Source organism: Phascolarctos cinereus, unplaced genomic scaffold, assembly GCF_003287225.1.
Source record: "Phascolarctos cinereus isolate Bilbo 61053 unplaced genomic scaffold, phaCin_HiC Scaffold_1;HRSCAF=81, whole genome shotgun sequence".
NCBI lineage: Eukaryota > Metazoa > Chordata > Mammalia > Diprotodontia > Phascolarctidae > Phascolarctos > Phascolarctos cinereus.
The window spans coordinates 62,726,825-62,869,457 of NW_027555514.1; the positions used below are offsets into that span (position 1 = coordinate 62,726,825).

The 142,633-nt window shown below is 38.2% G+C and overlaps 1 protein-coding gene across 1 annotated transcript; it reads right to left on the reverse strand.

The window, feature by feature from the left end:
* Positions 1-4,227: 4,227 nt before the first annotated feature.
* On the reverse strand, positions 4,228-102,481 carry PRTFDC1 (phosphoribosyl transferase domain containing 1). The gene is made up of 10 exons (XM_020978217.2): positions 102,418-102,481; positions 91,911-92,017; positions 88,662-88,845; positions 26,707-26,772; positions 14,261-14,278; positions 11,377-11,459; positions 10,759-10,805; positions 7,898-7,974; positions 5,658-5,709; positions 4,228-4,414 (listed from the first exon to the last, which is right to left on the reverse strand). The coding sequence occupies exons 1-9, from the start codon at positions 102,463-102,465 to the stop codon at positions 5,662-5,664; spliced, it is 678 nt and encodes a 225-aa protein (XP_020833876.1). The 5' UTR covers positions 102,466-102,481; the 3' UTR covers positions 4,228-4,414; positions 5,658-5,661.
* Between the last annotated feature and the right edge of the window lie 40,152 nt (positions 102,482-142,633).

The following is a 142,633-nucleotide window of genomic DNA, read 5'->3' on the forward strand; positions in this document are numbered from 1 at the left end:
ACCTGGTTGATCTCTGGCAGAGTCCAACCTCTAAAGAACATGTTTTTAGTGTCTTAGAAACAGTATCCAACAAAACTAATTCTTGCCTTATAGGCTGACCATATTGCATCAGTCAGGCTTTGATGATATGTAATTCTGTGTCAAGGGACAACATGTGGTCTGGTCCTGTGATATGATTTAAATGAGTAGTTGATAGCTTAGATAAAACCCCTAAAAGAACACTTCGTAGGTAATAGATCCAATCCTCTCAGTTTATGGATGAGAGAACTGAGGGTGAGAGATATGAAGTTACTCATCCAAGGTCACATAAGCAGATCCAGAATTCTATTTCAAGTCATGTGACTCCAAATCTAGTGTGTTTTTCCTACCACACTACATTCCAGTGGAAGAATATTAGTTGTTTGGTCATTTCAATCGTGTCCAACTTTTCATGACCTCATTTGGAGATTTTCTTGGCGAAGATACTAGACTGGTTTGCCATTTTCTTCTCCAACTCATTTTACAGATGAGGAAACTGAGGCAAACAGGCTTAAGTGACTTGCCCAGGGTCACATAGCTAATAAGCGTCTGAGGCCACATTAGAACTCAGGTCCTTCTAACTCCAGGGCTGGTGCGCTATCCACCACACTACCTAGCTACCTCCTGTGCCACCAAGCTGCCCAGTGGAAGAATATGTCATATCATAATACAGTTCATTAGATTTTGATAATCCCCAAATGGAATACAAATATTAGACATTTCCATTGACATCATCATAATTGTTATCAATATTAATTTTGCCAAGGGAATTGAAAAATTATACTATGAATCAAGCAGCCTTTTCTGGGTTTTTTGGTGGCAGAAAGACCTGAGGCTATGTTCTGTTTCTGATCCCCACTGGCTTGTGTGACCCCAGGAATATCACTGAAACTCCCAATGCCCTAGACAAGTGGTGTTAAACTGAGATAGAAATCTTGGGCACTACACTACATATGATAATTCCTAGGGGCAACATATTGACTTAGAAAACCATGTATTAATATTACCTATGTTGTATTGTGGGCAGGTAAGTGGCTCAGTGAATAGAGTACTGAGCTTGGAGTTAGGAAGACTCATCTTCATGAGTTCAACTCCGGTTTCAGACAGTTATAAGCTGTATGATCCTGGGCAAGTCGCTTAACCCTGTTTGCCTCAGTTTCCTCATCTGTAAAATTGGGACATACTGGTGAAGGAAATGGCAAATCATTTCAGTATCTTTGCCAAGAAAACCCCAAATGGGGTCACAAAAAGTCGGCTATGCCTGAACAACAACAGATGTTTAATTGTATTATTATTTATTTTGTTAAATATTTCCCAATTACATTTTAATCTGGTTTGGGTCAGAAGTGTTGCAAGGCCCTGTGTTTGACACCTCTGCCCTCAATAACTTTCTAAGACTATAAATTGCACAGAAGGTGATGACCTGCATTGATAATTAACATAACCTTAATCCTAGTTCTGTTTCCTCAATGAATTTTTTTCTATCAGTGAAATCATAGGTCCAGTCCCCATCCCCAATTTTTTGGTGAATGAATTCAACACCAGCAATATTAATACCTATTAATTGATAAGATTTAGCATGTTTGGTTTGTAAAGCACTGTATTCTAACAAATCTTAGTTTTTTGTTTTGGAGGGAGGTCTAGACCTGTTAACAAAAGAAATAAAAAGCATTTATTAAGTATTTACTATGTGCTAGGACAGCTAGGTAGCTCAGTGGATAGAGCGCTAGGCCTGGAGTTCAGGAAGACCTGAGTTCAAATGTGCCCTCAAACATTCACTAGCTATGTGGGCCTAGGCAAGTCACTTAACCTCTGTTTGCCTTAATCCACTAGAGAAGGAAATGGTAAACCACTTCTGTATCTTTGCTAAAAAAAAAAACCAAACCCATTTGTGGTCATAAAGAGTCAGACACAGCATGTGCTAAGTCCTGGGGATAAATATATAATCGAGCGAGACAGTCTCTGCCCTAAAGAGCTTGAAAAGAGTTAGAAAGGGGTGAAGCTGTTATCTCTGTGGAAGCTTGATTTGGACATTGCCAGGAAGTGACATGGAGGCCTGGATCGAGTATGGTAAGGTAAAAATTCACCTATCAGAGCCTAGGTTCCAGTGGGAGGGACTACCTGTGTTTACTTAGGTAGAAGGAATTTACTGTGGAATGTAAGCTATGAGATGGTAAAGGTGGTAGTCCAGTGCAGACACATAATTAAGGCTTGTTGAAGGGACCTGTTGAAGAGTCTGTAGACTCTTTAGCAGCTGTATGTCCTTTCTGTTTTTAGGGAGTTGCTGAGAGATTATGTGATTTATTTAGTTTTGTTATTGTTGAATCATTTCAGTTGTTTCTGACTCTTTGTGATCTCTTTTAGAGTTTTCTTGGCAAAGATACTGGAGAGGCTTGCCATTTCATTCTCCAGCTCATTTAACAGATGAGGAAACTGAGGCAAACAGGGTTAGGAGACTTGCCCAGGGTCACACATCTAGTAAGTATCTGAGGCCAGATTTGCATTCAGGAAGATAAATCTTCCTGTGCCACCTAACTGCCTTAATTTACACAGTACTTGTCAGAAACAGCCCTGGAACTTAGATCTTCCTCCTTTTAGGGCTAGTCCACTATCTACTAGGGAAGGGAAATAAGCAATTATATAGTACCTACGAAGTGCCGGGATTAATCTTTATAACAATTCTTCCCCATTTTACGGATGAAGAAACTGAGTCAAAACAGGTTAAATGACTTGCCCAGGGTCACACACAGCTAGTAAGTGTCTGGGTCTGTATTAAAATTCAGGTCTTCCTGACTCCAGGTCCAGTGTTCTATCTTCTGTGCCACCTAGCTTCTTCTTAGGATTTTGTCTGACTATTGATGGAGATAGAAAAAAGCGCCAGAAATGCCTGAATTTGTGTGATTATATATCCATACAGGTATGTATATGTAAATGTATACATTTGCAGCCATGCACACATATGCATATGATTATATATTCATATATGTATACAAATATGTGCATATGTAGATATATATACCCACACATATGTAACACGTATATTTTATATATATATAAATAAAATCTACATCCTTTACTTTCTTCCCATGTTCACAATTACAAACCAAAATACTAATTTTATGAAACTGATTAAAACTTTTAAATTTTAATTAAACTGCAGACCCCTTGATCTTTATTAATATTGATTAATATAAAAGTACTTTATAAAATAAGGTCTTGGTAATGCATACTTTATGGATGTGTCCATGAATAAATGCAGGAGTGGAAAGGAAATGTGCTTCTATGTCCTCTCGTGGCAGCTGATGAAGAGGCATCATTATGGATAATTACACTTATTCTATTTATTTTGACACAGCTGTCCCATTTTATATCTCCTACTGATATTCCATGAAATTGACCAAATGAGCTGGTCACCATCAATCCATAACGGAGACACAAATATTTCTAGAGCACAGGACTGGGAGGAATTCCCATTGCTGGTTTCTCCCCTGGGATGGTTGGGTGTGGTTTGTTTTCTTCTGCGACTGGAACAGGGATACACAGGAAAAAAATCTTCTTTTACAACCTAAATTCTATATTTATATAAACAAAGTGAAGCAGCAGGGAGGGCCAGGAAGGAGGAGAATGTATTCTGTAGTCATCCTTTGCTTAGGCTATTGCATACATTGGAGCTTATCCAGGTTGGAAAAAAAAATGAAAATAAAGCCATAGAGTGGGTATATGCCGAAATATAGGCCACTGACCCAAACATACATTTTAAAAAAAAGGTTGGAAATGTGTGTGTACATATATACCTATGTATATAATATATTTACATGTTATATAAGATATATATTATAATATATTTATATAAAAATATAAAACACATGATTTAAATATAAAATGTAGACTATAATACATTCATGTATATAAGAGACATATTATAATATATTTATATAAAATATAAAACACATGATATAAACATAATATGTAGAATATACCGTATGTTATAGAAGATGAATACATTATAATATATTTATATAAAATATAAAACACATGATACAAATATAAAATATAGAGGAGAAATGTAATATGAAGTATATAATAAATATGTATTATATAAAATAGCTTTATATATAATATAAAATATATGTATATATATATTGGTCTGTATATATCATATATGAAAGCAACAACACAGAATGGGAAAAATCATAAACAGCTAAGAAATGTAACAAGTTTTCTTATTCTTTATTAGTTTAAAAGAAGTCAGAGCTTAACAATACTATGCCCCATAGGGTTCTGAACAAAGCAAAGGCTAATCAGTTATTTCTGCTGAGACAGCTTCTTTCAGGAAGTGAAGGAGAGCAGTGTAAGATCTATTGGCACTCCAAAGCTTTTTTTCCATTAAACTTCCCTGTAAATTAGGAAAATCTTGTAAAAATGGCAGAAGTTGTGAAGTCAGCTCACCTTTTGTGATCCCTTGCTTGCTGTTACTATTTTCGTAAAAGAATTTCTTTTATTTAAACGGACCTCTTGCATTCCCATTTATGACGTGTGTGTGTGTGTGTGTGTGTGTGTGTGTGTGTGTGTGAAAGAGAGAGAAAGAGAGAGAGAGAGAGAGAGAGAGAGAGAGAGAGAGAGAGAGAGAGAGAGAGAGAGAGAGAGAGAGAGACTGTGAAGGGAGGGGCGGGGAAGCTCACCCTCGGATATAAAAGAGAGGAAAATTGAAACTAGCATTGGAATAATTTCAACATAAGCAAAGACTTCTACTTGATTAGCTCCAAGTATGGAAATATGCATGTGAAAGGAGCTGTCCTCTCTACCCCAGATCTGATCATTTGCTCATGGACCACTCAAATCAGGGGATACGGCTTAGAAATGAAAGCCTCACTGGCATTGTGTTTTTTTCTAATTAAAATTCAATGTATTAAACACAGTTGAGCAAGTCCGTGCATACTCAACACGCCACTGTCACATCCTAGAAGTTCAAATCGAGAGTGCTCTGTAAAGGCTCATTTCATAGTGTCATTAAGATTCAGCATACCCTGAGGTTCTGAAAGGTTTTGACAAAGCGGATGATAATGGCCTGTCAGAAATGTGCAAACACATAAATATATATTAAACTGCCTTTTTATTTTCTCCTTCCTTTTGGGCATAGGAACGTGTGTGCCTCCCAGTTGTATGGGCTCAGATCTCAAGAAAAACGTTTCACCTCTCAGTTTGTGACCAGAAGCGGGGCGGGGGGGGGGGGGGAAGCTAGGACATTGTTAAAGGAAAAATAAAATAAAATAAATTGAGCAACTAGAAGGTGGGGGTGGGGCATTTCAGGGAAAAGCAGTGAGTCCAAAGGACTAGCATGGGAGCATAAAGGTAGACAGAAGTTGTGAGTCACAGGTGGAGTGTTTGACTTGGAACAAACCAAGCAGATGGCATGCCATGTATTTCACGATAAAGACATACCTCTTGATGTGTTATGATCCCTGAAAAGAATGCTTTCAGGTGAAAGTACTTTTTAATATCCTAATACGTGAAAATGCCTGCAAAGCTGACTTTCACACACACACACACACACACACAGGCTTCTTGATTGTAGTCAAAGGCATAGGACAATTAGAGAGTTGAGGAAATTCACAGATTTTCAGGTGGTGAGAACGTACTTCTTTAGACTCGATATTTCTCTTTGCCTTGTTCACTGATCACACATATATGCTGAAATAAAAGGATTTTAACACAAATTAGGCACACATAAATTAGGCATAAATAACAGAGGTGGCAAACATAAGCAATCAATATTCATCATTTTAAAAAATATGTGCAAAAACTGCATATGCGAATCACTCAATTGCCAAATGATTAATGTTCTCTACTCTGGCAGCTTTGATTTCTAGTCGGTCCTGGACTCTGACAACAGAATCTTGAAGAGCCCTGGTGGAGATGGAACGTATCACTCTGTGAATATACTACATCTACTCTTCCTGACCCCCACCTGATAGGAAATAATGATGTTGAGTACAGCATAGACTCCAACCCTTCTTAGGTGGATGGCATGTGCCTTAAGGACAGGAGGGAAATGTCATGTTATTCCCACCATTGACATGAGCTCAAGAAACTTGGTTATTATGATAAACCTGAGGGCAGAGCATATGACTAGAAGGATTGGGCGATAACACACCAATCCCTAGTTTACCTCAGGGTACCTATCTGCCCAGCTGTCAAAAGAAGATAATAATGACTTCTGCATACCTGTATTTCTGGTATTTTTTCTAGGCCTATGATTTTTATTAACATAATAAATATAACATGATGTGATGTGATATAATTAATATGATATAATATAATATGATATGATATCGTATGATATCATATGATATAATATAATTAATATATAGTATAATATAATATAATATAATATAATTAATATAATGTAATGTAATATAATACAATACAATACAATACAACACAACACAACACAACATAACATAATAAACATAATATAATATAATATAATATAATATAATATAATATAATATAATATAATATAATTAATATAATGTAATGTAATATAATACAATACAATACAACACAACACAACACAACATAACACAACATAATAAACATAATATAATATAATATAATATAATATAATATAATATAATATAATAATATAATATAATATAATATAATATAATATAATATAATATAAAACATAACATCATATATTTAGGGAATGCCAAGTGAGAGAAATCCTACCAGTGTAGATCAACATCCTCTCTGAAACATATAGGTTTAGAGTTATCTGGGGCACCAAGAGGCTGTGACTTGCTCAGTCGCATAGCCAATATGTAGGTCTTCCTGACTCAGATCAGTTTTCTATCCCAGATTGTCTTTTCATTAACTAAACAAAATATCTGGCAAATTTTTAGAGCTTCTTAGGGGAAAAAAGGAGTCAATCAATCAATATATATATTTTTTTGGTTAGGCAATGGGGTTAAGTGACTTGCCCAGGGTCACACAGCTAGTAACTGTTATGTGTCTGAGGCTGGATTTGAACTCAGATCCTCTTGAATCCGGGGCCGGTGCTCTATCCACTGCGCCACCTAGCTGCCCCCCAATTAATATTTATTAAATGCCTATTTTATGTCAGGTACACTGCTAAGTAAGGGGCATATGATGACAAAATATATTTATTTCATTTAAAATCATTTTAAAAAATCTGGACCTGTGATTTCATTGGCATGGGGGAATTTCCAGTGTGGGAATTACATTTACTGATACATTTAAGCAATTCCTCTGCAACTTAGAATGTTGGAGGCAGTATGGGGACATGGACAATGTGGTGAATTCAGAGTTGAAAAAAGTTGGATTCAAAATCCTGCATCTAATACTTACTACTGGAATGTCCATGGGCAAGTCACTTAACTTTTAAGCCTCAGTTTCCTCAACTATAAAATAGTGAAAATAATAGCATCTCCTACATAAAATTGTTGTAATGACCAAATGAAATTATGTGTGCAAAGTACTTTGAAAACCTTAAGGCACTATATAACCAGGTGTCATCATCATCATTATTAGTGTTATTATTGTTATAGTTTCATTTTTTTTGGTGTGTCCAATGCTTAGTACAGTACTTGACACATAGCAGATGCTTAATAAATACTTGCCGAATTATTCTTCTTCTTGTTGTTGTTTCCCGGGGGCTTATCCAAATGACTTAAGCATAGTTATAGAGTTAATATGTGGCAAAATAACACTTGAACCCAAATCTCCCTGACTCTAACACCAACCTCTTTACCCATCATGCCATGGTATCTCTCATTTTTGTGATGCTTTTCAAAACATCTCTGATAAATGGAACTGAATCTAGACATTCTCAGTAGGTTAGCATCAAAAGACTTACGTTGAGATCTCTGAAGTATTCATTGTAGTCTAAGGCGTAGCCCACCACAAATAAATCTGGAATCTCAAATCCAGTGTCTTAGTAGGAAAAAAAAAGACAAGATAAGTACAAATCTCTGAGCTAACAGGGCTTTGTGAATTCATTCTGTATCCATTTATTCATTTGGCCAGAAGCAAGCTAGTGAAATGATACGGAATACACAGGCCTGGATGCAGTTCAATAAGGGCTTAGGTGACACGGTATACTTTGCAAGCAAAATCGTATTGAAGAATTTCTCTGAACAAATAGAGTCAAGAAAGAGCCAAGCGCCTTGGTGAATAACAAGCCAGACATGAGTTTTCTCATGTAATGCTGTGAAAAAAGCAAACACCATCAAATTAAGTAATGTCAGTGAACGCATCCTTACAGCTCTGATGGCTCTACAAATGGCAGCCATGATTCTTGGAATACTGCATGCATCGAGAAGAGGCTGGAATGCAGCAACTGGGAGGTAATCCTGCCATTGTACTTGGTCGGATTCAGGGGAGAGCCACCCAGGTGGAGGAAAACCAACTCTGCTGGAGCAAGGTCAAAGGAAATGGGAAGATTCAGCCTGAAGAAGGGAATTCTGAGCATGGGGTTCATAAGGGTCTGCAAGTAGGCAAGAGGTTAATAAGCAGAGTAGCAGTTAGTGCATTATCTCTCCAAAGGTCAAGACGAGAGGAAACCAGCTTCAACTGCAGCATGAGAGATTTAGGTTGAGAATAGGAAGAATTTCCTGACAGGGAAGGTGATTAGACACCAGGTTGGGTCACTCAGATCTGGGTTGTGGAATCTCCTTCTGTGAAGGTGACATATCCATGGTCTTGCCTGAAAGTAGGAATGAATCCCCAAGGTCTCCTCCATTGCTACTGACCCTAAGTAAGCATGCAGCTCTGCATTGCAACCTGGGAGGAGGAGTACATAAGGATAAACATTAACAATCTTACTAATGCACAGATCTGAGCATGTCAGACCACTGCTTGAAACCTTCCAGTGGCTCTAAATTGACTGCATGAGTTGTTGAGGTAGTACAGTGGATAGGGTACTGGACTTGGAATCAAAAAGACCTGAGTTCAAATCCTGGCTCAGACACATAATAGCTGTGTGACCCTGGGCAAGTAACTTTATTTGTTTTAGTCTTAGTTTCCTCATGTGTAAAATGGTCATAATAATAGCACCTCAAGTGCATTATAAATGCCAGCTATCAAATGACCTACAAAAAAAAAAAAAGCCAGATTCCTAGCCCAGGATTGAAAGCCATCCACCTTAAGGTAGTAATCTGTCAATCAACCTGCCAATCACAACTTTTCACCGTGCTATTTTTCATCTTGCATCCCATACTTCAGCCAAACAAGGCTTTTCATCATTCCATAAGCATTCTGAGCTCTCTCACCTTCTTGTCTTTGGTCACACTATTCCAGCCACATGGAATGCCTTCATCCCCTGTCTCAACCTGCTGAAACCCATCCTTCAAGGCCTAGCTCAAATGTCATCTTTCTCAGGAAACCTTCACTGATCTGCTACCTCCCTAATACCCATCTGGACATAGTCAGATCTTTCATATTCACTTGTTTGCACTTTTCTTATGCACCCCTCGTAGTCTATTTTGTACTAAAATCATAAGTGTATACGTTGCCTATTATTCTCTAAAAATCCTGATAGTAAGGTGCAAGTCTTATTGATTTTTGTATGAATCAATCAACCAACAAGCATTTATTAAGTACCACCTGTACGCCAGACACCATGCTAGATATTTGGCATAAGGCTCAGCATGCTCTTAATCAGTGCTTACTGAATTAGAATGCTATATGATCATTTTTTTTTCCAGAAACTCTAGTTATTTTTGCTAGCATGTAAATAAGAAAATGTTTTAGTCTTGGAAAAAAAAATTGTTTTTGGTATAAAGGGAGTCACTTGATGTCATTGGCATGTTCCCCATCCATACCGTACTTCCCTTGCTCTAATGTTTATTCAGCTTGCTGACCAAAACCTCAGCCAAATTATTTCAGGACTTCATGGCAAACGTAACTTAGGAAAATCAATTCATGGCCATTTTGTATTATATGACATTCCAGATACCATGCAACTGAGGGAAAAAAGGGTCACTTCTACAGATAATATAATAAATCACTGGACTGTAGGTTTATTTTTTCAGGCTTCTGACCTGCCTGTAACTTGTGGAAGAATTGGAGAGTTGCATTCTGTGAAGAGAAAGTTCACCTCCTGGATAGCGTGTTCTGAGAGCCAAGGCCTGTGAGGGTGCTTTTGAGAGTTTTTTTTTCCCTATTCCTGATTTCATGCAATTTTTAATAATTGGCCAAATCTAGGAGGAGTTATCAAAATATAGTCAAATGATACTTTACCAATATTAATTTTGTTTTGAAATAGTTCCTGAATGGCCATTTGAGCAAACCTTCCCATATTTATACTTTTTTTTCTCATGGATGATCAGTGGAGACAATAATTGAAGAGGGTGGCTCTAGTCTGTCCTGTTCAGACAGGCAGCATTCCACCCCAAGGAAGATCTTAGAAGGAGTGGGCCATTGCAATCATTTGAGTTATTATCACATGGCTTCTTTGGAACAAAGTCATGATGTAAAGCCAAGAACAGTGATAAATAACCAAGTTCAACAACCCCCACAAAGACAGAGACGTGCAAACTGGGAATCTGCCACTGAAAGGATCCCCCATCATCAGATTGTGGGCCCATTCTCCCTGCTAGGCAGCTGGAGCCATCAGAGGGACATAGTGGTTCTGCCAGTCCTACACGGTTTCTGCTGGAACATGAACATAGAATATCACTGACTGATAGTCAAAAGATTCTCAGGAAGAGTACTTACAGTCAGGCTGAAAGCCATCACTTCTGGGAGTTCTCTTCACCAACAAACTACAATTAGAAAGAGGTACTATGTTATAAGTAGCTGAAATAACATCTCTTTGGATGGACTTATTGTAATATTATATATTATTATAATAATAGAATTATTATTTCATTATATTATATATTATTATTATTATATTATATTATTCAGAATCTTTAAGATGCATTTCCTGCCACCCCACACCTGAGGACCTACTGAATTACCATGGTCATCTTGGAGTCATAAGAATGTTGCTTTCATTCTTGGAATTATTGCAATTTCTTGTACCATGACAACTATCTCTCCGATTAAAGAAGTAAGTAGGGTACTATCTCTGGGGCTCATCTAAGCTACTCCTAGAAAGGGCCAAAGAGTGAGTGGTGGGTAGAAGAGGGCTCCAGAAGGTACAGAATAATGTTTTCCCTTCCCTTGCCTCATTATTAGCCTAGGAGCCAAGGGGACCACTTTTTTTTTATTTGTGGCCAATCACAGGTCTCCCTGAAACAAAGGATCATGTAAGACATCCATACTCTGTGAATGCGCCTTGGTTTACTTTTTAAAATGAGAAAGAAGAGACTTTGTGAATTTCAGACTTACCTTGCCACTTTAATCATGTTGGGCTTGTATTTTTTTATTTTGCCAAGCAGAGATTTCATGGTCCTCCCAGTTCCAACAACATCCTTTGTGAAAAGGACATAGATACATTCAACATCAATCTTCCCGATAACAATGTGCCTTGATTAGGAATATTATCAAGAGAGCGGGAGGGTGGGGAGCTGGCTGGACCACTTATTTCAAGGCTTTTACTTCTCCCAGGGAGCTGAGTATTGACGAAGCTACTCTTTGAAGCCTTTGGCTGTTAGCTTGCAGGGCTAAATTCAATCTTTGGATATGCATGTGTGGTTTCCCTCTGATTAGAATTGGAGCTGTGAGTATATTTTCAAGGGCTAAATTTGGCCTGGAGGTTATGGGACACAATACAATGCACATGAATTTTCATGGACATACTTTTTACATTTGAATAACCTTAAAATATAAACACCTCCCCCACCTCCTCAGCCCCATTTAGGGAGGGATTCAGTGACTAAAGAAGCTAAAGGTCTGGAAAGCAGCTGGTTACAGGCAGTGAACTGAGAGGTGGGGGTGGGTGGGCACAACTGCACTTGGCTGGGGATCATCACAGAGGATGACTTGAGGCACAATTAAAGCAAAGGAGGCCACAGAAACTTAAAAAATGAACAAACAAACAAAATGAACAAAAAGAAAAAACCAGCTGCTGAGCGGTGAAACAAAAGATTTATATCCCAGCAGCCGGGGTTGAGTAACTTTTTTGAATGGAGGACACTTCACAAGTTTTGTTGAAAAATAACAGGCCTATATACATGTGACCTATATAAGCAATCATAGGGCAATCCCTGAGAATCCTTTCTCAACAAAGTTCATTTGGGAACTATATGTGGTTCATTGAAAATATCTGCCTATGCTTATCCTAGACCAAGGATTCTTAATTTAATTTAATTTAATTTAATTTTTTTCGTGTCATGGACCCCTTTTGACAGTCAATCTGGTAAAGCCTATGGGTCTTTTTTTCCCCCAAATAATGTTTTAAAATGCATAAAATAAAATCCACAGGATAAAATATTTTTACAAAAACAAAAACAAAAACAAAGAGACCAAAAAAAAAGTTTGCAAATCTCGGGTTAATAACCCGCGCTCTAGACAGGACTACTTTCTTCCTTTTTGGACAGATGTGCCGCAAGTTCCATCTCAGCTGTCCAATGGATGAATGGCCTCTCTGGAACTCTGGAAGCTGTCTTAGATGGGAGAGGATGTGGGAGAGAGAGCACAAGCTTAGACACAGGGAAACTTGGGCTCCCTCGGCCCTGTCTCTAGATTATTTGTCTTTCATTCTCAAAGAGGACCAATGACATCAGAAAGGTGATGTATTGACTTGCAAGTGAATTGGATTTAAGTGAGGCAGAACTACACAAAGTCACCAGCCTCACTGTCTCCTCCGGAGCCATCTGGGTCAAGTGCCAAGATATAGATCAGGACAACTAAAGATGGTCTCCTCCCTGTCACTAACTGGCTGAGACTACACAGGCATTTCTTCAGCTGTAAAATAGAAATGATCTTGCCTACATCATACTGGGGCAGCCAGATGGCGCAGTAGATAGATGGCAAAACCTGGAGTCAGGAAGACTCATCTTCCCAAGTTCAAATTTGGCTTCAGACACTTACTAGCTGTGTGACTCTAGGCAAGTCACTTAACCCTGTTTGCCTCAGTTTCCTCATCTGTAAAAGGAGCTGGAGAAGGAAATGGCAAACCACTCTAGTATCCTTGCTGAGAAAACCCAAATGGGATCACAAAGAGTCTGAAAATGGCTGAGCAACTCACACAGTTGTTGTAAAGATCAAATGAGTCAAGAGAAGTCAAAGCCCTTAGAAAACGGATAAAGTGGCCTATTTGCTACCTATGTGACCTTAATCATGTCACTTAACTCCTTTAGCTCTCAGTTTTCTCATCTATAAACGAAGGACTTAGAAGAGATGATCTGTAAAGTACTCTCCAGCCCTAAATCCCATGGTCCAAAAGCAAAGTAATTTTTTGAAAAAAAAATTGTGTCTTGCACATTGTCGATGATTTTTATCTTTTATATTACATTTTATTTTCAGATCTACATTTTTTCCCTCTTATTCTTCCCCTCAGCTGAGAAGGCAAGAAAAACCATACCTCTGTTACAAACATGTACAGTCAAACAAAACAAATTCCTAATTGAAAATGTCGGGGCAGCTAGGTGGCACAGCAGGTAGAGCACTGGCCCTGGAGTCAGAAGGACCTGAGTTCAAATCCGACATCAGACACATAATATTTACTAGCTGTGTGACCCTGGGCAAGTCACTTAACCCCACTGCCTAGCAAAAAAAAAAAATCCAAAAAACAAAAAGAAAATGTCCCCAAAGTCTCAATCTGTATCTGAGTCCATTACCTCTCAAGGGTTGGTAGCAGCACATAATAGCCATTTAATCAATTTCCAGATAATGGAAACTTGCATTTGCATGACATTTGATCATTTGCAATGCATTTTCACATTCATTACCTCATTTGGTGCTAACAGAAATTCTGTTAGGCAGGTAAGGTGGATATTATTACCACTGTTAAAACAGAAAAACTGAGAAAACTGAGGATAATTAGTGTTAAGTAAAGGCTACCTGGGAAGCTGTGGAACTCAGACTGTCTATCAATAAATCAATTGACTCTAGCATCCAAGTCTTCTTGTTCCGAGCAATTGTGAGAGATGCTAAGCTATTTAAGGACAGCAATTAGATGTGTACTATCCTGTTCTATGGAATCCAAGTAACAGCTAGTACATGATGGGAATCCAATAGCGACGTGGAGATGGGGAGCCAGTGCTAATTTAAAAACTCACCATAACAATCTGCCAACTATCAAAAATTGGATGGGGACAAGTCAGCTTACCTCCACAATGAGTACATTCTGAAAGAGACAAGTGAAACACAGTTATTCAGAACACAATTTGAAGAGCTAGCTAGCATTTTGGTTCCATTTTAAACCCCACAATTTGCTCCAGCTCTGTTCTCTACAGCAGAAAAGCCTGCTAAGTGTATGGGTCTATGACCCAATTACTCCAGTCATAAGCAAGGGCCATTCTGGGTGTTCTGTGGATTTGTGCCAACCCAAATCAATTCAGTTGGAATAGGAGTAGGATTCTCCCAGGTCTTCAGCAGAAACTGTTTTTTTTTTCTTTTCTTATCCCCAGTGCTTAGAACCATATCTGGTACATAGGTGCTTAATAAATGTTTGTTGACTTAATTGGACTTGGTTTGTCATCATATACTCTAGATATTTAACAGATAGCTATAATCTCAGAGTTAGAAAGGTCCTCAGAGATGACCTAGTCATCTCATCCAATTTGCACCTGAACAGGATGACCAGTTGCCCTCTATCCTCTAGTGAGAAGGAATCCACCACCCCAGATGGAGCTCATTCTACTTTTGGATATCTTGAATTGCCAGGAGGTTTTTCTTTCATTGAACTTAGTCTCCTTAATGTAACGTCCATCAGTGGTTGCTAATTCTGCCTTGTGGGACCAAATGTAGTCTAATCTCTCTCTACTCAACAGCCTTAGAAAAACTTAAAATTAGCTATCTTGCTCTTCTTCTGAACTTTCTGTCCCCAGGTAAAACATTTCTAGTTCCTTCAACTAATCTGCGTAGGTCATGGCATCCATTCTTCCCCACCATCCTAGATGACTTCTGATGGACACAACTCAGCTTGTATGAATTTCTTAAAATTTGGCATACTTCAGAACCAAGCACCATGCTCCAGATATCATCAAACTAAGTAGAATATAGGGAAACTATCACCTCATTGATTCTCTTAATATATGAGTGAGTTTACTTTTTGTCTGCCAGGACACACTGTTGGCTCATACTGAGTTTACAATCTACTAAAATTCCTAGATTTTTTTCATAATTTTTAAAAATCCCTGCCTGTTGCATCAAATACTTGTAGAGCCTTTATTTATTTATTTTTTTTAAAGCCCAAATAAAAGGCTTTGTATTCATCCCTGTTAGATTCAACTTACCATTCTAGCCTAACAAGAGCTTTTTGGGATCTTGACTGTAGCCAAGTTCGCCATCTCACCAAGCTTTCATAAACATGTGAGCCATATGTTTATCCAAGTCATTGATGAAACTAGCATAGGGTCAAGGACATATATATCCCTAGGGATGCTCCACTAGAGCCCTACTTCCAAGATGACACTGGCCCATTGACTACTCTCTGGGTTTGGTCAAAGAATTCCAAATTTCTATAACTAGTGGATAAAGCATTGGACCTGGAGTCAGGAAAGACCTGAATTAAAATCCAACCTCAGATATTTACTGTGTAGGAAATCACTTAAACTTTCTGCCTCAGTTTCCTTAACTGTAAAATGGCAATAACAATAGCACTTACTTCCAGGGTTGTGAGGATCAAAAGGTGCCTGGCACATCCAGGAATCATATAAATGCCAGCTATTAGTAATAATAATAATAATAATAACTGTTATCATTTAGCCCACATCTTTCCAATTAACTCACAACTTCAACAAGAAGGCTGTCAAATGTCTTGCTAAATTCAGTTACATTTGCCTATGGAATCCCCCTTCTCTACCAACCTAATAACCCTGTCAAAAAAGGGAATGAGGTTAGGCTGGCATGGCAGTTCAACAAACATATATTTAGTTAAGCATCTATTTGATGAAGCCATGCTAGGCTGCCACTTCCCTTTTTGAAGCCTCACAAACCATTTCTTTAATAATGTGCTTCAAAGCAGGGGTTCTTAACTTTTTTTGTGTGTGTCATGGAACCCTTTGGAAGCCTGGTGAAACCTATGAACCTCTTTTCATAATTGTACTGTTAAATGAATAAAAGAAAATTCAGAAGATTACAAAGGAAACTGATTATATTGAAATATAATTATTCAAATTAAAAAAAAAAACAAGTTCATAGACCCCAGCTGGGATCCCTTGTTCTAGAGTTGGTACCAGTAATCAAAGTTAAGTTCACAGACTATGGTGTGAAGATTCCACATTTTTTCCTTTCTTATAAAACAATCTGGATAATATTTGACTATCTCCAATTTCATGGCACTTCTCCTAGTATGACTTCTTTTTAAAAAAATGGATTTTTTTTTTGTTTTTATATCTCCTACATTTTCCATAAGAGACAGTTATCTTATGAAATTTTAAAATAATTAAAAAAGGGAGGAAAAACTAAACAACACATTGAAAATGTCTGATGTATGCAGTGTTCCATAGCCATAGTCCTCCACCTCTGCAAAGAAGCAGGGGAAGTGACTTCCTCTAACTCTTCTATGGGGCCAAATTTGGCCAATATAATTTTGCAGCATTCAGTTTCAACTATTTACTGTTGTTCTTTCCTTTGACATGATTGTAATTATATGTATACTGTATACCAAAAGTCATAGCGCAGCATTAAGCTTTAATAGCTCCATAAATATAAATAACATGAATTTACAAAAATATTTTGAAGTTTGATTATTTAGATTTTTTTATTCTTGTGAATTTGGAATAATAAAATTAAAATTTTTGTTTTAGTGTCTTGAAGATGGCAAACATGGAAGAAAAAAGTCAATTGCATTCTCTGGTTAGCTGAACTCAAGTCCACAACAGCAGTAAGAACAAAATTTGCCTCCCATGACAAGAAGGAGGATTCCTACAGAAATTTAATTAGTAACTGGTGAAAAAAATTCAAGAAAACGGTTCATTTCATACAAGACTAGATATGGGAGATGCTAAACAAGTGAAGATTCTGTGGCTGAAATTGAGAATATATTTGAACAGAATCCCCCCAAAATCAAGGTGTTCTGTGTTGACTGAATTGAACAATGCAAAAGCCACAGTGCATAGAATTCTAATAGTGAAACTTCAAAAGCATATTTACAAGTTTACATTTTTTTGGATGCTACAAAGAGAGGATTACTATGCAAAAATTAGACTTCTGTTAGCTGATGAAGTAAAAAAAAAATAGAAAATTCCAATGATGCTCCTGACAAGTTGACCTTTCACCTAAGTGGCAAAGTTAACCATCACAAATGGCACATTAGGGCTGCAGGAAAACCTTAGCAGGTCTGGCAACATGAGACTCCCCCAAAGTTAATGTTTGGTGAGCCATTAGGAAGTCTTACAATGTTGCTCCTTTGTTTTTTGAAGAATATGCAGTTAGTGGTGAATTTTACTTAGCAATACTTGAAAATTATTAAATAACATCATTTTTTTCAACAAGATGAGGCACCCTCTTATTATGTATGGCTGGTGACACTTTCTGGATGACACTTTCTCAGACCAATGGATCAGTAGAGGAGTTCCTCTTGCTTGACCACCTTGGTCACCTGATCTATCTCCATTAGACTTTTTCTTGTGAGGTCATATTGAAATGGTAATGCATACATCAAAACTTCATTCTTTGGATGATCTCCAGGCTGGGATTACAAATGGAATCTTTTCAATCACTGAGCAGCAGTTAATGAAAATTTTCACAAAGTTTGAAAATAAACCAGAGCAATATATGGCACAAGATCATGGTTATGTTGAATTTTAATAAAACATATCAATATTTTAAAATTAAAATAACTAAATGTTTTTTTTTAAATTCTGACATACTAATAACTAATTTTTTTGGTGAATTTGTGGCATTTATACTTATGAAATTAAACTTAAAACTGCGCTAAGACTTTTATGACACCCCATATTGTTTTCCTGGTCTTATTTCAATTTGCATTAGTTTATGTGTCTTCCCAAAGTTCTCTGTAATCAGCATGCTTATTGTTTCTTACAGTATGGTAATATTCTATTGCCTTCATGTATTATAATTTGTTTAGCCATTCTGAGATCAGGAGGTACCAGAATGGTTGGACAAGTTCACTGCTCTACCAACAGTACATTAATGTGCCTGTCTTTCCAAAATCTCTCCAACACTGACTATACTCATCTTTTGTCATCTTTGCCAATTTGTTGATCTTGAGGTCTTGATTTGCATTTTTAATATTACTGATTTGGAGCATCCTTTCATAAGGTTGTTAAATGTTTTCAATCCTTTTGAGAAAGTTCTTTTTTCCATATCCTTTGACCACTTGGAGAACGGTTTTTTGTTTTGCCTATTTCTGTTAAGTGCCTGTGTATTTTTCATTCTTTCTGAATGTTCAAAGATCATAGACCAGCAACAGGTGCCCTCATCATGAATTCATTTGGAGTGTAAAAGAGCACTGAGACCCTCTTCTAGATAAGAAGCCAAGATAAATCTCAGTAATATAGACAGTGTCTCTGGGTTTATCAGGGATTCAGGTATAAAATTCCCAGCTCTCAAGATATATTAAGATTGTAGAGGATTCAATTTTAGCACCTTTGATCCAACATCTTAGAGAAGAATGTTGTGCAGTTATTTAGGGAACTGTGGGATTTAATTGGGAAAGTATGGATAGTTAGGAGGTAAATGATTAGCCTTGATGGTAGTAGGGGGGGAAAGCTATTCTCTTTTATCTTTCCTCCAAGTCTTTAATTTCTTAGTAGCTACTGCATGTTAAATATGTTTACTGCATCAAATTAAAATTGAATTATAATAGACCACTGCAGTTAATTACCAGGATCTAACAGCTCCCGATATGGTGGTTTCCAGCCTCCCTACCCCTGTCTGCCTCCAGTTTTCTGGCTAAATCAAAAGGAAAGCCAGCTATGAATTAAGTGCATTAGATCAGAAACCAGAACAAGTGGGTTCTTCTTTTGGATCTACCACTTACTTGGTATATGAATTTGGACAAGTGGCTTTACCCTTCTGAGACTCATCTACGAAATGGGGACAGTAACACCTGCCAACCTATGCCATAGAGTTGTGCAAATCAGATGACAAAATGCATGTGAATTGTTAAATGCTATATAAATGAAAGCTATTATTAGCCTCACATACCAAGGGGCCTCATAGTGAGATTAAATGAGGATTAAATGTCCTCATTTCTATTCATTTCCCCCAGTGAATGCTAGTAATTCCTTCATATTTTTGCTTGTCCTTAACATTTTTCCCTTCCCCAGGCTGAACTATAATCTATTTTCAGTTATTTTTTGAGGTTCACTTCCAAGGCTCCTAAGTGCTTTCATTTTTGAGTGGGCTACCTTTTGAAATTCTATTCAAACCTACTGCCCCTTCTCCAACACTACCAATCTGATATTATGTTTACTGTATCTCAGATGTTTGCCAATAACTGTCTGAATCATCTCATTATACCTAGCTCATTTCCTCACAGAAAACCTAGTAAAATCTCCAGCCCACTGGCTGATGGCAAAGTTTTCTGGGGAACCAAAAATATTCTCTCTCTGAATCTTTTTCTGCCCTTGCTATTTCAAGATCTAGGTTCAAACTTTTACTACAAAGTAAGTATATGCAAATCACAACTATTTCCTAAAAATAAGTTATTCAAAAATGTTTGAAAATGCTGAAGAATTTCTTATATTTGGTTTTCTTAATTGAATGTACCACTGTGGCACCTCACTCAATGGGTCTAGAACCAAAATGTTTACAACCAGGCTCTCCAGGAGAAATGAAAGAGCACAAACACATTTTTTTTTTTCAGGGGAAGACAATTGGGGTTAAGTAATTTGCCCAGAATCACAGAGCTAGTAAATGTCTATGGCCAGATTTGAACTCAGGTCCTCCTGATTTCAGGGCCAGTGCTCTATGGTCCCTCCCCCTTTTAAGCCCTTTATAACCTGCCCCAAATTCAAACCTGCTTTCCCAGTCTTTTTTTTTTAAAGTAATGGGGTTAAGTTACTTGTCCAGGGTCACACAACTAGTAAATGTCTGAGACCAGACAACAAACACACTTTTTAAGTTTAATCTGCAATATTGACATTTTTTCTATCACATTCTAAAGTCTAGACCAGCAACAAAACAATAAATCAAGCTCTGGTTTGCAGCATTTGTCAATTCCCAAGCTGTAAATGCTCACACTGAAAATTTAACAACCAGCTCTCCAGAGCCAGTTTGAGCTTGCTCCAGCATGCCCCTGTCTTTAATAATCTATTTTAAATATGGTGAGAGAACTCTATTAGTCATGCACAAATAGAAAGAGCAACTATGATCAAATTACCTACAAATATGAAGGATGACTTTAAATATGTATGTATATATCATATATATATGTATATATATGTATATATATGTATATATATGTATATATATAGTGTATATTTGTGCATAATGGAAAATGCAGATCACTGTTATTTCTCTGATCATTCTCAGAGTTGTAAGATTCATATCAGTAAGCATTTAGTAAGCACCTGCTGTGTGCCAGGCAATGTGCTAAGTGCTGGGGCTACAAAGAGAGGCAAAAGACAATCCCGGCTCTTGAAGAACTAGAAGTCTAATGGAGTGGGAGGCCTTTGAGTGTATGGGGTGTTCCTAGTGTTGAGCAAGTTTTCAACCTAGCCAGAGAAACAATGAGGAGGAATGATTGAAATAGTTATTAATACAACTAGGGCCAAAAAAAAAATTGGCAGGTTCAGAGGCTTCATTCTGGCACTGGATTATAAACTTGCTTGGATTAATTAAAACACCCAAACCCAACCCCAACATTTTGCTCTTAACCCACACATCTGTGCTCTCAGGCAGCCAGATCTGGGCATTATTTTCATGCATGGACTTTTATCCTTGATTTTGAGAGATTTTTTCCCCCTTAAACATGGACATAATTTTCTTGCTCTAAAGGATGCACTGGTTTTGCAGTGTGCCAGAATTAAACAAACTCCTAAATATATAAAAATGATTCGCAGGAGTACATTGTGCAGACAGCATGAACAAATACAGAAAAATGCTTTTACCATGGTGAGCTAAAGAGGACATTTATCTGGATCGGTAAAGGCTCCATTTCTTCAACAGCACTGACCTATTTAAACCCATGACTCAGACAGACTTCCACGTGAGCATCTTTTCCATACTGTAAGAAAAAAACCCTGCACTGTACAGGGCTTTCTTCTTCTTCTTAAATACCCACTTTGTTAGAAGCCTCAGGAAGGAGTTTTATTAGTGCCTTCATATAGCGAGTGTGAGATTTATGATCGTAGCATTTCAGAGTTGGGAGGGACCCCAAGGATCCATGACCTGGAAGACAGATTTGTCTTCTGTACCTGGAGAAGGAAGATTCTTTTCTATCGTAATTTCCCACATTTTCTCTTCTTGAATTTCAGACTTCAGGTAACTTTAAGTTATTCCCTTCATCTTTTTTTTTTTTTTAGTGAGGGTGGGGGAAAATGTCTTTTCCTACTCTTAGTTCTCTCGGTTGGTTTGAAGTAGTTTTCCTAGCCACTTATGTTGGCTTACACAGGCCAACTATTCTTATTTGTGAAGTTGGTTTCTCCATTCTTTGAACCTAAGTTCACCTCTGGGCCCCTTCCTTTCTTTAGGCCATATGGCCTAAGCTGCCACGAGCCTGAACAAGTGTTTCCAAGCTACCTCCATCATGGGTGTCTCATCAGAGGGTGTCCTCTTTCCACAGGATGGAAAAGTGATTCTTGTGAGCTATTTTCTTGGGTATTTTTTATTCCAATCAAATAATTGGAATTTATCAGAAACATTTGATTATCTTCTGCCTAGCCTCCCCCAAATACAATGAACAACCAAATCCTATGGATTTTTCCTTTGAAAAACTTTCAATATCCCTTTCTTCATCATTTGGGAAACTGCATAGCTCCTTCAACGACCTCAAACTGCTACCTCATCAAAGTCTATCTAACAATAACATTTTCCTGGTGATGCTACAGAGCTGTGAATCATGGAAGACGATCTCATAAAAATCAAAACTGCAGGAGATCCAAAGACTATCAGAGGGACTGATGGTGGTTGTATTAATAGGATTTGGCATATTATCAAAGACGACTTGAACATATGGAGTTGATGCAAAAAATAGCACCAAACAAATGGATCTTTGGAAAAGGTGTTAGAATGAAGTCAAGATTTAGGTAGTTCAATCAATCAGTCAATCAATCAATCAATCAATCAATCAACATTTATCAAGTGCTGTCTATGTGCCAGGCATTGTGCTAAGTGATAAGGATACAAAAGGAGTCAAAAGACAGTGTCTGCCCTCAAGGAGCTTATAGTCTAAATGAGAGACAACATGCAACAAATATATACAAAGCAAGCTATATACAGGATAAATAGAAAATCATTACCACTGGAATTAAGAGGGTTCAGAGAAGGCTTCCTGAAGAAGATGAGGTTTTAGTTGGCACTTAAAGGAAGCCAAGGAGGTCAGTAGTCAGAGTGGAGGAGGGACATAGAGGACAGCTAGAGAGAATGCCTGGATATAAGAGATGGAGTGTTTTGTTGGTGGAACAGCCAGGAGGCCAGCATCACTGGAGTTCTGTGAATCATCTCCAAGACATCAAATGCTCTGATGACATCTAGGCCACTGTGTACCTGTGGCTTTTCATTGCTTGTCCCTCATGTCTGACTCTCTAGTCTCGACCTTGGGGTCCTTCAAGTTTCAGCTGAAATCCTACCTTCTGAAAGATGCCTTTCCCAGGTTCCCTCAGTGCTTTTCCTCTGAGATTACCTCCAATTGCCCTGTGTATATGTTGTTCGCACATAGTTGTTTGAATATTGTCTCCTCCATTACAATTCAAGCTCCTTGAGGGCAAGACTGTGTTTTTGCATTTCTTTGTGTCTTCAGGGCATGTGGTGGTACCTGGAACACTGTAAATACTCAACAAAAGCTTGTTGACTTCTTGACTTGATACCCTGGGACTGAGGGCGATTGATTGTATGGCTGATATATAGCACACACTCTTGCCTCATCTCATGTGCCTAAACAATAGCTTGATTTGATGTCTTAGTAGTGGGGTGATCTCTCCATTGGTTTATCTTTGACTTATGGGGGTGCTGTGTAGACAGATATATCTGTGCTTCTAGGCAGTAGTATAAACTTTTCCCCTCTGGTCCTTTTCACTCTAGTTCTAGATTGGCCTAGATATACCAATGACTGGGGCATGTGCCAACATATGCCAATGGCCTGGGCAACTGTGACTGTAGAAGCAGGGGATAAGTAATGGGGACTTTAGTTAACTTTGAATGACTGTAGCAGTAACCAGGTCCTCTTGTGTTTTTTAAAAGGAATTTGTTTTGTTTTGTTTTGTTTTGATGAGGAAAACTCTTTTAGGAAAATGTGACATCATCCTGGTAGAAATAAGAGGGAAACAATTGCTTTATGGGATAATAGCATTTTCAATCTGGAAAGGGATCATCTACTCCAATCCTCTAATTTTTCAGATGAGGAAAACAGAGTCCACGGAGGGGAAGTGACTTGACCTTCAAGGTATTCAGGTCAATTCAATAAGTATTTTCTTAATTGCTTACTTTGTGCAAGGTATTGTGCTAGGTGCTAGAGTTACAAAGACAGATGAACCCTGCCCTCGATGAACTCATAGTGTGTTGGGAGCTATGGCGTCTACAGAAAAAAATATAATAAACTAACTAGCATTTAAGTTTGGCAAAGAGTATTAACCATATTGTCTCACTGGATCCTCACAACAACCCTGGGAGGTATTATCATCCCCACTTTACGATGAGGAAACTGAGACAGAAAGAGGTTAAAGACTTGTCCAGGATCATGAAGCTAGTTTTTAGCCTAATGATGAGGCAGCTAGGTGGGACAGTGGAAGACCTGAGTTTAAATGTGACCTCAGACACTTCCTGTTGTGTGACCCTGTAAGAATCGCCTAACCTTCCTCTGCCTCAGTTTCCTCATCTCTAAAATGGGGATAATAATAGCACCTACATCCCAGGGTTGCTGTGAGGATAAAGTGAGATAATCTTATAAAACACTTTGTGAACTTTAAAGTACTATATTCATGTTAGCTATTATCAATATGGTATCAGAACACTGATGTAATAATTTTTTTAAAATTCAATTTTATTTTATATTTAGGTCCACATTCTTTCCTTCCTGTTTCCCACCACTCACCTTGTTGGTGAGAAAAACAAAACCCATTACAAACATGTACAGACAAACAGAACAAATTCCCTCAATGGCCAAGTCAAAAAAAAGGTCTCAATCTAATACTGCAAATTAATTCAGGCTATTGACTGGAAAGGCAAACACTAAAGCTGAAGCTTAAATACTTGGTCCACATAATGAGAAGATGAGACTCATTGGAAAAGACCCTGAAATTGGGAAAGATTGAAAGTGAAAAGGAAGGAAGATGGCGGGATGAGATGGATAGTGTCATGGGAGCAATGAACATGAATGAGTTTGGACAAACTTTGGGAGATAGCGGAGGACAGAAGAGCCTGATAGGCATGGGGTCATGAAGAATCAGATATGACTGAATGACTGAACAACTATTGCAAAAACTTATTGACCTCAGTTCCATCATCTGCAAAACAAAGGTGGTTGTCTGGATAATCTTTCAGGTTCTTTCTTGATATAAAACCTATGAAACTAAGAATAATGATTTAGTAATCTAGTTACACTAATGAGGAAAGTTCTTCGAGGCCAAGGACTATTTCACTTATGTTTTTTGCTCCCCAGTTCCTAGTGTGCTGACCAGCACACGGTAGAGGTTTAATAAGTGCTGTTGGTTGATTGATTAATGCAATTTCTAATGAAGCCTAATTTATGACAGGGAAATAATTTTGGCATTTGGTCTTCATTCTATTTTGGATCCTAGCTCCAGAGATGGGAGGGACTTTGGAGATGCTCTTTTCCAAGGCTCTCATTGTTCAGCAGAGAAAAATGAGGCTCAGTACAAGTGATTTGCTCAAGTTCATTGAGCTAGTAAGTAGCTTGACCTTGAACCTATGTTCTCTGACTCCAAATTCTGTACTCTGTCCCACATACTATGTTGCTTAGTTCATTCATTTGGGGGATCAAGGAAGAAAGACTAAGCTGTTTTCAATCAAAACCCTTGATTCTCTGCTGTTACTCTAATATTATCATACATTTTCAAAATATTAAATGTGGCTGCTACTTTTTTTCTCCATCAAAGCACTGGTTATGTAAGAAGGAAAAAAACCACAAAAATGGAAGATTAAGGCTTGGGTATTAGCCTGATCCATTTTGCTTAGAAAGCTGAAGTTGTTCAGGGATAATGACTGCAAGGTATAAGTCAGCCCAGTCTAAAACAAACAAAGACTACATTGCTTTCATTCACAGCAAGCTAGCATTACGGGTCACATTCCTCAGAGACCATCTGCTTTACTGAACAATTCTTCCTTCCTGTTTGTGTATTTGTGCTGGAATCAAAACAGCTTTTTCACTTATTGCTAAGCATATGAAATCAAAGCTACCAGGTCTGGGACTCCATTTCCAGACTGGGGGTGGTTCTCCCATGACCTCATGATTGGCATAGCCCACCCCACCTCACACACATCTGTTGGTTGGTTGTTTTTTTTTTTTAAGGGAAGAGGAGAAAGAGGAGTGGTTAGATGATACTACCCTCCCCCAACTGACAAGGCAGAGAACGGAGAGCTAGGATCTTGTATACCATCACAACCCTATATAGAATTGAATTTTGTACTAAGGAACAAAGGTATTAAATGCTCCAAATGCTTTTCTTTCCACGAATCTGAGAAGTTGGGCAGGTAGGTGGTGCAGTAGTTAGAGCACTGGGCTTGGAATCAGGAAGACTCATCTTCCTCAGTTTAAATCCAGCCTCAGACACTTACTAGCTGTGTGACCCTGGGCAAGTCACTTAATCCTGTTTGCCTCATCTCCTCATCTGTAAAATGAACTGGAGAAGGAAATGGCAAACCATTACAGTATCTTTGCCAAGAAAACCCCAAAGAGGGTCATGACTGAAACGACTCGACAACAATAACAATCTGAAACATTCCCATGGTAAACGTCATCAAAATACCTAGATGCTGACACACAGAGAGTGATGAGAATAAAGGGAAATATCTCCCTTTCACTTGCTTAACTAGGGATGTGATGGAGTACTGGAATCAAAGAGCACCTAGGAGGGAACTAGGTTCAAATCCGGGTTCTGTAAAAGTGTGACCTTGGGCAAATCTTTTATTTCTTTAGGCATCAGTTTCTTCACCCACCAATTAGAGGTATTGGACTAGAAGATCTCCAAGGTCCCTGAAGCTCTAAATCTATAATTCCTATTATCAAGCTGTTTGAATGAGGATAGGAAAAAAGCTCAGATAGTCAAAAGGTCTGCATCTTGTCCTCGAAGTTTTCTAAAATAAGTGCATTATGAAAGAGATACCCTTACAAGCATTCTCATCTCCATTTATATGAAATGGATTTTTAAAAAAACTGGGAAAAGTGTGTAAAATTTAGTGCAATAAATGTTATTGACTTTTTTGCAACATCAGCATTCAGAGAGACAAGTTGAATGGACATACCTTGCCAGCTAGTTCAGAAAAGTCATCCCCTCCGACTATCTGCATATCACCCAAGGCTTGGTCATTCTTTAAAAAAAAAAAAGAAGAAAGAAATATTTAAATGAATAAAAAACCCCTTCAAAACACCATTTTTTTGGTTATTTGGTTTGAGTCCTCAAAAAGTAGGAATAGTTGATCCATGATGTTCCATAGTTCTAAAGAGGTAGAAGATATTTTTATTTTCCACCAGTGGGTTCTGCTTGACTCCAGTAAAATTATACATCCCCCAAGAAAAGCTCACACCCTGAAATCTCCTCACTATGTAGATTATGTCAGTTTCGGACATTCAACATCTTCCAGTTCCCTAGTAGCCTCTCCCCTCTGATTGGAAGGTTAGAGTTCGGAGTGATAAACTCCTCTCAAAGCCTTCCTATAGAGGGTTTGGAACTTTCTACCATTGGTTCTGCTTGGTTGGACTCCACAAACATTGTTGTGCCCCTGCTCATGTACCCTTTGGTGATCCTGTCTTTTCAGCTTTCTTTTGTATATTAGCTTCCTCCACTAGATTGTAAGCTCTTGAGGGCAGGGACTGTCTTTTTCTTTTTAATCAATTAATTAATTAATTAATTTTTAGTTTTCAACATTCATTTCCATAAGCTTTTGAGTTTTAAATTTTTTCCTCCTCCCTCCTCCTCAAGATGGCATGCAATCTGATATAGACTCTACTTATACATTCTTGTTAAGCATATTGTCACATAAAGAAGAATTAGAACCAATAGGAGGAACCACAAGAAAGAAGGAACAAAACAAAACAGAAGAAAAAAAAGGACAAATAGTACGCTTCGATCTGCTTTCAAACTCCATAGTTCTTTCTCTGGATGTGTAAGCATTTTCCATCATGAGACCTTTGGAGATGTCTTAGATCCTTGCATTGCTGAGAAGGGCTAAGTCTATCAAAGTTAGTCATTGCACAACATGGCTGTTACTGTGTACTATTTTCTCTGGTTCTGCTCACTTCACTCAGCATCGGACTGTCTTTTTCTTATTTGTATCTCTAGCATTTATACCACAGTGCATGGAACATAGCAGGCTTTTAATAAATGTTTGTTGAATTGAAATGATAGCAACTTTTATAGGGATAAGATTCTTTCTTTTCATGAAATGAATGTGACTAGTATTCTGTACAGCTTAGATTGTTAACCTGAAATCCTCAAGCTCCCTAAGGACTCCAATGATAAGTATATTTCAATATAATTGGTTTCCTTTGTAATTCTACATATTTGACACATTTGAAAACAGGATTTTGAGAAGGGGTCTATAAGCTTCACCAGACTGCCAAAGGGGTTCATGCCACAATAAAGGGTAAGAAGCCTTACTCTTGAGCTTGTGAAAAGAGGCAGTGTGTAGGAACAGACATAGACTAAGTTTGGAGAGAAAGAGCTGTGGAGGTAACTCAAGTCTACTTTAGAGCCTTCTTGTTCTCAAGAAGCATTTGTTAAGCAGTTATCATATGCCAGGCACTGTCTTCAGTTCTGGGGATCCAAAATAAACACCTAAAAAGAGTCTCTGCCCTCAAGGAGCTTACATTCTTAGTGGGGTAGATAACATGTAAATAAACAGGCATATGCAAAATACACAGAATAAAGAAAGGAAACCTCAGAGAGGGAGTGATTGTTTTTTATCTTGGTCAGAAGGGAATATGGAAGAATTAGCTCACCCTTCGGCAATTAGGTGGTTCAGTGGATAGAGCACCATGCCTAGAGTCAGGAAGACCTGAGTTCAACTCAGTCCTCAGACACTGGCTGTGTGACCTTGGGCAAGTCACTTACCCCTATTTGTCTTCTTCCTCATCTATCAAATTGGGACACACTTCAGAAAGGAATGGAAAACCACTCCAGTATCTTTGCCAAGAAAACCCCATGGATATAAGGTACATGGGATCAGGAAGAGCTGGCTACAACTGAACAACAACAGCAAAGCTCATCCTTAAAACTTGTTATTGTGTGCTCTAATGGGTGATGGGAGTTGAGGCTTGAGCCGGGGAAGAAGATTGTAGTTCAGAGGAAAGATCCTTGTCCTTGGAGTTATATGACCTGAAATTCCAGCTTTTCTGCTTACTGCCTGTGTGACCTTGGACAAGTCACCTAACTTGTATGTGCATCACTTCATCTTCAAAGTGAGATGGTTAAACTAGATAATCTCTAAGGTCCTAGGTCTAACTCTGTGCTCTAGTTGGGGTTGGGGGGGGGGAGTCCCAGTGAAAGAGTCTTATGGAAAGAGAACATATAGACATAAAAAACCCAGAGTAAGTTACATAGATGTAGTGACTTCAAGGAATTTAGTCATATGTCCAAAGGCATCCTTAGAAGACAGTTTGGAAATCACTGATCGAGAAAGGTAATCTAGGTACTGAACCAAGTCTACACAAATCATACAGTAATGTGCCACCAGGAGTGGTCATTTTTCATGTACCAGACCGTACACTTAAATAAAGGTTGTGGAAAAACAGAGCCAAGACAAAGTAGATATCCTGTCCCTTTAAGGGTCTAGAAAGGAAAAAGCAAAGCAAAAGAAACAAAAGCAGCGCTCTCTAAATCCTAACTCACTTCCAGAGTGAGAGGGGCTTGCTTCAAATCCAGACACACCAGCAGGTTCTCAAGGTCTCAGTTGCCAATGACAGGTGAACGTGCTGTTTCTGCCCCACTCGGTTTTAGACTTTCCTCATAGTAATTCTCTCACCATGTTTATACTGTCAAATATTTTTTACTTATTTTTTAAAAGGGAGCTAATCACTTTGTTCTGTGGTACTTTAACGGGACAAACTAATCAGCTCCTAATCAAAATGGTACCAGCTAATTGAGCCTTCCCTCCTCCCCCCTTTATCTTTAGCATTTGTTAATATTCTCTTAGCATTTGTGAAATGGTGCTACCAGCCTTGGTTTTATTTTCATTCATGCAAACATTATCTGCCACTGCTTGGTATTCAGGTCTCATAGAGTCCCTTCTTCTCCTCCTCTCTCCCCCCACCCCACCACCAACAAAAAAGAAACCCAAAGAAAGTTAAGCCAGCCTCAAGGGGGAAAAAGAAGAATATTTCAGAAACTCTAGCATAGGGTCAAAGCCTGAAGTAGTACACAGTACCATAGCTTAGTGCCAGAAGAGACCTGAGAGGTCATCTATTCCAACACCTTAATTTTTCAGATGAGCAATCTGAAGCCCAGAGGGGTGAAATAACTTGATCTTGGCAGTGAATGGAAGAGCTGGAGTTCAAATATATATATTTTCTGACTACACATTCAAAACTTGTTTGAAGACACCACAATGCCTTCTAGAAAAGTCCTTAAGTGTTGACAAGGCTAACATCTAATATGAGTTAAACTTTGTTATAATGCTAAGGAAACTCAAAGGACCTTAAAAAGCAATATGGTTTGGGGCAAAAAAAGAAGAAAAAAGAAAAGGATAGAATTGCTGTGTGGGGGGGGGGAGTAAGTGATAATGGATGACAGAGAGAAGACAATGATTCAGTGCTTATTTTTCTTCTGTTTTTATCACCAAGGAGATTGATCTTTAGACTCAGGAGGATAAACCAAAAATGACTAAGAGTGAACTGTAACCCAGTATAAATAAGGTGAAATGGCAAAGGAATTTCTCAATTAATTCAAGTCAGTGGGCCCAGAAGAATTCCATCCCATGGTACTAAAAGAACTTGTTGAAGTGATTGCCAGATCACTGTCAGTAACCTGAGAAATTGTAGAGGACACAAGCGCCATAGAACTGGAAATGAGGGAGTGTGTTTGGAGTTTTCAAAAGGGGAAAAAAGGTAGATTATCCAACTACAGACGGATGAGTTTTACATTGATTCCTGGGGAAACAAGACTAGGGTGGGTTATTAAAGGAGAGACTTTAGGATATTTAAGAAAGGGGAGACATAACAGCTACTAACAAGGCCTACAGGTGTCTATGAGCTCAGTTCCCCAATAATCCAAACTCGGAGAAGGTAGAGGGAAAAAGAAGCAAGGATATTATGGAAAATCCAAGAAGGAGCGTAAAATCAAATACCAGCAAGGAGACATGAAGAGAAACAACGAGAGTGGAGTCATGAAATCCAGTCTAGTATGTGAGAAAACAGAGCTCCAAGTTCACTATGGGACCTTGGCACGGCTGTTGGGCCTTATCAACATCTGCCTGTGTCTTTGCCATGTGGAAGCTGTGCCAGGGCTGGTCCCGGACATCCATGCTGCTCCTAACAATATGCTGCCCCGTACTCAGAAGAGCAAGGCGGCCTATCTGTATCACACCTGAGAACTGGGTACAGTGGTTCACTAGATTTGGAGTCAAGAAGATCTGAATTCAAATCCTGCCTAAGGCACTTATAAGCCATGTGACTCTGGGTAAGTCACTTAACCTCTCACCTTCAGTTTCCTCATCTGTAAAATGGATATAATAATAGTACTCACCTCATAGGGTCATTGTAAGGAACATATGAGATGTATGTATACACGTATATATGTATATATACATATATACATACACATGTATATATACACATATTTTACAAATACATTTATTTACAAATATTTTATAAGATATACATATTCACATGTTTTTCATATATACATGTTTTTATATACATAGATACAAATACATATATATGGGCAGCTAGGTGGCAGAGTAGATAGAGTTTCCAGCCTGAAGTCAGGAAGATGAATCTTCCTGAGTTTGAATGTGGCCTTTGAAACTAGCTGTGTGACTCTGAGCAAGTCACTTAACCTTATTTGCCTCAGTTTCCTCATTGGTAAAATGAGCTAGAGAAGGAAATGGCAAACTACTTCAGTTATGTTTGCCAAGAAAACTCCAAATGGGGTTGAGTTGGACATGACTGAAAATAACTGAACAACAACAAGAAATTCAATAAAGGTCCCAGAGATCAGATAATAGAACTTACCTGCCTCCTCATGATGTAAAGGTTTGGGGCCTACCAGGACAGAATATTTTGTACATCATCAGATTTAGTCACTTTATCCCTGTATCAGATGTTTTTTGCCTAATTGTTTTTCTTTATCATGCATCAAGACAAAAGGCATCAATAAAGCATATTTAAAAAAATATTAAATTAATCCCATTTTCTTTTTTGAAAGATACTAGACTAATGGATGAGGGAAAGATCTTAGATATAGTATATCTAAGAAAGCATTTGAACATGTCTCTCCCAATACCCTTAAGGACTGAAAGACGGGACTACTAGGTAAACATCAAAACTGGGTAGACTGATGAGATTCAAAAGACAGGTAGGTAGTGACCCAAAGGGAGGTTTTTAATGGAATGTCACAGGGCTTTTTCCTTGCCCTGTACAGTTCAACTTTTTAACAGTGGACTGCATGGAGACAGAGATAGTCTGCTTAGCAGATTTTCAATGACATGAAGCTGGGAGGTAGAGTTAATTCCTTAAATGACACAGTCAGAATTCACAAACATCTAGCCTTATTGAAACAATATGCCAAGTCTATCAATGTAATATAGAATTAAGGATGAAATCCTACATTTTAGTTTAAAAAAAAAGCTGTATAGGCACAGTAAAGAATAACTATAGTTCATGGAAAAAGTAGTTTGTGTATAGATGTGGGGAAAACTTGAAAGTCAGTAGATTTTTAGCTCAATATGAGTCAACAGTGTGATGTGATTGCCCAAAAAGCCAATGCCGGAATATGATGCATAATAAAGGACTAATGCCATGAAGTGGTAACGTGAACATCTCTCTCCTCAATATCCCATTCTACGATTTGGTCACAGAATGTGTAGAGTATTGTGTGTAGCTCTAAATGTTACTTTGTAAATTAAAATGTGTCCAGAGGGGGGTTACCAGGATGGTGAAGGATACTATACCATTTCATATGAAGATCAGATAAAGGAAATGAGAATTTTTAGAACAGTAAAAGGAAAACGTGGTTTTGGAGAAGAGATGGGAATTGGTCCATGTCTTCAGATATTTCAAGGACTGACATTTAGATGAGGGATCAGACTGGTTTTATAGCTAGATCCAGAAGGAAGAACTAGGATCATTGAGCAGAAGAATGTCAGATTACTGTTCAGTGCAGGGTTCAGATTGCACAAGACTTTTGAGACACTATGTATAAGGAAAACTTCCTAAATAGTTAAAGAGTTGTCACCAAAGAAATAAGCCACCTTGGAAGGTGCTGAGCTCTTTATCATTGAAGGCTTTCAGGTAGGAAGGTGTTCGATGATCAAATGTGAAGGGTTGTAATTTACTTCCTTAGGTAGGGGTTGGGCCAAATTGTCTCTGAGATCCTTCTAAGGTTTTGTGGTTCTGTCATATTACAACCTCTGAAATATCCCCATTTCAGCAAAGATCAAAAAGAAAAAAAACATTCCTAAGTATAATTAAATATCCTGTCACTAACTTAACTGCTTTAATCTCTATTTTTCTAAAAATATAATTGCTTGCATGTTTTTCTCTGACCTCAGGACATTTTTAGGGCTTCTGATAAATCTGTTCTAGCCTGTAATCAGCTGCTATTAGAATATAGGTATTGGTTTCTTCTTTAATAATCCTTCTGCTACTTACTTTAAGTACTGAGTATCCCCCAAACAACGCTTACTTTCTTAGAACCTAAACCATCTTTTCTGCAGCCTGCAATTTTCAAGGAACTGATGTTCTGATGTAGAAACTCAAGACAAAGAGATCATAAAAATAAACACAGATGACAAAGGGAGACATAGACAGGACTAATTTAACATGCATAGAGATAAATAGAGAGCTGAGTAATAACTGGGCAGATGGGAAGGATGAATCCAATACAGCTAAATAAACATTTATAAATTACCTCCTAGACATTAGCTATGGGCAAGTCACTTAGCCCTGTTTGCCTCAGTTTCCTCATCTATAAAATTAAGTGGAAAAGGAAATAGCAAACCCCTGCAGTATCTTTGCCAAGAAAACCCCAAATAGGGTGACAAAGAGTTGGACAAGACTGAAAATGATTGAACGACAAATGCATACAGGGCACTGTGCTTAGGAGGTAGACGCAGGATTTAGATAAGACAAGGCTTCTGACCTTATATAAGGAGTTTGTAGTGTAGTAGGACAATATGACAGATATATAAAAGGCTCTTATACATAATAACTATACAAGAGGTCTGAAGTGGAGAAGAAAGAACCATTACTGACCAGGTGATCAAGGAAGACTTAATGGTCTTCCAACTGCTGTTGGTATTTGAACTCAAATTTGAAGGATAGGTAGGATTTTATTAGTCAGTAAATAAACATTTATTAAGGACCTACTATGTGTTAAGTGTTGTGTGTTAAGTGCTGGAGATATAAAGAAAGTCAAAAAGCCAGTCCCTACTCAATAGAGAGAAAAGTTCAGAAAGTGGATGACTATAGGAATAGGAAAGATTGTGAGCAAAGGAGGAGTGTGGTCCAGTTTGGCTGGAGTATAGATTACATGAGTGAGAGCAGTATGAGCTAAGACTGGAAAGGTAGAATGGTTCCAGATTATAAATGATCTTGAATGTCTTTTTTTTTTGGGGGGGGAGGTTAGGCAATGGAGTTAAGTGACTTGCCCAGGGTCACACAGCTAGTGAGTGTTATATGTTTGAGGTCACATTTGAACTCAGGTCCTCCTGAATCCTGGGCCGGTGCTCTGTCTACCTAGCTGCCCCACTCTTGAATGTCTTTCTCAGGAGTTTGAAAGTAAAGGACAAAGCAGTAATACAAACAGATCACTGCATAATGGAGGGCCTCCTTTCTGTACAATTAAGGAATCTCCGCTGATTTGATAGTGTCACAGATCACAGAATTTGAGAGTTGAAAGAGTGCTCAGAGGTCTTTAGTATAGTCAACCCATACCCAAACAAGGATCCCCTTTATAATATACTAGACAAATGACAATGCAGGGAATGTCGCGGGGAGAAGGGGAAGAGAACCCACTGTCTCCAGAATCAGCTCATTCTACTTTCGGGTAGTTCTCACTGTTAGTATGTTTTTCTCACATCAAGCTAGAATGCAACAAAGTCCCTGGCTTTATGGAGTCCACAATTACTACACGGGGTGGACACAAGACCACAATTGAGACGCAGCACAGTATATTGTATTGATCTTGGTGTCAGGAAGACCTAAGTTCAAATCCTGCCTGGGACACTTACTAGCCGTGTCACGCCAGGCAAGCATTCAACCTCTCTCAGACTCAGTGTCCTCACCTGTGAAATGGGGATAATCATATTACCCTCATCCCAAGGTTGTTTGGAGGATCAAATGAACTAAGATATATAAAGTACTCTATAAAACTCAAAGTGTTATATAAAGCTAGCTATTATATTGGATAAGGGCCCTGTCTTGGAGTCAGAAAGAGGTGGTTTCAAGTCCTGACTATGACTCATATTAAGTTGTTGAACGTGGGCAGATCTCTTAACCACACACTGCCCCAGATAATTCTGAGTTACAGATGAGTTGCTTATCAATGTCTGTGAAGGGAGTCTCTATTTAGGGAGTTCCCTACCCAGATGAAATCATACACACAAAAAGATACAAACATGGATGACTATAATCTACAATAATACATGTGCACACAGGGACACACACACATATATGTGTATAGACATAGTATATATGCAACACATACATGAAATTTTGCTTTGTACCTCTGTAATGTATATATATGTGTGTGTGTGTGTGTGTGTATGTGTGTGTGTGTGTATGTGTGTGTGTCTGTGTCTGTGTATATGTGTATGTATGTACACAGTGCATATACTTTGTACCTCTGTAGTGTGTGTGTGTATATGTGTGTATACACACACACACACAGGCACACATTGTATATATTATACACACACACACATTACAGAGGTACCAAGTACATTTTCATATGGGGTCCAAAAGGGAAAGCTATTTATCATAGTTTTTTTAATTTAAAATTTCTTTAAATTAAAAAAGGAACCATTTTCTCTTGATGTTTAAAATTTACATGCAAAAATGCGTGCCTGCTACCTACAATTTAAATGTAAGAATACAAATATGAAGTGTCAAGGTCAAGACTTTCACAGATTTTATATATTATGTTTGTTACAGTTACACAAAAGAAAATAATGTTTCATAACCAAACTAATATTTTAACTGGAAAGTAAATGTTAACATAGTATATAGGAAGGGTGAGTTTGTTTGTAGGTCACATGCATCAGGTATTTCCTGCCTTTGGTGTATCTAGCTGTTTAACTTTTGACTCAGTTTTTCTGTAAGATAAAATGGTTCTTTCTTTATGACAGTGATATATTAAGACATTGTGATCAGGGTTCTATCCTATCCCACCTCTGGGTAACTAAGAGTGATCCCTACCTAATATAAAGGTCTCTTTTCCCCATAGAGAAATGCAGGAGAATAAGGTCAAGCAAAGAGACCAGTGATGCCAGTGGACTGGGTACAGCTGTAGGCCGATAGCAAAAATGAAAGGACATCGAGAAATGAAAAGACATACCATGCAGAAGGTCTGTTGGTGCAATTACAGACACAGTGAAAAAGGAAATTCAGCTGAAAAACAAATAAAGAGACTTTGCTTTTTACTTGAACTTTGTTTGGAATCTTGTAGCAGGATATCCTTCTGCTCAGACCTTGGGATGGGGTTGTTATTTTGGTTTAGGTTGTGTTTGAAAAGTGCAAATAAGTTGGACCCTTTCAGTGTATATGTGTGATTGACCTGAAAAGGTCCCAGTAAAATATGGTCTTCTATATCTTGGTGCAAATGAGGCTCCATATGATTTCCTGGAGCATTTTTTCCCTCATTGTTAATTAAAAAAAAAATTATACTTTAACAATAATTTTTAAAAATTTTGACTTTCAAGTTCTCTTCTTTCCTCTAGTCCTTCCCCCACCCATCAAGAAGGTGAGCAAATATGATATCAATTATAAATGTGAAGTCATGCAAAACATATTTCCACATTAGCCGTGGTGTAAAAAAAGAAGCAAGAAAAATAAAGTGAAAAAAGTATGCTTCAATCTGTTCTCAGAGTTCATCAGTTCTCTCTCTGGATATAGAGAACATTTTTCTTTGTGAGTCCTTTCAAATTGTCTTCGATCATTGTATTGATTAGCTAAGTCTTTCACATTTGATCATCATCACAATACTGCTGTTACTGTGTACAATGTTCTCCTGGTTCTGCTCACTTCATTTTGTATCAGTTCATATATGTCTTCCCAGGTTTTTCTGAAAACGTCCCCTTCATAATTTCTTATAGCACAATAGTATTCAGTCACAATCATATACCACAACCTATTCAGCCATTCCTAAATGGATGGGCATTCTGTCTCATTTTCAATTCTTTGTTACCACCAGAAGAACTGCTATCAATAATTTTCTATATATACATCCTTTCCCTTTTTTGTTGATTTCTTTTGTTGACCCAGTGGTACCACTGGGTCAAAGAGTATGCCCAGTTTTATAACCTTTTAGACATAGTCCCAAAATGTTCTCCAGAATGGTAGGATCAGTTTACAACTCCACCAACAGTACAGCAGTGCCCCTGTTTTTTCCAAATTCCCTCCAGCATCTATTATTTTACTTTTCTGTCATGTTAGATAACCTAATAGGGTGAGGTAGTACCTAGAGTTGTTTTAATTTGCATTTCTCTAATCAATAGTGGCTTAAAGCATTTTTTCACGTGACTACAGATGGCTTTGATTTATTCTTCTGAAAATTGCCCATTCATATCCTTTTACCTTTTGTCATATGAAGAATGGCTGTAATTATAATGAATTTTGAATCAGTTCCTTATATATTTGAAAAATGAGGCCTTTATCAGAGAGGCTCACTGCAAAATTCTACCTCATCCTCCAGTTTCCTGCTTTCCTTCTAATTTTGGTTGCATTGGTTTCATTTGTGCAGAATGGCTTTTAGTTTCATGTAATCAAGTTATCCATTTTACTTGCTGTGATCATCTCTATCTCATTGTTAACTTAAAAAAAAGTTAAACTATATGCCTTCTTCCCATGAAGGACCATAACTGTAACTAAGATTAGCACCATGCTACAGAGGAAAGAGCACTGAAATTGGAATCATAGAACCTGAGTTTGAATGCTATTTTGTTATTTACTACTTATGTGGTTTGGGGACAATCACTTAACCCCTCAGGGCTTTAGCTGGAATTAGGATTAAAATAAGGGCATTGGACTAGATGATCTTTAAGGTCTTTGCAGCTCTAGAGTAAGGAGCATATGATAGATAGTGCTAAAATCTCAAATAGTCAACTTTTTTATTATCTGTAGTTATGGAGGAGAGCAATAAAGTATTGAGAGCTAGCCATAAGATAATGGAAAAAACTTTGATTTAGGAGACACCTAGGTTCATATCCTAGTCTGCTACTCTTATCAGTTGTATGCAAATTAACTTGGACAAAATAAAATAATTTAATTTATTTACATACAATAAACTTGACAGCTTAAAAACCTTTTCACATGCAACATGTCCTTTGGCTACATTAACTTGTTTTAAGTAATTTGAAATTGAATTCATAAGATTAATAAATTTCCTTTCCTTTTTCATGAAACTAATCATCACATTGGCTAGTTTTAAAAAATTATTTATTTTTACTTTTCAACATTGACTTTTATAAGATTTTGAGTTCTAAATTCCTGCCCCCCTCCCCAAGACGGCATGCAATTTGATATACATCTACAATCAGAATTAAACATATTTCCACATTAGTCATGTTGTGAAAGAAGAATCAGAACAAAAGGGAAAAACCACAAGAAAGAAAAAACAAAAAAACAACAAAAAAGGAGAAAAAATTATGCTTTGATCTGCATTCAGACTGCATAGTTCTTTCTCTCAATGTGGATAGCATTTTCCATCATGAGTCTTTTGGAATTGTCTTAGATCATTGCATTGCTGAGAAGGAGCTAAGTCTAACAAAAGTTGGTCATCGCACAACATTGCTGTTATGGTGTACAATGTTCTCATGATTCTGCTCACTTCACTCAACATTAGTTCATGCAAGTCTTTCCAGGTTTTCCTGAAATCTGCCTACTCAACATTTCTTATGGAACAATAGTATTCCATTACATTCATATACCACAACTTGTTCAGCCATTTCCCGATTGATGGGCATCCCCTCAATTTCTAATTCTTTGCCACCACAAAAAGAGCTGCTATAGATATTTTTATACATGTGGTTCCCCTTTTCCTATTTTTTATGATATCTTTCAGATACAGATTTAGTAGCGGTATTGCTGGATCAAAGGGTTTTGGTGAGGCTGCCAGGCCTCTCTGAGAGTCTTTGCTGGTTTCCTGAGGACTACTTAGCCTTTCACAGCAATAGTTTGTCAGCTTTAAATTTTCAACCACACTTTCTTTTGGCTTTGGAATGATTGATAGTTTCATTGTGGGCTTGAATATCCTTGAAATATGTGAATTCCCTACACTAATAGCCTCTGCAATAGCTCTACCAGTATTCTCTTTAAAAAGCCCCAATATTTACACATTTCCTTGGAATAAAATCCATTTTTAACAAAAAAAAAAAGTAATGAAAAATGTGTATGTAACATAAAATCACAATTTTATAGCCCTTTGGGCATAGTTCCAAAATGCTCTCCAGAATGGCTAGATCAGTTCACAATTCTACCAACAATGCATCAGTGTTCCAATTTTCCCATATCTTCTCCAACATTTATCATTTTCCTGTTTTGTCATGTTAGCCAATCTGATAGGTATGATGTGGTACCTCAGAGTTGTTTTAATTTGCATTTCTCTAATCAATAACGATTTAGAGCATTTTTTCATATGACTATAGATAGCTTTAATTTCACCTGAAAACTGCCTGTTCATATCCTTTGACCATTTATCAACTAGGGAATGACTTGTATTCTTACAAATTTGACTCAGTTCTCTATATATTTTAGAAATCAGATCTTCATCAGAGATACTGGCTGTAAAAATTATTTCCCAGCTCTCTGCTTCCCTTCTAATCTTGGTTGCATTGGCTTTGTTTTCATCACAGTGGCTATGAAGCATACTTTTGACAAACAGTCTGTTTTTCCAAATCTAATCTTAATTATAGCCCATAAGTTTTCAATAGGGTTTAAATCGGGTGAGGTTCCAGGCCACTCGTAAACATGTTTATCTTCATACCTTGAACATATTTCTTATCTATTATGATTTGTGGTAAGAAATAAGGTCATATTGCAATAGTCCATCTTCATTTGGGAATTTATATAATTCTGGAACAATTCTGTTTCTCAATATATCAATACATTTGTCATATGTCATCATTCATATAGGCAAGACTCCCAGGCCCATCTGAAATTTAAAAAAAAAACAACCCCATTTTTTTTGGAGTAGTTGTTTTATAGATAAATGAAGATTATCAGATCTTGCAGGTTCACCTGGACTACTTCTGATAATAATTTTGATATAGTGTTGAGTGAAAAATAAGTTTCATTAGTAAAGAATAACCCCCCCCCCAGTCTTTAGTCTATACTTTAGTCTTTAGTCTTTCTATGGTCTTGCCTATGACAAGAAGTTTTGCTTTCTTCATAGCAACGGTTACCTCCTTCCTTCCTTTTCTCTCTCTGTCTCTGTCTCTCTGTCTCTGTGTTTCTCTCTCTCTCTGTCTCTGTCTCTGTCTCTCTCTGTCTCTCTCTCTCTCTCTCTCTCTCTCTCTCTCTCTCTCTCTCTCTCTCTCTCTGTGTTTCTCTGTCTCTCTCTCTGTCTCTCTTTCTTCCAAATTCATGATGCCTATGCCACATGGTAGAGGAGTCAATAACAACTCTTCGGGCTGCCAGGCCTCTCTGAGAGTCTTTGCTGGTTTCTTGAGGATTAATTAGCCTTTCACAGCAATAGTTTGTCAGTTTTAAATTTTCAACCACACTTTCTTTTGTCTTTGGGGTGATAGATTGTTTCATTATGGGCTTGAATATCCTTGAAATATGTGAATTCCCTACACCAATAGGCTCTGCAATAGCTCTACCAGTAGTCTCTTTTAAAAGCCTCAATTTTTACACATTTCCTGGAATAAAATCCATTCTTAGCAAAAAAAATGATGAAAAACGTATATGTAACATAAAATTAAACACTCAACTGAAAGAGAACTAGCAGCGTTGAAACCACCTCAATCTGGTCTCATCTGGCCACGATCATTCAGGCAATCAACAAACACTTATTCTGAGCTAGCCAAATGTTAGTGAAAGTATATAGTCATGAATAATGCTGTCCCAAAATGAAACCTATCGACAATCTATCCCCAGTAATTCAAACACAATTTTTTGTGTGACCTTGAGTAAGCTGCTTAACCAATCTCTTTGAACCTCATTTTGTCCACCTGTAAAATGGAGAAAAAAATACTTACACTATTTAGCTCGAAGGGTCATTGTGTGGAAGGCATTTGAAAAGCTTTCAAGCACTACAGAAATGAGGGCGGTTAATCTAGAATCATTTCACTTTGTCTTGAAAACACGTCTTTGTAATTATAGCTGTGCTTGGCATTCTGGAAATTCATAAAACTTTAAAGTATACTAATAAAAACCATTACAAACCTGGGTAAAAAGGAATTGGAAAAGTTATTCAGCTTTCTGTTTGCTCAGAATGCTTGCTTATTTCCCATTCCATGTTGAAAGTGGATAGCATCATATCTCAGAGCAATGCAAAATACCGCTCTACTTTTCCTGAGTTATAGGGTCAGGAGAAGGGTAGAAATAATTAACTGTTTTAAATTTAAAAGACTGCCTCTTGGGTAATTTGGAGTAAAAATAAAAGATAATGAACTATGTCAATGTACAACTTGAGGTTTTTCTTTAATTAGTTATGTAATAAGAATTTAAAAGTAAGACTTCCATGAATAACCAAAATTTATATAAAAGGCGCCTTTAACTTCTGTTATGTATAACAGAAGTATCTATGCATTTGGGTATAGTGGAAAAACTTGGAGTCAGGGGACTTAGTTTCAAAACTGAGCTCTGTGGGATCCCTGTAGTTGTGTGACTTGGGCAAGTTACTTCATTTCACTGAGACTCTGTTTCCTCACCTGTAAGAATACTTGGAAAATATTTGTACTATTTAACTCACAGTGTTGTGAGAAAAGTGCTTTGTAAACCTTAAGATGATATGGACAAGGGAGTTATTATTGTTTTAAAAACTAATTAATATTTGCCAAGACCCTATGAAATAGATGGGGTACAGATATTACCATCTCTGCCAAATATTTTGTTACTGGAATAAAATCCACAATTTTGCTTTACCCAACTGAACCACAATGAATCAATGAAACATTCTGGTGACTCTTGCTTTTAGTTGGGTTGTTCTGTGCAACTGTATGACCTGGTCAAATCACATCCTCTCTGGACCTCAGCCACTTCCTACTTGTGTGAGTCTAAATAGGCTCTTTCACCTTTCAGGGTCTTGGTTCCCTCATCTGAAACATGAAGGGGTTGGTGCAGAGCACTGCTGAATTTCCAGCCAACACAAGCATTCTTTGAACCTGAGTCTGTTGCAATAACCTACCTTTTTATATATATATATATATATATATATATATATATATATATATATATATATATATTATATAATATATATATATATATATAAAAATCCAGCATAATCAGCACTCTCTTATATATATATATATATATATATAAAATCCAGCATAATCAGCACTCTCTCTTACTAAGAGAATCAGAATCATAAAATCTAAAGTTGGAAGAGTAGACGAGAGAGATGAATTAATTCATCCAGGCTCACAAAGGTGGCAAGTGACAAAGCCAGGCTTTGAACCTAGGACCTCTAGATATCAGAGCTCTCCCTAAATATCACAGCACTGTATGACCATCCTGGAAATCACCTTAGAATTATGCTAAGAAAGTCAATAGAATGTCTACATCTTTTGACCCAGAGATTTCCCTTTGGTACATATATTCCAAAGAGGTAAATGAGCAAAACACGAATTCCATACACATAAAATGATTAATTGTAGTAGAAAAGAACTGGAAACAAAGTAACTATTCATTAATCATATCAGTGGTTTCAAACTCAAATAGAAACTGGGCACTAAGTCACACATAAGGATCCCTGCATAATGCATATAGACTTAGAAAACCACAAATTATCATCATCTATGTTATATTGCATTTTTATTTATTTTGTTAAATATTTCACAATTACATTTTAATCTGGTTGGATGGCAGTCAGGAGTGTCGGATAGCAATGCTGTTCCTGGCCACATGTTTGGCATCTCTGAACTATAAACTCTATAACTCTGAACTCTAAACTACCATACATACAGTTTATATATATATATATATGTATGTATATATATATATATATATATATATATGTATGTATACACATACACACACATATATATATATATACACATATATATGTTAAATAAATTCTGGCAAATGACATAATAAATATTATTGAGCTATCAAAAATTAAGAATATGAGGAATTTAGATAAATATGGGAAAAATTATGTGAACATGTGATGTAGCATGCAGTAAGCAGAATCAGGCAAACAACATACATGACAACTATAACAGTGTAAATGCTAAGAGCAAAAACATGAAATTGAATACTGTGTAATTATAATGAACATCCTTGGCCCAAAAGAAGAGATGATATAATGTACCTCTCTCTTTTCTTTTCAGAGGTGGGTAACTAGAAGTGTGGAACACCATATACACTATCCAGCTCCATCAAGTTGCCTAGTTTTATTTGACTGCTTTTCCACTCCAACCTTCTTTTTTAGTATTCTTTTTTCTAAAGGATGGCTCACTGGTAGGGAAGGGGAAGGATATATTTGGAAATAAAGACGAAAGATACAACACAATTAAAAAAATAATAAAAATAGATAAAAGATACATAAATAAATAATAAATTAAACAATAAATAACACATAATATGTAATATAATATAATAATAAACAACAATAAATAAATAACAAATAAAAACAATTAAAATAATAATAAAATAGATAAAATATAAATAAAAATAACAAAAAAGAAAGTGATGAATGAATTAATGACTGAAGTGACAGGAGCAACAAAAAAGTAAACAAGTAAAATAACTTTGCCTCAGTTTCCTCATGTGTAAAATGGGGTGGGGAAAGGTTGGACTGTATAATCTCTGAGGTCTCTTCTAGCTCTAGTTCAATTACTTTAATTCTTGGCATTATTCAACAGGTTTTTTCTGCATAACACATAGCTGAGGAGAAAAGGGATCATTCATGTGAAAAGCCAGGAAGAAGAAAGGGAAAAAAAATGTGGAGAAGTAAAAATTCTCTACCAAGTATTTCACCTGTTGTTATTGACTTTAAGTTTATATTTTTTACCTAAAAGCCCTTGACAGAACCACTAGATTATGAGTAATATTCAAAGAGGACAGAAATTAGAATGATTCTAAAATCACTTTCATTTATTTATGTTTCTTTTAAAAAATCACTATTTATTTTAAATAGTTTTTTCTTTTAAGATTTTAAGTTTCAAACTCTCTCTCTCTCTCCCCCCTTGCCCTACCCTCTGAAAAGGCAAGAAAATAATATCATAGATGTTAAATCATATAAAACATATTTCTATATTAGCCATAATCTCCTCCTTCTGTTCACTTCACTTTGTATCAGCTCTATGAGCTTGATAGGCCTTGCCATGTTTTTTTCTGAAACCACTCCCTTCATCATTTCTTATAGCACAAAAGTACTCCATCACAATCATATGCCATAGCTTGTTCAGCCATTCCCAACTGATGAGCATTTCTCAGTTTTCAATCCTTTGCTACCATGAAAAGAGCTGCTATAAATATTTTTGTGCATACAGATCTTTTCCATTTTTCTTAGTCTCTTTGGGGTACAGATCTAGTAGTGGTATTGCTGGATCAAAAGGTTTGCACAATTTATAGCCCTTTGGGCATAGTTCCAAATTGTTTTCTAGAATGTTTGGCCCAGTTCACAATTCTACCAACAGCATTTGTCTTTTCTGATAGGTATGAGGTGGTATCTCAGAGTTGTTTTAATTTGCCTCTAATCAGTAGTGATTCAGAGCATTTTTTTCATATGATTATACACAGGCTTTGATCTTTTTCTTCTGAAAACTGCTAGTTATTTCCTTCGGCCATTTATCAATTGGAGAATGGCTCTTAGTTTTATAAATTTGACTCAGTTCCTTATGTATTTAAGAAATGAAGCCTTTATCTAAGAAATTTGCTGTGAAATTTTTTTAATATTGCTTCATTGTCTATGGTACCTTTTAGCAAAATGTAGTTTTTCCTGATTATCTCTTCTAATCAGGTCTATTTTTGCTTTAGCTTTGTCTGAGATCATGATTGCTATTCCTGCCTCTTTTTTTTTTTACTTCATCTGAAGCAAAATAGATTCTGCTTCAGCCCTTTATTTTAACTCTGTGTATGTTTATGTTTCAAGTGTGTTTCTTGTAAGGAACATTGTTGGATTCTGCTTTGTAATCCATTGTAATCCAAATAATCCATTCTGCTTCTGTTTTATGGGTGAGTTCATCCTATTCACATTCACAATCATAACTACTGTGTATTTCCCTCCATACTATTTTTTTCTGTTTATCCTTTTCTCTCTCTTTTATCCTGTCATTCCTCAAAAGTCTGTTTTGCTTCTAGCTACAGCCTCCCTTAATCTGCTCTCCATTTTATTATCTTCCTCTCCCATGGCTTTTATTCCCTTTCTATCCTATTTCTCTCCTGGGTAAGATATATATCTATATTCAACTGAATATGTCTGTATAATCTTCCCTTTTTGGACCAATTCCTATGAGACTGAGGTACAAGCATTGCCTGCTACCCTCTCCCATTTCCCCCTTTACTATAAACTCTCTTCCTTGTATGTTTCTTTTATGTAAGAAAATTTTCTCCATTCTATCTTTCCCTTTTCCCCTCTCCTTGTGCATTCCACTTTTTCACCCCTTCATTTTTCACCTTTCTTCCTTTTTTTTTTTGAGACCATCCCAACATAATAGGCTCACATTCATTCTCTCTATCTGTGTAGAATCTTCACTGTGCTAATAATAATAAGGGTCCTTAGGAGTTACATGTATGATCTTCCCACATAGGAGTGTAAACAGTTTAACTTTATTGAGTCCCTTATGATTATTCTTTTATGTTTACCTTTTTATGCTTCTCTTGAGCCTTGTGTTTGAATGTCAGATTTTCTATTCAGCTCTGGTCTTTTCATCAGGAATCCTTGGAAGTCCTCTATTTCATTAAATATCCATTTTCCCCCCTCAAGGATTATGCTCAGTGTTGCTGAACAGGTTATTCTTGGTTGTATTCCTAGCTCCTTTGCCTTCCTGAATATCATATTCCAAGCCTTCCACTCCTTTAATATGGAAATTGCCAAAGCTTGTGTGATTCTGACTGTGGCAACATGGTATTTAAATTGTTTCTTTCTGGTTCCCTGCAATATTTTCTCCTTGACCTGGGAGCTCTGGATTTTGGCTATGATATACCTAGAAGTTTTTTTTTTTTAATTTTGGTATCTCTTTCTGGAGGTGATCAGTAGATTCTTTCAATTTTTATTTTACCTTCTTGATCTAAGATGCCAGGGGCAATTTTCCTTTATAAGTTTTTGAAATACTATGTCTAGGCTCTTTTTTTGATCATGGCCTTCAAGTATTCCAATAATTCTTAAATATCTCTACTTGATCTATTTTCTGAGATAGTTGTTTTTTGGATATTTCACATTTTCTTTTCCTTTCTATTATTTTGACTTTGTTTTTATTATTTATTGATGTTACACAGAATCATTAACTTCCACATCCACTTGCCAAAAATCTTAATTTTTAAGGAATTCTTTTCTTGAGTGAGTTTTTATACTTTTTTCCCCCATTTGGCTAATTCTACTTTTTAAGGCATTCTTTTCTTCAGTGAATTTTTGTACCTCCTTTTTTCACTTGACCTATTCTGTTTCTTAAGGTATTATTTTCTTCAATATTTTTTGTGCTTCTTTTACCAAGCTGTTAAGTATCTTTTCAGAATTTTCTTGCATCATTCTCATCCCTCCCCCTCAATTTTTCCTCTACTACTTATCTCTTTCTTTGACTCCTCTAGGATTCTCATGGGGCTTGGATCCAATTAGCATTTTTCATTGAGGCTTCACTTGTAGCTGTTTTCATATTGTCTTCTTCTGAATTTATGTTTTGGTTTTCCCTGCCACTATGTTAGGTTTTTATGGTCATGTTCTTTGTGTTGTTGTTTCTTTATTTTCCTAGCCTATTCCTTGATTTTGAATTTTATGTTAAAGTTGTGCTCTGCTCATTTGGGGGTGGGGATGCACTGTCCCAAGCTTCAGAGTTTTTATATAACTGTTTTCAGAGCTAATTCGGGGGGGGGGGGTGTCTGCAAGTTTTTGTTGCTTCCAAGATGGTATGATCCAGGGAGAGGTATGGTCACTCCTCTCCTAGTCTACTCTCTGTTCTTTATTCAGGAAGGGCCCCTTCTCCTCTGCAGCCACAAATGTTTGCAGCCACAAATGTTAGTTCTCCTCTTGGCCTTGGAACTGCTGTTGGGGCCTCTGCTCCCTTGTGTCTGATGAGAAACTCTCTTCTCTGCTCTGCCCCAGAACTGCAACCCAGAATATCTCTGGACTGAAAGTGTCCAAAGCTGCTGTTGCAACTGTCTTCAAGGCCCACCACTGGTTCTCCTGCTACTTTGGGCACAGCCTACACCCCAATATCACAGATATCTCCTACTGACTTTTAAGCTGCTTTAAGCTGGAAAAATATTTCATTCTGACCTCTTGTTGGTTGTGCTGTTCCAAAATATGATTTGAGGGGTTATTTTAAAGTTATTTGTTGGGGAATGTTCAGAGAGTTTGGCAGGGTTGCTGACTGTATTCCACCATCTGGGCTCCCAAGTCACCTTTATTTTTCCAAATAGAAAGGGATGCTTTATTTGATGTAGGAATGTTGATTGGCAGGAGAGGATTACCAATTCTTTCAAGATTAAGTCATGTCTTCGGAACTGGGTGGGGCAATGAGCTATTAAATTTTCTCTTCTCTAGAGGCCAGGGCTTGGAAGTAGTCGGAGACTCCATGTGAAATGAGTTGGGTGGTCTCAGGAAAATTTCTTGTAAATAATATTGCTCATCTAAGAGCAGCACAAAACAATGCACATCTGTCTGCTCATCTTATACAAACAGAATCTGGTCTCCATTAGTGTGCCTATTATTCTTTAATAAATGATTCTTTAATTGGAGCACAAAGGAAGCTCAGGGACCCTAGAGGAAATGAGATACTGCAGCCTCAGATAGACAGTGCAGGGCTAGAAGAGGAGAGAGGGAGAGAGGGAGAGAGGGAGAGAGGGAGAGAGGGAGAGAGAGAGAGAGAGAGAGAGAGAGAGAGAGAGACAGACAGACAGACAGACAGACAACCAGATCATAGCTTTAAAGCTGAAAGGGTCATCTAGCCCAAACCTTTCATTTTATAGAGAAGAAAACTGAGGCACAGAGGGGCAAAGACTTGCCCACAGTCATATAAGAGTTGGGATTTGAACTCAGGTCCTTTGACTCTAACACCCGAGTTCTCTTTCCATTACACTCACTCCTTCCTTCCCTCACTCAATCAATAATAATCAACCACTGAAAGTAAACCAGCATTAGATCTGATTTAGTAATGCACAATTCCTTCTTTAAAAAGTCAAGTTAACAAACATTTACTAAGTGCCTCTTATGTGCCAGGCACTATGTATGTGAAGCTAAACAACCAGAAGTATCTTAGCATTCAAAATGAGAGGCTGGTTAAGAACCTTTTATACTCAGATTGCTGACTGACTTAGCAAGCAAGGACATGAGCAATCAATCAATCTTTCCATAAACATTTATTAAGTTCCTACTATGTGCTAAATATGATGATACGCACTGAGAATACAAAAGACAAAAAAAAATGGTCCCTACAATCATAGACTTTTTTTTAAATCAGAGCAGATAATATGCACATTTATAAGCACAGCATATCTATCTATCTATCACTCTATCTATCCATCCATCTATCTAACAAATAAATAAATACTAGATTGGGAGGAGGCAGCTTAGGGGATCAGGAGAGGCTTCACTTAGAAGATGATGTTTGAACTGAGCTTTGAAGGAAACTAGGGATGCTATGATGGTATGTAGTGTGTGAGAAGCAGAAAGAAGGCACGGGGTAGTCTGTGAAGAATAGTAGTGTACAATAACGCTAGACAGGTAGTTTGGAGCCAGGTTTTGAAAGCCTTTAAAGGCTAAACAAAGGAATTTACATTTGATGCTAGGGACAATAAATGAATGAATGAAAAAGCATTTATAATCTTGTATACTCTGCTAAGAAGGTGGTGATACAAACAAAAGGAAGCAGCCCTTGCCTGTCAAGGAGCTCATGTTTAAATAGGAACCTACTGGAATTAATTGAGTAGGAATTTATTGACTCTTACAGTGACATGGGAGTCCATGACCACATGAAGATCTCTTGAATATTGCCTCTCATTGTTGTTTTTCCATATTAATCTAAATGGATTGCCTTTAGGTAGTCTGTGGAAGGAATCCACGCTGAGGTTTTCAAATAAAGTCACAAACCACACTGTTTGGGGGCTTTGAACTTGAAGGCCATGCAATATTACCTAGGAACCTGTGGCCTTGAGGCCACATGTGGCCCTCTTGGTCTTTAAGGGTGGCCCTTTGACTGAATCCAAACTTCACAGAACAAATCCCTTAATAATAAAAGGATTATAAAATAATAACATAAAATAATCTCTTTTATTAGGATTATTTTTATTTATTTTTATTTTATTTATTTTTTATTTTATTTTTATTTTATCTTTCATTAGGTATGTAGCCAATTAGTCTTTTACTCTTTCTGGTTAGCTTCCCTTTGCTGTTCAGTCATTTTCAGTCATGTCCATCTCTTCATGGCCCCATTTGGGGTTTTCTTGGCAAACACACTGGAGTGGTTTGTCATTTCCTTCTCCAGCTCATTTGACAGATGAGGAAACTGAGGCAAATAGTGTTAAGTGACTTGCCCAAGGTCACACAGTAAGTGTCTAAAGTCAGTATTTTGTTTTCAAGTCTTGCACTCCATCCTCTGCACCGCCTAGCTCTACATTTGTAGAGACACGTTAGTAAGAACTTAAGACTCAGATGTCCATGGAGAAGAGTTCATGACTCCCTCCCCACCTTGAAAATATTTTATGCCAGACTTAATTGTTAAAAATAAAATGGAATTAAAATAGCTTCAAACACTGCTGAGATATTCTGAGATAAGAAGCAGTCAATAAGTCACAGGATGGAAATTATTCTCTTCATTATCTTTTAAAAACAGAGCTGGGCCTCTTTTACTGGCCACTGTGAGATAATAGCACAGTGCTGAAGGACACTTTGGAACAATGAAGAAACCCTTTCATGGCCAATTCCAACAGGAAGAGTCACACTGACTTATCAGATCTTTAAAAGGGAGGGACCTGTCTTCAGTCTCTCTTCTTTCTATAGGACGTGACAAAACTATTTGAGCTTCTCATTGGAGGGGAGAAGACTTATACCCTTACTCCTCCTCTGGGAGAAATGAGAAGCTGTGAGCACATGCAGGCGAAAGCACATGTGAGGGCTTAGACAAATATAAACATGGGCTTTGGACACTGGCTTCTTCTTCTGTTTTATTTTCTAAAAGTAGGCAACCTAACAGCTATCCTGAGATGGATATGCTATTCTAAGGGGCAACCTCTTTAGTTTAAGAAGCTCCTGGATCCTCATTTAGTGCTAGCTACATTTAATAACAGGGCAGCTAGGTGGCACAGTGGATAGAGCGCCAGGCCTGGAGAGTCAGGAGGACCTGGTTCAAATTAGACCTCAGACACTGTGTGACCCTGGGCAGGTCATAGTGAATAGAGGACTGAACTTGGAATCAGGAAGAATCATCTTCATGAGTTCAAATCCAACCTCAGATACTTACTAGCTGTGTGACCCTGGTCAAGTCACTTAACCCTGTTTGTCTCAGTTTCCTTATCTGTAAAAATGAGCTGGAGAAGGAAATGGCAAACCACTCCACTATCTTTGTCAAGAAAACCCCAAATGAGATCATGAAGAGTTGGACACTACTGAAAAAATGACTGAACAAGAAGACACTTAGCAGTGATGATGATAGCTAATTTATGTAGCACTTGCTATGTGTCTGGCACATAGCTAAACACTTTACAGATATCATCTCATTTGATCCTCACAACAACTTTGTGAGGTGGGTGCTATTATTACCTCCATTTTACAAGTGAGAAAACTGAGGCAAATCGAAGTTAAGTGACTTGCCCTGGGTCACACAGCTAGGTCAGTGTCTCAGTCAGGTCTTCCTGACTCCTGGTCTAGCGCTCCATCCACTTGGCCACCTAGCTGCCCTATTTTGGGAGGCATCCCCTTGCAGCTGGGAATAGTGCTTCCTGGAGAAGATGACCATCAGTTGGAAGATAAGACCAACTTCTGGTCTGGCTTTCCAGAAGACATGGACAGGCTGGAGTTATTTGGAAAGGGCAGAGCAGAGGTGACATCTGAAATGCTGATTCAGCAGTCCTCCGCAATGTTTTATGTGTTGATGGTTTGAAGTCTGAACCTCTTGGGAGAGAATAAGAGTAGTATCCTATTTTAAGTCTTTCTGTCAAGGCCCATTTGTGGATTTGGATGTACTAAGTATTTCTTTTGTGTATAGGAAATAAATAGCTTTCCCACACCTGATTCACATTATACATTAAAAACCTTCTTACTCCTTTCTTTTGGGGTGTCCCTAGACATGAACCAAATCTAAATTTTAAGCAAATTTCCCCAGGTTGGTAAGGGTGTAGAGAGCCAAAGAGTGTGAGAAAAGAAGTGTAAGCCAGATTCTTATTAGACACCAGCCTCCTCTACAATTGAACCCAGAACTGCTGGAGCCCTAAGTCGATCGGCAGTCAGGGAATGAATGCCCTTAGCCCCACAGACCTAGCAGCCCTTTTAACTGTTAGGCAAATGTCTATGTATGAGACATGGAATCAGCTCTAAAGATGCTTGTAAATTGAGGAGAGAAGAAATTCATATTAAAAGTGATGTGCTCAGTGGCACAGCTGGCTTAGGGGTAGAAACTCACTGAGGGCTGGGAAATGCAGATGTCTTACTCTAGGAGTAAGCTTTATTCTAGGGTCACTGAGATGATTTTACTGAGTTGAGTACCCTGTAGGTATTCAAAATTTTTTTTCTGGACATATAATATATATTCAATAAATACTTAATGTATTTTTTTAAAAAGCCAATTGAGCATTAAACACTGTTGAAAGAGCACTAAATCTAGAACCAAGGCACCCCAGTTCAAATCTCAGACCTGCTACAAGGAGCAATATGGTCTGCCAGGAAGACTACTGTATTTGGAGTCAGAAAACCAAAATCTGAATCTTTGGTCAAGTGATACCACCTCTCTGGGCTTTGGTTTTCTCCTCTATAAAATGAGTGGATTAGGTTAACTGACCTCTAAGGTGCCTTCCAGATCTAACTATATGATCCTGTTTAACGGTGTGACCTTGGACAAATCACCTTTTCTCTCTTGGGGGCTCAGTCTTCCCTTCTATAAATTGGAGGAAGCTTGGGAAGAGTGGAAAGGACACTGAGTCTAAGCTAGAAGAATTAGGTTCAAATACCATCTCTAGTGTATACTAACTGTATGGCTTTAGGAAAGTTACTTAACATTACTAGGCCTCAGTTTCCCAATCTGTAAAATAAAGGGCTCTGAAGTACCTTCCAGTTCTAGATCTATGACACTATGATTAGATGATCTCTGTTTTAAATTCCAAATCCTATGATTCTTTACCAAGTGTCCTGTTGAGAAGTCAGTTTGCATCTTTAATATGATTCACTCCCTACTAGGATCAAAAGGACGAGGAACCTCAGTACTCCATATTCTCCAGTACTTCCACCATTGAAACCAAGATATTTTTCACGTTAGCCTAAAAATATTGACTTCTTTTTGCTTTTATATCACCCTCAATTCCAAATAAATCCCTCTTCCTACCCTCCCTAGAGAGCCATCTTTTGTAAGAAAGAAGAAAAAGAGAGAAAGAAAAAGCAACTCAGTGAAACTAACCAATACATGCTCCAAGTCTTACTGGGTGTGCAGTGTTCCACACCAAAGTCCTCATCTCTGAAAAGAAAGGAGGAAGGTGCATTTTTTCATCTCTTCTTTGGGGCTAAGTTTCATCACTGTAATTACACAGCATTCAGTCTTATTTATTTTTTTCCTTTCTATTTACATTGTGGTAAGCAGAGAACAACATATTTTTATAGCAAGCCCCAAACATCTGTCAGATACGATATTTATTTCTAACTCCATTCACCAATGCTTTGATTAAACTATTTCTTACAGAAACCTCGGGCCTCACTTTCTTCATTCATTACTACATGGTTCTCCTACATGTTTATCTTTGCTTCCCTTTTGTCCCAGTTGGTCATGTGCTGTTATTTTCCCCACGGAACCATCAAAACAACTCTTATACCCCATTTATCTTTCAGATAAATGCTTTCAAATATTTATTCCCTGAAACCAATTAGATTCTCTAGAAGTGGTTTAACATACACATGCCCTTCAAGTCCACCTAACACCGCTTTGGAAGATTTAATAATAGATCCTTAATTCTGATTAATTCACTGGCACTCAGATTGCAAATGCATACACATCTTCCTGGAGTATGTGCAGATAAAAGAAGCATTCCTTAGTACAACACTGAAATCTCTGATTACATGGAACTGTTATTTATGGGGCCCCACTCACTTGGGCCAGTTTTGGCTAACACTAGCTTTCAACAGTATACAATGGCACAACCATTTTCTATCAATATTTTGTATTTTTGAGGTAGAAGGGGGAACCTACTTAATTTTACTAAAACCCTGAGATTTAGCTGCCACTGGGAATTAACAGCTACCCAGCCACTGATTATATGGAGTCCACCTTTGTTCAATGAGAGTTAAAGACAGGCACAGCTTGCCTAATTTTACAGAGTAGTTTTATATTTGGAAAATAAACCTTAGAAGAACTTTAAGAACAGTTCACAAGAAAGTGCCCAAACTACTAAAACCAGTTGTTTTGTTTTGTTTTTTCCAATGAGCTCATCCATTTGGCTGGACAGTCACATAATTAGATCCATAGATTTTGAGATATCACCAATTCTTTTACTATCTGGTTATCGAAAGAACATCATCTTCCCTGAGGCATCCAAGAGGAGTGACAATTCAATACCCAGAGCTTGGCTTTGCTGATGGCAGCTTTGCTCACATAGGAAAGGCCACAGATTCCAATGCGGAAAGGTTTGTGAAAAGGGGATTTTGGATGGGGTTTTCCCAGAGTTGAAGTGAGAGAAAGGAACTGGGCACTAGGATGCTTTGTAATCTGTACTTAGGCGGTTTCTTATTCATGCAACAAACATGTAGAGAGTGCCAACTGCATGAAGGCCCTGTGTTCATTGCTAGGATAGATAATAAGATGTGGTCCCTGTCCCCAAGTAAGCAGATATGTACAAAAATAAGCATGCTATGAGGTCCAGTCAAAATAAAGTTCTATAGGAGATCAGAAGAGAGAGAGATCACTTCTGAATCAGAGAAATCATAGAAGGTTTGATAGACTAGGTAATATTTTAGCCCGGTCTTACCGGTTGAAGAGGGCTCTTGACAGATTGAAGAAGAAGGGGAGGGAATGGTGTATGTATGTATGTGTGTGTGTGTGTGTGTGTGTGTGTGTGTGTGTGTGTATGTGGTGAAAGGCTTTTAGACAGGAAAGTTGGATATATTTTAGGAAAAGAATCATTAGATATAGCTAGAGCAAAAGTAATAAGATAAAGGGGAATAGGAGAGAATCACAGAATTTAAGAATTGGATGTGACCTTAATGACTGTCTAGCCCAAGCCTCACTCTAACACGCCCAACAGACCTCCCCAAAGGTTGAAGCCAAAACCTTTGGAGGAAGCCCACTCCACTTCGGCAGAACTCTAATTGTGATGAAGTTTTTGCTGACATGAAGCCCACGTTGACCTTTTTGAAACTTCCCTCTGTTGTTCTCGGCTCTGACCTCTGAGGCTTATCAGAACAAACCTAATACCTCCTACACAAGACAACTCTTCAAATATTTGAAGAAGTCACGTCCTCCACTGCATCTCATCTCTAGACTTGTTCAGTCGTTTCGGTAACATCTGACTCTTCATGAGCCCATTTGGAGTTTTCTTGGCAAAGAGACGAGCGTGGTTTGCCATTTTCTTCTCCAGCTCATTTTTACAGGTGAGGAAACTATAGCAAACAGGGTCAAGTGACTTGTCCAGAGTCACACAGCTAGTAAATGTATGAGGTCAGATTTAAACTCAGGAAGATGAGTCTCCCTGACTTCTAACCTGGCACTCTATCCACTGCACCGCCTACTTGCCACACCTCCAGACTAAACATGACCAATTCCTCCAACTCATTCTCAAGGCCCTTCTCCACCCTAGTTGCTTTCCTCTAGACGTTCACCTTACCAGCGGTTCTTAAATCACGGTGCCTAGACCTGAGCACAGTACTCCAGATGAGACTAAAGGAAAGTACATGGGACTAGCATTCTTGAACCTGGATCTCCTGACGATGAGACCAGCTTTCTTTGAGACACATCATGTCCCAAGAATATTTCAATAAACTTAATTATGGGAACCAATACTTCTGTTTTTGGAGTGTTTTCATCTGGGTCTCAAAGTACACAACGTGACTGCTGATGATGTGATGTTAATTTCGGATAGCTACTAATAGAAATGGAGAAAAAAAGATGAGGCAGTATATTTGGAACCACTACAGAAGAAAGAGAAAATCATTGTTTATTCAAACGATATTTGTAAGCTGTAGAGAGCGTTCACAGCATCACAGATTCAGAGTTGGAAGGGGTCTTAGAGGTCATTTAGGCCAGTCCCCCCTCATTTTATAGATAAGGAAATGGATTCCTGAGAAGTAACTTGGTTTGCCCAAGGTCATGAAGATGGCAAATGGTAGATTCAAATTCAGCTCCTTTAACTCTAAAGCAAACACTCTTTCCTCTGTACTAGCATTTCAGACTCTCTGAGAAAAGAATGATATGGAACGTGAATGCAAAGTACCTCTGTAAAACCTGAGGTCATCTCAGTCTCACAGCAGAGGCCCAAATACTATGGTCAGGTACTATGGTCAGCATTTGTACAGTACTTAAAGTTTTCCAAAATACTTTACATCCTGGCAACGATCCAGCGAGGTCAAGTACAACAACTAATCTTATCCCCATTTGACAGATGAGAATTGACTAGAGCAAGCTTACAAATTCACTAAAAGCCTTTTTTTTTTACCCCTTCCCTAATCATCAGTGCGCTCAATTCCCCTAGCTCTGCTTACACTGATCAATGTCAGCTCCTCTTCGGCGTCCCCACCGATAAACACAAACAACAATAACAGAAAAGACACTGCTCCGTTAGTAGAATAAGGGAACACCAGCATTTGCTTCTTGGGAGGTCCCCAGTCAATATACACCCCAAGGAAAGTCAAAACAAGAAATGAGGAGACGGATGATTTTCCATCCGTCTTGGCCTGGCTGCTTGATTTCCTTTTGAGCTTGGGTGTGTGGCTCCATACTTATTTTACATGGTGAAGCTAGCAGACTAGGCAAGAAACTTCCACACCAGGAACTCCAGATACAAATCTTGGCACTGTTGCTGAGCCCTTCTGTAACCTCAGACTCGTTGCTCAGCTTCTCTGTGACTGGATTTCCCCCATCAACTTTTGCTACTGTTCCACAGGTATGATGGCTCTCTTGCTCTGGCAAGCCCACAGAAAGTTAATACCTCAGGCATTTCTTAGAATCTCCGCTTAAGAAAGAGGAGAGATAAAATGCATCCTAATTACAAAGGCTATTTAAGAGTCTGAAACAGTAACCGGGTGATTGGCCATGATACTACCTGACATTTGAATAGTACTTTAGTCTTCAAAGTGCTTTTGTATCCTCTGACAATTCTGGATATTAATCTAGTAAATAAAAATCAATGAAGGAAACAAATCCTTAGAACAGTCTTGCCAGACCTGTTCATTTTGTACTTGGTGGCTGATTTTTTTAGATGCTTATTTTTAGAAGCTAAAAGAAAAACAAACAGGTAGCACAGAGGTTGTTTATAAAGATTGGGGAAGAATATTTTATATGCGGGGGTTCATTTATTTAAACAGGAAGAGACTTTTTCCTGTGCTTGTCTCTAAGAAATGATATCATTTCTTGAGTAATATGTCATGAATAGTAGCTTGAAAGAATATGGACTTTGAGTTTTGAAAAATTGGTCTCAAAGCTGACCCTTAAATGATGAAATCTGCATACCACATTTGACTCTGAAGTCACCACTGAATACTGAAAATGTGCCCAGTGTCTGGGACTCTTTCTAAACCACATGCCCCAGGAATCCCTACAAAGATCTATACCAAACATGATTTCAACTTCTTTATGAATTTGCACAAAATTCCCAACTCTGACACATATTGACTGTATGATCTTGGGTTACTTCACCTCTCATTGCTCTAAGCAACTCTGGACTACCAGTTGAGAAGCAAGTACCCACCTGTATTGGTAGAGGAAGGTCCTCCCCAGGAGGATCTATACCAAGGAGATCACAGATCCAGTTCCTATCCTGAGCCCTGTGTGGATTTGCTATCTGTGGCAAGGCAATGACTAAAATCCCTTTGTTGTTAAGTGGCTTATTGACACTCTTCTTTCCATATTGGTAGAGTAAGAGTAGAGATTTCTCAGTGAGGAGTAAGGAAACAATTAAAGCTCATGTTTCTTTATTAAAAAAAAAGCCTGTGATTTTAGAGATGAGGTATCTGAAGCCAAGAGAGGCAAGGATTTGAATTCATGCTTTCTGGCTCTAAATCAACATACCATGCTGCCCCATCACAGAGGAAGTATGGAGAGAGTTTTGCTGTGAGAGAATCAGGGCTTAAATCCCACTACTGACTACATACTTTTGTTATTGTTGTTGTTCAGTCATGAAACATGACCCCATTTGGGGATTTTCTTGACACAGATACTAGAGTGGTTTGCCATTTCCTTCTCCAGCTCATTTTGCAAATGAGGAACTGAGGCAAACAAGGTTAAGTGACTTGCCTAGGGTCACACAGCTAGTAAGTGTCTGAGGTTGCATTTGAACTCACGAAGATGAGTCTTCCTGATTCCAAGTCCAGTGCTCTATTCACTGTGCCACCTAACTGCCCAATCACATACCACCCTGGGCAAATCCCATAAATTTTATGGTTCTAATACTTTGTAACATAGCTATAAGATGAAAGGGTAAGATTAGGTCACTTGTAAGTTTCCTTCCGGTTCTGAATCTGTGACCCTATGATACTAATTAAAAAATGAGACAATCAGAAGGAGTTTTTTTCTTGGCATCAGATCAACAAATATAGGAGCAGGTGAAATGAGTTGAGGTGAATGCATGTGTAGCAAGTGGTAATCATAAAATATGTCTTTACATTTAAATATAAAAAAGAACACTATGGATAAAAATTACTTTTTTTAAGAGAAATGATGAGGGTGTAGTCCAGCTGACAAATAACTGCTTCCTGGCAACCAGATGAGCATAGTTTTATTTCTGATCTTTGACATTGTAATCCTCGCGTCATACATGCTATGTCTCATTGCTACACCCACTCACTTTGCATTTATATTCATATTCTCTTCCTGAACATCAATCAATGCTCAGCTCCAAAGCCAAGCCATGACAAGGGTGTGGTGGCTTGCCATGGGTACATACTCCCTGAGGGAGTTGGAATCACACTCCTCCTGTCTCTCCTGTTCCTGATGCCATTTAGCTGTAGGGTGAGTGGGTGTTAAGAAGGAATTGAGTATTGAATGGAGTTGGTCACGGTGGGAGAAGGGAGACGGGTGTGTGTGGTTAACAACCTTTGTTCACTTAAGCTTCCTGCCCTGGTGGAAGATCTTCAACTCTTCTTCAGGGAAGGGAGGAGGACTGACAAATGAGGAGGCACAGGAGAATAAGGGATGGATGAGGATTGGCTGTCATTATTTATCTCCGGTCAGTCACTGGTTCTGGTATCTTGGCATGATGACAGGCTGTCAGTTTTGCTCAGGGCACAAAGTGCCCCCAGATCTTTGTACCGCCTCTTTTCTGTACACTATAGATTACCTTCCACGTGAGCGTCAGCCTGCGACTACTTAGTTGAGTTGGTTAGAGTACGGCATCGATGTCTGTTTTAAGATCACAAATCCCTTCCTCTCATGGCCCAGTTAGCCGTGATCTCTTCCATGGTGATGGGCTGCATCCTAGATTTGGAAATAAGGAGCATAACCAGGAACACCACTGGCCTTGCAAAGAGGCAGATTTAGGTTAGATAGCAGCAAAAGGCTGCTAACAATTAGAGCTGCCCAATGGAGGAACTGGCTGACTGAGGAGGTTGTGGATTCCACCTAATTGGGCAGGTTTTCAAGCAAAGACCTCTTGTTGGGTAAATGGAAGTAAAGATTCATTTTTGTGTGTGACTAAATAGCCACTGAGGTCCTTTCCAACTCCAAAATTCTGTGGGTTCAAATTCTAACTCTCCCACTGCTTGCAAGGTCTTGGAAAAATCACTGGACTTCTTTGGGGCTCAGTCTGTTCATTTTCAAAATGGGGGGGGGCAGGCCAGGCCAATTGAGCTCCAATGTCTCTTGGGGCAGCTCGAGTACAGTAGATGCAGTGCTGGACCTGGAGTCAGGAAGATGTTAAGTTCAAATCTAATCTCAGACCCTTACTAGCTGTGAGACCCCAGGCAAGTCACTTAACCTCTGTCTGCTTCAGTCTCTTCAACTATAAAATGGGAATGATAATAGCACCTACCTCTCTAGGCTGTCCTGGGGATCAAATGAGATATTTATAAAGTGCCTAGCACAGTGCCTGGCACACAATAGATGCTATATAAGTGCTTATTCCCTTCCTTTCCTCCCCTCCTGGTAAAGATCTATGATCTTTACTTTTTCTTCAGCCAACCTTTAGAAAACAATGTCATTACAATCACAAAGCTGAAAGTGGTCATATAATGTAGCACTCACGTATAGCAAATGAGGAAAATCAGACCTTGACAGATGGAACAATTTGTTGCTATTTAAGAAAAAAGTCAAGACCAGATTCAAATATTGTGATTCCTAGTCCAGAGCTTTCTACTATGCCATAGTATCTCTTCAAAAGTACTGTGTTTGGTTCTAGGTTTTTACCTCACATATGAAACCTGTCGCCAAGTCTTGTTTCTTCTTTCACAACACCTCTGGTATATGTCCCTTTCTCTGTACTCAAACAGCTATTACCCTGTTGCAAAACCACCATCACCTCACAACCTGACCTATTGCAATAGCTTTCTTTCTTTCAGGCAGTTGGGGTTAAGTGACTTGCCCAGGGTCACACAGCTAATAAGTGTCAAGTGTTTGGTCTGAGGCCAGATTTGAACTCAGGTCCTCCTGACTTCAGGGCTGGTGTTCTATTCACTGCGCCACCTAGCTGCCCCCTGCAATAGCTTTCTGGTTGGGCTTCCTGCCTTAAGTCTATCCTCTCCTAAACAGTCTTCCACACAGCTGCCAGTGATTATCCTTGTTTTTGTTTTTTAAAAAGTTTCTACAAAGGGATATTTATTTCAAATACCTAAGGTGAATAAACATACAAACACTTTCCCCAACACCTCAGGGACATATTCTTAGCTCAGATCCTATATAACAGTGGCCCCACTAAGTTCCTATAGAGATACAGCCTGACTGTGGGCCGAGTCCTCATCTCTGCTTCTGTTGGCCGATGTCCAGAATGCCACTGAGTTGCTAAGAATCCTGGAGGATCTTGAATTCATGTCATAGAAAGAATGACTATGAGAGCTGGGGGTGGGGTAGCATTTAACTTATAGAAAAAAAGACTGAGGAGCTGGACATAACTGTTGTCTTCAACTATTTGAATGTGTCTCACGGGAGAAGGACGAGTCTTATGGATAGCTCCAGAAAGGCAGACCTGTGACCAAATGAGTAGAAGTTTTACATGGAGGTATATTTCAGAACAACAAAAGGAATCATTACCCAAACAGGAGATGCACTGCTTTGTGAGACAAAAAACTGACCATATTCAAGCTAGATGACCTTCTGTCAGAGATATTGTACAAAGGATTCCTACACGGCTGAGAGATTGCATTACATGGCTTCTGAGGTCTCTTCAAACTCTAATACCTTATGGTTCTCTGTACTACAGCAGGCATGTAACAACCCATCGCTTTTAGTTCAATCTTATCCTAACTGATCATTTCATAATCTTACAGTGCCCACATCCGAAATGTGTTTACTGAGATGATTCTTGCTGCAATACACCATTTTAGTAGATTATCTTTGGGGTTTTGATATCTCCCCTTGCTCTTTGGATCTCAGAACTCATAGCAACTGTTCAACTTGGGAACTATTCAGACTTAGACTAATCTTGCAGAAGCCCTCTGGACCTGAATCTGTAAAGACTAGAACTATTATCTCAGAAACTCCCTTTGATTAATTGTGTATTGATGTGTGACATACCTTATGCTGCCTTCTGGGCTTGGTATACCTCTTTTCAGTTTTAACCAAAAAGAAAACCTTTGAGGTCCAAGTGGTACCTGTGATCTTAGCAAGACCCCTAAACATCACTTTATTATCATAGTCATTTCCACAGTATACCTGGAGGAGAAATAGATATTTCTTCCATTTTCCAGTCATGAGCTGATATAAGTAGAGGTAAAATGTCACTTATTAAATGAACCAGTGTCAGAAACCAGATCTCTGTCCTGGGCGTCCAACTTTCTATTCATTAGAATAACTGGCCTCATTGCAGAGCACATATGGAATGCCCAGATGGAATGCTTATATGTGGTAAACAGTTGAACCACTCTGATGCCATCTTTTTTCTTTCTCCTACTCTCAAACAAGTGATAAAACAAAAAGAAAAATAACAGTAATGTACCTATTGACTTTGCTAAATAACAATGACCCAAAAGTCCACACAGAGGTTAATTTTTGGACATTCCTTGATATCTACTAGAATGTTAGCCAGTGAAATTGGTTCCATAGGAAATAAAAATAAAACCAAGATTTCCACTGACCTCATTTTTTAAAGGATGACTGCTGTCAGTTCTAAGCCTTTCAGTTCTAAGCCACACACAGGTACAAACATTTGTTTTTAGGTATTCACTCCACAGTTACTAGCTATTTCCTCCCAACATTTTTCACTCACATTAGAATGTATCTTGAGATTGTAGATATAGTTTTTCCTACTGACTAATTAACTGGGTTGAAGATGTTTAAAAACGAAATTATTATATAAATTTATTTAGAGAATTTACTGATTGCAGTACGGACAACATTGCATTTTTAGGGGCAGGGTGATATAAAGAAATAGATGCTGGTTATAGAGTAAGAAGACCTGGCTTCAACTCCTGGCTCTCCCCATTGTTACCTCTGGGACCTTGGACAAGTCACTTCCTCTAAGACTCAGTTTTCTCATTTGTAAAATAAGGGAATGGACTAGAATCTAGTTCCCCCAGTGTTAAGTTATGTTCTATCCTATGGTTCCTTATTTCATTGAATAATTCTGTGTGAAGCAGCATTGTAATGCCACATATAGCGAGGTAGCTATGGCATAATGGATGGAGAGTTGGCCACAAAGCAAGGAAGATCTGGGTTCAAGTTCTGCTGCTGATAAATACTAGTATGGAGCTTTATGGATTTAAAACTACCTTCACATAGATGATCTCATCTGATCTTTACATACCAGAGTGAGGCTGACACAGTAAGCCTCATTCTCATTTTGCAGACGTGGAAACTGAGTTAGCAGATACAGCCAGTGCGGTAGAGCCAGGAAGAGAATTCCAGATCTGACTCCCAGTTTAGCGCCTCTTTCCTTGTACCATATACTTCTTGAGCAATAGGAAGATCTGGTATTTCTGTCAACATGAAAACATATACCTATGACTTCAGAGAGTTTCATGTTCTATTGAGCTGGATAGGAAATTTTCTTGTTCTTTAACTGGTTTCTGAAATGGCTGATGAAGCTGTGCCCGGTGTCACATTGCTACAAACATGGCATCTAGAACTCAGAGAATACAACGGCCTTATTGTTTGCTCTTTTGGACTAGAAAATGCAAATAAAAACATTTCAACTAGAAGTATTCTGACTACTATAAACAGAAAACAATCTAATAAAAGAAAATTCCATTCTAGAGCAATTGTGACAAAACTCCATGACCTTTGCTCCAAGAGTTTATGATTTTCAGTGCAATTTCTTTATAGTGTTTTCTAAGGGACCGAGTGTTTCCGACATCAGATATGGGAAAATTTTACACGAGGGCAACACTGATTTCTGGGATTTGGTCCAATCCTTTAAAAATGAATGGTGAATGGGGCTTGTTATGATGAAGTTCTATTCAGTATGACTACACCCACACTATATCCTCTATCTCAAACAGGACTGGGAACTCTTAAAATGGAAACATTCTATTTCATGTAACCTGGTTAATACTTAAACTTTCTTTAGTCACGTGCATTTTTCTTGCCATCTCAAATGAAGGAAAAGGTATTTTGGTTATAGCATATTTTAAACATCTATTAGGTATGCTTTGTGACTAAGGTCATCTAGAAAGGTGGAATGAGGCATCAAAGCATCACAGAAAGACTATTGCATCATGGATAGAGCTAGCCTTTGAATTAGAACAACCTAGGCTCAAGCCCTGCCCCTGACACAGACTGGCTGTGTGACCACGGGCAATCACTTAATTTCTTAGTTCTCTCAGATACAGATATTCTAGACCTGTAATTTCATCTGGTTAGAGAGCTCTTGGGCAAGGAAGTTCCGAAGGTCTAGACTATCTGTATTTATGTATATGTATGTATGTGTGTGCATATATATACATATGTATACACACAAATATATACACACATGATCATGGGATTTTAGAGATGGGGAGATGGAAAGGGCCTCAAAGATCATCTAATACAGAGGATGGTTCTTAACCTGAGGTCCCTCAGCTTGTTTAAAAAAATACATACATACATGTATGTATGTATGTATGTATGAATATACACTCCCTGAAAATATATACACATACGTATGTGTGTGTGTGTGTGTGTGTATACATATATACACTCCCTGAAAATATCTTGTGGTAAGGATTGTCCAGAATTGTCTTATTTTCTCTAGTCTTACTAATGACTCATTGCTTAGATGGATTTCCCAGGGTAAACATTCTGATATGGGAAATTATAAAAAAAAAATTGATTCATTCTCTCTTTCTTCTTTTTTGTCCCTCCTTTCCTCCATCTCTTCCTCCTCATCCTCTGCCTCCTTCTCTCCCCCTTCCCCCCAGTCTCTGTCTCTTTCTGTCCTTCTCTCTGTCTGTCTCTCTCTCTGTCTCTCTCTGTTACTCTCCTGAAACAACCTCCTTATGATTACCTTCCCGATAAGTACACCTTATGCCTGTGGTGTTTAACATCATTCAGTGAAACTGTTGGCTTGCAAGACAAAGCAAATATTTAAAACAAAGAAAGGTAAATAAACTTTTAAGAAACAGAATCTTCCTCTGTGCTCAGAGAAAAATCTTCCAGGTTCCCATGAGGAAGCCCAAAGGGATAAAGAAAATAATTATCACTTTGGTGTCTATAGTTGGGGTCTATGTGGGGGAGGGAAGGCAAGGGCTTTAGTGACACAGAATCCATCCTGACATACCTTGTGTCTCATCAGCCCATGAAATCTCACTTTAAGACTCCTGCTGCCCACTCCTCATGGCAGCTCCCCCTGGCCAGGCTTCTCTTTTTCCAGTTCTATATGATTTCTTGGGCCCTCCTCTTCCTGAGCTCTATGAATTTTCTATGGGTCTCATGGGGACTTGGCAAGTTGGCTTCTTTGCCCAACCAATGCCAAGCTCCCCTTTTAATTAAATCAAGGGAATGTCTTCTTACTTCATAAAGGGACAATAGGGTATAAGCACATATTGTCACTCCTTTACCTCTGTTATCTGACTGACATACTGTGATTAAATCAACTGAGCTGGAAATAAGTATTCTGAGTAATTTCCTCCCGTTGGCCCCCAGTACTTTAAGTTGTTTTTAAAGGGATATATTAATTGCTTAATTTTCCTTCAGACTTGGGATTCCATTGGTATAGGAAATGGTACAGAGCCTCCCTACACCAATGAAGATCAGACAACTCTTCTTTAACTTGCAGTATTGTAGCATCATGTGTATAGAGCTGGATGAGAGCTTAGAGGTCATTTAATCCAACCTCCTTTTTTTACAGTTGAGGAAACTGAGGCCTAAAGAGGTTCAAGTGACTTTTCCAAGGTCACACATGTGGTAAGTGGCAGAGTCAGGATTGAGCCCAGTTTTTCTGATTCCAAATCTGTGCTTCTTTCCACCATGTCATGATAGTTTTAGAAAGTTGTCTGGGTCATTAAGAGATGAGAGGAGTTACTCATGGTCAGCCACACAGCTAGCAAGTGGTACGGTATGAAGGCAGGAATCGATTCTCATCTTCCTGACTGTAGAACTAGTTATCTATTCCCTATGCTCTGCTGCTCCTCATCCCTCTATAAAGCACATATGTGGAGGTTAAAAAGCCAACAAAACACCTATCACTTCAGGCTACTTGAACAGATCTTCAGATTTTACTGTAAATGAGTAAAATTTCTATAGTCTACTGAATAGCGTTTCATAAACAGGAGATGTTTGAATTTGGTGGGTTAATGGGATTGATTCTATTTTGACCTTTGGGGAAATCAACTGATTTATGGGAAGATCTGTTTTGCTAGACATTTTTTATTTTGATAACTTTAATAACTATGAACTATAATTCTGAAAGTAAAATCCAAAACTAACACTGTACTATGTATCTCTTGGGGTAAGCTTTTTCATACCTCAAAATTCCAAAGCTGAGTTTGCTAGAAAAAAAAACCGGATTCCTGGAACCCCATAATATATATTTTAATAACAAAATGTTTCAAATTTTAGTTGCAAATGAGCACTTTATTAAGACACAGCACCTATTTACTAGATTTCTAAGTATCTCATTCAAAGGAAAGCAATGCAAACATTTCTAGCAGAAATATTCCAATTTGGCTTTGACTGCTGTGAAAATAGATAGAAAGTCACAATGGACCTCTAGAAAATCATTCCTCATGCATCTGCTATTCCCACTGCACTTTGGAAGCCAGTGAGTGAAACCAACACCCGCTATGTACACAGTATTATAAATTAAAAATACATTATGGTAAAAATAAAAACACCAAGAGCCAAGGCAATCTTAAGGGCATTTCATGCTTAGGAGAAATGCAGAGGTGTTCTGTTCTACCTTCAGCATTTCTGGGGTGTGGCCTAAGTGGAGAATTACACAAGCTATAATATATTTTAAATGGCAAAGATGAACAAAAGCCAGCAGAACTTTCTCTAGAATACTCCCCTGAAATCAGGGTCCTAGGCCCATGCCAGGTAGCTGGGGCCTTTCTGGGGCTTAGCTATACTAAGTGCCCTTGAAAGGAGTTTCAGCCTACGGATATCGCCATCTCCGGAGAGGCTGATGGCAGTAGATAGCTATGCCTAATCTCTCTTTGTAACAGTCAAAACAAGCTGCGTCTGCCTCAGCTATGACTAGAAGTATTCACTTTTGAGGCACGGAAACAGTCTACCTATCTCTCTTTAGAAGACATTTCTAAACAAATCAGCGCCAGAGAGAACACTGCAGTCCTTACAATTCAAATACTGATGGCAGAGGTGTTTTGTTTTCACCCGCGATCTTTCCCCACACCCAAAAGGTTAAGAGGACTTTAGGAAACCTTCTGTGGAGAATTCATGGGGAAAGCGGGCCAAGAATCACAAAGGCTGAGAAGGTATGGAGGGACGGGGACTGAGCGCCAACAGCGATGAAATCATGGGTCCTTTAGAGCATCAAACTAATCTCAACTCATAAGAAACTTCTCTGTCCTTTACCATTGCCATGGGAGATGATGAGATCAATGGTATTAGAGAACTCTACACCTGATGGAGATTCTGGGGAACTGAATACTGTTTCTTATACTGTGCCCCTGACTTCATATTCTGCAGGAGGCCTTTCTTGGTCCCTCCCGGACTCTCCCTGCCCTCCTTTCCCTTCCAGTTGCTCGAACACAGGCTCAACCACCTTTTTGTTTCAAGGGCCTCTCTGGCAATCTAGGGAAGCCTACGGGACCCTTCTCACAACAATGTTTTTACAGGATGGGGGGGAATGCAAACTTATAGTTAGAAATTCATGAAAATGAAAATGTAATTTGCACAGTTATAGTCTGTCTCATGAACCAGCTCAGCAGTATCAACAACCAAACAACAAGCATCTACCAAGTGCTTGCAATGAGCCAAGCCCTGGGCTAATAGCCCAGGACACAAAGAAAGGCAGAAAGAATCCCAGCCCCTGAGAAGTTTGTGTTCTAATGGAGAAGAAAACATGGATATAATAGATAAACACAAAATTATAAAGAGTAGGTGGAAGGTTACCTAAAAGGAAAAATCTCTGGTTTCAGGGAGGGAGGGATCAAGAAAGGCCTCCTGGAACATTGTACATGGTAACAGCAACATTGCATGATCAATGATAATTGCCTTAGCTCTTCTAAGAATACAGCAATCTAAGACAATCCAAAAAGACTCAGGATGGAAAATTCTATCCACAGCCAGAGAAAGAACTAATGGAGTCTGAATGCAGGTCAAAGCATACTATTTTTACTTTCTTTATTTTTTTTTTCATTTTTTTTTCCATTTGCAAATTGTAATTTTTTTGCAAACTTTCTTCTTTCACAATATGGATAATATGGAAATATGTTTTACATGATATGGATAATATGGAAATATGTTTTGCATGTATATAAACTATATTAAATTGCTTATTGTTTTAGGAAGAGGCAAAGGAGAGAGAAAATTCGGAACTCAAAATTTTAAATGAATATTAAAAATTATCTTTACATGTAATTGGAAAAAATAAAATACTAATTAAAAAAAAAGGTGTTCTGCAGAATGTGGTGGGAGTGGCAGGAACGGAGCAGTATTGCAGCCTAACAAAGTAAGTATTATCATATACTTCTTATGTAAATAATCTAGAGGAATTTTCAATTTCCATCCTCCACTTTTTAAAACCATAGAGAGCTAACAGGCTTTCTCTCCCTTCATCTACTTAATCTGACCATCCCTCTCTGTCTCTATGGCCATTGATTTAGCTTACCCATTTATCCTTTCTCATCTAGGCGAGGGGCATCTCTTTTTCACTAGATTTCCCCTGTCCGATATGCTATACTTCCCCCCCGCCCCACCAGCCTTGGTTATTGTTGTTAAGTTGTTTCAGTCGTGCCTCACTGTTCATGACCCCATCTGGTCATGGTCTGGTGTTTTCTTAACAAAGATTCCCTTCTCCAGCTCATTTTACAGTTGAGGAAACTGAGACAAACAGGGTTAAATGACTTGCCCAGAGTCACACAGCTGGTAAGGGTTTGAGGCCAGATTTGAACTCAGGTAGAAGAGTATTCCTAATTGCAAGCCAGTGTTCTATCCACTGCACCAACCAGCTGCTCCCCACCCCTTAACCCCTTAATTTTGTCCAACTTCTTTATCTTTCTATTTCAGCCTCCCTATGGACCAACAGAGACTTCCCATCGAGGGGAGTGTATACTGTTCCTTCTAATGTTGTGTTCCATGTTTAGACTGTTGACTGTGTCTGTGTCTCTTAGACATTTGCATGGCAGGTGGTTTGTTTAATTTAATTTATTTATTTATTTGGTACCTTGAGGGTGCATACCAGGAGATTGGCTTGTTTTGCACAATGCCATATTTAGATGGAATTTAAAATTGCTTTTGATGATAACAACCATGGCAAGAGTGAGACAATTGATATTTTAAAGGCTTTTTGCATTCTGCAGACTACTGTTACTTTAGAAAGGAGAAGTTTGGTATGGGGGAATGAACACAAGGGCTTGGAGTTGGCAGAGATCTGGGTTCATATCCAGCCTCTGATGTTAATAGCTGGTGACCATGAAACATACCTTAAGCTCTCTGTACCTTAGTCTTCTTATCTGGGAAAAAGGGAATACTTGTAGTTTCATAGCTATTTGTGGTATGAGTTCCTTGACTATCTTTTGCCTTGTTTTGTATCCCTTGTGCTTAACACATAGTAACCTGGCACACAGTAGGCACTTAATAAATGTTTATTGATGGACAGGATTAAACGAAATTAAAGCACCCTGTAAACCTTAAGTCACTATGTAAATGTCAGTTGTTATTTACATTCTTGTTCCATATTTAAATAGTTGCCTAGGTATAGATACTTTGTATGTTTCAGCACTTTTTCTTATAGAGAAACTGGGGGAAAATCATTTCCAAGATTTAGATTTACCATAATAATTAGGATGTTTGTTAGTTAAAAATTCCTATCCTGTATCAGGAGGAACATATATTTTACCATGTATATTCAACAACAAAATAAACAATTCCATAAACATTTACTAAGTGCCTACAATGCACTCGGTGCTGGGGCCCCAAAGACCCAAATGAATAAAAGATAAAAGCATGCTGGCTCTGGGATCAGAGGACCTGGGTTCAAATTATACCTCTGATACTTGCTGGGAGGGCAGAGATAAAGAGCCCTGGGCCTGGGTTAGGCCTCAGATACTTACTAGCTGTGTGACCATGGGTAAGTCATTTAACCACTGCCTGCCTCATAAATTAAAAATAAAATAAATTTTTAAAAATGAAAAAAAGTGGAGGTAATAGTAATCTACCTCCTACGGTCCTGATATCCTGAGATAATACTTATAAAATGCGCTACATAAATGCTATTATTATTAGTATTACCTTTGTACGGCTTAGGACATGTCAATAACCATTTCTAGGCCTCAGTTTCACTATCTGTGAAGTGAACGGTTCGGACAAAATGGCCTCTGAGATCCTTTCCAGATCTAGATCTATAAATGTTTTAACAGACATGTAAATATGAGAGAAGTCAAGAATAAAAAAAATAGTACAAACCATCACAAAATGAGGGGAAGTTCTGCTGCCTGAAGATCTTTAACTAAGATAACACAGAAAATTAGAATTTATTTAAGTATAATTAATAAAATATAGACTGTGTACATAGAAGACTTTGAAGTTCCAAAGGGATCGCATGAATATGAAGGCTAATTGGTGCCCTGAGGCATCTGCTACACTGCCGTTTTAGAGAGAACCCAGTAACGCTTTTCAACATGGCTGTCTTTGTAATTTAGGAATCACACTCACATTAGCATCAAGGCCTGTGTTTTGTAATTTTTAATCTTTTCTCAGTATTCATTTTCCACAAAGCAAATGATGTGTACTTGTCAACAATAATATTTACAAAACATGTGGAAATCTGTAAACTTGAAAGACAAAAAAAAAATCTGAATAAAATGTGTACACAAAATTAAAAGATCTTAGGATATATAACTAAAAAAAACATTGCTTCAATATAATTTGTACTCTGGATCTTATTGTGGCTGATGTTACAAAACAACAACAACATTTTTGTTATAAAACAACAACAACATTTTAAAGTACTGTAAAAATGGAGATAATGAAATTAAATGAAACAAAGATTAGAAAATTAGGCTTTTGACCTCACAGTTTCTTTGGACAACTTTTCCCCCTGACTTGGATGGAACTATAAATCCCAAAATGAACAAGCTTAAAACAAATCTAGGCCATTTCCCTTTTCCCCACTCTAAAGATGTACTATGTGCCAAGCATCCTAATTCATCCACAGCATTGGTTGTAAATATATTTCAAAACCAAAGGTCAAAGGAAAATCAAGGAATGTCAACACCTTTTGTTTGAATAAACACAGGAATTCAGCAGAGATGTTCCCATCTTTCTATCCAGATGTTGCATTTTAAAAAATGGATTATATTCTGGTTGTCACAAATACATCTGATTTATTTCAAAGGATTTTGTGGATTATCTCCAGGTGCCTAATCCTATACATGATTTGGTCTTTAGTAAATAACTTCCTTTGAAGTGTGCATGAATAGTTTAGGGATGTTGAGAATGTTTTTGATAGGGGAGGGGGAGAGTGAGAGTAGTTTCTAGTATCAGAGGATATAAAAGTATCATGTCAACAATGTCTGCCCAAGAAATGAGTATTTGACTGTGAATACAAGAAAAAAAAAGGTCTTGGCTTTTTAACTATTGCTAGCTATGACACGTATTATGAGATCAAGATGATATGCAAAGACTTTCTAGCATGGTAGAATGCGCTACAAGATGTGCTATGCTAGCAGAATTTAAGATCTCAGGGTCCCCTCTAGCCATGATTAAGCAATCAAAATTGGAGCCCGTGGGTCCTGGAAAAGCTATAACTAGCAGGGGGCAAACAGGGTTTTCCCTCCCCATACCAATGTGCAAGTGAGCATTCTCATTCCCTACAACAACTACCCTTGTGCTTTACTTCATCGTCCTTCATCAGTCACAGCTATACAGTGTATCCTCCCCTATGCTATGATTCCTTCCAAACTCTTTAGAGGAGAAATGTCATAGACTCCTTATTAGAATGATGTTTTTAAATGTATAAAATAAAATAAAAAAGATTACAAAGAAGGCAAGGGCTAGACCACCCCGTCTTCAAGTGTAACTATACCCATAACCAGACTGTCTTCTGCATTTTACCCCATCCCACTCTCAAAATGCCCATTCAATAGTTATTGTTCCAGATGAAAATTTTTCTAGCTATTCTCCCGCATGCTGGTCACAGACCATGTGTGATTTTTGAGTGCTGACTTAGCTAACTATGGAGAGATGCTGTACTAGTTGGCTAGCCACTTGGTGATGAAAATTCTTAAAAACTCATAAAACGAAAAGAAATATGAAATGGTCCTCAGTCCTTTTTTACTTCTGCAGTGGTGGTGGTAGAGTAGCAGAAAAGGGGACAGAGGGGCAGCTAGGTGGCGCAGTGGATAGAGCACCAGCCCTGAAGTCAGGAGGACCTGAGTTCAAATCCAGCCTCAGACACATAACACTCACTAGCTGTGTGACCCTGGGCAAGTCACTTAACCCCATTGTCTAGCAAAAAAAAAAAAAAGAGAAAAGAAAAGAGGACAGAGTACTAGTGATTGAGCAGTTTTAGAATGTCTGTGAACATTAACTTACCTATTCCTACTCTAAATGTGACATCCTCATTGGTCCAGTGACCAACAATTTAAAATACCACTAGATGAAACAAATAACATAAATATATTGATATCCTCCCTAGTAATGAAATCAGAAGATACAAGGAGGTTGCAGTTAAGTGGTAGGATGATTCCCAGAATTTGCTTGGAGAGGCAAATAAAGGAGTCAGTAGAGTTAGTTTTATTATGTGTCCAAAGGCAACAAGAAATACCACATGTTGAGACCCTTCGTGATTTCACTGCAGTCCTCATGACGAGCCTGAAGACAAAGAGCTCTGCTAAGATAACTAGAGGGCCGCTATGTGGTACAGTGGATAGAGTTCAGGGCCTGGAGTCAGGAAGACTCATCTTCCTGAGTTCAAATCTGGCCTCGGATATTTCCTAGCTGTGTGACCCTGGGCAAGTCACATAACCCTGTTTGCCTCAGTTTCCTCCACTATAAAATGAGCTGGTGAAGGAAATGGCACTCCAGTATCTTTGCCAAGAAAACCCCAAATGGGGTAATGAAGAGTTGGACATGACTGAAATGACTGAATAACAACAACAGCATAATTGTAGCTTATATGGTACCTTTTTCAGAGGATGAGGAAGGAAAGAAATCCTATATATAAAGAATTCCATGAGACTCTCCATATTAAATCAACACATACTTGAATACTCAATCACTTAAAAGCAAAGATGAGGATATAGGTGGATGGTTAAAAATGTTATAAAATTTGACCCCATGTCAAGAAATTGAAGGAGTTCAAGTTTTGGGGTCTATATAGCAGAAGCTTTAAACCTACATATCATGAATGTTTTCTTCAAGAAAAGACTTTGGAGGAATGGAGCCAAGATGGTGGAGTAAAAGCAGTGACCTGCTTGAGCTCTCCCCTAAACCCCTCCAAATACCTGTAAAAAACGGCTCTAAACAAATTCTAAAGCAGCACAACCCACAAAAAGACGGAGTGAAACAAATTTCCAGCCCAAGACAAACTGGATGGTTGATTGGAAAAGTATATCCCGCACAGGGCTGGGAGAGGAGTGCAGTTTGGCATGGGCGTGCTGGCAAAACAGGCCTCAGCAAACCTGGAGCAAGCCTCAGCGGACTGAATCAAGGGCAGCTGTGGTGGTTTCCAGACTTCTCAACCCATGAACCCATGCCAAAGACAACTTAGAAGGTCAGTAGGAAAAGTTTGCCTCTGTGGTGAGAGAGAAACTCGGTCCCAGCCCCAGTCCCCAAGCCTGACCCCAGGGAGGCAGCTGCTTCCAGAGTGTCTGGCCCACAGATTGAGGGGGAATCCAGTGGCAGATCAGAGGGGGATTGAAGGGATCTCTTTGCCAGTGCTGAGGCAGGATTCTCTTGCTTTGCTTGTGCTTGGATCTGGGTCACAGCTCTTGGTGGTAATCCTGGGGTGAGAAGCGCTGGCATGGTGGAGCTTGTAATAGCAGTGCAGAAGAAATACTCCTTACAGTTCCAAGACAGAAAAGAGTGCTTGTGGTCACTCATAGACCACAGCACAGGCCAGGAAAGGAGTAAACACCTCACCCTTGATCATAGCACCTTGGAAGAACTGAAAATTTACAGGTACCCGGAAGTATCTCTGAAAACAGCTGCACAAAACCTCCAAAGCTTGGGACAGTACATTCTCCACACTGGAAGTAGATCCCTACCTTAACAAAGAGTTTATAAGTCAAATAATTTGCTGGGATCGTGAGCAAGCAGCACAAAAAGAGTCAGACCATAGCAGGGTCGGGATAGAATTAAAGGAAATATACTTAGTTTTTCATAACATGACTACTATGGAAGTGTTTTGCATGACTACACATGTATAACCTGTATCGAATTGCTTGCCTTCTCAGTGAAGGTGGGTGGGGAGGGAGGAAGCGTGAAAATTTGGAACTCAAAGTTTTAAAAACAAAAGTCAAAAAAATTGTTTTCACATGCAACTGGGAAATAAGATATACAGGAAATGGGGTATAAAAATCTATCCTGCCCTACAGAAAATTGAAGGGGGGGGGCAGAGATAAAAGGGAGGGCAGATTAGGGGAAGGGGTATTCAGAATGCATGCCATCTTGGGGTAGGGGGAGGGATGAGATGGGGAGAAAATTTGGAACTCAAAATCTTGTGGAAGTGAATGTTGAAAACTAAAAATAAATTAATTAATTTAATAAAAAGAAAAGACAAGACTTTGGAGACACTGGATGTGAGGAGCTCCAAATAATATCACAAAAAAAAAAATGAAATTGATCACATCTTAAAAAACAAGAGCCAGATGGTTACTGAGGTGAGAGACATTTCCAAATTAACTGTTCGTGCATATTCAGACCTTCAGACTGTCAGATCAGAGATTAAATGCTAATACCCTATTAGAAAAAAGAATTTAAAAATGATATACAGTATATATTTAAAGCATCTCCAATCTGACCTATAAAATTATTATGTCACCACTATTTGTTATTATATTCACCTACCTGTGTGATATATGGCTTCTCTAAGCATATTAATGATAATAATAGCTAGCACTTTATAGTTTTTTTAACATTTGCAAAGTGCTTTACAAATATTATCTAATTTCCTTCCAGGGTCATGGAGCTAGTAAGTATCTGAGACCAGATTTAAATTTGGGTCTTCCTGGGTCCAGGTCCAGTGCTCTATCTACTGTACCTTCTACTTTCCCACTCTCTTCTTCCTTACCATTTTTTTCTGCTTAGGGTCTACCAGTTGTAGCCAGGCTTCACTTGGCCCCCTTAAAATGATTAAGAACTAAGGAGGTAGCAACCTTTGGGGCTAGAAAAAGTAGTGAAAATCCCCTCATTATACTTTGCTACTTGTTAAATGCAATACAAGATTTGAATAACTAAAATCATTTGTTAAAATGAAGCCTGGGTGTGGGGATTCAGTTTATCCTCATTCCAAAAAACCATGGATATACAAGGACAAACAATTGCTAGAATTATCCATTCTCTATGATTAAGGCAATGAGATTTAAAAGGGAGACTGCACAAAGGTCATTTAAGGTCACCATATGGGCCAATAATTTCTCTCATCTCCCTTGAGAGTAAGTACATTGCCTATACTTAGCTCTGACTAGCCTCTTTAATAAGCCTGCCAATTTCTCTGCTGGGCTCACATCTCCTGCATGGCAAGTATTTCTTTCCTGCCAAGGTCGTGCTTTGGTATTTTTTTGGCATTCAAAATCTCTCTCAGCTCTGCCAATATGCAGGAACAGTTAATTAATACAGAAACATAGCCTCCTTTCAAACTGTATGGGCAAATGCTTAAGGGCAAATATGGTCTGTTAGATTTTTTTTTTAAAGTCACTTCTCTAATTTTACTTTCCTCACATATTGTGTTAGACTAACCTCATGGAAAACAGACGTGTGACCTTAACTGAATTTTATCCTTAGGCTTGCTTGCAGTGAAAAGTGAACTGGGTCAACATCTCAGCTTTAAAAATTTGGCAAATTAGACATCCCCATCCAGGGACTGGGCTTGAAAATCTAATTGATATATGAACAAACAGTTTTCAAAAGAAGAATTGCAAACTATTAACAAGAGTATGAAAGAATGCTCCAAATCGCTATTAATAAAATAAATGCACGTCAAAACAACTCTGCAGTTTGCAGATTATACCTTACAATCAGCAATTGGCAGAAATGACAAGACAGAACCAGACAATGCATCAGGACTAGTGGAAAGATGGCCACACTCATGTACTGTTGGTGGAGCTGAGAATAGGTTCAACTACTCTGGAAAGCAATATGGAAAGAAAGTGACTAAAGTGTCCATACTCTTTGACTCAGCAATTCTACTGCTAGGCACATGCTACAGTAGGTCAATGATAAAAAGAAAGGTCCTTATATGCATCAATTATTTAGAGTAGCATCCTTTTTTTTGTTTGTTTTTTGCTAGGCAATGGGGTTAAGTGACTTGCCCAGGGTCACACAGCTAACAAGTGTCAAGTTTCTGAGGTTGGATTTGAACCAAGGTCCTCCTGACTCCAGGGCTGGTACTGTATCCACTGCACCACCTAACTGCCCTGAGTAGCCTTTTTTTGCAGTAGAAAAACTGGAAAACAAATAGATGGCCATCAACTGAGGAATTACTCAACAAATTGTGGTATGTAATAAATATATTGAAATATTTTTGTACTCTAAGAAATGATAGATAAGAAGAATATAGAGAAACATGGAAAAGTTTACCTGAACTGATGCAAAGTTAAATAAGTAGAACCAGGAAAACAACATGCAATAATGACGTTGCAAAAATGGGCAGAACAACAAAATGTTCGAAATGGAATGCTGAGCAATTATCATGCCTGTTTGACCCCAAAAAACAGAGATTAGAAGGCATCTCTCCATTTTCTTTGTAGAGGTGAAAAGCAATAGGTATGTAATAGGGCATAATAGGTCAGATTTTTAAAAAAGTTGTTGATACAGTGGTTAGTTTTGCTGATTTCTCCCCCCTCCCACTTTCTTTTTTATTTTTTGTTTGAAGGTCTGTCTAGTAATGGGATGTTATAAGAGACACCAGGATATATATGTGCTATAAAAGATATCAATACATTTATTTTTAAAAGACTAAAAACTTCATTTCCAAACTTGTCAGCTCCCAACAATCTTTGCTTTACTGTTCCCTCCATCTTCTTCCACGTCTAAATCCTTCAGATTCTTAAAAAATGCTTCTCCCTAACTTCTCAAAAACTTATTAAGGTGTTCCAGCCCATGGAGTCACAAAGCAAAGCCTGTTAGTTTCTCTTTTGTACCAAGTTTGGATTCTCTAAACAGTTGGTAAGGGGATTAGAGTCCAGCAGTCTTTTGCAACCCTGCCAAATGCTGCTTCTCAGTAGCACTGCAGCATTATTTCTAGTAGAGTGAAGGATGCTATATTTGTCTAGGTCTGGAGGAAAGTTTGCACGGTGTAAGGGCAGAAGGCCAAGAAGGAAATCCCAATTCATTTGATTTATAGAAGAAAAGAAGTGTCAATATTTGCTGGCCAGTTTCTTGGAAGGTATTTCATATTTTATTCATATAAATTGTATAAGCCATGCCATAAAAATAAGTAGCTAATGTTCTTTTAAAAAGTATTGCCAATCCTCTAATAGCAACCAAGAAAAAGAGATTTCTGCCAGCGGTGGTAGCAGCTGGTACAATTCCTCAAAGATAACTGTGGGAAGAGGTGATGTGGTTTCATTTTTTAAAAAATTTCTTTCCTAAAAAAAAAAAATTCTTTCCTGACCAAATAATATGTCAGCCACGGTTCTAGCTGGAAACAAAATTTTCATCATTTAGAACTACCAAACTACGCCCAAAATAAAGATCCTAGATCACTTCATGAGGGTACAAAACATAATATGTAGGCAAGTACTAATTATTGCAATTATATTCTCTCTGTTTATGTTTCCTTAATTTTTGTTGTTTATGTATTATTCTCTATCACCCATCCTAATAAAAGAATATAGATAACTGTACTTTAGAAACTGGTCAATATGCACATACAGTATTATAGAAAACATATGTATATTACAAATACATGTAAGATGCTAAGATCCAAAGGGAACATAAAAGTTTAAGACCCTCATTATTAAATCTATACCAGGGCAGCTAGGTGGCTCAGTGAATAGAGCCTTGGAGTGAGAAGGACCTGAGTTCAAATCCAGCCTCAGACACTTAACACTTACTAGTCACTTAACCCCTATTGCCTCACCAAAAAGAAAAAAAAATTAAATCTATACCAAACTCAATGGGCCTGATTCTCCCCTTCCTTTTCTTTCATTAATTCTTACCTTGTTTACCCCTGAAGGAAAGAAAAGAATCATTTACTATCAACCTACAAAAAGATGACCTTTGAATATTGTATGTATGTGTGTGTGTATACACACACATACACACACACACACATATATATATAATATATATAATGTTAATTTTGTGTTAATCACATTCCTGTAGGAAAATGTAAATTTGAATGATATGAAATAGTGTATAATTTAAATAGCAGATATTTGGCTTTGGACTGTATGTTTTTGTGTATGTATATACGTATATATACACACATATGTATGTATATGTATATACATACATAATAAAATATTTGAATATGAATTTTCTGACTACAGGAAATTCACTTTTAACAAAATAATGAAACTACAGTGTGAAGTTCTTGCTGAAGAAGGGCAAGGAAGCAATTTCTCTTCCTCCTTGACCTCCTTTTATGCAACTGATAAGAATAAAAAAACTACATGATCTCATCAAGGTATGCCTTCATTCCAGTGATGCAGATCGCAACTCATCTATACTTGCCCATTCTATTCAATTTTCATTCATATATGTCCGTAAGTTTATTATAAGGGGTTCTCGCAACACACCAGGAGCTTTCCTTGCATTCTTTTAAGAGGAGGGAGTTGTCCATCATTTTCCTGAAACTCTGAATAAGACCAGTCCATCATCCTTTCTGATCATACATTTCATTGGTGACATCCTTACACCACTACTGTGTAATTCCTTCTTTGTAATGTATTATAGCATGTTCATCCTCAACTTTGATTCTTTGGAGATGATAGTATTCTGTGTGTAAACCATACAACAATACCAGAAGAATAGTAATGATAAAGATGGACCTTTGTTTTAGGGAGAAGCTTGAGGTCATTAAACAAACCATGCAATTTCCCAAAGGCCATTCTAAGAGATACGTATTAATGGATGAGTTTTGCAGATTGTTCGTTCAATAATCTGGACAAAAAGCATTCTTCATTCACTAACACTTTCTTGTGCAGCTGGTTAGGTCACAGCTTCATTTAGCAGACTTTACCATATTCTGTGGGTTTCATACAATCAGCGTATCATCTGAAACGGGAACATCTGGAGGAGTTACTCATCTCTATGGAATCCTTCTACTTGGTCTCAGTGCTGGATCTCCCCCATGATAGTAGTGAATTCCAACAACTGTATGTTTCTGTGTTTTGTGCCTCAATTGATATTAACATCAGAGGACCACATAGGATTATCTCTGTTATAAAAGCTTTTGAGGAATCTTCTATAATTTTGACAGAGGGGAGATATAGTTAGAAGAGAGCCATAAAGGCATCTTTTGTCACTACTGAATCAAATGCAACCCAGTCTTGCAAGCCCATAGGAAATCCACTTTCCATTTGCAGGGGAATTCCCCAGTCTCAGTCTTGGCCTAGAGTAGAGGAAGAGGCTTAAGTATTTAAATGCCTAAGAGATTCTATATGCAAAGTAAAGAGTCCAGAAGACAACCAAGCTGTAGTGAAGCAGATTAGGTGCTATCAATAAATAACAAGTGGCCTAAATATCTACAGTGTGGGTACTTAAAAGAATCCATCCCAAAGGCCTGTACCTCAATAAACTTGAAAGCAAGATTAGCTCATTGAGTTGAATCCTCTAGCCACTACCAAAGAAAAACTACTGAAGAACTATGCATTACGGTTACCACAACCCATTCATAAATTATAGAGCTTGGTCAGAGATTAAGCAAAATTAATCCAAGGGCATTTAGGGATGAAATAGGAAGGATAATGGTCAAAAATTGGAAACATCTGAAAAGGGCTTCTTTTTATTTATTTTTTTTTTATCACAAACTCTTTTCAGTTGAACCACCAAAAGAGCCAAGCTCCCCCATCTGAAATCTAACATTACAGTTGTAAACATGCTCCCTGAGGAAGTGAAAAAGGCCTGGAAGAAAACAAAGATGGGAAGAGCAGCTACCGTAGGACAATCATAGAGTTGCATGCTAGATATAACAATAATTTAGGTTATTTAAAGATCTCAAGGTATCTGAATGAGGGGCAGATAATTAAAAGCACGAAGAAAAAATCTAGAACCTTGTTATTACTTCAAAATTCAAATAATATTGATAACTATGGTCCTATCTATCTATTTCCTTAGTTCTATAAAAACCTTTTATGAGTAATTTACACACAAATTGTGGGAAGTACTGGTAAAGAAATGAGATTGGAACAAACTAGCTTTTGAAAACAATAATCTACAGCAGAAAACATCCATTTAGTCACAGAACTAACTAATAAAATATAGAGGTTCCATACCTGGCTTAGACTGCCTCTTTCCCCCACCTTTTGTCTTTATGCTAGGGAATGTCAGTATCCATGTTGGTGCTCCCTCAAACTCCCTAACCTCCTAATTCCTTAGGGCAGCTAGGTGGAGCAGTGGGTACAGCACTAGACTTGGATTCAGTAGGGCTCATCTTCATGAATTCAAACCCATTCTCAGATACTTACTAGCTGTGTGACCCTAGGCAAATCATTTAATCCTGTTTGCCTCAGTGCCTTATCTATAAAATGAGCTAGAGAAGGAAATGGCAAACCACTCCAGTATCTTTGCCACAAAAATGCAAAAAAAAAAAAAATGGGGTTGTAAGGAGTGAGACACAACTGAAAAGCAATTCCTCGGTCTCTTTAAATCTCACTTCACCTCAGCCACACATAGGGATGGTCACACACTGAATCTCATTACTGCCCACAAGTGTCGTACTTCCTTAATCAGAACTCTGATATTCCTTTATCTGACAGCAATCTCCTATCATTCTATCTCCTCCTGAAATCTATTCTTTGTTCTAATCAGAGATCTTCAATCCTTCCTCTCTTTACTTCCTCAGGCCACTAGCCCTGCTCTGACTCTCCTTTTCCTCCCTTTCCAATCTTGATCTTGTAGTTAGCTATTTCCACTCTATACTTCCCTCTATTCTCAAATCTCTCTCCTCCTTGTCCCATCATTACTCATTTTGTTTGGCCATACTTATCCTTAGATTACTTTCACTAGCCTCTTCTTCCACTTCTATTCAGAGGCTGCTGAACTGAAATGAAATTTCATAACCATGGGCACATGATAAGCTCATATGATCTGCCTTCAATTAGGTCCTCAGTGCAGCAAGGCAGTCCTATTATTCTATTCCACCCTAATTCATTTCTTGCCTCCTTCCTCCCTCCCTGCAAAGCTATTTCTTTTCTCTGTTCAAGTCTCCTTCTCTTCATTTCCCCCAGTCTTTGACAAAGAGGTAGTCTTTTTCTGTGTGCTTGATCTCATCCCTTCCTGTTTCCCCTGGAAGCTTGGCTCTTCAATCATCCTTTCTCTCTTTCCTAAATCTTCAACATCTCCCAAGCTTCTAGTTCCTTCCCTACTACATTCAAACTACTCCAATTCTGTTCAATCCTTAAAAAACCTTTATTAGACTCCATTCTCTCAAACTATCCTTCTCACCTTCCTTTCTCAGTCAAACTCTTAGACAAAGTTATCCACTGTAACTGCTTTCACTTTCTATTCTCTGACTTGAGCCTTTATTTTTGCAATCTGTATTCTGGTCTCAGCTTTCTCCCCACTCAAGTCCATCCTACAACTTGTGGCCAAAGTTTTCCTTAAACATAGATCTTATCATGTTGCTTCCCTACTCAATCAACTCCAGAAATTCCCTATTGCTTCTAGAATAAAACATAAACTTTTGTTTAGCTTTTAAAGCTCTTCACCACCTGGTCCCAACCTATCTGTCCAGCCTTGCTGGACATCACTCCCCAGCCTCACACTACAATCCAGCCAAACAGGCCTTCTCTTTCTGTTCTTCACAATGACACTACATCTCACGACAGCGTGCATTGGCATTGACTACCCCTTGCCTAGAATGTACTCCCTCTTCACTTCTGCCCTATGGAATATTTATTTTCCTTCAAAATGCAGCTTAAGCACTACCTTCTACATGAAGCCTTTTCTGATGTCCATCTCATCCTAGTACTCTCCTCTCCCAAACTACTTTGTAATTATTCTCTTTTTATATCACGAGAATATATTTATATTTATATATACATTATATATGTGTGTGTATACATACACTTTGTGTATGTGTGTATATACAAACATATGTTATCTCCTCCATTAGAATTTGTAAGCTATTTGAAAGTTGAGATTGTTTTATTCTTTGTACCTGCAGTGCCTAGCACAGTGCCTGACACATAGTAGGTGCTTAATAAATGCTTGTTGACTGATTCCCCTAGTGCTTCGTATTTGTTGATTATTTTTAAAAAGGCATTTGATTTGGTAGAGCAATTGTCACCTTAAAGGTTTTACTCCAACAAGGTGTCTCCAATGTATAGGTCAAATCAAACAAGATTCATTGAAAGATGGAATAACAGAAATAACTGTTCAAGATCATTTAGTTATTTAGCCAGGGATAAAACAAAGCTGTTTGCTATCATCATGGAGGATGTCCAATACGGAATTCAAAGGAACAGGGATTCTTTATAGATAATGAGGTCCTCCAGATACTCCAGTTTGCAGATGACATCCTACTCAGTGCATCAAGCTCCAGAATGCCAAAGAGTTTCCTATATTAGATTTATAATCACTCGAGAGTTTAGCCAAGTGAATGAAGAATAATTTTCAGGCTATGTTTTACAGTTGTAAAGACAGCCTTTACAACTAACTTGTCTATGAGTACATATATCTTAAATAGATCCTGAAAATGAAAAATGACCTGGTCTCAGAACTGGAAGACAGTGGGCTACATTTCCTCTGGGAGAGTTGGCACAGTTCTTTTAATGGCCCCAAGCTTTCCCCTGCAACAAAGGCCCATCTTTTTCACACTAATTTTTTTTTCTGGTGATATTAATGGTTACTAGTCACAAAATAACCAGTCTCTAAAGAATTGAGTCTTGGGGCAGCTAGGTGGTGCAGTGGATAGAGCACCAGCCCTGAAGTCAGGAGGACCTGAGTTCAAATCCAGCCTCAGAGCAGACACTTGACACTTACTAGCTGTGTGACCCTGGGCAAGTCACTTAACCCCAATTGCCTAAAAACTTAAAAAAAAGAAATGAATTGAGTCTTGAAGATTACCCAAAGAAGAATGGACTAGTATGAACAGATGGAAAAACAGTTGAAGTAAGCAATAATGAAGCAACCTAAAGGGTGTTTTCAGAGAAATGTATGAAAAGGGGAAAAAAATGTGGCCATACAGTGAGAGCAAAGGATAACCAATGGTTGGTCTATATACTCCATTGGTATCCATGCAATCTCAAGAGATAAAAAAGAAAACTCAGTCTACTAGGTGGGCTCCCTGTGGCAGATCTTCAGAAAGACAAGAACAAGATTCTTACAGGATATACAGCCATGGATGAGTCATGTGTGATCTGCATTGTTGGAGGATATAAAAGCAATGGTAAGACCACAAATTCATCAAGGCACCTTAAAAATAAAAATGATTTAAACTCTATTATATAGTCAAAGAATGGAATATTTGGTATAATTTAATATTATGAGTAAGTAGATTCCTATGTTTCACAGATAACTGCTTTACAAAAAATTAGAATTTTAAAATTATGTTTTAATTCAACAAACATTTTTTGAGTGTCTTCTATGTCCCTGACACTCTGATAAATAATGGAGATATAAAGACAAAAATGAAATAGCCTTTGCCCTCAATAGTTTATATACTACTGAGATGAAACAGCATGTACACATATAAATATATACAAAATACATACAGAGGAAATGAAAGGTAATTTAGAAGAGAGGAAGTCTGGGAAAGCAATAACTGGAAAGGACTCCTGTAAGAAGTACCACCTGAGCTATACTTTGAAGGAAGCAAGGCATTCTACTAGAGCTGTAACAAATATAATTGAGTTAAACTCAATTAAACTAATTAAATTGCAGTTAAACCAATCACAGAATTCTAAGATCATATTTTTAAAGCTGAAGGGATATTAGAAGTAATATAGTCCAAAGACATCATTTGTTTCTTAAAGGGCAAATGTATTTTAATTAAATTATCTCTTTTTTCCTTCAGGCCAACATTCCTTTACCTCTTCTTGAACCTCCAGTTGTGGCTAAAAACCCCAAAACACAATCCTTCTATTCCTAAGTAGATAACATTTATGAATTGTTGTGGGAGGAAATTAGAGGAAGTGTGGTATGGTAGAAAGATCACTGGGCCTCTTTATTGTTAAGCTTCTATTCCTGACAGAGAGAGAGAGAGAGAGAGAGAGAGAGAGAGAGAGAGAGAGAGAGAGAGAGAGAGAGAGAGAGAGAGAGAGAGTCAGAGAGAGAGTCAGAGAGAGAGAGAGAGTTGTTAAGGGAAATGATGTGGGGCCTCGCCCCTTCTGAGGTTGACAAATGGTGCTGGAAATACAGACCTCCATTCTTTGCCTCTTTGCATCTATTCTTTCCTGTTTCAGGTGAAGGAGAATGGAGATGCTTATGACCTTATCATCTTCAAAAGGTCAAGAAAATGAGAAACCAGAAGTTCAGGAGCTGGAGTCCATGCTGGATTTTATAACCAGCCACACCAGATGTATGACCTGAGGGATTCAGAACAGCAGTAGCTGAGATTCATCCATTCATCCACCCACCATTCAGCACGTGGAAAGGAAATTGGTGGAGTGAATGCTATGTAGGAGCTGTGTTAAGTCTGAGGCCACTCTGCCCAGGGACTGAGGTAGTATAGGAGAAAGGGGACCCTCAGGGGTTGGGGGGAAATATTTGTAACTTCTGTTCTTTCTGTAGCTTCACAATAAATATCTCTTTTGAAAGAAATGGGGGGAGGAGAGAAAGAAAAAGAAAGGAAGGAAGGAAAGAAGAAAGGAAGGGAGGGAGGGAGGAAGGAAGGGAAGAATGGAGGAAGGAAGGAAGGAAAGCAGGAAAGCAACTGCCAGTCTCAGAGTTTGGAGACCTGTGTTCAAATCCTGCTTCTCACCCTTATTATCTATATGACTTTGGTCAAGGCGGTTAATCTCTATGAGCCTCTTTTTCCCCATCTGTAAGCAGTTCTAAGGTCCCTTCCAGCTCTAAAGTTTGTGATTCTAGAGTCCTTACCTGCTGGCCACCTTCTGATGATGAGCTTCTCTGAAATTAGCTAGCCTGGTCCTCCTCCAGATATCCAGTCCATTCCTGGGTTGTGCTCAAAGCTTTTGGAGTGGGGTGGGACCTGACAAAGATTGTGCTCCATTGATGTAGCCTTCAAGTACCCAGGACTACACCACGATGAGGAATTAGAAGAGCACTTCAGAGGGTTAGCTTTTAAAATTATATACTTATTTTTTAACTTCTAGGGAGAAATGGTAGAATTTTCTGACTAGGACCATGTGATACTTGGACAGCAGCCCTTACTTCACTCCAGCCTCCTAGGTAACAGACTTCTGGAACTGTTCATGGCTGCAGGCATGCCATTTTTAAAAAGGCTGCTCCCAATGACTCTGTTTGAGAGGCACGCAGAAGCCCCAGACACCCTAGAGAAATGAGCTGGTTTGGTTACCCTTATTTGGCTGTGTTTATTTAGCATACTTTCTTTAATTAGCCTGTGCCCTAGGGGAGAGAGGGGAGAGCCTCATCTGACACAGACTCTCTTTCTTTTGAGTAGTATCCACGACTTCCCCACAAGTCTTTGCTCATCACCTCCTAGCCTGGACCAGCTTCTCCCACCCACTTCTAAGGAGATTTAATTAGAGGTCAAGCATGCCTTGAGTGAACAGCTGTGCCTTTACAGGAGTTGTTTCAGAGTTTCTCATAGGCACTGTCTCAGGAGTTGATCTGTCTCACCTAGTTACTTTCCTTTTCTTGCATTTGGTGGCAAGAACAAGAATGTCATCATTAGCTCTACTTGGGACTGTTAATAACTATGGGTCAGAAGTTTGAGAATGCCCCTGCTGAGCTTTAGAAATGCAAGGGTTTGTTCTGAACTGGGGTACAGTGAAAGTGGTTATTTAGACAACCACCAAATTATGTTCAGCTAATAGTAATAATGGTAATGATGATGATGATAATGTGGTCCATATACGTTCTGAAGATCCTTATCCCCACTCCCAAACTCACAGATAAGTTGGGTCCCAGAGCAAGGCTATATCTCCCCTTCGAAGTTCGAGAGGCATCCCAGAGGAGTTGGGTATAATCCTCTAATACCATGAGCTTGCCCTCTGACAAGTATGCTTCATCCTAAGATTATTACCTGAGAATCATTAGAGGCAGCCAGCCTTACAGTAGCTTGCAGAAAGGAATATTTATTAAGGTAGTAGAATAAGAATAATTAGAATAAAATACCACCCCAAAAGTCTGACATACTCTCCTACAAATACATACATGGTCCAAGGGAAAGGGGACTCAAGGTTAAAGATCACATGGTGCTGGAAGCCCTTTTAGTGAGGTGCTCAAGAAATGTTCCTTACGCCAGGAAAACCTGCATCCAATCTATCCTTGGCTGCTAATGCAGACGCTGACAACAGCTGATGCTGTCCTAGAGAGGGGAGGAGAGAATGCTGGGGTACCAATGAGAAAACAGGTAGTCCAAAATCTTCTCAGACCTTTCAGACCTTACAAGGTCCTCCTCTAGCTAAAGGAAAGGAGGGAAACCTTGTCAAAGCTTCTCCTCCTTCCCTGCCCCCATTCATTTCTCATTCAGGGGCATAATAGAAAGCCATTCTTATTCTAATTTCTGGAATTCTCCAATCCTAGTTGATTCAATGTTTTTATAAAGGACCCAGAGGATGCAATGAAAACACCAATCAATTAGCCCAGACTTCTAGTCAGGCATCATTTCACTTCATCAAATGACTTTCAAAGACTTTTCATACTTAGTCTATGATCTATGATTGTGAAATTGATTATTCATCTTACCACTTACTTTAAATGGAGTTTAACTGAGCAAATATCAATCAATTCTAGCTTGATAATAATAATAAAAATAACTATCATTTGTATAGTGCTTTAAGGTGTGCCAAGTATTACAATATATTCTCATTTGAGCCTCACAGCAACTCTGCATGGTAAGCGTTATTTTACTCATTTTGCAGTTGAGGAAACAAGCTGTGAGGGCTTAAGTAACTTGTCTAAAATCAAACAGCTAGTAAAATATCAAAGGCAGGATTCAAATTCTGATCTTCCTTACTCCAAGTCCAGATTTATTCACCCTGTTAATTAAAAACTCAGGTAATTAGAAACAGAGTAATTTTGTTTTGGAGCTAAGGGGTCAGCAAGAAAGGATTGAAAAACTCAAAGATCGGGACTAAAAGAGTGTGCGCTTCAACGTGGGACCGAAACTTTGACGTGAAATGACAAGTGAACTCATCGACTATGGAGAAAAATGGCGACAGGGGTATTAGTATTATTATTAGTAGTAGTAGTAGTATTCACCTCCAGGCGAAGGGACTTTGGAAGAAACAGAAGGGTAAGTCTCACCATAAAAGCCGGCCAGTAAACACAGAGACCCATAGAACAATCTAGTGAAGCTAATAGAATGAAAACTTTGCCTATTTTAACACTCTACAAATTGTCCAATCTCAAATTATTGTAGCTTGAACCTATGTCTTATTTCTCACATGCCTCTCTTGTACCTTCTGGGAAAAATCCTGGTTTAGCTCTCCACAGTCATTACTAACTCATCTACCAACTTCCTGATTTTGCTTCACGATTCCGACCAGAGCAGAGACTAGAAATGTTTTCATCTGGGACAAGAAGAGATCACGGTACAGAGCATGGTTGGTTTCTCCTTCCCACAGGGGTTAGACAGATACTCCATTGAAAGGGGCACCACAGCAATAGGACCCTGGGGAGACAGTGTCCCTGGGGATGGTTGTACCAAGTGACAGCTTGGGAAAGATGAATTATAGGACTATCATCAGCTATGGGCAGGAATCACATCCACCTGGATGTTGGCATCCTAGTGGGAAGAAATTCACCTCCCAAATGATGTTGGCACCCTGGGGTAAAGCTCCATTCATTTCTTGCTAGTTATTACTCTGATTTTGACCTTTACTTGAAATGGAGCTCCCTTCTCTTTGTACACCCCACCTACCACACACAACTCTAGTTCCCAAATTACACTTCATAGACCATACCCTGGGGCAGGATCGGGGATGAGAGAAGAAACACTTCACAGTTGAATCTGGTAATATACAGTAGGCTGTGTAACAAGTTAATTTAAGTAATAAAACAGCATTCATGAATAACCAAACTACATACACACATATTCTCTCTCTATATGTGTGCATATGTGTATATATATGTATATACATGGAAGAGAGAAGTTTTCTTGCATATGTATGTATATAGACATATGAGAGAGAGAGAGAGAGAGAGAGAGAGAGAGAGAGAGAGAGAGAGAGAGAGAGAGAGAGAGAGAGAGAGAGAGAGAGAAATTTTCTCACGTGGTATCAGCATAGCAGTTGACTAGTTAGATATATAGAACACATGGCAAGGTGGGTGGGAAGGTACAAGAGAGAAGTAAAGAAGGACCAAGGTCATAAGGATGCTGTCTTTGGAAGGGAAAGACCTCTTCTCTTTTCAGAAGCTCTGATAGTTTTGGGGAGCCTTTGCCTGGCCCTGTTCTGGGCCTGCTTAGCCCTATTAGGTGACAGGGTATCCTAAAATGGCTGCCCTTCTTCAGCTTCTGGTCATGCTTGGAGGCCAAATCAAAGATATTCTACTAGGGCCATGAGTGACTACCAGGGGACAGAAACCCTAGGCCACCCTAATCCTCCCCTACCTGATAAGTCAAGGTAAAGCCCTAGAAAGTAATCATGTGGAACATGTAGTTATTTAAAAAAAGGAAAAAAAAGGATAAAATCACCTTTGAGTTGAATATTTTCATATCAATACGACAAAAATAGTTTTTGGGGAAAATAAAAGTAATTGTGTTATACTATAGTACTTTTTACAAAATTAAGTAAAACAATTTTCCCCCTAAAATAGCCCCACCTACTAAGCCACTTTTTTTTCAGAATTTTTATTTTCAGAATTAATTTCCTGCACACTTTTATTTGGCTCCAGACTACGTAACTAAAACAGAAAATCTGCTCGCTTACCTGGTAACTCTTTAGTCTGATGAAGTCAACTTTCATGGAGACAAATGTGTCAGAATTTCGACTGATGTTCTTCAGATTCTCCACAAGGTCAGCGCAGAACTTGTAGCCCCCTTTAAGCACGCACAGAATCATGATGTCACAGTATCCAATGTCATTCATGATATCCTTGGCCAGCTTCTCAGTCCTGGAAAGGAAATAAAAGGACAAAAAATAAATGGCCATAAATTTGTTGGGGTCACAATTTTCCAGCTACAATTGCGCAAAGCACAATGTCCAACATTAGAATGCACTTTGGGGGAAAATGTATTTAGTTGCACAAAGGAGCTCCAAGCTAGGAGAATTATGTGATTTCTAAAACGAAAGGGTAACGATTCACAAACAGTGCTATCGTTTGTTTTTGGTGAGCAGGAAATGGGCAGTAGCAACAACTGACATATACACAATGCTTTTAAATCTTCAGCTTTACATGCATTAACTCTTTTGAGCCCAAACCCTTCAATGGAGGCACTTTGTGTATCAGCAGTATTATTTTACAGATGAGTCACGTCAACAAGCTCTGGTGCTATACTAAGTGCCAGGGATACAAAGGCAAAAACCAGTCCCTGCTCATAGTATAAAGGAAGAGATAATTTGCAAACAACTGTCTACAAATAAGATTTATACAGGGCATATTGGAGATAATCTCAGAGGGAAGGCACTGGCATTGAAAGGGACCAGGAAAATCTTCTTACAAAAGGAGGATTGTAAGTGAAACCTGAAGGAGTTCAGGAGGTGTAAGACAAGGAGGGAGGGCATTTTACTGGGGGAGAGCCAGTGAAAATAGAGAGTAGGGAAATGGATTGCTTTGTGCTATGAACAGTAAGGAAGCAGTGTCATCAAATTATAGAGGGGAGGAATAAAGTGTGAGAAAGTCAGAAAGGTAGTAGGGGCCAGGTTATGAAGGGTTTTAAAAGCTAAATAGAAGATTTTATATTTGATCCTTAGGGTTATACTGAGTGACTAGAGTTTATTGAATGTGGTGGAGAGGGAATGACATGGTCAGAACTGTACTTTAAGAAAGGTCACTTTGATAGCTGAGAGAAGGACGGACTGGAGGCAGTCCTTGAGGCAGGAAGACCGACCAGAAGATTTTTACAATAGTCTCAAGTGTCTGAGGTCTGCACCAGGCTGATGGAAGTGTCAAGGGAGAAAGGGTCATATACAAGAGATATTACAAAGGTATAATAGACAGGACTTGGCAACAGATGGACATACAGTGAGGTGAGAGAGATTAGAAATCAGAGATAAGACTTAATTTGTGAACCTAGGACGCTGGGAGGATCATGGCGCCCTCAATGGTAACAGGAAAGTTAGGAAGAGGGAGAGAGTTTTGAGAGAAAGATAATGAGTTCAGTTTCGTACGTGTTGAGCTTAAGATGGTGATTAAGAGATTGGTAACTTTGGAAAAAGTAATTTCAGTTGAATGATGAGGTTGGAAGCCAGACTGCAGAGTGGGAAGGAGAGAAGTACACACACCTTTTATAAATGGCCTTCTCAAGGGGTTTAGCTACTAAATGGAGGATAGAGAATGATAGTGGAGATGGATGGATCAAGGGAAGGTGTTTTGAGGGTGGAGGAGGCACTGGCATGTTTTAAAGCAGTAGAGAAACAGCCATCACACACTAGGAAATTGAAGATTAATGAGAGAGTGGAGATGATAAATGGGGCTGACTGCTAGAGAAGACAAGATGGTATGGGATCACTTTGCATGGAAAAAGAGTTTGCCTTGGCAAGGAGAAGGGCCATCTCTTCATAGGAACTACTCAGAAGAGTAAACAAGGCTCAGAATGATGAAGTGACTTGCCCTTTGTTACAGAGTTGAGAAATGTCAAAGGAAGGAATTTAGCATAAGCTTTCCTGTCTCCAAGGCCTGAAACAAGGCAATAGCATGCCACAGCCTTTTAAAATTAATTTTGCCAATTTGATAGATAACAAGTGACACCTCAGACTTTTGATTTGACTCCCCTTCTAACACTCTATTTAGGTTATCTATTTTCTTTGCTGTCTGTTTGTTTTTTAAAATATTTTACAGATATTCATCTGTTTAAGTTCTTAAATTAATAAGTACCAATAAGGGTACTATAACCAACAATGATTTTGTGAATTTACTTTGAGTTCACTGCAATCTCTTTTCTGTTAGATTTTGGTAATCAGAGTTTCCTCCCTCCTTTTCTTTTGAATAAATTTGCTAGCTGTTGTTCAATTTCATTAATCTTTATGAGAAATTTCATTATGCTGTCATTCTTTAAACTGCAAATGTCCCAGTAGCCAATGCTCTCATTATCAAGTGGCATGTGTTGACTTATATGGTATGAGACAAATGAAAGAAGATAGGGAAGTCAGGTAAGGAAACTTCCTTTAATAAAGTAGGTGGGCAGTTCCTTGGAAACTTAATCTCATAGAGAGTTGCCTAGAGCACAAAGAGTAGGCATGCTGGAGCCAGCTCCAAGCAGCAGAGTTGTTCAGTTTTCACTGACGGCATGGAGACCTCAGAAATCAGCAATTGCTATAAAGCTGGACTTGACTTATTATTTTTTTTTATCATCTAGACTTAAAAAAGAGTTAGTAATACAGATTAAGCTTAAACCAAGTGTTGAATGCATTACTCCCCTCCCAAACTTAGTTGTTAAACATTTACTAGCACCCCTGTGAGAGACAGGTCATGTTCCTTGCCCATGGTCACACAATTAGTATGTGTTAGAATAACAATTTGAGTCTGGGTCTTCCTAGCTCTGAGCCCAGGACAGTGATCTGTCCAATATGCCATGATACCTTTTAAAGAGTAAAAATAGAGAAAGATAGCAAATAAACCCTTAAGGTTTTGGGGTTTTTTTTTGTCATGTCATGTGAAAGGGAACCCATTGACTGTCTGTTTGGCAACAACAAGAAATAAGGAATGGGATGGGAGGTCCTGAGGTATAGAAAAATTCATCAAAAACTTGGAGCTGGAAGGGAGCTTATGTGTTTAACCCTCTTAGTTTACAGATAAAGAAATCAGATAGTGCCTTGATCAGTCATGGGCAATCAGTTCAATCACAGAGCTAGTAAAAAGAAGGGTCAGGATGAGGCCTCAAGTCCTCTGACTCAGTACTTTTTTTATGGTACCATACTTCCTTTCAGACCATGCTTTAAAGCCCACTTTAAAGCCCACTTCAGACCACTTTTAGCCTATCAAACTGAACTAAGCATGTAAGAAGAAAACATACCTACCTGTCCACAATGACACCATGAGGTATAAGCACATGGTTCAGATCTCCATAATAATGCTGTGGGTATGTAAATAAATCCAAGTGATAACCTGGCCAATCATCAGAAATCTGAAAATAAAAATTACTTGAAGTTAATCTTTAATTGGATAGTATATTTGAAAACATACCTATAGACCTAGCAAACAACCGCCAAAAAGTATAGTCTATGACTGTCTACAAAGGATATGACAATAAAGATCCTTCTTATTTCCCTTAAGAATTTGTTAAAATTCCTATAATTTGTGGAATTGTGTTAAGTAATACCCTTCTGGATCACTGCCTTGTCATGGCGCAGAGATTTGCATAGCTCAGTGATACTATGAGTTTGCTGTGCAGGGTTACCCTAGACAGACAGGTAGAGAGTTCTGGCAAAAGATGATCCTCTGGAGAAGGAAATGGCAAATGACTACAATATCTTTGCCGAGAAAGCTCCACGGACACAGGCCTGATGTGCTATGGTCCACGGGGTCATGAAGAGTCAGACCTGACTGAACAACTGAACAGTGACCTGTTAAGTAATGAGTTATTGAACATTGATAGAGAAACTGACACTGAACAGATTACCTTGTTCTAGAGCCAGCCTGGTCATATGTCTCATGACTAAGTCAAACTTCATGTTCCCTCTGTGCATCTGTTTCCTTCCTTCCCTTTTCTACTTCACCTATCCAAGTCTAATCCATCTCTAAGGCCCGGCTTGAGGTTTGCCCCTTCCATGAAGATATCTTCAATTACTCCAGGTCTTATTGCTTGGGACTTGAAATTTCTACAGCACTATATTGGTGGGGGGATCAAGAGGAAGGGGGCACCAGATTTATGATTTCACTGGTGTAGGGAATTACCACTGGAGGAAAAAAACCTCCTTTTCCCCAGGTGGAACTATTCCACAGCTTATGGTCTTATAGAATTGACTAGGGTACTGAGAGGTCTTAATTTGACAAAGTTCCCATTGTCTATTTCAGAAGTTGACCTTGAACTCAGGTTTTCTGGAGTTCAAGGCTGGCTCTCCATTTGCTGTGCTATACTAGCTTTTTAACCCTAAATACTACTTAACCATTTGGATTTTTGTGTGTTTGTTTTTGGTTTAGACCTAAGATTACATCAGTCTGGGGGAATTCTCTAGTTTGGAAACTCCCTGCACTGATAAAGGTAGCCACTTGTCTATAACTTCTAGTCTTAGGAGGTAGTGGAGGGCCAAAGGAGGTTAAAAGACTTGCCCTTAGTTTCAAAACTAGAGTGTGTAAGATGTAGGACTCAAATCCAGATCTTTCTGACTGTAAGGTTGACCATCTATCCACCATGCCATGCTGTTGCTCAGCAACATATGGTGTGCATGTGCATGTTCATGTGTGTGTAATCCAATAAGTGTTCATTAAGCACTACATGTCAAACACTCTGGTAGGTATTGGAGATATAAATAAATAAGCCCCTCAAGTAGCTTACATTCTACATATTGCCTGATACTGAGTAGCAATTGTGTATATTAGTCATATCTCACTTAGTAGACCCTGAGTTTTGTGAGGGAAGGCATAGTGGCTTATTCTACCTCTGCATATCCTATTGAATCTGCATGTTCTTAAAAAACAATTTTTCATATTAATTTAGATTACACTAATTTAGAGTTCGTGATCATCTGGAGAGAAAGGATGCTAGATATTTTGAGGGTTTGTTTTGCCCTGTCTTTGCTTAGAAAACTGATGTGAATATTATTGCTAAAGGTACACTTCATCTTTCTACATACAGAAAGTAAAATTTAGAACTACTTTGACGTACCTATGATGTCATCGATGGAGGTGCTCTTTCAAACAGTATGATTGGAAAAGTGACAAACATGTTAATTGAGTCATTTTATACAACTAAATCACTAAATCACAGGACTAAGAATAATCTGACTTTGTTTTTTTTTCTCCTAAATGGAGAGAACTCAGTAAGAGGAAACTGAGTCATTTAAACAGCTTACTACTTAGATTTCTTTTTGCATTCAGATGATTTTAAAAAGAATTATTAAGCAGTGTACACACACACAGATACACACAAAATATAGAGGTTTGAAAACAAAGATGTTTATTTTAACCAATCTCCTTTCCTCTCCTCCTAACTACCAATTCACTTAAACTTGTGAATAGAAAATTTGGCATTCAAACAGAAGACTCAAGAGAGGCATAAAAAGGCAAACATGAGGGAGAAATCATGAGGGACTTAATAAGGTTAAACTAATTACATTCCCAAATGGGAAGATGATACATGTAACCCCCAAGAACTTTATCATCATTAGGACAGTTAAAAGGAGACTACTATTTTATTGTGGTGATCTCAAAAGAAGAATGGAAGGCTGAGAAAGAGGGATGTACTGGGAGAAGGGAAAAGGGAGGGGAAGAATTGGGGGGAAATTATCTCACATAAAAGAAGCACTCAAGGAAATTTTTAGAATGGAGGGGGACTTGGAAGGGAGGTGGCAAAGCTGGAATCTTACTTTCATCTGAACTGGGTTCAAAGGGGGAAGAATATATATACACACACTCAATTGAGTATGGAAATCCATCTTATACAATAGGGAATTAGGAGGAGAAGTGGCTAAGAGAAAGGGGGAGATGATAAGAGGGAGGGCAGATTAAGGGAGGCAATGGTAAAAAGCAAAACAGACTTTTGAGGAGGGACAGGGTACAAAAAGAGAGAGAGAGAGAGAAGGATAAACAGAAGAAAATAGGATGGATGGAAATACACAGTTAGCAATCATAACTGTGAATGTAACTGGAATGAACTCACCCCTAAAATAGAAGTGGAAAAAATGGAAGTGGAAAGCAGAATGGATTAGAAACCAGAATCCAACAATATTTTGTTTACAAGAAACACACTTAAAACAGAAAGACACACAAAGAGTTAGAACAAAAGCTGGATCAGAATCTCTTTTGCTTCAGCTGAAGCAAAAAAGGCAAGGGTAGCAATCATGATCTCAGACAAAGTAAAACAAAAATATTCCTAATAAAAAGTGATAATCAGGGGAAACACATTTTGCTGAAAGGTATCATAGACAATGAAATAAGATAATGTGAAACATATATGCACCAAATAGCATAGCATCCAAATTCTTAAATAAAAAGTTCAATGAATTACAGATGGAAATAGTAAAACTATACTATACTATAGACCTCAATTTGCTTCTCTCAGAACTCAATAAATATAACCATAACATGAATAAGAAACAAGTTAAGGAGATGAATAGAATTTTAGACAAGTTAGATATGAGAGACCTCTGGGAAAAATTGAATAAGCATAGAAAGGAGTAGACCTTTTTGTCTAGATGCACATGGTACCTTCACAAAAACTGACCACATATTAGGGCATAAAAACTTCACAAACAAATGTAGAAAAGCAGAAATATTAAATGCACCCTTTTTAGGCCACAATGTAATAAAAATTATATTCAATAAAGGGCAATAAAAGATAGATAAAAATTAAGTGGAAACTAAAGAATCTAATCCTTAAGGATGAGTGGGTCAAAGGATAAATCATAGAAACAATCAATAACTTCATTAAAGAGAATGACAATAAGGAGACAACATCTTAAAATTTATGGGATGCAGCCAAAGCAGAATTTAAGGGGCAATTTATATCTCTAAATGCTTACATTGGTGAAAGAGCAGTTCAATGAATTGGTCATGCAACTAAAAAAAACAAACAAACTAGAAAAAGAACAAATTAAAAATCCCCAATTAAATACCAAAACAGAAAATTCTGAAAATCAAAGGAGAGATTAATAAAATTGAAAATAAGAAAACCATAGAACTGCACAGAATACCGGTCCTGGAGTCAGGAGGACTCGAGTTCAAATCTGACCTCAGATATTTGACACTTATTAGCTGTGTGATCCTGGGCAAGTCACTTAAGCCCAATTGCCTTGCAACAAACAAACAAACAACAACAACCATGTAACTAAGAAATAAAACCAGGAGTTAGTTTTGTGAAATAACCAATATAGTAGATAACCCACTAGTTAACTTGATTAAGAAAAAAAAAACCAGAAAACCAAACTGCCAGTTTCAAAAATGAAAGAGGTGAATGTATCACCAATGAAAATAAAACTTAAGGCAATTATTAGGAGCTTTCCTTAAAATTATAGAAGCACTTTGACCTTTAGTCCTGTTTCTTACATACCAACAGCATTTACTGAGAATTTATTTTTGCAAATGAACAAAATTTATCCAGATTAGGTATCTTTTTTTTTTGGGGGGGGAGGTTGCACAGAGAGTTAAAAGGATGACTTTTATACACACAACAAAATATAGCACTTCAAAATGCAAGACAAGAATTCATAGAATCACAGAATAGCAAAAATGGGCGCACTAGAAGGGATATCAGTGGTCTAGTCCAGTCCATACCCAAAAGGAACCCCTGAAGTGACTTTCTTGACAGGTGCTCATCCAGCCTCTCCTTGACAGTCTCTGAGGAGGATTCTACAACTTCCTAAATTTTTCGACATCTGTATTTGTAAGGAAGTTTCTCTTGATTTCAAAACTAAATTTATCACTTTGCAACTTTTACCCTTTGCTCCTAATTCAGCCCTCTGATGCAAAACAAAATGAGTGTAATCTCTCTCCCCCACCCCCAACGTGACTACTGCGGTTCCCATTTCCCCACAGTAAGGGTTATTTCCCTCTAAAAGGTAACAAAGTTGTCCCAGGGACTTGAGTGACCTCTTCCTCCTTTGACTCAGCTTCCTGGTCACCTAAGGGTATAAAAAAGTCCCACTCAAAGGAATCAGGGCTCTTGACTTGGATTTTTGAAGACCAACCAAGTCACCACTTGACCCTGTGGAGCAGACACATTTACATATGGATTTGAGGGACAAGGGGGCAACATTCAAAGAAGCTAAATGCCACTGTATCCTTGCAGCATTTGGGCAAAGTAAACCTCCTTGTGTTCACTGTTCAGTGGAGTTCAAGTCCTCTTAACCTAAACAGGCATATGGCATTAACTCTGCCTCTAACAACTGCCTTTCAAATACTTATACAACTATAATTTAATAGTACTGTCCTCCTTATGTTTTCTTTTCTCTAACCTAAACATCCCAAGTTCCTCCAGTTTACCCTCAGATGACATGGGTTCAAGGCCTTTCACCATCTTGGTTTGCTCTCCTTTGGACAAACTTACCAATGTTTTTCTTAACCCATGGCTATTATCATTCCCATTTTATAGATGAGGGAATTGAGGCAGAAAAGTTAAGTAATTTGCTCCACGGTCAAATAGTTAATTTGAATCCAGGTCTTCCTGATTCCAGGTCCAACACTCTGTCCATCATATCACTTAGCTGACTTTAGTTTCACACTTGAGATTTTATCCATGAAGGGGGCTACAGGTGTGGAAATTCCCTTTGCTGATGCACATCAGCAAGTCATCTGTGACTTAGGGCTTTGAGAGCTGCCTGGGGAGCTGGGAGGTTAAATGACTTGTCCAAGGTCACGGAATCAGTGTGTATCAGGCTGAGCTTGAGCTCATCTTCTTCACCAAGCCTGGCTCTCTATCCACTAATTCTTGCTGTCTCTCAACTCCATAACAGGATTAATTCAGAATACCAAATTAAAACTCCTTACAATAATAATCAACCAGACTCTGGTTTCATCTAAAAAATGAAACACATTTGAATTTAAAATCCTTAGATCTCCTCAAGTTCCTATACTTAACAAAGATTGCCAACTCTCCCCCCTCCCAATTCTCTGCCTAATGTTACAATTGGACCAGTTTTAAAGCAGACTATTTTGCAAATACAAATGATTTTGGATCATCTGCATGAGGATTTTCTGCAGTGAATTTTTAATTCCTTTTCTATGTCTGGGAATAATCAAGAGGAAACTCTAATCAGTTTCTAAGTGTTAAGGAGCAGGGTTTTCAGTTTTTTATTTTCCTTTTAATTACATGCATAGGGGGACAACAAGCAATGACTTTTCCATTGGCTTTCCCATTGCCTCTAGTATATAATATAAACTCCTTGACCTCCAAAATCTGGACTCAACCTATCTTTCTAGACTTTTTTCACATTACTACCTTTCCCAAACTTGATGTTATAGTCGACTGTTTTCTGATCTCAATGTCATCTCCTCCATCCTATATACTTCCCTAAGTCAGGGCTTCTTAATTTTTGTGTCATTAGTCTTTTTGATAGTCTGGTAAGCCAGTAAACTCTTTCTCAGAATGTTTTAAATGCATAAAATAAAATATGTAAGATTACAAAGGAAACCAATTATATTGAAATAGGTATCAAAACATTCTTCAAAAATTCACAGACCCAGGGTAGTTAGGTGGTACAGTGGGTAGAGCACTGGTCCTGGAGTCAGGAGGACCTGAGTTCAAATTCCACCTCAGACACTTAACCCCAATTGCCTCACCAAAAAAAAAAAAAAAGTTCACAGACCCCAGGTTAAAAACACTTGTGTCAAATCACCCAAGGAGACAGAGGCCTTAGGGCTGCCCACTGGATTTCCTCTACCAACCTGAAGCCTCATGCCAGCCCTGAAATTCATATATTGGCCTCACCCCTGTGGCATCCCTCTGATTGGATGGCTCCTCCTAGAACCTCCATTTATGGAGGGTGTCTAGGCCAACCAACGATGACTCATTTCTTCTAGGCTGTACTCAGGATTTCCTGTACTATGCCCAATACAACACAAGGCACCCTAGTCTCTCCCCTGACCTTTTTAGCTTCCTGTTATGTGTGGTCTTTTCCCATTAGAATGTAAGCCCCTCGAGGACAGGGGCTGTCCTTCTTTCTACTTGTATGGACACCTCTAGCTCTGACACACACTAAGTGTTTAATAAATAATCATTGACTGACTGATTGATTTATCTTTCACAATCTTTATCTTCCTTAAAGCCAACTCTTCTATGAAGTCTTCCTGACCTCTCCCCTCATTCTTACTGTTATCCTCCACCAAATTCTTACTGTTTTCCCCTTCCTCAAATTGCCTTGTATTATATTTGCATACTTCTATTTCCTCATTAGAATGTAAGCTCTCTACTTTGGTCATTATTCCCAATGCCTAGCCCAATGCCTTTCTTGCACTTATTATCAAACTGAATTGAGGATGAAGCCTACCCAATATGCCTAATAGAATTTAGAATTTTATAATCACGCTTTATACGAGATTTGCCTGCTTTATGGGAGTACTCAAAAGGCCAAGTACTTCAGAAGTTACAGTAACTAAACAACAAAAGACAGACAAGCCTGCCATGACATTTTAGCAACACTGGCTATTTATTACTCACTTATTTTCTATCTTCTCTTGAATACAAATTACTCACACTTTCTTTTCTATCTTATTTGAAATAGTCATGTTAATAGTTACGTGACTTAAGGAAAGAGGCAGTATGGAGTAATAGCTAACATTAATTATGCCTGCACACTGAACTAAATGACTCCTAAATGGAGAGAACTCAGTAAGAGGAAGCTGAGGCAGTAGTAAAATGACTTGCCCAAAGTCACACAGCTAATAAATGTCTGAGGCTGGATTTACACCTAGGTCTTCCTGACTTCCTGGGTAGCTTGGTGATGCAGTAGATAGAGTCTCCTGGTCTGGAGTTAGGAACACTCATCTTCCTGAGTTCAAATCTGGCCTCAGATACTTACTAGCTGTGTGACCCTGGGCTAGTCACTTAACCTTGTTTGCCTTAGTTTCCTCATCTACAAAATGAGCTGGAGAAGAAAATGGCAATCCACTCCAGTATCTTTGCCAAGAAAATCTCATTGTTTCAGTTTGAACTTACTGTGCCACCTAGCTCCAAGTAGTTCTGGCTAGTAAGCCAACCTGGGAGTAAAAACAAAAAAATCTGGATTCCTGCTCTTAACACAAACTGGCTGGGTGATCCTAACAAGTCACTTGACCTTTAAGAGCCACCAAAAACTCTCTAAGTCTTTAAATTGCAGAGAAAGTGCTGATCTGGACTAATAAGGGTATTTCTTCATCAGGAGCTCCGTAACATACACATTTACATGGTTCTTCTCCGAAAGGCAATAAAAATCCTAAGACTTCAGAGTTCAGTGAAACCTCAGAGATGATCAAGGCCACACACTCACATTTTATTAATAAAGTAAGACTGAGGGAGACTTGTCTACGGTCACACAGGATAGCCCAGTAAATATGTAAGTGTAAATAGTATTGGATTTTAATCCAGGATAAATAAGGGTTAGAATCCCACCTCACTCTAGGCAGCTGAATCACTTAACTTTTCTGCACCCCAGTTTTCTCATTTGTGAAATGGAAAAAAAAACATCCTTGGGTTCTAATCCTGACTCCACCACTAACTACTTGTGTAACATAGAGAACTTAACTTTTGTAAGCCTCAGTTTCCTCAACTGTAAAATGAATGGGTCACAGCACACAATTTCTTTTTTTTTTAACTTTATATATAAATTTATTTTTAGTTTTCAATATCTACTTCCACAAGATTTTGAGTTCCAAATTTTCACCCCATCTCGTAGAGCACACAATTTCTAAGATCTCTTTTAGCTCTGAATTGGAGACCCTATGTAGCACCTACCTTAAAGGGTCTTTGTGAGGAAGGCACTTAAATGAGATGTTTTAAATATTATACTGTCTCAGAACCCAGAACCACTATAGCCAGCTGGCTCTAAGCTGCGAGCGATTTTACCTCTCAAACCTCCCCTCTTTGTACTGGTTTAATTTTGTGATAGTGGAAATGGGGAAACCCAACAACAATACTATAATAATTGCTTTAGGGTTGTTTTCTTTGGGCTGTTTCTTGGTCAAGAAAATTAATTTTGAGAGAAATTTCTTGGTGGATTCTCCACTGGAAGGGAAAGCTTCAATTTAGTGATTGAAAATTTAATTGCTGGAGGCAGAAGCCAAAACATTCCAAGTGATTGTTCTCATAACTACCCAATTTTGAATGTGTTTGCTCTTTTCTGAAAACACACCCAAGTAAGTGAAAATGTGTATAACAGCAATTTTAATGCCAAGACCCATGAACCTCAAAGTGAGATAAAAAATGTAAAGCATTTTGCAAACCTTAAAGCATTATTATTAGTAACATTATTATTATAATTGAGGTCTTAAAAACCAGGTGCAGGTTTAAGCTACTAAAGCTTAAGACTTTTGGGATACTGTTTTTATTGAATTTCTGGAATAGAACCATAAGCTTTGGTGATGAAAGGGATCCTTAGATCCTTCATTTATCCAATACCCTCATTTTACAGATGAGGAAACTGAGACCCAGAGAAGTAACTTACACAAGTAAGTAGTAATTTAATACACAAGTAGTAGTAAGTAGCAGAGGCCAAGATTTCAGCTGAGGTCCTCTGACTCCAAATGATTTCCACTAAAACCACATTGACTTGCACTTTCACAATCCCTCTTGTTAAATGAAAATTTGAACATGTTGTAAACTGAAGAACCCTAGGAGTCCCTACCTGCCTCTATCCATTTCCATTTTCTTCTTCTCACTCCATTTATGCAAGTAAATAGTAAATATTACCTCCCCTTAACTTACAGATTCCATTCTATTCACAAAAATTTACTGAATTGACCTAACTCTAAAAAAATAAGATTTTTGAGGGGATGCCAAGGCCAGGTTGGGATTCTATAGGCCACGTGGCATACTGTAAAGGATACTGCAGGGCTTTCCTTAGCATTGGAAACCCACTTTCTTTTCAACTTTAACCTGAGGACATGCTGGATCACAGCTGGAGAATAAAGGAAGAGTGGACAGCAATTATATAAAACACCAGAGCAAAAACCTTTAAGCACCAGAGGCCTCACACCCTGGAGGGGCTCTCCAGGTAAGGACAGAGGTCGGCTGCCTAAATCTCATAATCCCACATTGATCCCGTCAAATTTTCTTTTTAATCTTACGGTAGAACCAAGGCATTGGAGGTAGGCGGAAAGGAAGGTAGGAAAATCCAAGCGGTAGATTAATAAAGCGCGGACCCACCTGCCTCTTATCTGCATCCTCTTCATCCCTAACCCCTCACTCCCATTTCTGAAAGCTAGGCCTAGAGTTAGGAAGGTTTGGAGCAGTGAAGACAAAAGGCAAGGTCAAAGCCCAAGGTAGGGTGGCTGGGGCTTTTGTGAGTGGATGAAGAAGAAGGAAAAAAGTCTGGAGTGTAGGAGAGATGAAGAAGAAGGAAAAAAGTCTGGAGTGTAGGAGAGATTGAGAAAAAGAGAGAAAATAAAGAAAGGGCTGGGTTTTTTGGTATTTGCTGGGTTAGGTCTTTCTAGGGGTAAGGATGGAGGATCTTTGTTGGAAGATGGAAACAAAGTGTCCCTGGGAGACACTGGGCGCTGCACGAGGGTTCTCTCCATCGCTAGGACAGAGAAGGCAGCCTGAGAAGGATTACGAAAAGGTATTCCATTCCTGTTTGGAAAGAGATCGCCAAGGGTAGGGGCCTGGAGGGAGGGATGTAGGAGATACAGAGGGTGTGGGCGCTCACTACTGCCCGGAAATCAAGAGTTTCCATTTACCACGACCCCACGCCCGTTGTCTCGCGCCTCCTCTCTCTTCCCAGCCATGTTTCTCCCGGAGGAAAGCAGGAAGGAAAGAAAGAAAGGGAGCTCGAAACTCCTGGGAGGGGGTGAATGGGCAGGAGGGGCGGGAACAGGGAGGGGAGGGGGATGCGGCGCCGGGTACCGGTCGCTGGGGACCGCTCCGCCCCCGCCCCCAGCCAGCTGGCGGGAAAGGATCGCTCTGCTGCCCCGGGCGTCCATTGGCTGGGCGCCAATCCCTCCTTCTGCTGCTTCTTCCCTCCCCAGCACTCAGCTTCGGGAGGATGCTCTGCTAAGCTGCCTGAGGACCTGCTGCTGACTCAGGGAGGATTTGCTTTTTCCCGGCGGCGGTTCAGCGCTAGGGCTACTTGGCTCTGGAGTCCTAGTGGGAGCCCCTGCATGGCCTCTCACCACCCAGCCACACCCAGTGTATGCTCCACCCGAGCTGCTGAACTGGGAACCTCAGGGTGCTTGTGTCCCTGAGGTATCTGAAAGCCCTGAAGGACCGAGAAAAATGGAGAAAGTAGTGTCAAAGTAGAGTTCTTTCCCCACCCCCAAACATCTCTTTTTAAATCTGAGTTTTATCTTCAACAGATATTTCAATTATTTAGAAAACAATAAAGGAGATGGCATAAAAACACTGAACTGTCATGTATAGTTTTTTTTTAATAGAAAGTTGTACACATTACAATTAACATGGTAGTACAAAATTTCTCTTTTTGTGTCTCCATTCTGTAATTCTTTTTTATTTCTTCTGTGAATTTTAAAACATCTTATTGACACTCATTCCCCTCCTTGCATTATCTATTGCTACTTTCCACAGGGCCTTTCATTCCCCTCCTTTGCATTATCTGTTGCTACTTTCCACAGGACCTTTCTCTGCTTAGAATCTCTCCCTTGTAACAAATATGTTTAGTCAAGAAAAATAAAACAGCACATTGGCCAAAATAGATTTCTGAGAGAATGAAGGGGGAGCAGGGGATTTCCATTTGCTTTTATCCTGCCTAATTCTCACTCTGTTCCTCAAAGAAATCAGACGCCTCTAAGGTCATATCCTAGACATATGAGTCCTTGTGATATGTGTTTTTCCCTTTTTTATTAATGATCATGGTCTCTGAACTCTCTCCATGTTTTCCACATCCCCTCAAGTTGTGGAGCCCAGAACTGGACACAATATTCCCTTAAGGTCTGACCCAGAGAACTCCCCAGTGATTATGGTGGAGGGTCTTTCTCAAATATGAACTGTACTAGGCTGCTGAGGTCACTTCTAGCTCTGAAGTTCTGTGGTGCTCTGAAAATGAATTCGTTCAGGTCCCTTCCAGCTCTGAGACTGTGATTCTGTGATATTTGAACTGACACTATGAAACCTGAATCAATCTGGTACATTTTAGAATAACCCAATTTAGGCCTGAAAGGGACTTGGGATAAGGTTCAGTGTAACTTCTGGCTTGCTGAAACATTCTTAAACCATCCCCAGACATATGAGAATCTATAATGTGTGTGTTTTCCCTTTTATATAAATCCATGACCCCTGTCTTTGAACTCTTTCCAAGTTTTCCACACCCTCTCAAGTAATGGAGCCCAGAACTGGACATAGTACTCCACCAAGGGTCTGACTCAGAACTCTCCCCAAGGATTACTGTTTTATTCTTCAGATTTGGGTAGAAGCCAGGAAAAGGAATATGACCTTTGCCAAGCCTAAGGGGATAGGAGGGGAGGATAGTCATCAATTACTTTTTATTGAACACCTACAGGGTGGGAAAACATATCAGCTGCATGAACACTGTCTCCTGAACATGAAGAGCACGATTAAAAAGATTCTGAGTGTCCATTACATGTGGTGGTTTCTAAACTGGCAGGGTAGATAATGCAACTTAGTGAATTTTGGTGCTTAAGCTCAAGTATGATTTCACCTAAAATGAAAAACATCAGTGAACACATCAGGTCAGGTCAGCATTTTCACACCAAAATGCTGAAAACTAATCCAGAGCAGACTCTAATGAACATTTTTCATTGATTTCACAGAATCAAAAGTCCACCCTCCCAGATACTTCCACCCTCCTGGGTGATGTACCATCATTCTGCAGATTCCGTTCTATTGATTTACTTATCTGCCTTCATGTTGTAGCCTTCCCTGGAACACAAAAACCCCAAGGAAAGGCACTTTCATTTTTGTCTTTGTATCACCACAGCCCAGTTCCTATCACGTAGTAGGTACTTCATGTTTGTTGAATTGGATGAATCAAAGAAGGTAAAGTAATGTTTTATGGGAAGTTAATTACATGAGAACAGTGGTATATGTGGGCAGCTAGTATTTAGTGACTTTATAGTAGGTTTGGGCTATAATTCGTTAACAATGACAAAATAAATTTTATTGATATCTTTGGTTTTTGTACCACCAGAATATATCTCTTGGTATCCCTTCCCCTGCCCCTTCCAAAGAGCCATCACATATAGCAAACAATATTTTTTAAAGAAAAAAAAGACAGCAAAACCAATTAATACCTTGAAAAAGTAGGAAAACATGCAATGCCCCATAGTCATGGACCTCTCAAATCTTCAATGGAATAGGATAGAGGTATCTTCTCATTTTCTTCTTTAGGGCCATGTTGTTTATTTGTTGTTGGGTTTTTTTTTTAATTTTGGAATATTTACCTTTTACCTGTTCTGTGTTTTTTCCCATTTCCCTTAACAATGACTTTTTTTTTTGCTTTTTGATGAGGCAATCAGGGTTAAGTGACTTGTCCAGGGTCACACAGCTAGTAAGTGTCAAGTGTCTGAGGCCAAACAATGACTTTCAAAAAAGTTTTATTGATGCCTTTCGTTCTTCCACCATGTTAATTTCCTGAGAAAACCCCTCTCCCCCCAAACCTTCCCTTGTTGCAAAGAAAAACCTAAGCAAATCTGACCCAGTAACTAATATACCAGAGTATGCAACACTCATATCCATACTTCCCCCACTTCTCTATCAATTATTTCGTTTACACTATTGTAGTCATTGAATACATTGTTCTCATTTTGCTTACTTCATTCTTTATCACTATATATCGATCTTCCCATTTCTCGGAAACTCTCATAATTCGTAGCTTTAACAATTCTATTGCAACCTTATATGTGGGATGCCTGTACTTCTTGACCAAACTGGCACTATTAGGCAAATTATGATTTCAACTGTGTAGAAATTGGGGGAGGAAATGCAGAGACAGTTATTCTGTGACTAGCAGTGGGAAGGACACCGCCAAGTTAAGTGAGTTACTAAGAGCCCCACAATCTGTATGTCAGAGTCAGGAAAGAGGTGAACCCATTTTCCTCAGTCCAAGGCTAGGTGTCTATCTATTACCCTACCTGATCTCTCTGTATAAGGGTTGTAGCTGAGTTAATTAATGCATGTAACTATTTGGTTGAGAGTATAGAGTGTTCAACTTGGAATCGGAAGACCTGAATTTGAGTTCTTCCTCAGACACTTACTAGTTGTGTAACCCTAAACACCCCTTAACCTCTCTGAGCTTCAGTTTCCTCATGTGTAAAATGAGGAAAAGAATAACATTTATTGAATAGAGTTATTATAAGGATCACATTCAATTACATATATATAATATATATATATATATATATATATATATATATATATATGGCACACATATGTACATATGTATGTGTGTCATGTTTTGTAAACCTTAGAGCATTATAGCAATTATTACATAAAGGCAGCATGGCACAGGGAAAATGATGATGGATTCGAATCCAGAGGACCAGAGTTTCCAGTCAGAACCTGACACCTTTACTTGTATGACTTTGGCCAAACCATTGACCCTGTGGGGGCCTTAGTTTCTTTCTATGTAGAATTAGGGGGTTGGACAAAGTGGCTTTTAAGATCCTTTCCAGCCCTAAATCTATGACCTTGTAAATACTTTGTAAAAACCATAAAGCAACATGTTAGCGAGTTATCAGATGGTTTATCTTCACTTTACTTGATAGTTGAAAAAATATTTCATTTCTGTGAATACTAACTCCAGTGAAAAAGATTGAAATCCTCTTATACTCCATCCCATATCAGTCTTGTCCCTGTTTCCCTATAAACTTTTCATAAAGGAAGTATCCAATGAACTAGAAGTCTTTCTTTTATTTTATCTTTTTTTAGGAACATTGAAAGCACTTTACAATTTCCTGATTACATTCCAAATTGATATCCGTTTAATTCTAGGCCCAGATCATTATCCATTTGCATCACTTATCTCACATATTTATGTTCATGAACTAACTTGTCAGTTGCCTATGCAACTACTTGTTTTAATCTGAGCAATATGAACTTTCATCCACTTTGTTTTTCCAGTGTAAATGGTTACATTAATGTCTTTTGCATTTCTATGAATTTCACTGTGTAATGTTCAGAGTTTGATTGCCAACCTGGATCTTATGACAAGAAATAGAAAACAGACCCCTGCCATTAGATAACTTATGATCTAGTTGCAGAGATTGTATGAAACAGCAAAATAACAGAGTTAGCAAATGTTGAAAATCACAAGAATCTATAGTATCTCTTTTTAAATAATAATTAAAAATAATTTATACATGCAACCTCATAACTGCACCCTGAAAAATTGTAGATTGTCATAGGAGGGAATGGAATCCATATAACCACGGCTTTGGAAATGTCCATTTGCCTATTCATCCAGAGCAAAAAGTGCTTGCTGAGCATGAGGAATGAGGAAGAAAAAGTAAACTTGATTCATTTTGCTACTTCCTCTGACTCCAGGTGTTTAATTATAAGATAGCTTTGATGTATTGCCTTAATGTGATAAAATTCAGTACTAAAGGTTACAAATAGGGGCAAGGAAACCCTAGTATAATACTTTTTAGGTAGTGCAAAGTTTATTTTTCAAAGAATAACTTAACTCAAATAGCTTGTCATTGACACATTGTATAGCCTGGGGAAAGTACACTGGGATTTGGCCCTGCCTCATTGGTCTTCTGTGAAGAGTTCTTGACTAGGTGTTAGCAGTTCTTTGTTCTTGTCCTACTTCTGGCATTAACTGACCATGACAACTCATGTCACATGGTCAAGTCCCTTATCATCCCAGTGCTTCAGTTGTTTTTACTGTAAAATGGGGAGAATAAAGATCTGTCTTATCCTACAAGGTTACATAATGTGTATGTTAAATGAAATAATACATGTGAAAGGCCCTTGGAAAAATGCTACCAAAATGTAAGGTGTTATTAGTCTGGGATGTGAAGAGAATTAATGAGATAATGTTAGCAAAGGAAAGAGAATTGCCTTTTATATGGTCAAATGCAAGTAAAGGGTAGCCTGTAATTACTGCCCAGAGACAAGTTAGAGCAGGCGTAAGAAACTAAGCTGGATATAGAAAAATTAGAAAATTATTAGGAGCATAAACAGGTTGTGGATTTAGCTCTGATCATATATGAGGAGAATGAGATTCATAGCTCTGAAAATCTAAGGCAAGAGGAATGCCATTAGCTTTTTCCTATCTTTCCTTATCTATGTGTAGCAAGTCCGAAGAGATAGAGACATGAGCCTCACAAGTAGCAAGTTCAGTGGGGTTTGGGTTATAGGGTCTGACCATACTCCCTTGTAAATTACCCAACGTGGGCCTGCCATTAGACTCATTGTTATATATTTAATTTTATAGATAGAATAGTTTATTTCTTGTTAATCAACTTGTGATCTCTTTCATTAAGTCATTAGTCCAAGCCCTCTCCCTAATTCGTTATTATTTATTTAATAAAATAAAGGAGTGTCCTTTCTCAATAGTAATTGTTCTTATTTATCTGCATAATTAATAAATGTATAGCTACAATGATAGAATTAAAATTTCTGAATGCATAACTTTATTAATGAATGAAAACAATAATAAACATAGTCATGTACCATCATTTACAATAACTCTTCAGTAACCATATGGTTCCTACCACAGTGAAAACCATGAAGACACACAGATGCTATTACACATCATAGCATTTAAGGACCTTGGAGATTGCCCAGGCCAACACCCTCATTTTATAAGTAAGTAAACTAAGGTCCAAAAGGATAATTTGTCCATGGTCACACAGTTAGTAAATAGGTGGAATCAGTAGTTGAACCTAGGTCCTCTGATTCCATATGGCAGCTAGGTGGCCCACTGGATAGAGTGCCAGGCCTGGAGTCAGGAAGAACTGAGTTCAAATGTGGCCTCAGACACTTACTAGCTGTGCAGCCTTGGTTAAGTCACTTAACCCTATTTGCCTTAGGTTCCTCATCTGTAAAATGAGCTGGAGAAGGAAATGGCAGACCACTCCAGTGTCTCTGGCAAGAAAACCCCAAATGGGGTCATGAAGCGTTAGATTGCTGAAATAGCTAAGCAACAACCACCTCTGATCCCAAATCTAGTGATAGGCATACTACCCCACATTTGAAGTCTCCTGAATTCCCCACTCAGGCTTTGCTGTTTGAATGCTTCTTACCATTACCTGTGAGTAGTGGAAAGTAGACTGAAGTCATGAGACTTCAGTTTGAAACTTGGCTTTGCTACCTACTACCTATGTGAAATTGGCAAAGTTGCTTCACTTCAGTTTCTTCATCTGTAAAAGGAGGAGGTTAAAGTAGGTGATGAGGTAAGTATTGTCAGCCCTAAGGTCACTTACTTCTCTACATCATATGATTACTCTCAGCAGTTTGGTGGCCCTCCACCAAATTTATGAAATGCATGAAATTTATACCTGCAAATATTTTGCTAGTTGAAGTCTGTTATTGGGTAAATTTCTTGTGCAGAACATAGAAAGTTTTTCTCTCCTGAGATTTGAGAGAGTCACTTGGCGTTAGCATACATGATAAACTCAGAATGATAGCTAATCGTTCATGAGTACTGACACATGAAAATAAATATAAAATGTGCAGCCTGGGAACTGCTCTGAAACACACAAACATATGGAACCTGGTGACTCAGATGGTTAGTCACTGAGTCACTGGTTAGAGTCTGGATGAAATCCATTGTGGCCAAAAGCCAGTAAAAATGATGATGATATTTTGCTTTCCTGTAGTTCAGAACAGAAAACACTTTATAAATGTTAGGTGAACAAAAAGGTAAAAATTGTAATTTAGGTTAAGGATCTTACTCCATTTGAGGAAGCTGATTTCCTTTTCCACATAAGGATGGAAGAAATTGGGTGGTGTCTTCTTCATCCTGTCACTGGAATTGTGATTTCAGAGCGGTTAGTACTCCTTTCCAGAATGTAAATTTCAATCCATCTGTGCCTTCTCTTGCAGAGCAAGGAGCCTTATTTACATCTTCCTGAAAATCTTCCACATTCAACATGATGAAGGCCTTTTAGAAATTATGGGGGGGGGGTAGCGATGCAGCACAAGGCTTGTCATCTTACCAGTCAGCCAGCCTATTTCTTTTTGTGGTAACATATTTCTCTGGCGATACTGTTTGTGCTGCTTTTTATCCATTTATTTTTTAAAACGAATGGGCTACAACCTTTTTACAATCCTTGTGCTTTTCTCTATTGCCTTTTGGGTAACTGGCAACTTGAATTCTTCAGAAACTGTGATATGTCGTGATTTGTCATTACAGGAAGAATTTTGATTTTTACAAAGACAAGCTTTTGTTTCAGGGAGAGGCTTTGGATTGTTAAAAGCAGTGTACAATATCTCAAGGGCAGTTCAGCCCATTTACTTCTCATCCAATTCAAGATATTTTTATTGTCCATCTGTAATATCTGTCTAAGATATTTGTACTGATGGACTAGTTCTAAGGGCTATACATGCAACTGCGTTGCAAGGGGAAACATAATAACCAAATAACCAGACAAGAAAATTTAAACCAATGCAAAGTTTACTGATTTTGCTAGTGAAGGTGACTCTCCTGCTTGGGTATAACAACATGGTTCAGGAAGGGAATGGTGTTCATATAGGGTTTGAGGGGGATAGAGAGCAGTGGGAGTGGGGTATCACTTTCTAGGAGTCTGGGGCAGATCTTAATTCACACTTGCTTGTCCATTCAACCTAGAACATTGAGGTTATGCAAGTTCTAAGAATCCTGGTGCAAATCTGGACATGTTGACACCTATTCTTGGCTGCTTGCAATTTCAAGCATAAGTGGGTCAAGGGGCATAAGCAGGTGACAAAATGGCAGGGTCAGGACCCACAATAGCATAGTCTGGACAAAAGGAATTCTTCACCCACTTCATCCACTTAGTATTTCATGAGTGGATAGCTGATAAGATCATGGACTGAAAACTGAAAAGGACGTCAGAGGCCAACCTTTTCATTTTATAGAGGAGAAAAGTGAGACCCGGGCAGGTTAAGTGATTCATCCAAGGTAACATACATTGTAAATATCAGAGGTGAGATTTGTACTCAGATTCCCTAATTCCTGGAGTGACTTCTTTTTGAGTGAATATAGATTTCACTTAGGAGGCTTTGCAGTGTTCTAGAACTTGGTACAATTAGCACAATGCTATATTCAAAGAGTAAGAATTTGGAAGACCTCGCCACCAATAGGGAACTGCTTTTTGGATTCCATATTGAATTTTCACATGACAGTGGCAGACACCTTTGACAAGCATATGTCTTCCTGTTTTATGATTTGACTTATTTCGTTTGCTACGAATCATTTATTTCTCTATCAAGGATTTTTATGATTCTAACATGCTTTTAAATGCTTTTAAAATGCTTTTTAAAAATAGTCAACAAACAACAAGCCAAGTGAGATTTTGTACTCTCTGCACTTCTCATTTAGTTGTGTGATGACCAAGATATGGTTAGTTGTCAAATTTGGTCACAAAAACCTGAATCTACCTGTTCTTTACTCAAATCCTTAACAAATGCACAAATTTTCTTGAGTTGAGAAGTTAGGTATGTAGGTATATAGTTGATATTTTCTTCACTGTCATTTTCACTGGTTATTCTTCCACACACAAAGCATCATATACTTTCAGAATTTCAGATGCAGAAGGGATGCCAACAGCTTCCAGTTCAATCACATCTGGAAAAAAAAGCCCCCTTTACAAAATATCTGGCAAGTGGCCATTTACTTGAAGACTTCCAATAAGGAGAAGCTATCTACCTCCCCAAGACATTTCATTTTTGTATAGCTCTAATTGCTAGGAAAAAAAAAATCATAATATCAAGTCTAGATTGGCCTTTTTGAAACCTTCATTCAGTTGCTCCTAGAGCTGCCCTCTGGGCCTGAATAAAACAAGGCTAATTCCTCTTTCCCTTGACAGACCTTCAAATACTTGAAGACAGCTATCATGTCCCCCTTAAACTTTCTTTACTCCAGGCTACATATCTCTCTTTCCTTCAAGTGAGATCCACCCCAACTCTGTTGTATGAGGTAATATTGCCAGAATCTTATTCTTTTTTTCAAATGAGTTTTGATCATAAAGTTATCTTTTATTGACATATTTCTTCACTTGACAAGGAGAACATGTGTTTATTTAATGACCTGGTGTATTTTTTCCAGTTGTGGCAATTGCATTATGTCAATTGTTTTATGTCTATTCCTTTATCCATTTCCTTTTCAAAAAAAGTCAATGGCCTGTTAAGATCAGATTGGAACTCTTTTAATTGTGCGCCATATGTTTTTTCTCATTTTTCTTCTTTCTTTTAATTTGATGTTAATTTCAATCTTTTCTATCATTGTTTCAGCAAATTAATTGAGTACACAGACAACTGATTTGGAAATGGCTTCTACATCAGTAACTGGTTATCCTCTGTTACTTAAAATATAGCCCACATAAATTTTTGTGATGTCACTGGATGCTTGGGAGTTGTATATAATTGTAACAAAAATTTACAATAGATGCACTCTTCTTTTTCTATTCTTTGTATAAGGAAATGTTTATGTTTGATATTTGTTGATTCCATAATAAAAATTAAAAACAACAGAAAAAGAAAAATAGGCATGTGGTTTGGTAGAAAGAGTGTTGAATTTGGAGTCAGGGGACCAGGGTTCAAATCCTGGCCTCTGCCATTTACTACTTCTCTGGGCCTCAGTTTCCTCATTGACAAAAATAAGAAGGTTGGGCTAGATGGCTGTTAAGCTCCCTCCCAGCTTAAATATAAAATCCTAAGTAAAAGCCTTCATTAGTATGCAACTTACATAGTAACTCTCTCTTCCTGGCATAGCATACAAAGAGAAGAAAATAATGCCTCTGCTGTATCATGCAGTGAGTTCCTGGTGTTACAATATCAATAAATTTCAATCAGGATTAAATCTTAAATGAATATCTATTCTTTAGTGTTTAACCTCCCACTATACAACCTACACCTATCTCTGTCTGCTGTCCTGCAAAAATGTCAGATATGAGTAATATCAGTAACAATGAGAACTGGATTGCTTAAGAGATATCTTTCCACTGTTTCCCCATCTGACCGGAACAGGAATTGGATAGCTTCAGCATACAAGAGCAATCTGTCCATGTGTTCTTCCAGATCCCCTCGTCTGGCAGCAGAGCTCAACTCTCTTGGCCACCATAAAGCAGTCATTGAGAGGACACAGCTGCAAGAGCTAGGGGTCTGAGTACTAAATAAATCCTCAGGGCGGGATGCAGAAATCATGTGCATGACCCTAGCACAATACCTCAGGGTTATGAATGGACAGATTAGCATCTAATGGTGATATAGCAGCTTATGCAAAATTAATTGATGCATCAGCCAGTGTTATACTCCTAATGGAAAGATGTCCCCTTCCCAAAAAAGGCCTCCTTAATTGACAGCACCATTGACTGCAGTAGTAGAGATTGCAAGAATTAAATGGCTTGGGGATTGAGCTATTCTCTCAGCAGCAGATGGATTCTCTCCAGATCAGACTTGAAGTACATTACTCTCTAGTGACATCCCAGAGACTAACAAACCACAGAATGCTGGGGAAGCAGATCCATTTTTGGCTCAGTTCCTTGGTTACAGGTCTGAAATAGGGACAACTTGCAAAGAGAAAAAGAGAAAGACGTTTTACTAGTCTGTAGTTCCACTAATAAAAGAAGAGGCAAGGGAAATTAGAAAAAAAAAAGCATTGAACCTTTCTGGCCCCTTTAACTTGGGTCCAGATCGATTCCAGTCAGGTCTCTGGTAGTCCCAGGTTCCATTTTGGGATGACAGTCTGCTTTGGATTGGTTTTGAGGGTCTGAGACCTCTCTAGATATGCCCCTGATCTTCCCTACTAACTCAGCACCTGATCTTTGTCTTCAGGCCAACCTACCAGGTTTCCTTGTTTTCCCCAAATTGAGATAAACCAAAGACACCTTTAGGGGTGGGGAGGTGGAGGAGGTATTTGCTGGGATACTCACCTCTCTATGAGAAATCCCTTTTTTATGTATCTGCCACTGTACAGGGATCACTACATACAATATAGGCTTCCTAATGAGTAAGAGGAAGTGCCTGGATAAGCCAAACATCAGAGATAAAAAGCATCAAGGTCCTAGGTACAATGAACTCCTGCCAAGCTGTCTGGCTGAGCCTCCACCTACATTCTCCGCAGTTCAGATAGCAAATGCATTAATGGCTGTGAGATTTACACTTAAGGAAATTGATTATATTGTGTTTTCTGGGCCAGTCCTTAATAGTGGTAATCATTCGATAAAAACTGACATTTAAAGAGTGATTTTAAAGTTTAGAAAGCACTTTTCACACTTTATCTCACTTGAGTTTCACAATAACTTTTATATATATGTACTAGATAATTAGGAGGCAGCTAGGTTGGCTCACTGGATAGAATGCTTGGCCTAGAGTCAGGAATACTTGAGTTCAAGTCTAGCCTCAGGCACTTGCTAGCTGGGTGACCCTAGGCAAGTCACTGTACCCTGTTTGCCTCAGTTTCCTCATCTGTAAAATGAGTTGGAGAAGGAAATGGCAAACCTCTCCAGTATCTTTGCCAAGAAAACCCCATATGGAATCAAGAAGAGTCTGACATGACTGAACAACAATTATTTCCACTTTACATATGGGAGACCTGAGGCAAAGAGAAGTTAAAAAAAATACTTGCACAGGGTCACACAACTAGTAAACACCAGAGGCAGGACTCAAAACCAGGGTTCCCTGACTCCAAGACCAGCAGGGTTTCTACAATACTACAAGTGGCTTCCCTCTCTCTCATTTGCATCAGCACAGGCTGTAGGGAAACAGATTTGATCTCTTTACAACAGTAACATTGTGAGGTGAAAAGCATATTAGATTTGGTTCTAAATCATATCTCTGTCACTACCAGCAAGTCATTTAACCCATCCGAGCCTCACTTTATTCATCTGCAAAATGGAGCTAATAATAATTGCACTACCTAGCTCCTAGTAGGGAAGAAAGCAGTTTTCAAAGCGCATATTGCTATATAAATATGAATTTTTTATATTGATTTTTAATCTTTGGACCTCAAAGTGGATGTGTTGACTTCTTGGCTCGTGTTTAGTTTTATTTTATATTATATTATATTATATTACATTATATTATATTATATTATATTATATTATATTATATTATATTACATTATATTATATTATATTACATTACATTACATTACATTACATTACATTACATTACATTACATTACATTACATTATATTATATTATATTATATTATATTATATTATATTATATTATATTATATTATATTATATTATATTATATTATATTATATTATATTATATTTCAGCCTTGGAAGGGGGAGAGGCATACAAGTCTTAACAGTACCCAAGAGTTGGAGTTAAAGACTTTCTAAGACAGTCAAAGGAGGACAGTGTGGTACTATAAAACAACCCTGAATTTAAAATCAGAGTTGATGAATTTGAATCCAGGATCTGCCAACTAAAACATGGATGACCATTGCCACATTATTTTTTCCTCATTGAGCCTCAGTTTCCTATTTTTAAAAGTGGCTATGTTGTCTTAATGCCCCTTCCTGGACACTGTTTTGAGAAATGAGAACTGAACTCAGTCATGAAGGATCAGCTCTAGGTTGAATTGGCAGTAAGATCCTTTTTATTAAAATCTCTTTATTTTTTCTCATGAGCTCTATTTCCCATGCCCTAAGCAGTACAAGAATCGACTGCAGACACACTTCACTTAGACCAAGGATTCATAACCTTTTCGGTGTGTGTCATGGGCCCAGAGTTGTGTGAATAAATGTTTAACAACTGGCTCTCTGCAAGGCATACTTTCAAAGCTTGATTTGCATCATTAACATTTTCTTCATCACTTTCATAAGTCTAGACAATTAACAAAACAATCAAGCCTTCATTTGTAGTGCTTGGAGATTTCAGAGATATAAATGCTTACTTGCAGAATACGGCAATCAGCTCTCTAGGTTGGAGGTAACTAACACATCTCTCCATGGGCTGGCTGTCTAAAAACTCCTTCTCAGAAACAAAAAACACACCTGTTTTTAAACACATAAAATAAAATACAGAGGATTACAAAGGAAACCAATTATATTAGAATATAATTATCAAAATATTTTAAAAATGTGATAGATCACAGCACAAACCTCTTTTCCTTGAAAGTAAGCAGCCAAGGGCGCTTTGGCCTTCATTTCCATAGCCTCGAATATATTACAATATTCATTTCCCAAAGGAAGGACCAACTCTAACAATCATATACTGGCATTGGTTACAACAATGAGCTTGCTGAAATAATTTCTCTTCTCTGATTCAGGGGTAGGTAGAATACCTGGTGCCCTTTGCTTGAGTATGTGTTCTTCTTCTCCTGCTGCTAGCAAGATGTATAGAAGGTTCTAAGAGAATCAATCAGTTACCTATGAGACAATCAATAGGCATTTACCTACTAAGTGCCAGGCTCTATGCCAACTATGGCAGTAAATTCTAATGTATTTCAACAGCCAGTATGAGAGAGGTAGAAGCTAAAGTGGGGTGGGGGAGGTAGATCAGGGGTTCTTAGCCTTTTTTTTTTTTTGGTGTCCTGGATCCCTCTGGCAGTTTGTTGAAGCCTATGGACCCCTTCTCCGAATAATGTTTTTGAATGAATAAAATACATAGGATTATAAAGAAAGACAATTATATTGAAATACACTTATCAAAATGCTTAAGAAAACAAGTTTAGGGACCCCAGGTTAAGAACTGTTGGTATTGCAAACAGGAAAAGGACCCACATGTACAAAAAATATTTATAGCAACTCTTTCTATGGTGGCAAAGAATTGGAAATTGAGGAAATGTCCATCAATTGGGGAATGGCTGAGCAAGTAGTGGTATATGAATGTAATGGAATACTATTGTGCTATAAGAAATGGTGAGCAGGCAGATCAGAAAAACTTGGAAAGACTTGAATGAACTGATGCTGAACCAGGAGAACACTGTACACAGCAACAGCCGCAACGTGTGATGACTATCTTTGATAGACTCATCTCTTCTTAGTAATGTAAGGATCTAAGACAACTCCAAAGGACTCATGATGGAAAATGCTGTCCACACCCAGAAAAAGAATTATGGAGTCTGAATGCAGATTGAAGCATGCTATTTGCTCTCTCTCTTTTTTTCTTTTTTTTGTTTTTTTCTTTCTTATGGTTTCTTCCATTGGTTCTAATTCTTCTTTACAACAAGACTAATGTGAAAATAGGTTCAATATTAATGTATATGTAGAGCCTATATCTAATTGCATGCCATCTTGAGGTGGGGAGGGGGAGAGATGAGGAGAAAATTTGGAACTCATAATCTTATGGAAGTGAATGTTGAAAACTAAAAATAAATTTAAAAAATTTAAAAATTAAAAAAAAAAAAGAATTGCTGATATTGATGCAAAGCAATAGGCCAAGGAAAAATAAACAGTGCTGGATCAAAGGTAGCAAACCATAACAGAGGAAAGAGCTTAAGAAGCAGGGTTATTGGCTGGGTGGAGCACTGGGTTTAACATCATAAGATGTAGGTTAGAAACCTACCTCAGCAAGCTGAGGTACTTGAAGTCACTTAAGTGACTTCATTTAATTTCTGTGGGCCTCAATTTCCCCGTCTGTAAATCTAGGGTTTTGGATTAGATGGCTTCCTCTAATCTGATGATGAGATGACCTCAATTTTTTTGTTGCTGTTGTTTTAAATCAGTGATTTAACTCAGGCCAGCCAGAATAACAGGTCTTTAAGGAGCTTTTAAACTGAGTCCAGGATCAAAGGCAGAGATTACTGAGTGTTAGCACCCATGGGCAATGTGTGCCCCTCAATTTGACAGTGTCTGCTGTTGGGTTTTTGGAGTTAGAGGTCTAGGATAATTATGTTTCCCCATTTTACTCAGTGAACCACACTTGTGTTATTGCAGGTGGTCTCGTACAAAAAGGGAAAGAAAATTTAGTGGGAATTTTTAAAAAGGTTACAACACAGACTGCTTTTTTTAAAAAAAATGTAGTTTTATTATTCTCATGTACATGTAATAATATCTAGAATAACAAAGGATTTCCCAGAAGTCCAGGTCATTTGGAATAAATCTTTGACAAATAGACATTTTATAACTAATTAGCACATTGTTTCCATGTAAATGAATGCTTCTGAAATTTCGAAAACATTTTATCTGTTTAACTAGCTTAAACACTCCCCTGAAGTTTTGTTTGCTCTATTAGTTTGCTTAGCAAACCTTTTCTTCCTAAATTGAGCAAAGGTAAATTTTAACTCAAATCCCCTCACTGATTTACAGAAGTATAGTTTACTAATAGAGTCTGAATTCATGGTATCTTGCTGTTTCTTATTAAATTTCACTAGTGAGACCGAAATAGTATTATGTTGGGGGCAGCTAGGTGGCACAGTGGATAATGCACCGGACCTGGAGTCAGAAAAACTTACTTATATTCATGAGTTGGCTTCAGTCACTTAACTAGCTGTGTGACTCTGGGCAAGTCATTTAACCCTGTTTGGCTCAGTTTCCTTATCTGTCCAATGAGCTGGAGAAGGAAATGGCAAGTACTGGAGGGGTAACTTTGCCAAGAAAACCCCAAATGGTGTCAGGAAGAGTTGGACATGACTGAAACAACTGAGCAGCAATTCCTTAGCCTCCTTAAACAAACCAACAAAACTAAACTAAAAGCATATGCTACAACTGTACATTTAGAGGACAAAGAACTTTCATTTGCACCATTGTAAAATAAAACTTTTCTGAAACATTCTGTTCATTCATAATAAAGTGATAGCACAGCACAAGTACAAAATGTTTATCTGTTAGTCTTTAGTATTTAATATCTAACTTCATGGAGGACGGAGTAAAAACATATCCAAGCAATAGCCATTTAACATGCTATTTCTTTTCTCAAGTCTCAGTAGAGAGAATTAGAAAGAAGTGCCTCTCTACTGGACAGTGATTCATTGCACATAGTGTTTGATTTGCCCCAAACATAGCTTCAGGTGCCCATTAGATTGCAATGGTACTGTTATAAATCCAAGGCCTTCTCTCATTCTCTCTGCCTGTAAACTACCTCAGCCATTAAATTGTCCTAGTCTGAGGATTCCAGTTGGGTCATTTCTACAGTTTCTAAGTATCACAGGGCTAAGCCTTTTCAACTTGAAGTTCAGGCTGTCGTCATTAACAATTTCTCTTTCTTGGCCATAGGTATGTTTGAGTTTGTCCGTAGGCTTATATCAGATTCTGCCACAGATGAGGGATAACAAAGGCCACAGAACCTTCAGCTCATATCATGAGCCAGAGAAGATTGTACATAGTAACTGAAAGTAGTCCAAAAGATGTCGAGACCAGAAGATCTAATTTGTTATATAGAAAAATTTAATCAAGAAACAGTGACTTCTATACTCTGGGAATGTTTTGCCCTTGTTTTTAATGTTCAGGCTCTTTAGTACAGATAGAACTCACTTTGGCTTTCAAAGCTCTCCATAATCTTTTATCACTCTACCTTCTAACTTTATCTTGTATTGCTCCCTCTACGGGGATATAGCAATCCCTATAACAATCAAAAATACTTTCATATCTTATGTCCCACACTTTCCTATTTCTATGCATTTTTCAGTACTCCATGAAATGTACTCTGAACACTTAATGCTACTTCAAATGGGCTCCCAGTTTATTGAAATCTTATATTTAAGTCAGTTGACACACTTTTATTACATATCTATTAGGTGCCAGGCACTGTGATAAGCATTGGTGCTAACACTGCTAAAAATGCCAATGAGTATTGAAGAAGTCAACCTCTCCTTAAGAACTAGAGGGTGGTGGGTGGTGCTGAGAGGGAGGTTAGAGAGAAACAAAACTTTCTCCTACCTACCCCAAGGGCAATTCCTTCTCTGGAGTCCTTTACTTCTAAGTATGACCATTACTCAATTGGCCTGCTCCTGGAATGTGCAATTCTACGTTAGCTTGCTATGCTATACCTAGGTCTAGAAGTACACGTGAAACTAGCAGGGAGCTCCACATAAGGGGAATTACATGTGCCCTCCATGAGCGGTCAAGAAGATGTCCAAGCATCAAGACCTGTGAGTCTACCAATTGGCTACATGTACATTCTTAACTTTGAGTCCATTCTCCTCAGGGATTTTGTGTGTACAAGGGTAGAATGTACCTTTGGGTTGGGGAACTATTTCTGCAATAACCATGCTTGATACATGTTTAGTAAATAAACTTCTAAAAAAGTTAATCAGCTCTAGTTGATAATTAATGAAGAGTTCATTGGTAGAAGCTTGTGAGCAATAGTTTTAGAAACTCCAGCTCCCAGGGTTATTCTTGGGGAGGGAAGGAGAAGTGGTCAGAAGTGGTCATCCTCTGGGGACTTAGTCTGACATTTCAAGATGGTGCTGGAGAATTAGCCCTGGGGTGAAAGGGGAGGATGCTACAACTTAAAGATTTCAAGTCAGTTTTTCTTTAGTTCCATCCTCATGTGGTCAATTAAATTTATTCTATGTCAAAATAATCAACCAACAGACTTTTTTTTTAAAGCACCTAATATATTTTAGGAACTGTGCTAGGCATTGGTGATACAAAAACAAAAAAACAATATGGTTCCTGCCCTTAAGAAAGGTGCCATGGTCTAGCCAATGGGGCACTGTATCTGGAACTAAGGGACCTGCATTCAAATCCTGCCTCAGACACTTATTAGTTGCATGATTTTAGGCAAGCCATCTAACTTCTTTGGACCTCAGGTTTCTTTATCTGTAAAATGAGGGGATTGGGATAGATGACCTCTAAGATTTCTTCCAGCTCTAAATTTGTGATCCTATGGTTTTCTCCCATGAAGGAAACAGGGAGAAAGTGCTGGATGAGATAGTATAAATATGTCTGTGCTGTATGGTGATGAGTCAGTTTGCCATCTGCTCATAAAAAGGGCGGCATGATTATGGACAAAAAGTATGAGATTTATGGTGAAGTAATGAGATAAATTCTACATGCCACAAAATAATTAGCCTCACTGCTTTATAGACACAATTTACGCTTACTATTACCAATATTACTAATTGATATTTATGTAGTCTTTTTCAGTTTCCAGAGTTTTTTATATTTGTTGTTTTTGTTCAATTGTTTCAGTTATGTCTGACTCTTCATGACCCCATTTAGGGTTTTCTTGGCAAAGATACTGGTGGGATTTGCCATTTCCTTCTCCAGCTCATTTTACGGATGAGGAAACTGAGGCAAAAAGGGACAAGTGACTTGTCCAGGGTCACACAGCTAGTCCAGTGTCTGAGGCCAGATTTGAACTCAGGGAGACCAGTCTTCCTGACTCCAGAACCAGCACTCTGCACTATGGCATCACCTAGCTGCCCTTTTTGGCATCTCCTTTGATCTTCAAAATAGTCTGGTAAGGTAGTCAAGGCCAGGCAAGAATCATTGCTCCCAGTTTACAGGTGATGAGGAAACAAAGGCCCAGACAAGTGAAGTGGCTGGCCCATAAATGTCACAGAGCTAGCAAATGTAAGAGCCTCCATTCGACACTGTCTTCTGCCTCTAAATCTAATGTTCTTTCTGCTTTGCTGCAGCCTCTGTTTAGAAGGGGAGGTACAACTTGGAAGGTTACACATATATTTGGCTGAGCTACCCTCCCAAAGAATTTGTGTGGAAAGAATGAAATATCCAGGCCAAAACAAAAGAGATGGCCTTTGGGTGACCTGGGGATTGGTGTCTTTGGATAAATGACTGGATATCAACATTTGGATTCCAGAAAAAGGGAACTATGTGTCAGAGGAAGAGATAACAATTAGAGGAAAATAAGAAGAAATCACTATTAGCTTTAGTCCAGGACTCATATTAAGATGATGACTTCACAGAGCATCCCTGCATGACCAGCCTGCTAAGAATGTACCCAAGTACACAGGCTGCCCTGGGAACAATGAATGCATGTCAACTATATTTCCCAAGAAGCAGATGAATTGGAGCCAATTGTAGCATGAACACTCTACTAACAGAAATGTGAAAATGTCATTCAGGTAACCTGCTCCTTTTGCATCTGTGCTCCATTAAGATTTACATAACAAAACCAAAATGTGCCCGAAGGTTTTAATCATAGAAGGAGCTCAAGAAAGGAAAGTCCATAACTGTGCCGGACGCGGATGATTTCCCACTGACGTTGTACAAAGTTACTGTTCAGGAGGCAGTGGAGGTACTGTTTTTCCACAAACCCACGGTTGAGCTCACTGGGTAGGCCTTTCAGAGTGTGTTCCTCACATTCTTTCTGTTTACCCCTTCCCTAGGAGGGGCAAGTTTCTTTCTGGACAAGAGGGAAACACCTTCCCATTCACTCATTCATTAAACAAATATCCTTTAATCATCTGCTGTGTAACAGTGGTGTGCTAGGTGTCGGAGAGATGTAAAAGTTTGGCTAAGGCAGGGCTCCTGATCATTTGGAGCTCACCTACGATCTATTGGGGGCACAAGACACAAACACAGAAGTATAATGCGAATAACCAGCAGACGCTATTCTTTGGGAAGCTTAAAACATTTCCACCATCCCTGCCCTCCCCTCGGGTCAGACGTTCCGTTTGGCTGGCTCTTCCAACTCCCTTCTGTTAGGGAGTCACCTCTTCCACCTGATGGGAAGTTGTTTTGTTTTACGATGCTAGGGCTTGTCCTTATGGAGAGGGATTGGGATGAGACCTGTGATTTCATTGGCATACAGAATTCCCAGATGAGGAAACTCTACCAAAGCAGGTTGGTGCTTTTTCCAGCTCTTCTTTTAGTCCTAGTCCCTTAGAGTACAAATGGGTCTCCTCCAGGTCTCAGTCTTGGGCCCTGTTCTCTTTTCCCTCTACACTCTATAACTTGGCAATCTAATTAGCTCCCCTGTATTCAATGATTATTCTGTGCTGATGATTCTCAAATCTATTTATCTAGCCTTCGCCTCTCTCCTGATTTCCAGTGTCAAATCTCCCACTGCCTATTAGACAGCTTGAACTGGATGTCCTATAGCTACCTTAAATCCAGCATGTCCAAGTCTGAACTCCTAACTTTCCTTCCAAACCCTCCCTTATTCCTAACTTCCTTATTACTGTTGAAGGTACCACCATCTTCCCAGGTGGCCAGGCTCACAATCTAGGGATCATCCTTAGCTCCTTGCTCTCCCATTTCTCCATATCCAATCTGTTGCCAAATTCTGTTGTTTTTACCCTTGTGTTATCTCTCATGTATGCCCTCTTCTCTCCTCTAGCACTGCAGTCATCCTAGTGTCGGCCCTTATCCCTTCACACCTCAGCTATAGTAATAGCTTACTGGTCAGTCTCCCTGCCTCAAGTCTCTCTCCATTCCAGTCTTCCACCCAACTGCCAAACTGGTCTTCCTAAAGGCAGGTCTGACCATGTGACTCCTAATCAATAAACTCCATTGGCTCTCTGTCACCTCTGGGATCAGGTATAAAGTCCTCAGTTTGGTACTCAAAGTCCTTCATAACTTGCCCTGCCACACCCCACCTCTCCAGTCTTCTTGCATGTTGCTTACCCCAAAGTACTCAGTGATCCAGTTATGCTGGCTTCCTTGCCGTTCCTTTAACTAGATACTCTAACTCCTGACTTTGGACGTTTTCATTGGCTCTTTACCTGCAGGTGCTCTGCCCAAAGGAATATTAATTTTGATCTTTGAAACCTTGCAAGATATCTTGGGGTTTATGGGCTAGATTTCTTTTAAGGACCATGCCTTAAACACAATTCACTCTGGCTTTCATAGATTGGCCAAAATAGGTCCCAGCCCCAGCCTCACTTGGTTATTGTTTGGGCTCTGATAGCTCAGAGTGAGTGTAAATAGCAGTTGTTTCTGTTTTGTCCAGAAACCCTGAGGGTCTTCCCCTTCCAGATTAATTTTTTTTGACTAGGTAAAAGAGACCATTCTCTGCCTCATTTCTTACCTAGCCTTAATCACTGAGTGGGCATTGCATCAGACAAACTGAGACCTCGGAAAGACCTCAGCTTACAAAAGGCCAAGGTTTCCCGCTGCATCCAGGGCCATCTCCAGTCATCCTGATCTATATCTGGCCACTGGACCCAGAGGGCTCTGGAGGAGAAAGTGAGGCTGGTGACTTTGCACAGCCTTGACTCACTTAAATCCAATTCACTTGCAAGTCATGACATCACCTTCCTGATGTCATGGTCCTCTTCCAGAACTAAGGACAAACAACAACAACAATGCCTAGAATACTCTTGCTCCTCCTTACATTTTCTCCTATTTTTTCTCAATCTTTTGACTTTGTCTTTAAATTTTTCTGTTGGCTCATGGATCAATTAGCTTATATTTGGACCACTCTAATTTTCAGGGAGTTTGTTGTTTGGGCAAGGTTTTGTACCTCTTGTACTCAATGTATTATCTTGCCAACATTTAAAGACATGATCAACTTTTTTTGATAATCTATAATTTAACTTTTTTAGAGCACTGTCCTTTGTAAAGGGGGTTTGCTGAGAAATATCTCTGGTGTTTAGTGAAAAGAAGGTTGCATTTAGAGACATGCAACCTGGGTTCAAATGTCAACTTTGCCACTTACTCCTTGTGGGACCGTAGGCAAGTTCCTTAACCTCCCTAGGCTCAGTTATTCATTGTAAAATGAGAGGTTTGGTCTAAATGGTCTTTGAGGTTTCTTCTGGCTCTACATCTATGATTCTACCTAAGTAACAAATTCACTTTGCTGTAATGTGTAGATACAAATTAGTAAATGTCTTCAGTGCCATTCTGGACAGAGGTGGAGGGAGTAGGTTGGAAGCAGTGGGAAAGATGGGTAGAATTGGAGGAACATAAGCAAGCTTCAGGGTAGAAAATAAGGAAGGAGTAAGATGGCTACTGTGGTTTGAATAAGACATAGGTAGGAAATTAGAAGTGGTCTGGAGTATATTTAGTGGTGCTCCACTGGGGCTTAAAAGCAGGATTGCCCTGTTTTTGTCCATTTATATTAGTGCCCATATCTATCCTTTGTCATTAGAAAGTTTTACCTTCAGCATAGTGGTTTAGGTTAAAGGGGAAAAAAAGTCTTTCCTCATCTTATTGAATGTATATTGCATTATTTTTTTGTGAGGGTTAAATCTCTCTCTCTCTCTCTCTCTCTCTCTCTCTCTCTCTCTCTCTCTCTCTCTCTCTCTCTCTCTCTCTCTCTCTCCCTCCCTCCCTCCTCTCTCTCTCTTCTCTCTCTCTCTCTCCTCCCTCTCCTCCTCCCTCCCTCCCTCCTCTCTCTCTCTCTCTCTCTCTCTCTCTCTCTCTCTCTCTCTCTCTCTCTCTCTCTCTCTCTCTCTCTCTCTTCTAAGAGTATTTATTACAGGGCACCATGGTCATGAGAAATTAGGATTCTATGGCTTTCTTTGTTTTTTCCTCTTTACTACAGGATTCTTGACTTTCCTCCCCATTCTGCCATCTCTCCTCCCCCCACCATCTCATTCTGAATATACTTAGAAGAGCTATAATGTGTGAATGAACTGGTTTGTACTGCTGAACTTCTCAACATCCTGAAATGCTCTATAAACTCTTTCATCATGTGCAGCTGGCACTGACCTCTAGAGACATGATTTTAAAGGATGCCAGGAGCAAAAATGAAAAAAGACTTTGGTCCTCGATATAAAACTGGTACATCACACAAATTAGTTGAACAGTTATAGTGTGAGTAAAACTCAAAAGAGATAAAATGCATTTTAAAATATATTGATTGCTTCACATATACTTAGATTTGGGTACCTTTAGATTTAGGCTAAGTGATGCAGTGGGAAGAGTAGTGCATTTGGAGAAGGAAGATCCAGGTTCAAATCCTGTCTCAGCTGCTTATTACATGTGTGACTTTAGGCAAGTCACCTCATTTCTAAGCCTCGGTTTCTTTATCATAAAATGAAAGACACTGAATTAGATGGCCTCTCAGTTCCTTGCAGCTCTAAATTTATGATCTTGTGTATATTTTGCCAACAGGCTCCCCATAAGCTATGCTATCACTCCAGGAGACAACAAGTTCCAGTGAAAAGCATCAAAGGACTTAGGTTTGCACCCCAGCTTTGTCACTTATTACATGTATGACTTCGGATAAGTTACTTAACTTCTCTGGGACGCATTTTCCTTATCTGTATGTAACAATGACCAACCCATGATGCATGGTCAATTTCCATTCCTCCTTCCAGAAAACCGTAAGAGAGCTCTGGGACCTACTTTCTGCCAGATGTGACTCATCACTGAAGGAACTGAACTTTGAAATGATAGGGAGCCCCCTTATTGTCAATGGAGATAGAAAAGCTAATGGATATGAAATATCTATTCAGTGAATATTTAAAAGGGAAGGACCTTATCCTCATCTCCCTCTTCCTTTCTGGCTTTGAATCACTTCTGGACTGTTTTGAGCTGTGTCTTGAGAAGAAAATGGCAAAATGGGTTGACTTGTCCTCTTCCCCACCCCAGCTGCTGTGAAGCAATTAATTAGCACACAGCATTTAAAGCACAAGCCTTATGTAAGCAAGTCTGAGTCTGGGATTGGACTAGCTCTTTCATATTTGTTCTTTCTTGATCTAGGTTGAATGTATATCTTTCCTGAGATAGACATATCCAGGGTTGGAGGCTGCCAAATGAGTTTGAGAGGTTCAGAGGTCCAATGAGTGAAACTGACTGGTGGTAAGGGAAGCTTCTACATCAGATAAAATTATCACTGGCAAGGTGACTGGCCTGGCCATTTTACTAGCAGACATATACTGGAAGTTGTTTGTACTTTGCAATGCTGAGGTGAAATATAAAGCTTCTAATCAAAAATGCCACAAACTGCTTTATGTTCTGTTGAGGTTTTAACTACAAGCCTTCTTATAGACATAAGATACTGAGAATATATCTTCTAATTCCTTCTCTATGCGCCTATTAAAAAACCCACTCCTCTGAGTAAGCAAGTCTATGAAACCAGTTCCATTTAAACCTTTTGTAAAACTTCACTTAGGAGCCTGCAGTAGACAGAGGGCCCACATTGCAGTCAGGAAGATCTGGGTCCATGTTCTTCCTCTGACATATACTAGCTTTGTGACCGTATGTACACTCTCAGTGCAACTAAGACTTTAAGTATTTCCCTATACTGTTAAAATCACCAGCCTAGAAAAATATTAATAAATAAGCAATTAATTAAATTAAAATTTTAATTTCTCTATTTAAAAAAGGATGAAGTACAAAGGAAATTATGATTCTGACCTTGACAGAAACAATGATTTTCTTGCTTTATTAACAAAAATAATAATAATGATAATGATAATAATATGAGATGAAATTACCAGTAAAAACATAATCACTTCAAACATAATCTAATTGCATATTTGGGTGTTTTATACCAAGCATACACAGCTTATATCACTAGAAATATAAATACTTACAAGAAAACAGCGTATTGGTTGAGGAGCAAAAAGAGTCTACCAAAAAGTTCCAGGGATGTAAAGAATAACTTATTAGTGATTTAGCAATTATGGAACAAGTTGCCTGGAAGCACTATAATATTTATACTGCCTTTGTTGGTTACTGTGAAGCTTTTGACTCAGTTCTTTAATCATGGCTTATTCATATACTGTGAATATGTAAATTAGACCCAAGTTAGTAAGAATATTAGAATATTTAATGTCCACATGGAGAGCTATTCTCTATTTAAAACAGGCCATTAACATAATAATAATTGATAGAAAGTGTGACATTTTTCAGGAAGATAGTTTAAGCCCATTGAGGTTCCACTTGACTGTAAATACATGATCATATCTCCTCAATAGAAGTATGTATGGCTCTGAGTTAAAGAGAGTGTTGAACTAAAACATCTTATTAATCACTTGATGTATATGGATGGCAGCAAGTTATATGGTTCCACTGAAAAACATGTTAAACAACTCCTTTGACTCATGGATTCTTTCTCTAATGGTACAAAATGTTATTTGGACTCAATAAGTAAAATTCAACACATGTCAAGGAAGTATAGAGGTTGAAAACTTTTAATTTGATTCTTGAGATCACATGATTCAATAGCATGGGGGTGATAACTGCAAATACCATGGTTTCCTCTAGGCAAGACATATCCAACATAAAAATATCAAAGGCAGCAGCTGAATACATTAAGAGGTTTACTAGCATGCTGAGATCAGAGCTGAATGGGAGAAATGACTTTAAAGCAATTAACACCCATTCAATACCAATCTTAATGTACACTTTTGGGACTCTAAAATGTACTATAATAAGTTGGAAAGTGTATGAACAAAAATCCATGCAATATTAAGAAAATGCAGGGCTCATTACCCTAAGGCAGATAAATGAAGATGAACACTTCTTTGTCAAGAAGGAGGAAGAAGGTTGATAGATATTCTTAGAGCATATGACAAACAGGTAAAAACCTATAGAAATATGTTTGGAACATTCAATCATTTCATTGACCACAGTTGTCTAATAACAGGTATGCATCATTGGATTTGCTAAATGTAACTCCTAAAAGTATACCTCCAACTGGAGCTTATGATATAGTTAAAACTCAAGAGGAGAATTAAAAGGCCCTCCATGGGTGCCATATATATATGGACTTGGCCAACAATCTATCTATCAAAAAAGAAAAAAAAATTATTGGTATTGAACAAATGACTGAGTCATGGTTTTGTTTGTCTAAATGGAGGGGTTTGTGATGGCAATTCGGGACCAGGTCATTATCTCCAGAAATTTCAGGAACCCAGACTACTCAAATGACTTCAGGCTGTAAAAACGTAGCACCTACAGAATAACTGGGGAAATATAACCCGGTGGCTTGAATTATATATCAGAAACTTACTATACTATCTTTCCTGACTTGGTATGGCAGAAGACAAATTATCATACCAGAAATATAGACCTCAAATTACCCTGTTGAACTTAACCTGTGTACTATACTAGACCATTATCAGAGACTCACAATTACCACGACATAAAACTAATCTGTTTTAACCACCAAGTTACATGGAAAGAAAAGCTTTGAAAATTATAGAGACATAGCAGAGGGAATCAAACTCTTGTGGGAGCAGACTGGAGGATATATTATTACTGTTTTCTTGTCTGCTCCCAAAGGTCTGTACCAAAGTTGCTTTCAGTGAACATCTATTTAATTTCATATGTAATATATATTTCATATGTCATAAATCATTTTAGGAGATCCATTAGGATTTCTATCCTAATATTTTATTCAACTATAAAAAGCTTTGATTTTAATTAGCCTATGCAATAGATCATTAAATGCATATTCATTTAATCTTATTCATTAAATAAGTATTTAATCTTATACATTAAATGCATAGATCATTAAATAGAAAATACATAATATAATAATTGTGTATAACATAATATATTATACAACACATAATTATATGATATAAAGTAAAATAATAAACATAAAATAATAGCAGGATAAAGACTTTCTCTAGGACCGTTTCTAGCAGAAGCCCATTGAGAAAGGTAAGAAGAATACTATAAAAAGAACAGTAGTTTAAAGTTATATAATGCTTTACTATTTGTAAAGGACTTTGTATATATTATCTCATTTGGTCCTCCCAACAACCCTGTAAGGTGAGTCTTATTATTATCCCTATTTGAGGTTCAGAAACAATCCATGGGAGTGAGAGACATTAAAACCAATATAACCAATTGCCTCACCAAAAACCAAAAATGAAAACAAAAACAAAAACCCAATATAACATATTTTTGGTCAGATAAGCAAAATTAACAGTATTTTCCCAAAATACAAATTGGGACTTCTACATATACCTCTCGAGCTGATATATGTGGTAATGTACTAGTACAGGCTTAGTCAGTTTTTAAACCTATATCATTTCTTCCTTTGGATATTCTTAGCTAGTCTCCCCAAAGGATTTCAGAATTCTTCTATGGAACTTTTGTATCATTGCAAGAATGCATTTGATGAATATGATAGTGATTTAAAAAAAAAGCCAAGCCTTTTCTGTGTCTTTGCATAGCAACATGCAAACAGGATAAACATGAAGATGCAAGGGGGTGGGGGTGGGGAAAAGTAGAATCTGGGGAAATGCTGCTAGAGGGGAATTGATCACATGTTTCCAGAGGTCAGCTGAATGTTCCTTTGCTTCTAGCTCATGGCAGCTGTGAAGGGCCAGCCTCGCTAACATTCCTCATTTCCTGAAGCTTTTCCTTAGCAATTGTCTATAAACAAAGTTTTATGACATTTGCAAATCAGGTGAAAGAGGAAAAGTAGGCATCTATTAAATGACCAAAAAAAATGATGTATGTTCTCTTAAGAAAGGAAGGCATATTTTACAAGTAAAGCAACTATGTGGTGTTGTACAGTAGTTTCCATAGTAACAATCCCTTTTTATTTAATGGAAATAATTTTTCACACAGACATCAAAGCAACAGGTTAAACACCACCATGGTCAAATGAACTTTAGGCAGATAACAAGTGTCTGTTGAATTGAATTAACCTTTGAGTATAAAAACAACTTATATAAGCTTATCTCATGAAGTGGCATTTTCCATTATTTGAAGATGTTTATAAATATTTGTGAAATAGGTTGATTAAAAAAATAGACCTTTGATTTGATCAGTGTAGGTAGCTGTTGCTTATACTTACTCTTCCAGTGAATATCAGCCTTTTCTCTACATCTCATAGTCTTACAGAATTTTGAGTTACCCAGGGAGCACTGAGGGGCTGACTGATTTGCCCTGGCTAACAGAACCAGCATATGTACGAGTTGGCACTTGAACCCCAGTCTTTTTGATATGACCAGCTTTTTGTCCATTATCCCACACTACTCTCCAGCTCTTTTATTTAAATTGAGAAAACTCACAAATAGCCATGTCCACTAATCACAGATCCATCACTTGGGCCTTATGATGTCTTCCTGAATCTTGTAAACCTTGTTTTTCAATCCATATTTCTACTTGGGACAATGAAAGTAGACTGTATGACCTGGAAACACTGGTTGTCTTCAAATTGTGATGCCATTGGCAAATGCCAAGTGCAATAATTTTTCTGTATCACCTTATCTTGATATCAGTAAGGTTAAATCCCATGCATGCCCATGTCCACTTTTGTACTTTGGCTTCTCTTCTTTTCCCTTCCTGGTATGTTTTCTTCTTTTCTTGCTGATAACTCAGAATTGAAAGAACCTTAGACACAATCTAGTTTAACTGACTTTTATTTATGAGAATTATTTTTAAAAACATGTATTATTTTTGGATACCCTTTACTTTTATATCACATTCATTTCTGAATATATCCCTTAACCTCTCCAACCTAATGAGCCATCCCTTGTAATAAAGAAAAGAAGAAAAAAAATAATTCAGCCAAACTAACACATAGTCTATGACCAAGAGTATATCTAATATTCCCTATCCATAGCCTATCACTTCTGCAGAGCAGGAAGTAAGATATATGTATATGTATATGTATATGTATGTATATATATATATATATGTATATGTATGTATGTATATGTATATGTACACACACACACACACACACACACACATATATTCAATTCTTCTTTAGGGCCAAACCTGGTCATTATAATTATGTAGTATTTAATTATTTATTATTTTTTGGTTCTGTTTACATTGTTGTAGTAGTATTTTTTCCTGGTTCTGCTTACTTCATTCTCCATTAGTTTATATGTCTTTCCATAGTTTCTGAACTCTTCATATTTATAATTTCTCATGGAACAGTAATATTCTTATCATATTCATATATTTACTGGTCTTTCACTTTTTTATGCGTTGCTTCTCTGACAAAACTGTAAATTTTCCAAAGGAATTTATTATACTTTGCATTTCATTTCTATATATATTCTTCCATTCACTAACTGCAATAGACATGTTGCTTGTGACACAAGGTTAAGGACATAGAGTAGTCACTGCCAGTCAGAGCTGTACCTAGCATGGGGCCAATGGATCTTTGTCCTAGAGCACTGAAATAGGTGAGCGCACACTCTTTGTGAAAGACCCATTCCTAAACCCTGCCTTTGGGTCCATCACAAGGCCATGCCACTATGTCTCATATCCATGTTGCCATGTTGCCTTCTCCCAGACTCACGTCCCCTTTCAAGGCTAACAGCTGGACCACCATAACCACCCCTGATTCTGGCATGATGATATCTGCGTTTAGACTATACTTTATACCACGAGCTTCATCTTCCCTATTTATTTAACTGGTTTTGATCTGGATGAAAATAAAATCCTAATAATGGCTGTAGTGTCAGCAAACTGTGTTAACTGAATGGTCAAATATGTTTTCCAGTATGTGTGTGTTTTCCAGTATGTGTACAGCTGGGAAAGCTGTAATTGTATGTGCCCTTCTAAGTTCTTTGGTTGAATTTTTTAAAGTTACTTTTTACTTCAATAATCTATAACTAATTTAATTTTCCATTAAAACTCCTAGTGGACTCATTCTACTATTTAGAGAAGCTACAATAGCAGAGGAAAGGTGGGAGTATGAAGACCTCAGGTCTTATTGTTTTTTGAAAGTGTATCTGTATTCTAAAAATTGAGCAAGTCATTGGTAGTCCTTGCACTTAAAATATAAACTAAATTAAGTTATTCAACTCAAAGATTTATATTTTGAAAGTTCTACCAGTTTCAATAGCATCATCATTTTGCCTTTCCTGCATGTCCCAAGCTAGTCCCCATGCTCAAAACTCCATCAAATCATAAGCAATTTGGGGACATCTAAATGAAATATGAAAGAAATGAGAGTTTAAAGTTCCACCGTAGGAGACAAAAACCTCCCTGGGTGAAACAACTGGAGGGTATTTTTGCAGAATGATGAATTAAAAAGATGCCCAGGCAGGGTAAAGCACACTGCTTTACCACATGGGTCTGATTTTGCAGAATGACATCATCTTTGCCTTCACCTTTGCAACTTAATAGACACTGTTAGGAAAGGTTCTTACATATTGGGAATATATAAACTTATGGTTGAGAAGAAGAAAAATTTAATGGGCTGTAAAATAAGCTAGAGATCAGTCACTTAACAAGCATTTATTAAGTGCTTACTATATACCAGATATTGTATTAAGTGACAGGAATTCAAAGAAAGGAAAGAACAGCCCCTTCCCTCAAGGAGTTCATATTCAAATGATAGAGACAACACGTAAATAACTAGGTACATTCAAGTTATAAACAGAGTAGATGAAAGCCTAGAAAGGTAAAAAAGGTCTAGGTTTTGAAGTGTTTTATGCTATGATAAAAAGTGTAGCTGGTACTGGAGAAGATGGAGAAGGAAGTACTGTTATCAGGAGAGGGCTAGGCCTCAGTGATTTCCAGAGGATGGAAACAGTGAGAAAAGAAGAGGTTTAAGAATAAAAAAGTTAATTACGGAGCAGCCATTCCAGAGGGCTTGATGGAAGGGATGGGGAGATCTGGAGGTGGGCATCAGTAGGGTAGGGATGAGGTGGGAGTAAGAGAATGGGCAACTAGGGATTCAGAATGGGGTTTATACTTTAACAATAGGGTAGAAAGTTCTGAATCAATAGGGTAAAGAGAGAATAAGTGGGTAGGAGTATGCTAACAATCAGGGAGTGAGTTCAGACAGAATATCAGTGATTGGAGAATGTTGGGTAAGTGATTAGATTATTTAATATATTCCCATGAAGTCCAACCAAGGGGTGATATAGTGTGTCCACTAAGACCTCAGGAGGCCACATCACGGTGGACAAGAGGTAGGAGCAAAGGGATGCGTAATAGTCTGGGTAGGATGTGGTGGCTCCTGGGTTGCTAGGGAAGGTTCTTTTGCGGGGCAAGAGGGTATAAGATGCAGTGGTCATATTCCAGGGCAGGCCAGCAATGGAGAAGTCACAAAAGTCAAGAAATGAGTGGTAAGCTGCCTGGGCCCTAAAAGATTGGAGAAAACTTTAGGATAGGCCTAAAGAAGCGTGGAGACATGCCCTGTGGGGGATGGGGCCTTGGCCTGGCACTGGAGATGGCCCTAGAGCAGGACACCTGTACTGAAGCAATTATGGAACTGAAGTGTTCACAGTCTGATTGGGTAGTGGAACTTTTCCACAGTAAACTGGATTTGGAGCCAGGTTTTAAAAACCACAAAGAAGATGAACTGCCAAAGAGGAAGAAAAATGTGTGTGTATTAAGGGGGGGCGGGCAGGGCAAGGAGAGAGGGCAGAAGAAGGGGAGAATATTGTCCAAAGAGGAGAATAAATAAATTATCTGTAGGGGACATAGAACTATAAATTCAAATTTCATTATGTTAAAACACACAGAGGCTGCTCTGGAAAATGTTAATTTGCAAATAAAGTTCATCCATTATTAACTGCATTATCATGGGTTTGAATAATGATGATGTCATTATCCAGAGCAGTGATCAAATTGTGATCTGGATTTTAGGAGAGGCAGCAGAGCAAAATGGATGGAGAGCAGAAGTTGGATTCAGAAAGGCCCTTCTTCCATCCTGCACCTGACACTTACTGCTATGTGACCATGTGGTAGGTCTATAGCACAGGTATGGAACCCATGAACTCAAGGCCACATGTGGCCCTGTAGGTGCTCAAGTGCTGCCCTTTGACTGAATCCAAACTTCACAGAATAAATTCCCTTAATAAAAGGATTTGTTCTGTAAAACGTGGACTTGGTCAAAAGATTGCACCCAAGCACCTAGAAGGAGACATTGGGCCTCAGGTTCCCCAACCCTGGGCTCTATAGGATAATACAGGCTTACCTTGGAGATATTGTAGGTTTGGTTCCAGACAAGTGCAATAAAATGAATTTTGTAATAAAGCAAATCACGTATTTTTTGTTTCCCAGTGCATATAAAAGTTATGTTTATACTATAATGTAGTCTATTAAATGCACAATAGTATTATGTCCAAAAATGTATATACCTTAATTAAAAATACTTTATTGCTTAAAAATGCTAACCATCATCTGATCTTTCAATAAGTTATAATCTTTTTGCTGGTGGAGGGTCTTGCCTCAGTGTTGATGGCTGCTAATTAATCAGGGTAGTGGTTGCTAAAGATTAGGGTAGCAATTTCTTAAAATAAAACAACAATGAAGTTTGTCACTTTGACTCTTCCTTTCACTTGAACACTTAGAAGCCACTGAAGGGTCATTAATTGGCCTAATTTCAATAGTTTTGTGTCAGGAAACAGAGAGGCCTGAGGAAAAGGAGCCAGGGAATGGCAAGTTGGTAGAGCAGTCAGAACACATGAAACATTTGTCAATTAAGTTCACTGTTTTTATATTTATTACAAATTATAAAATTTGTCATAATTATATAAGTTATAATACAATTACAATAGTAACATCAATGATGGCTGCTCACAGATCACCATAACAGATATAATAATAATAATGAAAAAGTTTGAAATATTGTGAGAATTTACCAAAATGTGACAGAGACGTGATGTGAGCATGCATTGTTGGAAAAATGGCACCAATAGACTTACTCAACACAGGGTTGCCACAAACCTTCAATTTGTAAAAAATGCAATATCTGCAAAGTGCAATAAACCAAAGCACAATAAAATGATGCATGCCTATACATGTTGATAAGAAAGAGATATCAAAGTTATAATAACTCAGTTTGCTTGCATTTTTATTTTTAGACCACCTTACAGTTCCACCACACCCTTCAAAAAGGCTGTGAAATATGTCATCAATTACTTATTTTTTCGGTACTAAATTAATCAAAGATTTTTTAAAAGTTAGACTCTAACTCCAATGCTGGAAATTTTAAAAATTATAATTGTTTTCCAAATGTCATCAAAATATACTTAGAATGAATAAAATCTGTCAGGATTCACTACTGTATTTTGATCCCTCAATGGGTGTGTTAGGGTAATGCATTAACTTTGGGTGTGTTACAGAACTACACAATTGCTGAAGTAGTCAGATGATGTAATTAGTTTCATGATCCAAGTCCTACAATCATGTTACAAGATGGAGCCAAGATTTACTCTTTTGCAGTCTGTACCCAACCATGCCTATATGACACTAATGTTAGTGCCAGGAAGTGTGTCACTAGGTTGCAGTTGCTTTCTACTGTATCAATGTTAAGGAAAATCTAGGGGAGAGAGAGAAAAAAAAAAGGTGGGAGGAAAAGAAGAAGAAAGGAAGGGAGAGAGAAAGAGGGAGAAAGAGGGGGAAGAAAGAGGGAGGGAGAAAGGAGAGAGAGTTTGTTTTTTTAGGGACTATACAGCTGAAACCATATGTGACCTTCTAGGTTATTTGAGGTCCAAAGTTTGTGCCTGTTGGCAGTATAAAACAAGAGACTCGTCCAGAAGAATAGTCAACTGCCTTCTAAAGCCAAAAATGGAAGAAGAAGAAAAAAAAAAGAAACTCTAAGTTGCTCCATAATGGAGCTGCTTAGGGGTGGGGAACTTACACAAGACTGAAATAACCACCCTATTATTGCCTTAGTAGGAAAAGGAAACAGATCGAAGGAAGACAATTCCCTTTCCTCTTTTAGGTGTTTTTTAAGAGATTCCGTTGGGTAAAGGAGCAGCCTGGTAATTATAGAGTAGCACCAAACAGACCTTCCACTAAGTCTTACTCTCATGTCTCATTGTGGAATGGATGAATGCCAGCAGAATTAAAGTTTTGGCGGCTTCCCTTGTGGTGGAAAGGCTTCAAGTACTCTGGGCAACACACTGTCTGCTTTTTGAGGGCTAGCCTAGGTACGTACTGAAATACTCATCTCCAGAGGGCTGGCCACTTCATAAATTCTTTGGTTGTGGCAATCCATGAAACGAAAATGTAAACCAGTCTTCAGTCTTGTCTCACCCTTTGACTTTTGCAGTGACAGTGGCAAGGTGGTGGAAAAAAGAGCGGAAGATATGCAGAGCTACAGATGTTTTTAGAGCAACTATAAAACTTGAGAGGCTAGGAAGTAGACTTCAAAATCAAGAAGATATCGGTTCAAGTTCTTTCTCACATGTATATTTTCCTTAATCCTGGACAAATAATTTAACAAATCAGTCCCCCAGACAACTCTCGAAGACTTTAAGTATTAGAATATGTGTTAATCTGCATTGGTAAAAGATGTTTACTCACTAGAGATTCAAAATACCATTGAAATCACTGGTCTGGTCCAAAATACAGACACAGACACAAACACAGACACACAGACACACACACACACACACACACACACACACACACACAGACATGCACCAAATAACTTGTCATCTAAATGTGAGCTTCTTTTTCAATGACCAAGAAGTTGAATTACCTTTGGAAGAACTGAATCAAATCACTCTTGACTTCACTATTAAGGATGTCAGCAGTCAAAAGAAAGTTGCCTCTGAAAGAAGGCTGGCCCATAGGTTCTCTTAGGAGAGGCAAATTATGGTTTTCATAGAATTGGTTTATGATATATCCAAAGACAATAAGAAATGTCATTTTGTGGGACTTTTGGTCATTCAGTATTGCTGTGCTCACAATATGCATTTGCAAAAAAATTACTGGGAAGATAATTTCAGCCTATGCTACACCATCTATTACAGAAGATTAAGAAGGGAAATTCTATGAAGAACTCAGTAAGACCCTCCAAATTAAATCAATATATATGTTTATACTTTAATACTCAATACCTTCAATGAAAAAGGTAAGCATAGGGGAGAATGGTGAAGAATACATTGAAAAATATGATTTGGGGGTAAGAAGAAAGAGGGACCCAAGCCTGTAGATTATATAGAACCATCACACGTATATAATGAATTTTTTTTTCAAAAAGAGAATGGGGAGTCATTAGATATAATGAACACTCAAATAGCATCACAAAAATGAAATTGATTATATCTTAACACAGAAGAAACAAAATGTTTAATGATATGGAACTCATTTCCAAATTAGCTGACTGTGTACAGTTAGGCCATTGGCTCTTTATGGCAAATTAGGATACAAATTAGAATATGATATAATATAATAAATATATGGTATAAAATATAATATAAATTTGAAGTGCACAATTGAGGTAATTCCAACCTGACATATTTAAATAAGATATTGATGATCAAAGATGGACAAATGGGTAAAAGAGCAGATATTCGCAGAGGCTAGCATCATTTCTGAAGGAAGTTTAATTTATGTAAATCAATTAGCACAATGAGGAGACCAAAAGAGACTAGAAAATGCATCAGCCCAAACATATGTGATCTCTTTGCCAAACAGAGAGATGTGGCAGCCAGGGCAACGTTGGTTTAGAGTAGGAGCTTGTTTAAAAACTTAAGGAGGAGGGGTATTGCTGCTTCAAACAGTGAGAAGCATAGAAGTGAAAACCAAGCTTACAGAAAGTTAATCAAAAGACCCAATTAAGCCACATCATCTTGAGAGCATTTGATGGATGAAACTGGAAGGACAACAAAGGGATAAAGAACAGAAAAGCTCTATCAAAGTTTTCAAAATGATCTTCAGCAATGATGGTGTAGATACACTGTACGAAGAAGTGGAGATGGCCCAAAAGAAAACAAAGATGGGAAGAGAAGTTGGCCCAGTCATAGGGGAGGTGCTTGCTGGAAGCAAAACAATTTTGAGGGCATTAAAGGAAAGATCTATCTGAAATAGAGGAAGATAGAAAATGCTTGGAGAAAAGACTACTAACCTCATTAATACTGAAAAAAGAGGCAATTTAGAAGAGATCAATAACTACCAACTCATGTACCTACTTTCCAATCTCTATAAAATCTTCAGGAGAATAATTCTACACATATAGTAAGGGCATTGTTGATTGCAAAGCAAGCAGTCCTTTGCAAATGACACAGACTACATCTATACAGTTACACAACTGAATGAAAAAAGACGCAGAGGATACAAAAAATCTCACTGTGTTTACTTTTTCTAATTATAAAAAAAGCTTTTGATTGAGTAGACATAAATATTCCCTTAAAACAAAGGCTACTCCCCCTTGTGGTCCATGCAAAGATTTCAGTAAATGTATTACCTTGGATGAGAAAAAAATCATACCTTTATATCAACATAATGAATATATTATATACTTTTATTATATAACTTCCCTTGTAATCCTATGTAATGTAATTTTATGCATTTAAAAACATTATTCTGGGAAGGGGTCCATAGGCTTCACCAACTTTGCTGCCAAAGGAGTGCATGACCCTCCAATGGACAATTAACTTGACAAGGAATTGAATTTGGAGAGCAGGCTACCTTGGGCTTTGGAAAATTGTACAGTGTTTCAGTAATCCCAAGCTTCTGACAGAAGTCCATTAACCATATTCTTTTGGTGATGTTGTATGACTGTAGGTCGTGGAATAGCAAAGAATCCAAAGGATTAAAGTTCACCCAAAGGACAATGAAGAGGCACATAACAGCCTCTAGCAGGCTGGACATCATTTCCAATGAAAAACTGTGCAGGAGAAGCATCAGAGATGGTAAGACCAAAATAGTAAGTGGGCCAGTTATGTATTGAAGGTGAGAGATAAATGATGTTTTTCAGTCTGCATGCTTCATTTCATGTAATGCAAAATATAGAGGAAAGAGGTCTGTCAAGTGGATTCTTTTTAGCGGATTTTTGGGGTGATATGGACAAGAATCACACACTATGGGCAGGCATGAATGGGTTGCAGCCTAAATTGTGACAGAGAGAATCTACCTTAGTTAGATTACTGATCCATCCAAGTTTTGAAGCACTAATCACATACTGCATAAAGTTAACTCTTCTATATTTACCATACAGAGGGGGTAATTGGTACAGATAATGGAAAACTGTGGGCAAATTGTCTAGTTTGGTAAAAGGGAATCCTACCATGAGGGGCAATCTGGCTCCCAACAGCAGGGTGATTTTAGACCTATTATGTCAGGACTACAGTTCTAACTACACAGAATTGTTATGGCTTTGACCAGTGATATTTGAATAGGATGGTGAGTAAATTATAGGAAAGACTGCTGGACCAGGCACACGTAGTCTGAAGATAGTGTGGAGTTGAAAGTGAGGACACACGTGAGCTAAGGTTAGAGATTAGTGAGATTTTTTAAAAAATCACCAGGACTTTTACAACTAGATTAGTTTTGCCCTAGAAAGGAAAATGACAATGTTGGAGTGGCTGTGGTAGGACAGGCACATTAATACACTGATGGTGGAGCTGTGCATTGGTACAGGCATTATGAAGCTCAATTTGGAAATACGCTCTCAAAGTTATTATACTGTGCATACCGTTTGATGCAACACTATCACTGGTAGGCCTATCCTCCAAAAGAGATCAGAGAAAGTGGAAAAGGACCTATATGTACACAAATATATTTATAGCAGCTGTTTTTGTGGAAACTAAGACAGTACCCATCAATGACTGAACAAATTATATGAATGTCATATGATATTATTGTGTTTCAAGAAAGGATAAAATGGTTTCATAGAAAACTGGAAAGATTTGTATGAACTGATACAGTGTGAAGGGAGTAGAGCCAGGAGAACAATTTTATAGGATAGCAATACCACTATAAAGACAAACATCTCTGAAAGACTTAAGAACTCTGATCAAAGCTGTGAGCAAGCATGATTCCGCAGGACTGATGATGACGTATGCTACCTACCGTCAGAAAGAGGTGGTGAGCCCAGGGTGAAGAATGAGATACACATTTTATGAACATGACCAATGCTGGAATTTGTTTTTTTTTGACTATGGATGTTTGTTACAAGGGTTTTTTCTTTTTTTTTTTCTTTTCAATGAGAGAGAAGATAGGAGAGAAATTAGATTCTTATTAATTGAAAAAAATAAAATTAAATGAATAAAAAGTAGTCTTTCAGAGTAGTCATCAAAAGAATATATGCATTATGACGGAACATGAAAATTGAAATACAATTTTTCTCAATGTTTGGTATGAGAAAGTCAATTGCTATTTAATCTTTTTTAAACTATGTGCACACAGACACCACCATTAGTAGCATCTTTGGATATATAGGTCATTTACAAGGTGCGACTATGAAGAAACAGGATTTTTTTGACAAAAGAAACACACCAGAACTTACACATCTGGACAAGTCTTCCCCTATCAGCCTGTCAGGGCAACTAAAATTCACATAATTGTAGAGCCAATCTCAGTAAAATCATGGCATTTGGAGCTAAATGGGAATTTAGAGAGTCCAACACCCTGATTTTGCAGATAAATGAGACTGATTTAGGTTGAGCCATTTACCCATGGTTATGCAGGTAACAAGATTCAGAGCAAGCACTTTAACCCAGATCTTAGCACTTCAAATATCCCATTCTATCACTTTTCTCTCTTTCACACAGGTCATATGTGAGGAGACCATGCACATTTCAATGACACACTACTCAAACCATTTTGAATTCGCTCAAAGTTACTTTCAGAACCATTCTGCAGCCTATTCAAGTACATGAATGTTATTGCTCTGCCTCCGTTACCTGACCTAACAAAGACATTTTGGCTTGGCTTGATTGGCCTTTTATCTTTATGTCACCAGCATTTAGCACAGTGCCTTGCACAAAGAAGGTTAGTAAATATTTATTTAATTGAGATTTAACTTGGGGTGATCTTTGGCTGCCTACCAAAATCAAATCCACTCTCAGAAGGCAATGATTGGCCTTTATGGAGCCCAGTCAGTCAATCAATAAACATTTATGGAGTGCCTGTCACTCACTAGGCACCATGCTAAGCATTGGACTTTCCAAAGAATGTAGTTCCAAAAGAGGAAATGAATCCAAAAATAGTTTGAACAATGGCGGCATCACTGGAATGAGTAACCCGACAAGGTGACTACTTAAAAAAAGTTAATTCACTAGGGTGAGCTCTGGGGTGTATATGTGAGTGTTTAAAAAAAGTAATCTTGGGGCAGCTAGGTGGCGCAGTGGATAGAGCACTGGCCCTGAAGTCAGGAGGTCCTCAGTTGAAATCCGGCCTCAGACCAAACACTTGACACTTACTAGCTGTGTGACCCTGGGCAAGTCACTTAACCCCAATTGCCTTAAAAAAAAAGTAATCTTATTCTAGTTACTCCATGTAGATAGTATTCTCAGTACTCATAGACGTGTGTGTAGTTGTAGTTTAAAAGATAAACATGTAGGGGCAGCTAGGTGGTGAGTGGATAGACCACTGGCTCTGGAGTTAGGAGGATCTGAGTTCAAATCAGACATTAGGCCCTTATTAGCTGTATGACTCTGGGCAAGTCACTTAATTCTAATTGCCTCCCCCCCTCAAAAAAAAAAAAGACGAACATGTGTTTGACCTCCTTTCCATACAAATGTCTTTCAGTTTGTAATATAGCTATCATAAGGTCATTGGCTGTTGGAAATTCTCTTTGCTTCACCAAACACAAGGCTTTTATTTGGGGTCATAAAAAAAAGCATACTACATCTGGACATAATATCTTAATCTCAAGACACGGCTGTTTCACTGACAGCCAAAAAAATCCTAAAGGCAATGAGGCCAAGCTTATGTCTAAGAGGATAGACTCTCATAACTGAAACTGAAACAACCCTCCAAAGGGGTTCATTCTCCTTTTGGCTAGTAGAATAGCTATCCCCACCTCCTTTTCTCTTTTAACATACTACTCCCAAGGGATGTAATCCATTAAAAACCTTTGGAACAAGGAAGCCCAATAATTAGTTATTCAAAAGGGGAATGGGCTGTTTTGAGAGGTATAGAACCTCCCCCTCCTCCAGGTCCCACTAGAGCTCTTCAAGAGAAGATTCTGGTTTCAGGTACAGGTAGAACAAGATGGCACTGAGGTTCTTTCTAATTCTAAACACACTGTGCCTGAAGAACCCTCACTAGTCAGCTGACAGGAAGTGAATTTCCATTTGTAAATAGCATGAAGATGGAGGAACAGGAAAAGGACCAATAAATTAACATTCAATTTCCATGTGAATACATAACGTGAATAATAGAACAAAATTCATAAAAAC

Coding starts and splice junctions, on each gene's coding strand:
- PRTFDC1 (XM_020978217.2), bottom strand. CDS start 102,465: ATGGCTGGGAAGAGAGAGGAGGCGCGAGACAACGGGCGTGGGGTCGTG. Junction 10,806..11,376: donor AACATGATTAAAGTGGCAAG/GTAAGTCTGAAA, acceptor TTCTAATTGTAG/TTTGTTGGTGAAGAGAACTC. Junction 7,975..10,758: donor TGATGGCTTTCAGCCTGACT/GTAAGTACTCTT, acceptor TTTCCTACTAAG/ACACTGGATTTGAGATTCCA.